Source organism: Bradysia coprophila, chromosome IV (assembly GCF_014529535.1).
Source record: "Bradysia coprophila strain Holo2 chromosome IV, BU_Bcop_v1, whole genome shotgun sequence".
Lineage (NCBI taxonomy): Eukaryota > Metazoa > Arthropoda > Insecta > Diptera > Sciaridae > Bradysia > Bradysia coprophila.
In genome coordinates this window covers 921,470-1,035,816 of record NC_050738.1, presented here as the reverse complement: position 1 = coordinate 1,035,816, position 114,347 = coordinate 921,470, and the positions used below count along the sequence as shown (strand labels likewise).

The following is a 114,347-nucleotide window of genomic DNA, read 5'->3' as shown; positions in this document are numbered from 1 at the left end:
ATTAATATAAATATACTAGTCGACTGAAGGTATGCTTGCCATCATCTATAAAAAGTTAATCGATCAAATTTAAAGTGCCGGCTCCATTTGACAGACTAAAAGAAAACTTAAGTGAACTGAAACTGTAAAAAAGACGAGCCATCAGAACAGTCGGAGCGTTTGCTGCGACTGAGCCCCGTACAAACCCGTATATCTATTGCGTACGTGACCCTAGTGCGTCTGTCACCCTACTTTGACCGTAAGCCTATGCGCCGGTTAAAGTAGTTAAAGTAAAATTATTATGTAATGTGTACATCTTAGAAATTGCGCATAGCGCAATTACGAAGCCCCGTACGACGTTCCTTTCAAATAAAACAAAAATTTCAAATAGCCCTAAAATTTTAATTTATTGAGTATAAATACACATAGGGCCTAGTATCGGCCTCAGTCCGAGGACCCAAATTTAATTTTTTTTTCAACAACATTCTATTCGGCCTTTGATTACCTTCCAAATGACACAAAAATTACGAAAAACGAATGAAATTTACTCGAGTTCAATGTAAAATACACATAGGGCCCTAGTAGTGGCCTTAGTCCAAGGACCCAAATTTAATTTTTTTTCAACAACATTCTATTCGGCCTTTGATTACCTTCCAAATGAAACAAAAATTACGAAAAACGGATGAAATTTGCTCGAGTTATATGTAAAATACACATAGGGCCCTAGTAGCGGCCTTAGTGCAAGGACCCAAATTTAATTTTTTTTCAACAACATTCTATTCGACCTTTGATTACCTTCCAAATGAAACAAAAATTACGAAAAACGGATCAAATTTGCTCGAGTTATATGTAAAATACGCATTGGGCCCTAGTAGCGGCCTTAGTCCGAGGACCCAAATTTTTTTTTTTTTCAACAACATTCTATTCGGCCTTTGATTACCTTCCAAATGAAACAAAAATTACGAAAAACGGATGAAATTAGCTCGAGTTATATGTAAAATACACATAGGGCCCTAGTAGTGGCCTTAGTCCAAGGACCCAAATTTAATTTTTTTTCAACAACATTCTATTCGGCCTTTCCTTACCTTCCAAATGAAACAAAAATTACGAAAAACGGATGAAATTTACTCGAGTTATATGTGAAATACACATAGGGCCCTAGTAGCGGCCTTAGGCCAAGGACCCAAATTTAATTTTTTTTCAACAACATTCTATTCGGCTTTTGATTACCTTCCAAATGACACAAAAATTACGAAAAACGAATGAAATTTACTTGAGTTCTATGTAAAATACACACAGGGCACTCGTAGCTTTTCACTTCTAAGGCCCTAACTCACGGTCCACTCACCCGATTTTAAAAAACTTTTTTTTCCTGGATTGGTATTGACAATACCTATCATTTGCCGTGTCATTTACATTTATCGTTTATCCATCGTTTATTTTGCCATAAATATCACCAAAAGACCTTAAATCACTTAGGTGGCCCTAACTCACGAAGGGCCGACCCGAATATGCCCATCTTCGAACTTAGCTTCACTATTTTGACTATCTTTCAGGGATTTTTTTTTTTTTTGAAATCGGATTTGATTTACTCAAGATATCGACGTGACAGACAGACGGACAGACGGCCCAAATTTTTATTGCGGATTCGTCATCTATGAACATAGGCAAACACTTTGCCCTTACCGTCTGCTTCGAATTCCATCAATTACACACGGCATCGTAATCCTATAAGCCCCTTCGTACTTCGTACGGGGCTAAAAAATTTCTGCTGGTAAGTAAATTCAAAGTCAACATACTGACTGATGTAGGTATAAAAAAGTTATGATTAGGGTATATAAATGCGAATTTTCAATTTTGAATTCGTGCCTAAAACAATTCTTTTTGCAATTTGGTTATAAGAGCTGTATTACAGCTGCTGTAATCTCTAGTACGATTGTAGGCAAAATGTTAATGTTGGAGCAATGTAGTTATTTTACTCACAAACTCGCCAAAGAAACGAAAATCGCCGCATATGTTATGAAGTAATCAACCACTCCGCTGTGCGTAATATCATTTTCTCCCCTCAATAGGCCATATATGAGAAAATTGTGTTTTGTTGATGATTAGTCGAATAACATTTCTAGTTAGAAAAGTGCAGCCTTTTCTCTCCCGTGGGGAAAAAATAGAACTTTTCTGATTGGAAATCTCACTTCGTTTATTTTTTCAAAATTGATATTTCGAATTGATGTTTTCGTTTTTGTGGAGAAAACCGGTTACTCCCATCATGCACACAGAAATAGTTATTTGGATCACAAGGGACGAAAGTAAAGAAATTCAACCGTGTGCGAGAGTTGCTGCCCGCGCCGAAGGCAAGGGCCGCAATCGCACAGGTTGAATTTCTTTACGTCGTCCCGTGTGATCCACATAACTTTTTATCACGAGAACTACGAAAATTGTAATTGAGGCACATAAACTCGAAGAAATGCGTTATCGTATGATGAATTAAACCAAAATATGTTGACATTTGCGGGGGTATAAGAAAATATTAACATTATCAACCATCAAAACAATCAGACGTAAAAACAACAACAATATCCTTTGAATTATTCGTCATCAACTTTGTATGCTAACATTAATCAGAGCACTGGCGCACGGTTTTTTCAATATTGATCAAAGTAAACACCTTGACAAGATTTGACTTTCGCATTATGTACATCGACTTTCGCATTATATACATAGACTTTCGCATTATGTATTATCCGATTTCGATACATAACTTGCATTTTTTTACTTTCGCTTCCCGTTTGGGAACCGAAAATTACAATTTTCGTAGTTCGTGTGATGAAAAACGTTTTGTTCACCTCTGAGAGAAATAAGAAATTCCAACTCGCTTCGCTCTGGGCGTGAACATTGCCCAGTCCATTCTAATATCAACATTGGGAGACTGTTCGACAAGGGGGTAATCACTAGTAAATCAGTAAATCAAGTAAATCACGGTAAATCACAAAAAATTTTGAAAAATTTTTGAAAAATTTTTAATTGTCACTGGATTACATTTCGAAGTATCGTGGCCGTAAACATATAGGATAAATTTCATGAACTAATACAAATTGAAGTAAATAGATTCAAATTTAGTAGAAACTTCATTTTTGATTTACTGTGATTTACTGTGATTTACCGTGATTTACTGAGCTAGTAAATCAGTGATTACCCCTCGCTGTTCGACACTATTGCTGAAATAAAATCAATTGGAACACTAGTGCTGATGACATGTAAACATTGATAAATATTCGTGTAGCCAATCTCTTAGAGAAGTCATAATTACTCTAAGGCCAATCTAGAAAAAATCCTTTTCAATACACGTTCGCACACGATTTTTAACCAAACTCGCCTTCTAGGTAGCTACAGCGAAAAGAGCAATTTTACTTTTTTTCTGTCGATATCAAACAATCAAGTTCTTTATCTCCGACCCAGTCATTAAAAGTTACTCACCTTTATTTCTATGTCGCGTACTATTGCAATTATCCTTTCGACCATTAACCTTTGCAAAATTTCTAAACATATAAAAGAGCACGTCACCATAATAAAATCGTTGCCTCTCCTAATGGAAACGATCTTGGTGTACCGCTTTTTCTTGCGTATATTTTCTTCTCTTAATAAAGAAAAAAAAAACGTTACACAATGAGTGTAATTACGCCCTAGGCCCTAAGTGCTATTGTCATATTATGTCGTTAGCTGATAGACAAATAAACGTAATTCGGTCTGCAGAAAATTGCGCCAACGAATGATTGTTATTTCGTTTTTCTATTAAAGCTTTTGTCAAACGACACTTATATGCTGTTTTATATATCAATTCAGATTCAACCCGAAGCACTCAAAACTTTTAAATTATACACTCAACAACACCAGATGGTAATCTAAAAGAAGAAAAAAAAACGGAACGAAAAAGCATTTTTTTAATGCATATCCAACTTGTTGTGTGAGGAACACTGTGAAACAATGATGGATAAAATAATCGGAACATTTTTTTGCACCCTGCGTTGGTAATTTGCGAGCGAGTAGGTGTACTAAAGTTTTTGGATTATCAATTGTTGGTTCGATACGTAGACCTCGAGGAGAATAATATAAGGAAAAAATGTTAGCTGCTGGTTAACCCAGCTGTTACTTATTAAAATTCCCACACTCCCACAGCTGGATCATATTACCACACTCCCACAGCTGGATCATGTTCCCACACTCCCACAGCTGGACCATCATCCACATTTAGGGACTCTTATCTCCAAATGGGTTTCCAAAGCCTCAGACCCGAAACAGGTCAGGTATCACGGGTATCACTTGATTTGAAACTGAAATTCAAGGCAACCTGAAAATATGTAAGTTTGAACTGACCTGACCTGAATTTTTCTGAAATCAAAAGAAATTCAAGGGCAGTTTTCAGGTCCCATCAAATATACCTGAAATTTGACCCGATTTATCTGAATTATTGGTCTTCAGATTTCAGGTCAGGTACAAATGTTCAATTCAGGTTTAGTTCTAATTAGATTCAGGTGATCTGAGCTTCAGGTCAACCTGACCAGTTCCGAGCCTTCCAAATTGCGCTGAAAAATCGACGACACGAAACCACGACTTTGTGAAGAAAAGTATTAGTTTATGAATAATCTTCGACTACCCACTAATTTTGTTTCTCGTGTCTCGAGTTCATGAAAATACTAATCCCCGTACAAAAGAAGCCGAATCGAAAATGGTGTTGGTGGTGAGCTTTGAAGTGATTTCAGTAGTTCGAACAATCATAGACTAAAAATTCTCGAGGAAATGGTAAATGATACTTATTTATCGCAAGACTCCATTCGATTTAGCGACAATTAACTCGGTACAGACTGCAAGCATATGACCAGCTTTATTATCGGGTCTATTACTTCCATCGATCAAAGTATTTTCAAAATTGGTTGATTTCAAATCTTGTACTTCAATTGTTTTAACATGCATTTTACTATATAAATGACCATATTACTCAGAGTTTGTCATTATTTTTCTCGACGTTTATCGATAACAGATGACAGGCGTATATGACAGGTTACGTCGGTTGTTTGCAACAAGAGCAATGTGTGTGTTACTGAGATCTTCAAACGGTTGTGTTTTCCGTTGTCTAACGTATGCTACACGTCGGTATAGAATGGAACAATTGTTGAAATCAGCAAAGCGAAATTACTTGTGTGTTTTCGCTCCTCATATTTCACAGACGACAAAAATATCGTTACGGCAGTTATCGAATCTATTACTTCTTTTGATTTGAGCATTTTCAACAGATTGAAATCGATGCTTTCACATCATTTGTTTAACATGTATTTTCCTATATAAGCCGGCGGTATTTGCAAGAGCTCATCATTAATTTAGTCGTAGCTGCCGATAGCAGATGTTTCCAAGGTAAAAAATCCCCGAACACCTAACTGGTTTCTCGTAAAAACTTCTTAGTTTCCACCAAAACATAGTTTCATAAAAATCGACCCTGACTTGACTGACTCATCTTCTTTGCTTTTCATATATTCTTATACCTTCCAACAATCGACACGTAACGAGAGCTATACGATACCATTCATACCGGTACCGTCGATTTTATTATAAGAAAATATTTATCCGAGAAGTAAACTTCACCTTTACAGTCACGGTACGGTTCATGTGCTCGATGGGGCGAATAATCGTCAGCTTGATTAAATTCTCTATTCAAATCTATTGAAAACACTTTCGAATATTCAATATAATCGTCACCGTCAATTTAATTTCTTCGTACACGCTCTCTCTATCCGTAAATGTCTTTTTTTTTTCATCATAAGAGCAAATAATCAGAGATAATTGCTTAGTGCTTTCGAAAACATTACCATTTTGGATACATACCCCCATTTTGTATGCATTAAATTTTTACATTTTAAAAGCAAAATATAAATGGAATTTATAGACATTTCACAAAATTTCTTCTTCCATACTTTCTCCCGTACACCCATCCATCGTCAAGTAAATATCGGGTGTATTAAATCTAATTTCATACAATCTTGTCATCTTTCCCATGCGAATATACAAGAAATTCTTCTTTTTTTTATTCTTCGTCGTCTCCACTTATTGCGGTGGTGTATGATTTCGAATTTATTTACGTGACGATAATGGCGTGTATGTACGATGATGGTGTGGGAGAGTATTGCAGATATACACACCGGCTCTTATTTTATATAAATAAATGGAACTCAAGTAGGGGTTGATGTGCACATAATTTAGTTTCATCTCTGGAATGAACACATCAAAGAGCATAATTTATACAGCAAATTACGGAATATAGACTTGGCGGTATAAAAGTCCATTTTTAACATCAAATTGGTTAGATGGTTGGTATTAATGCAAATGATTGCATGTAACATTCCCATGATCAGGTTGGATGAGTTTCTTTTATCGGAATTATCGTTGGTGCCAAAAGACATAATCCTAACTTTTTACGGATGTCTTAGATCACGTCGTATTGCTGGAACGGTGGAGCTTAAAAAACCTTGACTATAAAAACTTGGCGGATGTTTGTTCGTCGACAAATTAACAACATTTTCGTGGAAACACGTATCCAAGTACTCCCGCATTACATACAGAATATGACAGTTATGCAAACATTGAAATTAATGATTTCATGTGATACATTCTATATTTTCCCCCTTTTAATATATAAAGCAAACCATCTCACAGGCATAATTTGTTTCGATTAAACGAAAACCATGGAAAGCTCTAATTAAAAGTTTAATTCCAAAAAGTTGGGATTTTTTTCTTTTCTTTTTCGTTTCTTCCCATAAGGAAGCGATTTTCGTAAATGGATGATGATGAAAAGTGATTCGAATAAGAAGATGAAGGCAACAGAAAATAAGAAAAAAAAAACTTTTCAAGACTTCAGATTGCCGGAAAATAGTTTCTGTATTGGAAAACTTTCAAGCAAAATAGTTTATGTCGTTTATTAAATATTTAACAGAAAGAAAACTTTTTCTTTTTTGGTGTACAAAATTCAAATAAAATCCCCCACCGAAACTAGATCGTCAAAAACTTAATGCAGAACTTATAAGACGCAGGCGATATGCCATGCTAAGAATCCAATTTTCGTTTATTGCATTATTTAAGTGGATGAAGTTAAGTTTTTCATCAATTAATGCGTGGAATGAGAATTATAATGACGAGAAATTGAAATTTACATACTTTTGCGTCTCGTTTGAAAAGGTGGAAGGAATTCATAGAATTTTTACATGCTACATGAGTCGAAACGTGTAACTTTTCATGTATTAAGCACTACTTCCGACGCTCTCAGCATGCAAAATCTGATACATAACCCGGGATGAAAATTAAAAGTCTCATTGTCACGTTTTTACTCGACTTCGCCTCGGATCTACAAAATTCACACGAAAACTTTATTTTTCATATTGGTATCCCTAGAGAGAAGGAGATAGCGAAATGTTGTTTGTTTGTAAAACATATTCATATTTATGTTGGATACGGAACGGAAGGTAGATAGTTTTTCAACTGACTATAGAACTTTCAACTGAAGAGAAGAAACCTTTATTATTGAAACTTAATCAAATATAAATTACAAAACTAAAAGCTTTTCTCGACTTACATCAAGTAATTTAACAATGGGAGAGTGCAAAACAATATTAAAAAGAACTGTGGAAAGTAAAGTGGACCGGATGCTCTAAGAAACTTGATTTCAATAATAATTTTTAGCCTTCCACGAAGCTCGAATATGAACAGATCTGTAGATGTGGTAGGAGTACAGTAAAATGATTATGATACCATTCAGAGAAAGAGTTAAAGAATAGATTCACTTTGGAGTGAATACAGTCGGCGACTTTGAAATAAGTGACACATTTCGTTACAGCGGTTTTTCAGCCGATTCACTCATACGAATAATAGTAGATTACATTGGATGCTGCGGAGGTAGTTCATTACATGAGGGATCAATTTTGTGATACGAGCCGAACTCACAAGTGTGGTTATAAGCAACAAGCTTTGGAAACGGTTATTTTGACAAGTGTATAGTTTGCATATCCGAGCCGAAGGCGACTTTTATTTTTGTGTTTTTTATTTCAGTTTTTTCGAAAGTTTTTAATGAATTTGCTTAGATTGGTGTGCACTTAATTCAAGTGACAAAGTTTGTGATATCAAAACTAACATAACATCGCGAGTACTGTTTCGATTTCAGTGTTAAAGAATATTTCATGTAACACCGCTTTCCGCGGGTGGGAAATGTACGTGTAACAACAATATTCCGGGTGGATAGGCAATAATACATTACTATACATTACTATAACAGTGAAGTAATTTGATATCTCGTATCCAGATGAGTAAAAGTATCCGAGGGCTTCAGCCCGAGGTACTTTTACTCATCGTGATACGAGATATCAAATTATTTCACGTGTAAAGTATGGCGTTTTACTTTACGAGCGAGGAAAAGGGTCTTCACTAGTGAGGGAAAGGCCACATTACCTCACTAGTAAAGTAAAAGGTTTTTGTGCCACCGAGAATTGAAATACGACTCTTTTCAGCACTCATTTTAGTGTTTTAAAGTGACTTATTTCAGCACCCGTTTGATGTGATATTCCAACACTCAAAGCAGTGTTGATATGAAATTTGTATGAGTTGTTACAGCATTCGTTTGAGAAAATGCAAAGCAATGTGATCGATCAAATTTGAAGAGTGATTGTTTACAATGAAAATTATGATTTTTTGTGCTCTTGTCTATTTCAATTCTCGGTTGGCACAAAGCATGATTTGTTACACGTATTGTAATGAGATTTTTTCAGCACACGACCCAATTTTCCTTACTCGCTCCGCTCGTACGGAAAACTTGGGTCTAGCGCTGAAAAAATCAACATTACAATACTTGTAACACAACATACTATTTCGTCTTTAAACGATTTTTAAAATACCTCGCGCATACGTGTAAATACTTCACCCGCATCAACAAACTGAAAAACAACTGAAACAAAATTCGTCACCTATTTCAAAGTCTTCAAGTCGACTGTATATTATTGAGAAGAAGCGTTCTTAATGATTCGGGGAAGACAGATATTTGACTCCAACGGGAAAATTATAAAGTTATACGAGTTACTAACGGATCTATGAAATGAATGACCTTTTTTACTGAGAAACTGTTTTAATTTTCATCTTTTTCCGTCATTAGGGACCAGCTGAACGAACGAAACTGAATAAAAAAAATTTGTCAGTAGATCTGTTACAGTTTCAATTCAAGATTTCCTTTTACGTTTGTTTTTTTTTTTCAATCAGAGGAATGCTGCATAGAATATAAATAGCTACTTTGAGAAATAAAAAAAACATAACAAAATAACTGGAAACTGCAAAAGATCTGAGATTTGCATTGAAAAAGTAGGAATACAAACGATTCACGTCTTCGGGGAAATTGATGCATCAACTGAATATATTTTTCAATCAAATGAATCTCTCATAAAAGAGCAATTTTTTGAATGTAAACTACGTTACTCTATTAGTCCGCTTGTAACTAAATAGCCAATGAAATTAAAAAGAAAAAGAACAATGTTTCCGACAGTTGAATGCTCTGGCTAATGACTCTTTATATTGTATTACAATAATTGTAAAATTAATGAAGTAACCAAATGAAGTAAAAGATTTTGTACCAAAAATTTAATGTTAGACCAAAAGAAGTAGTAGATTCGAAAATATTCTCAATGATTTGTTATTACACTCGTATGGAAATTGTGGGACTAGTGCTGAAGAATTCAACATTACAAATCTAAGAGCACTGCGTACAATATAATTACGTTGAATAAGGGAAGGGTAATCCAATTTTACCTGATTAAAAAGTATATTTTCTGAATGCTCCAACAATTTCGATTGAATGCCATAAAAACTGTCCACGATGGTGCGTGCACATTTAGGTCATATAATTGTAGGTGGACATATGGACAGTGCATAAATAAAGCTACCTACCGCTGGAGCTAATCAGTAAAATTAAACGAAATATTTAGTAAAGGCGTTGGCTCCAATTTTATGATGACAGAAAAAGCGTATCGAGATTCCAATAAAGATAAACCCATAAAATTAAGTCTACCGATGCACGCGATCGACTGCTTTGGTAATATGACTTTTAGTTTTTAGAGCGGATGGAATGCATATACACTTTTTTGGTGTCATAATGTAACCACGGTGGGTATATGATCGAATAAACGAAATTAAATTTATTAACTTAATTTGTAAAATGTGGAGAGCCTGCCTCGTACATGCTTTTAAAAGGAGTGGTTTTACTGTCCTGTGGTTTATAAACGACAAATGAATTGATTAACTTAAGCAACGGCATTTTCATTGCACACACTTCACGTAAAGAGTGAGAAGTAGGAAACTTATCCACAGAACGTTTCAATATTTCACTATTCCTCTATGCCATGTTACCGACAAACAAACAGTCTCGGTAAACGAGTTCAGCATAATTTTCTTAATACGACCGCACCTCCTTCAATCACTTGAATTGCTACTTCAAATAATTCTCTCGCTTTAAATTTGTATCATTTACGAATTGGATGGAAAATAAAAGGAAACGTTCCCTTTCAACATTGTTGAATCCGTCAAGTAGTAAAATGTCAATATTGAATCATGTAAGCATGTTGTTGATAGATGGAACAGAATACATTGCTTTTGGGGAAACACATTACGTTCAGAAAGCGATACCGAAAATGGATTATTGAAACGAAGTTAGAGTTAGCAGCTTTTCAGAATGGTATTTTCTGTTACGAGTGATGCTTCGTCTGGTTAGGACATGCTTATGACGTGTCCTAAAAAATTCCGCTTTCATCACGAGTTTTCTGCGCCTGAGGAACATAATGAGACAAAACCACAAGAACATAAACAAAGAAATCACACTACAACCATTTTGTCACTTTCAAACTTGGAAAATTTACTACGATAGGTCCAGTTGGATTCGCCATCTAGAACTTTACATTCTCACAGACAAAAAAGATATCTTGCCAAAAGTTGGTCCTTGATGACTATACCATCTGTTATTGAGACTGTCGATGAAGAAAGCAATAATCCTCAGCTGTAGGTGCATTATATGTAATCAAGTAGGTTAAACTAATGAAGTACAAGATTTTGCTGCATAATCTTCTAAAAATGAACAGGTCAAAAGAAGTAAAAGATCAGAAAACTATCGTCTGTAATATGCTTGCCATTTGTGTACGGTCAAATCGTTTTTCTCTGAGGTCGGACGTCTGATCGTGAAATTCTAAATTATAAATGAAAACTTTTAATTCAAACTCATAACAATACGAACATTTAAAACGGGAACCGTTCACATATTTGTTACATCCATAACAATTCATTTTAGAAATGAAATTAATCTCATATTTCGCCTCAAAGTTAATGTAATCTAATCGTTTCGTCATTCATCAATCAATCATGAGAACAAAGGTTTTTCAAAACTTATCTTTCTCTCCAAAATTGTATACTTAGTTTACAGCCAGGTCTGGTCTGCAAAATGAATGGAATTATTGCAGGAATTTTTCTGGCCATCGTCGTCTCATCTGTTGATTGCTACAATTACTCCGAAGTGATTGAAAAGTCGTTGCTTTTCTATGAAGCCCAACGATCGGGAAGACTACCTGCCAGTAACCGCATTCCATGGAGAGGAGACTCCATGTTAGATGACTGGGATGGTGACGTTGATTTAACTGGTGGATATTTTGATGGTATTTATGCATTAACGACTTAGTGGGCCGTCGACATTCATTCATGCATTTTTTAACAGCTGGAGATCACATCAAGTTTAATTTTCCATTGGCATGGGCAATGACCACACTTGCAATGGGTGGAATCGATTTTAAACAGGGATATCAGTCCGCTGGACAATTCGACTATCTCTTAGATGCAGTGAAGTGGGGTGCTGATTATTTTCTGAAAGTACTATTCGCTCAGCACTGACCCATATCGTTGGTTTTTAAATAAATTTCGATTTTCCTTACAAAGTGCCATACAGGTGAAACCGAACTGTATGTTCAAGTTGGAGACCCCAGTGTAGACCATAATTTGTGGGACGCGCCAGAACGATGGAAAGATCCTCGTCCAGCTCATAAAATTACAGCCGAAAAACCTGGCTCTGATATAGCTGGAGAAACATCATCGCTATTTTCTGCAGCGTCTATACTGTTCCGCGGTGTGAATGACACATACAGTGAAGTGCTGTTGGAACATGCCAAGTCCCTATATGAGTTTGCAAAGACTTACCGGGGCAAATACAGTGACAGTGTCACGGAAGCGACACCGTACTATGTGTAAGAAAATCAGTGCGATGGTCAGAGTGTATAGAAACTGATGTAACGTAATTTGTAAAGATCGAATGACTTTGCTGATGAACTTGTTTGGGCTGCTTCGTGGCTGTATAGAGCAACTGGCGACAGCAGTTATCGAGTCGACGCGGACAATTTCTGCGATGAATATGGTTTGCAGGAGACTAATGGATTCAGTTGGGATGCCAAAATATCTGGAGCCGATGTGAGTACAGTCTGAAACAACTTCATATGACGAATATGTATTTTCGTTCAATTAATCAGGTAAATTTATATCAAATGACACGGGAAGAGCGCTATGCCGAAAGACTAATTTCTTTCTGTGACGAATTCGTTGACGACACTCCTCGCACACCAAAAGGTCTAGTTTTTATTTTCCATTGGGGCTCACTTCGAGCGGTTTCAAATGTCATCTTTATTTGCCTACAAGTACGTTGAAAATTTCCCGGAATGATTAAAGCATCCGTGTCTAATAACTGATCTACACAGGCAGCAAGATTGGGCATTAATGAACAGAAATATCGAGACTTTGCCGTCGACCAAATTGATTTAATGCTGGGCGGATGGGGTCGGTCATTTGTTTGTGGTTTTGGTGATGATGCACCGATTCGACCTCACCATCGATCATCGTAAAACAAATCCGATTCACACCGAAAGATCAGTAAAAAAAATTACTTTCCAGCTCATGTCCAAATCCACCAGATGCGTGTGGATGGGCCTTCTTCAATTCGGATGCACCGAATACCCACATTTTGTATGGAGCACTCGTTGGCGGACCAAATTTACAAGATGAATATGAGGACGTACGAAATGATGCCGAGCGAAACGAAGTAGCTGTCGACTACAATGCGGCTTTTCAAGGTGCTATCGCTGCACTGGAACAATTTTCCGGAGTGGGTTATTTACACTTAGATTACCAAGTTGTGCTATTGTTAGGAGTAGCTCATGGAATAATTAAACTTTTCGCCAGTGGCTATTGATGGGAGAGGAGAGACAAAGAACTCAGGTATCAAAGAGGCTATTTGCTTGTGAATAAGAATAGTTTTAAAGTTCATTTTAATTGACTGTTCGAATTTACTGTGATAAAAATCAGGTAAGCCGCAAACATATCGCAATTGAATGATTAAATCTACTACTTCTTTTGCTTAAAGTATGACCTGATATACTTCATTCGTTTTCATATTTATTTTGTAATACCAGTTGACTTTTCTCGTCGTATCGTGTCGATAACAGATGAATGAATCACGCGTGTTATTGATAATGATATACGTTGTCGACGAAAGGTAAAAAACTATTCCTTTCGTACGTATCAACCAATAAAAAAAAATCGTACAAATCGATGAGAGCACCTCCATTCTATCTATTGACATCACAATCAATACTCTTCTACGACAGATGTCTACTTTTTTTGTTTACAATCGTCCTATTTCCAAATATATGTCCGACCATTCGGATATGTCCATTGTCACAATACAAAACGTATGATCTATAGATGCCATATCCTTAATACTCCGGTTTTACCATTGTGTTGTACTCACATATATCTTCATCGTTTCCTAACAAATTGTTTGTGTCCCTTTGGATATTTATTTATTTTACTTCTTCGTCTCCTTCATTTTTATTTTTGGGATGCGGATTCGCATAATACGTTATAAATGAACATGTTGAGACTTGACTTGGACATTACCTTTTGCCTATAAATTTGAAAATATTTTGCACCACCAACATCAACGACATTTTAAAGAAATGTTTGTCCGCAAAATAAATATTATCATTTTCCATTCACTATTATTGGTTGTAAAATCATATTGAATTCGATTTGTATTTTTTCGGGCCGATGACACACCGTACTTACGTTGTAAATTGAATTATAACGAAAGAAATATAGAGGTTCAATCACACACCACTCAAATAAAAGTAAGGAAAGGTGATCAATATGTTGACAAAGGTAAAGCATATTATACAGCAGAAGCCTTTATTTGTTCGAGGAAGCATATCACAACGAGTTATTGAAATATTACATGGGATGAGTTTGTGATTACGAAAGATAAAAATTGAGCCCACGTGCAATATAGAGTTGAACAATCACATCACCGATGAGTTAGATCATCGCTGATTTTCGCGTTGAACTATGAAGAAAATCATTTATAGAAGTTATCGTTAAATTTCTCTTCAAGCATAGGGATGAAATTCGCATGTCAAATTTTTCATCGATGAAATGAGCGCTGTTTTGGCGCCAAACAAACATTGAAAAATTCATCGCTCATTACGTCGATGAAAAATTCAACAAACGGAAACTGCTGATTTCTCAATTAAAAATGATAATTTAGTGTTGTTTATCGATAATTTAGTGTTGAAACCAACGTTTATACTTTAAAACAACAAAGAAAATTGAGTAACAATGACAAAATAGTCCTATTGAAAAAAGGTCCTAGAAATACTTAAAAAAATCTGCATAAAATCAATTGAGGATTTTCTACCAGAGAATCCATTGAGGACTTTCTACCAGAGAATCCATTGAGGATTTTCTACCAGAGAATCCATTGAGGATTTTCTACCAGAGAATCCATTGAGGATTTTCTACCAGAGAATCCATTGAGGATTTTCTACCAGAGAATCCATTGAGGATTTTCTACCAGAGAATCCATTGAGGACTTTCTACCAGAGAATCCATTGAGGATTTTCTACCAGAGAATCCATTGAGGATTTTCTACCAGAGAATCCATTGAGGATTTTCTACCAGAGAATCCATTGAGGATTTTCTACCAGAGAATCCATTGAGGATTTTCTACCAGAGAATCCATTGAGGGTTTTCTTCACCAGAGAATCCGTTGAGGGTTTTCTACCAGAGAATCAATTGAGGATTTTCTACCAGAGAATCAATTGGGGATTTTCTACCAGAGAATCCATTGAGGACTTTCTACCAGAGAATCCATTGAGGATTTTCTACCATAGAATCCATTGAGGATTCTCTACCATTGAATCCATTGTGGATTTTCTACCAGAAAATCCATTTAGGATTTTCTACCAGAGAATCCATTGAGGATTTTCTACCAGAGAATCCATTGAGGATTTTCGACACCAGAGAATCCATTGAGGGTTTTCTACCAGAGGATCCATTGAGGATTTTCGACACCAGAGAGTCCATTGAGGATTTTCGACACCAGAGAAACCATTGAGGATTTTCGACACCAGAGAATCCATTGAGGGTTTTCTACCAGATCCATCGATGATTTTCGACACCAGAGAATCCATTGAGTTTACTTGTGTTTTGTGTTGCTGGTCATGAATGATTCACCTTCTTGTTGATGTATTGCCATTGAGGATTTTTGACACCAGAGAATCCATTGAGGATTTTCTACCATAGAATCCATTGAGGATTTTCTACCATTGAATCCATTGAGGATTTTCTACCATAGAACCCATTGAGGATTTTCTACCATAGAATCCATTGAGGATTTTCTACCAGAGAATCCGTTGAGGGGTTTTCTACCAGAGAATCCATTGAGGGTTCTCTACCAGAGGATCCATTAAGGATTTTCTACCAGAGAATCCATTGAGGATTTTCTACCAGAGAATCCGTTGAGGGGTTTTCTACCAGAGAATCCATTGAGGGTTCTCTACCAGAGGATCCATTGAGGATTTTCTACCAGAGAATCCATTGAGGATTTTCTTCACCAGATAATCCGTTGAGGGTTTTCTACCATAGAATCCATTGAGGATTTTCTACCATTGAATCCATTGAGGATTTTCTACCAGAGAATCCATTGAGGATTTTCTACCAGAGAATCCGTTGAGGGGTTTTCTACAAGAGAATCCATTGAGGGTTCTCTACCAGAGGATCCATTGAGGATTTTCTACCAGAGAATCCATTGAGGATTTTCTACCAGAGAATCCATTGAGGATTTTCTACCAGAGAATCCGTTGAGTGGTTTTCTACCAGGGAATCCATTGAGGGTTCTCTACCAGAGGATCCATTGAGGATTTTCTACCAGAGAATCCATTGAGGATTTTCTTCACCAGAGAATCCGTTGAGGGTTTTCTACCATAGAATCCATTGAGGATTTTCTACCATTGAATCCATTGAGGATTTTCTACCAGAGAATCCATTGAGGATTTTCTACCAGAGAATCCATTGAGGATTTTCTTCACCAGAGAATCCGTTGAGGGTTTTCTTCACCAGAGAATCCGTTGAGGGTTTTCTTCACCAGAGAATCCGTTGAAGGTTTTCTACCCCAGAGAATCCGTTGAGGGTTTTCTACCAGAGAATCCATTGAGGATTTTCTACCAGAGAATCCATTGAGGATTTTCTTCACGAGAGAATCCGTTGAGGGTTTTCGACACCAGATAATCCATTGAGGATTTTCTACCAGAGAATCCATTGAGGATTTTCTACCAGAGAATCCATTGAGTATTTTCGACACCAGAGAATCCACTGAAGATTTTCGACACCAGAGAATCCATTGAATATCGAATTGAGCTATACAAAAGGTCTCATTGGAGTCCTTCAAGAGCTCCAGAACATATGTGTAAGATAGTGTACAAACGACATTATAGCGTAGATTTGAAACCGCGACACATTATGAAGGTAGGTCTACCATATTTTCGCCAGTTGTCTCTTTCATCATTGTTGAGCAACTCTCATAAATGTAAAAATTTGAAATTGAAAATTTGTTGATCAATTGCTTATATGTATACCTTAGGTAACGCTACCATTTAGCATAAGGAGCTCATTTCCAAAACGTACCAATTCCAAAACTGCATACATGTGCTAACTTTCAAATAACACAGAACCTCATAGAACAAGAATCTGTTTTTACAAATCTTCATAGTCGTGTCCTAAGCTCAACAATGTCAATAAGTTTTTCTTACACTTTATTTTGCTATCTCAACACTTTCTTAACTTTAAATCGCATTCCGAAACGAAAGTTGAATTAAAAACGGTTTTTCGTTTCGAATATAGATTTCCAACTTTCAATTGTAATTGTTGTGAATTTGAGCCACCATAAAACTATCGTAAAGTTGAAACAAAAACCGAATTCCTTCTATACCAGTAGTCTTGTGTATGTAATGTTGCCTCCGGAATTACATACCAAATGGTATTCGCAAGTCTATTATATTCAGTATCAGCAGATATATTTATTGTGCAAAGAAGAGGACGACAGAATGTGGTTTAATAAATTTTCTATATATGTGAAGCGGTCATAAATTTGTTCCGGAAGGGAAAATGTGATAAATATTAACTACAAGGCATTATGAAGTTGAAGATTGTTATGTAATCTAAATGGAAGATCATTAAATACAGTGGAATTTTGTTATTAATTTCAGAACTTTGCAGTGCGCTAACAACATGAACTGAACAACTGGAAAAACTTTACTGAAAGAAAATGTTCCGGATTTTCGGTATTAAATTTCCCTTGTATTGATGCGGTCATGGTTTGAGCGAGGGACCAGCTATTGACGGAAATAAGCTTAAATAACAAAATATTAAGCTGAATTTAATGACGGAATTATCACTTAAAACTTACATCGATGTCGTTTTATTTCATACTATTGACGGCCCTTCATTGTAGGTATGTACACCTACGGGTGTGTCTACTGTCCAGTCTAATGCAGATGAGTGTTATATGTAACAACATGTCTCAGACATAACCAACTGCTGATAATTTCGATTAAACTAACGTCCAGCAACAGGTAGGGTCAGTGCAAGCAAGAATTGTTGTCTTAACATGTCTTTAGCAGACCGTGTAAATTCAGGTTCAAGAGGTTCAGATGTTATAGCCTCAAAAACACATTATTCTGCTCGGCAGGTGTGTAGGATTACACGACAGCTGAGTCTGGGAATAGCGTTCCTAAACTTACGAAGTAATCGATTTTCTATCAAACACTTGCCAAAACTTTAAACAAAAGACCTTCCAGATTTGATAGTAATGTATGCTTGCTGTCCCTGAAAGGTTTATGCAACATCCTGCCTGCTTACAAAGCTCGATTCCCAGATATTTTTTGCTAACAATTTTTTTGTGTTCCCGATTTTCCGCATGTGACAGAGTTCTTTGTTTACTTGCCACAAATGTTTGCTTACCATCAAAAGACAAACAAAAACCGTTGTAAAGATCAACAAACATTTTCTTGATGACCAGTAAGCGATAAGAAGAGTTGGCCCCAAGCAAACTTATATTACAATATACACCACACACTCACAGCCACACACACACAAAATAATTGTTTGTCTTTAAAGTTTTGCGAAAAGTTGAATGGATTCCTCTACCATACACATGTGTGTGGCAATAAATCTCCTCCGGATGGTAACAGAAGGACACACTCTTCTCGGTTGCAATGAAAACAATTTTGTTTGTTTACGATGAACTAGAACCGTCACAGATCTCGGTACGTTTTTTTTTTCTCTCTATCGAAAACAGTCGGATGATTAATTATTATGAAGAAGTGGAACAGATAGCCACAAGACGATTCACGTTTCTCTAACTTTATTAAATCAAAACCAATTTTCGGCGAATTAATACATGATATTGCATAGTATTACGGTGTACACCTGGTAATACAGCAAGGAAAATTACCTTTAGGGTATCTGAAATTAGGAATTTATAACGCAATTTGATTCCCTTCACGCTCCGTTGAAGAGGTAATCTGTTGATTATTCACAAATATTATAAAATTCCAAGAAATGTTTTGCTATTAACGTTTCTATCATCTTTAAATTATATAAATTTCTTGGAATGGACGTTATTGTACTGGAAATATTCCACGGATTCTATGGATTCTATGGATTAATCCTCTTTGATATTTTTGAAGGAAGATTTGATCGTATGGTTTGCAATAACTATGATGTATGAAAACAAGCAAGCTATTCTCGCCTGGAGATTTACATTGATTTTAATCATCGTATGTGCTATCTGCAACCGCTTGTCAATAGTCCAGAATACACCATTTACATTTACAACGTCCAGAGAGAACTATTTGCAACTGGGTGCAAATAGTCCATTTGCATCCAATTGTTTGTACAAGGAAGACCATGTCCGGAGCGATAGCGGAGGACTTGACGCAGTCTAACCCCCAAAAAAAGAACGAAGAATTTTTTTTGAGACGCGGCAACTATGTATAGCCGAACATTTCAGTTTCTGTCCTTTGGACTTTGAAAAAAATTTGACTGGAAACAACCAAAATTTTACCAAAACGAGCCGTCAGAACAGTCGGAGCGTTTGCTGCGACTGAGCCCCGTGCGAACCCGTACATCTATTTCGCACGTGACCCTAGTGCGTCTGTCACCCTAGTTGAAGTCAAATTATTATGAAATGTGTACATCTTACAAATTGCGCATAGCGCAATTACGAAGCCCCGTACGACGTTCCTTTCAAATGTAACACAAATTTCAAGTTGACCTAAAATTTTAATTTATTGAGAGGCCTAAGGCCTAGTTACGGCCTTAGTCCAACGACCCAAATTTAATTTTTTTCAACATCATTATATTCGACCTTCGATTACCTTCCAAATGAAACAAAAATTAGGAAAATCGGACGAAATTTACTCGAGATATATGCAAAATACACTTAGGGCCGTGTAGCGGGCTTAGTCCAAGGACCCAAATTTAATTTTTTTTTCCAACAACATTCTATTTGGTGTTCGATTACCTTTTAAATGAAACAAAAATTAAGAAAAACGGATGAAATTTACTCGAGTTATATGCAAAATACACTTAGGGCCGAGTAGCGGCCTTAGTCCAAGGACCTAAATTTTTTTTTTTTCAACAATATTCTATTCCTCGTTCTATTACTTTTCAAATGAAACAAAATTTAGGAAAATCGGATCAAATTTACTCGAGTTATATGCAAAACACACTTAGGGCCGAGGACCCAAATTTAAAACGTTCTTCGCCACATTATATTCGGGCTTCGATTACCTTTCAAATGAAACAAAAATTACGAAAAAAGGATGAAATTTACTCGAGTTATATGCAAAATACACTTAGGGCCGAGTAGCCTTTCACTTCTAGGGCCCTAACTCACGGGCCATTCACCCGATTTTAATAAACTTTTTTTTCCTAAATCGGTATCAACATTATCTTTTGCCGTTTCATTTACATTTCCAACTTTTTTTTTGCCGTAAATATCCCCAAAAGACCTTAAAGCACTTAGGCGGCCCTAACTCACGAAGGGCCGACCTAAATATGCCCATCTTCGAACTTAGCCTCACTATTTTGACTATCTTTCAATGAAAAAAAAAAATTTGAAATCGGATTTGATTTACTCAAGATATCGACGTAACGGACAGACGGACAGACGGACAGACAAAATTTTTATTGCGGATTCGTCATCTATGAACATAGGCAAACACTTTGCCCTTACCGTCTGCTTCGAATTCCATCAATTACACACGGCATCGTAATCCTATAAGGTATAAGCCCCTTTGTACTTCGTACGGGGCTAAAAATCTGCTTCGCAAAGTGACAGATGTTACGGAGCAAGAAAATTTATTTTTTAGTAAAAATTATTTGGCAGATGATGAGAAAAACTAAGCCAGCTTGTTTGAACTAGTTGGGTGTACAATTTAATTTTTGCGTAACGAAGCTGAAAGCGTCAACTCTAACGATATCATTCATTTTAGAAATTTCACTTCAAAGACTGCGTCACACTTTTCTCGAAGAGATTTTTGTTGGGATATAAGTTTTTTCTAACTTAAGCACCCAATTGTTAGGCTAGTTTGTACCGGAAGATCCAAGTTGCTTCTGTTGAAACACGTAATCGTAATACCAGTTTGTATAAGGAAAAATGAACCGTTACAAGGCTATATTGGTGTAAATAGTGTTTTATGGACTATTCACACCCGGGTGCAAATACATAGTATTCTATAGATGTATCGATGTATCTATTTAGGGACCAGACAGCTTCCGTGTGACATTAGTGTCACAAGTGAGAATAACATATCTTTAGATTAGAGAGCTTACCTGCCATAAGCTTAACAGCTCTTCCTTTCCAAAAAGGATTTGATCGAGATTACCGCTCAATCAGCGGGTAGAACTACCTTTTTATGCCGGTGTTCATGCACCAACATTACCAAAGGTGAGGCCAGAGCCCATCTCAACCCTTACTGCACTTTCCCCGGGAGCAGTACCCCAGCGCATAAAGCGCAATTGAACCGACATCCACCACGTTTCAGCCAAGGATAGGCTCCTCAACCATCGCTGGGCCCGATACCGAGAGTTTCTCTGGTTCTCGGGGGGCTTCCAGCTCCCGTGGTACCGTTACAAACCCTCGGGTAGGGTACGTGGTTGGTATGACCACTTCGGATGGAATCATGAACTCCCAGCTCCGAGTTCACAAGTGAGAGTCTGGTACTTCATTTGTTATTGCACAACACTTATACTTGTACCAATCAGTATTTTAAATTAAATTTTCTTTTATCGAAATCATAGCGAGAACGTCATATAACTTGGAATGATGAGATGGTATGTCGACATAGTAGTTCTGATTAGAATTAGCATCGTCTGACAACAAAAAATGAGCCACCTTCCACGGAGTTTCGAATAACTTTCACGTCACTCTTCATCTTTCGCATTGAAGACGGTTGTCTTTGACATTCAAATTATATAAAGCCACTCCCGGAATGGGTTTTATTTATTTATATCGTCAAACGATAGGGGATGGAATGTTTGCCTTTGAAATGTGTGTGCAAAAGATGAAGAAGGAACGAAGAAGAAAAAATGTTTTGGAAGGAAAAACATTTTTTTTTATTTACTTTTCCTAATTTCATTACATCACTTTGAACAAGTAATGACTTTGGCAAATTCACGCTTTGCCTTTAACACTGCCGCATTAATGAATCGTCGCGGTAAATTTTCTATAGTACGTGCATTCCCGAAAAGACACAAAAATGTTCTCTTTTTTGTGTGTTCGTTTCGGTTGGGGTGTACGGTGAGGAAGAAGCGGTAAACTATTTAACATACATTTGAATATTTTTTCCTTTCGGTTGACTTTTCTATAATAGGTTGAAAAATGGCATTTCTACTCTTTTGGGTGCTGCCTGCCTTTTTTACATTAATTTTTTTCCTTTTTTTTTCGTGTGCTTTATTAATGTATATATAACGGTGACTTGAACTCTTAAACTGAACAATTTCAAATGCAAATTTTTTCTCCCATTTTTCGTATTAGGTAAGTAATGAGCTTACCGAATGACAGACAGGTGTATAACGCTAATTAGAAAAAAAATATTAATTATGTCACTAATTGAAGGTAATGCAGCATTTAATTAAATACTTTCTCGATCGCTGAGATGTAATTACATTAAGCGGTTTTTCTTTTGACGACAAAGAAGAATTCAAATGCACAGAAAGCGAAAAAAACCACATTGAAGTCAGACGCAGTTACTTCAAATTAATTCGAAACAGGAAATTAAAAATGTAGTTAATGTCGTAGTATAGTTAACAGAGCAGAAAACTTGAAAGCTTGACAACGTTTGAGTACAAATAAAAGTTATTCGAAGTTGAGTAGACAAACTTATTTAATATTAGACCTCTCTCGGTAAGACCGAGTCGGTATACTTATATATGTACCGATTATAATGGTACAGCTTAAACTGTATAATATATAGAACGCATTACAGTTGGATTATCCTTTTGACTGTGCGGTCATTTCGAATATCCAACCACAAGCTTTGTGTTTCTTTAGAGCGTAAAAATGAATCGAAAAATTAGAATTTTAATTTCCCCATTAAGTCCAGGTTCTTATGTCGAAAAAAATCGTTTAAATCGTTTCGCGAGCTGGGAAACTTATGGAAAATTTGACAAAGAGGTATGATAGAGGGGTCAAAGTTGTGGCAGAAATATTTTTTGTGGGTGTTGAGAACCGGTAAAATGACCGGTTTAGTGTAAAACTAAAACTCTCCGTTAAAGATGCTATAAGTCCAGTAGAAACCGAAACAAAACTTCATGGAAGCGAACGTAATCCGTGAGTTCTAGAATTGGGAATAGGGTGGAGCATTCAGAAGTAGGGGAATCATAAGAACTTATCGCTTTTTACCTCTAAAATGCTACAAATCCAGTAAAAACCAAAAAAAACTTCGTGGAAGCCAATAAATCCAATATTAAACAAAAAAAAACTTGGTGAAAGCAAAGTAATCCGTGAGGTGACAGTTGGGATCAAAAGTCGGTCTTTTCCATCTGTCAAAGTGACGTTTTAAACGTCAAACGAAAATTTTTATGCAAAATAGTTAGGAGCTGGAAATTGGGGTCAAAGTTAGCGGTTTTTTGTGTCGCTTTTTTTGGTAAGGAAATCCCAAAAATCTAAGAGCTAGGACATTTTTCCAGTCCCAGAAAAAAGTTCTTCCATGAAATGTGAGCAATGAGATATTCGAGTTTTCCACTAAACCGGTAATTTTACAAGTATTACCGGTTCTCGACGCCCACAAAAACAAATAGTTCGACAACTTTGACCTCTCTGGCGTCATATCCCATTGTCAAATTTTCGATAAGTTCCCCAGCGCGTGGATTGACACAAGAACCCGGACTAATTACGGAACCAGACTGAAAGTTATGCCACACATATACATCGCACCCATATATAAAACGTCAAGAACGGGTGCGAAAGTAATGTAATAAAATCGATTTTCCATTAAAACTTTCTGACCTTTATATTCCGTGCATCAGGTGCTACGATATCGAATTGCATTATTCCATAACAATTTTCCAATTAATCTTTTCAAAGTGGTAGAAAAGGTAGGTACTTGGATGTATAAGTGTAACCAGTTACCTTGATGCAAGAGAATCGTTTTATAAATTTTCTGTACAGTTTTTCCATCGACATCTCATAAGCATTCGAACTCCGTTTGAACGCATTTGGGAAAGTGTCTTACCATGTCGGCTGTTACAATGTTAAAATATGTTTCCATAAATTGATATGATTTCAACCTGGCATCTGGCACTATGAAGTTTCGAAAGTAAATTAAAGTTGTAGCACAGTTCATTGCAAAGGTAAACTTTAGAGCACTTGAAATGTTACAATATTTGCGTATATCAAGGACACAGCAAATATTTACTGATTCTAAGAAATTGGGAGATTGTAAACGATTCTCCACCTCTCACTGTAACTTCTAGTTAACATCTCAAGGGTATGGATGGTATTCAGACAAAAATATTGGAAAGGCATCCGATTTCGCATTGTTTGTCAATGTGTTTAACAGAAGGTTACACGACGTTTTTCTGTCTCACCCGAAAAGAGCTTACCAGAACATTGCTCCATTCGAATATTATCCCGAATACTTCAAAGAAGTGAGTGAATGTACACTTTAGCTCTCAACGAAAATCCAACACTGATTTATGTATTTAAATTCCCAGTCTATAATTGCCCATTTTAACTCAATATTTATTTGAATAATACAACCCCAGCTAGACAAAACCACATAAAACGTTAAATATGATCCACTCCTCTTTATCCTCTTCACTTCAAACAAAACGTAATTTATGTAAGAACATGTTGCCACAAAGGATTAAATTTCAATGCACACACTTCTAAGCATTGGGAAAAAATTAAATTGAGACCAGATGTCTATAGGCTTTTCATTTCGGTTCGGGTTTTTTTTTTGCATTCACATTTGCGTTGATCATAAAAATGTATGAATGAATGAAACATCTCTATAAACTCGCACCCTTTTAAAATCAGCTTAACCCCGATATCCTCTTTTTTCGGAATATTTTCTTCATGCGTTCGGCTGTGTGTTTGTTGTGCTACACCGTGTATCATATTATATAAAGGATATTGGCAGAGGTAAGGACATTTTTTTCCCTCTTCTTCATAAAAATGTGCATTTATAATACACATAACATTTCGGGAGACATACCAGAGCATTGACTGATGTCGGTGTGTTTTCCAGACTTGGATATATGTGGCACTGAAACTGTATCAACATTGAAATCCTTTTTCACATTAATTTTGTATACGTACAGTAAGCGAAAAGGATACACAAGAACGAATGTATGTGTGTACACAAGAGAATTTCGTAGCGCAACGTTATATTGGCAATAACAAGATTTTGTCATATTTTGGGTAATCCAAAAACTTCATGACAACATTTTAATAAAACGCATTACTGTAGTCCGGTGACGATAGGCGAAGGTGTCGCAAATTTTGTTACTCTATTTTCTGCTTGTGGATGAAGGTCAGCTTGTCCTTAAAAGATATTAGTTGTGTGAGAATTGAATTCTTATACTACAGGGCTTATTAAGTCGAATTAACCTCACAAAAATTCATCGAAATTCGGCAAAATTTTCTAACATTCGCTAAAAGATGGAGAATTTGGGCCTGTATATGACAAGCACAATCCATTAATCGCTTAACCTATTACAGACGGCATGCATTTGACCAGTATTACTACCAGTCTATTACTTCCATCTATCAAAGTATTTTAATCGGTTGATTTCAAATCTTGTACTTCAATTTTTTTTAACATTCAATTTACTATATAAAAGATCATATTACCCAGAGTTTGTCATTATTGTTGTCCTCGTTATCGATAACAGATGAATATCCGTATGTGACACCTCGTATTTTAAGCATTCCATGAAGGATAATACAAGGGTATTGAATCCTTGAATCGGGTTCGGTTTGACATGTTTCATATACATTTTCATTTCCATATACCGTGCAGAAAATTTTCTTCTGAGTTCAAGGTTTTCATTTCAGGTTGCCCCGAACCGGATTTCAACTCGAACCTGACTAAGATTACAGTTTCGACCCATTCTTGACCTGAACCTGACATTTTCCATTTTGGTGTCAACCCGACCCGACTCTGAATTTTTTCTTTTAGGTTTGACCCGAATCTCAAATTTTCAGGTTAGATCATGTCGGGTTCGGGTAAATCGAAATTTAGAAACAAATTTTCACGAAAAATTTCGGGTTGCCTGGACTGGATCTGATATTGGGTCAAAACTGGAAGTGAAAGTTCAGTCGAGTCAGATTCCGGTTGAAGTAACTCAGGTACGGGTCGACTTCAAGTCGATACCGAAATCAAAAATTTCAGTTTCAAGTAAAGTTCGGGAAGAAATCTGAAACCTCAGTTCAGTTTCCAGGCGAAATCAGGCTCTGCGTTCCGGTCAAACCGAATCTGACCCGTTCCGATCATTTCTTAACTTTATTTTATACGGCAATCTCATCACACCCATCTGTCCCTTCCTTTACATCGCATACCCAGACTACGAAAACATAGGATAAGACGACGACATTTTGTTGTTCCTACAATATTCTAATAATATTTATAAAATTGTACGCTGATGCATGTAGTAGGTAAATGTTGCTAAACTTTCCAAAACATTGTCTAAGAACTTTACGTAACATTAGCATTGTCAGATTTGTGCTAAACTTTCAATGATATCCCAACTATGATACATAATATAGCTGTTAAATTGCATTCCAGTTCAGTTCGTTGTTACAGACTAAAGTTTCTCTAAATAAAAGAAGCTGCACATTCATATGAACGATGAGTTACAGATTCATTCTTTAAAGTTTATTGGTGCAATAAACAAATTTATTATTCCATTTACAAAAAGGTCGAAATGGAATTTTAGTTTTCAGCAAAACAACAACAGCAAAAACTCTACGTTGTGAGCCGTATTTGATATTAGAAAATCACTGGATTACTTGGAGAGTCAACAACTTCAAGGCGTGAAAGTGTAGATTGAAGACAACCAAGAAACAAATCCAATTGGAATCGGACCGATTTACTTCTTATAATGCGAAATGTGAACTTGAACGAATAAAATTGTCGAGATTGTATTAAAGCCACAGCTCATCGTCATAATTTAAACAAAGAAGTCGCGGACCTAGTAGCTTAACTATAGAGCGAGATGGATTCTACAGTTGTAATGTGGCTGCTTATTCATCTGTTATCTGCAACGACACGACAGTTGAAAGTAATACGGGTTCTGAGTAACCCGATTTTTTATTGCAAATTGCATGTTAAAACTAATGAAGTAAAAGATTGGGTTTGGGTATCAATGTTTCGAAGACACTTAGATCAATTGAAGTAACAGATTTGATAATAAGGCTGATGATGTGTTTTCCATGAAATGTTAAAAGTTTGCAATCAATTTAGAGAATTTAGAGATGACGGGATTAACCACTAGCCAAATATTGTGACTCAAATGACTAGTCGTTTGTAACACATGTGTTGACTCCAGTGCTCTCGACTTGACAAATTCAATTTTTTTTTGTCGAACATGGGGGATTTGAATTTTGTTGCTAGAATGATTTAACCTTTTATAAACGGCGATTATATCATCTTTCGTTTCAGAAATAATTTTTCTATTATATGAGAGCTTCATTTATTATTTTCGTCATTGTCGATAGCAGATTAGCGGATTAGCCGTTTCTAAATTACCTAGGCGATCAACTGAGTTATAATCATCTCGTATGTCCAAAAAACAAATAAATTATTTTCCATTTTAGATTCAAATTTCAACGGTTATAGTATTGGCCAACTAACCTCAATGTAATTCTGATTTAATGGCTTCAGAAATTCAAATACAATGAGTGGTTACCCACTGGTAATACCCAGCTAGATGCTAGAGTTTTACCTAAAGCGAGAAGTCACCGACTTCCAGGGATTATTTTGGGATTATTTTGAAGTCGGTGACCCCTCGACTTAAAGCAGTCTCATAAATCCTAATCATTTCTTTCTTCGTCGATTCATCGACATCTTGAACACAAACGTTCCACGGTGTCGCTACACAAACCGGTCTCGAACCATTGTAATATTTATTACTAACGTACGGAGAGTAATTAATGCCACGCCGAATCGACCAGTACAACATTTCTTTGAAACATGCACATTGCCATGGATTACCTTCCAACGTAATTTTCGCCAAGTTAGCGAAAGCATTCGCTGTATACGGAAAAAATGTCAACTTATTATGATCCATGTACAGTTCCTGTAACAGTGAGGTGGTGTTGAAGAGTCCTGCAGGTAATGCTTCAATGTTGTTCCGATTGATGTGCAATTTCTTTAGCTTTACCAGCGGCAACAAAAGGTCCTCACGCAGTTCTCTGATGGAGTTATCGGTCAGAACCAGGAAGTCTACATTCGAAACGATGTCAAATGCATGGGGTTGAATAGACGCCAGGTTATTTCTTTTGAGGAGCAGTTTCCGTAGTTTTTTTGGTAACGATGAGCTTGGTCCAAACATATCACCCCTGAAATTGCTCAATGAATTGTCCGATAAATCCAAACTGTCCAATTTGTTGAGCGTAGCGAATGTGTTCGGTTGAACGATGGAAATGTTATTGTTCACCAGGGACAGTCTTCGCAATGAGTTCAATCCGAGGAATGTGTATTCATCGATGGAGGTAATGGCGTTCCTGGACAAATCAAGAGCCACTAAATAGTTCAAACTCTTAAATGCATTTCCCGGTAGACTAGAGATATCATTGTTGCTGAAATCGACTTCCAAAAGCCGAATATTAGAGAAAGCTCGGAATAGATGATCGGGTATGGTTTGCATGCTATTCCCGGATAGATTGATTTGTTGAAGCTTCTGAAAACCACTCAAGCAATTCCGTTCTACGTCATTTATATAATTCTGTGATACGGTCAACGTTTGAAGGGCTATCAGTCCTTTAAATGCATTCGACGACAACTGGGAATGGAACAATTAATGGAAAAATTATTTGATTGCCTCCATAGCATGTGTATCTCTCATACCTTCGTTAACAAATTGTCATCCAAATTTAACGTTTCCATGCTGGACAGCTCTCCCCAATCGTTTAAGTAACTTAACCGATTATTCCGTAAGTCCAAATGTTTCAGCATTTTCAAATCAGAAAAGGCGGCGGCTTCAACATTTTCGATCTCGTTGTGTGAAAAGTTCGCGGTCACTAAACTGTGTAGTGTCCTGAATGTTTCCCGTCTCAACTGGGTTAACTGGTTCCAGCTGATGTCCAGAATTTCGATTTGATTGCCGATCGAAAACCAATAGTCTTTTAGAGTTGCCGTCCGAGTGTTGGATATGTTCAGGTGATTCAAACGCAAATAGTCTCTAAATCCATAATCCGATGTATGAAATCTACCCACTTTGGACAGATCTAAATGTTGTATGTACTGCAGAAATGCATTGTGATGTTCTGGAACCATTGAATGGCAAACCACTCATTCAGATTTATTTATTTACTTTCAACATTACGCATACACACCTGCATTGGTAAACACTGAATCCACTTTGTTAACAATTTTCAAATGATTCCAATTCGATCTCATTTCGGCAGCTAACTCCTGCATCGACCGGACATTGGTGCACTCCACATAATTTTTCTGAGCGGCGAGTTGAACGTAATTACACTCAGATGAAACGAAATGGATTTGTAGGAACACATTTATTAGGATGAGCACCACCGAGTTGGTTAAAAACATTTGAATAATTTGAGCGGAAAATCCGATTTATCTTCTCTTTGTCGCTGGTCTTATGCATTTGAATACAGTCGCATAGAGAGGTACTGATGTGATGAATTTTTAAGAATTCGATGAATATTCAAACCGGTCGGATAAGAACACACACTGGATCACTGATCTTACACTGGTATGTAGTTTCGCTGAATAATAAATTCGACCGCGAAATATAGCCAATTTCAACCTAGTCCAATATGCATACAAATGTACCAAGAGTGATGGAATAGATGAGAGTTTGATGGTGCACGTACGAAGGAAAAATGTTCACCGATTCACTACCGCCAATACTCTCATTGTACTACCTCTCACTACTAAATGTAAATTTTAAAAAAATCCTTGAGATCGATTATATTGGTTCGTATGTGCCTGAATCCTAATTTTTCTAACATGAATACGATTTTGTAGTGATCGAACTAGTAAATGATCAAGTTGGACCCCTACCCTATGCCATCATTTGCTCAATCGACAAACAAACGACAGTGGCATCGCTTTCCTCAGTATACGACAACTGCTAGTGAGTTTCTATTTTTCAATTTGACTCGATAAACCCTCAATTCGCCTACGAGTATTTCTGTGATTGACACTGACGATTACCTTCTGTTGAGAAACTGGTTATGGCTGTAATATTCTCATCTTTATATATTTCTGTGCAATTTGCATAACTAATAAAGTGCAACTTGGTGTATATCGTAACTTGTTTCTCATTGTACCTATTAAGTTCGTGGCGAACTGCTTGATATTGCGGTTAGTTACATTTCTTTAGAAAAAGTAATTTACATTTCCGCCAAAAATGTATACAATGTGTCGATTGTGTAATATAATAAGTACTATCGATCCCAACTCTCATGAGGCATGGGCAAATGGAACAAAGTTTAACACAGCGATAACATTGCTAATGATATTCAAACAAGCCATGAATATGTGCTCGAAATGTTATGTATGACATTATCGTAAATTGTGTAATGGCAGGCAAAAACATTTGCAATCGATCAATTAGCATGAACGAAATCCCACATGGCCATTTGGCTGCTACTTTACAAACAATCGCCGAATTTAATCGACAGATAAATTTTTATCCCACATCTCATGTCGAAAGGGACCGTGTATATATAATAAGGCAATTCCCGACCCAAGTAGAAGTTTTTATACTCGAGTAGTATAAAACTTTGACAGAACTGGTATATCAATGAATGTTTCAGTAATTTGATAAGAATTACCATTAAAGTGTGGTAGGTTGTAGATTTAACTGATGAGATCCGTCAAGCTGGGGTTCTTAAGCTAGAGGCATTGAGCTGGAAAAAATCATTCGTGTTTGTAAATAGTTACTTACAATTTAAAATGACCTCTTGTAACTGCAGTTGTCAGTGTCTGACGTTTCTAGTACATTACCTACATTCATGCTTCCAAATTTTTATTTTGGCCAGTGAAAAGTTTATAGCCCGAGCCTAAGGTAAGGGCTATTATCCCATGTGCTAGCACTAGCAGATAATAGTATATTGCTCTCATATGAGGTGGGGATAAAGATTTACCGATGGAGATATAAGAGAAAAGAGAAAACCGATTTAGCTGAATGACAAGGAGAACTTCACAAATTGATAATTTCGGATATATCACTCGTATGCAATAATGAATATTACTTGACGTTTGCACCATAACACTCTCGCGTGTTACGATGTTATACTCGGGCAAGCCCTCGTGTACGTACATGTCTCGTTATATACTTCATGTGGCTGTAACACACTATTAGTTGCCATTCAATAGCGCTACATATTGGTGAAGAATTTTTTCCAGCTCACTGTCTCCACCTTCAGCTCTACCGATTTCACCAGTAAAATCAAGATCCAGCCACATTTTGGTGGTAATTCTTATCAAATTACTGAATCATTAATCGATATGACATCACAGTGTTCCAAAACGTTACTGCCACATTCATAAATCTATTTTTGACATCAATACGTCACTTTGCGACCCCTTTATGTACCGAATTACCCTACAGTAACAGTAGACTTTCGAAAAACCAAGAAAAAAATTTCTTGGTTTTTTGGGTTTTGGAGCCCATTTTCCCCGTGAGGGGATTGTAAATTTTCCTTGTTAAATATAAAAATCTTAAGGACGTTGCAACTTACATTGAGACACCTCAAGCACACTTCTTATGGTATTTTCTATGTTCCCCTGCCTCTCGCCTTCACTTACTACTGCAGAAATGTTAGAGCAAACGATTTTATTTCATGAGGCTTTTTTGAATTTTTTCGGTTATTGATGAAAATGTGGAATAAGAGATCTGTTTTACAGCGATTGGTGAGCGGATAGGTTCGGAAACATAGAAAATACCATAAGGAGTATGCTTGAGGTGTCTCAATGCAAGTTGCAACGTCCTCAGGATTTTTATATTTAACAAGGAAAATTTACAAACCCCTCACGGGAAAAATGGGCTCTAAAACCCAAAAAACCAACAAAAATTTTTCTTGGTTTTTCGAAACTCTACTGTTACTGTAGGGTAATTCGGTACATAAAGGGGTCGCAAAGTGACGTACTGATGTCAAAAATAGATTTATGAATGTGGCAGTAACGTTTTGGAACACTGTCATGACAGTTCTGTCAAAATTTTTAACTTTATACTCGAGTATAAAAGCTTATGCTCGGGTCGGGAATTGCCCTAATATGAGCCGTATGTGAAGACATTTATTCAAAACAAAAACGACTAGTGGAGGTCCATCTTCATACAAAAGGTCATTTTAATGTGCATTTGATGATAAAGGTGTGAAAATTGCACCATCGGTAAAGATTGAAATTCTGAGCATTTTTGGATAGGGACCCCAAAATTTCCGGCCCAGGTGCTCCCCTGACCCCCCTTCAAAGTTTTCGATGTAGAGGTAACTTTGATGAATTTCTGTGAAGCGATTTTTGAAGCCACATATGCCATATGGGGCTCAAATGAAAGCTGAAGGCCCAAAAATTTTTTTAGTGGAAAAAAATTTCCCAAATTTTCCGTTCTTTCCACAGTTTTTCCGATTTTCCGAAAAATTGAAATTTTGATTTTAAGGTTAAAGTTAAAAGATTTTTAAAATTTGTTCTAAAAGTTTTTTTTTTCTTGATATTATTGTTTACTATTAAAATTCCAGACTTTTTCCCATACAAACCATATTTCGATTTTCGCACATAGAGCAACCATGTTCAATTTTCATCAAAAATTTAGACCCTTTTGCATGGCAATTTTTTTCCGCCAATTTTTTTTTTTTCGATTTTTAATCTGATATTAGGTGGTTATGCTTAGAATGATCTAAAAACAAAATAAAACCACTTTTTCGATTTAAAAAAAATGTTTAGACCTCGAAATCTGCTAAGATACGCAAATTTCCCACAGTTGGCGAACTTTGGCCAGCACTACAACACCTATAATGGACTCAGACATCAAAAGTGTACTTATATCGCAAAGCTGTGGCCCTCAGCTTTCAAATGATACCAAACACTCCACCTTTTGATAAAAAATGTAAGACCTATGATGTGAGATATGTGGTCCGACCCTATTTCAAGCAAATTTCGAAATATTTGGGAGGTAAGTGAAAAAGGCAAGACAAAGCCAATTATGACTATTTCAATGGAAGATGTAAATATCGTCAAATGATTTCCATCAAAAATGTTCCCTTCCCACTTATTTCCGTTCCTCCCAGGAGGAGCTACAACTAATTTTCAACCATTAGGTCTGGAATGGGAAAAAATTGATTCCTTTCTACATCATTATTGCGTCTGGAGCACCTCTTCCGACTAATTTACACAATTTCAATGTGGAATGACAATTTCTTGAAAGTAACTAGGTTCAGGACTTCTCACCCAGACGGTTCACCACTCAGAATGCTTACATTTCACGACTTTTCAAAGGAATTTTTAGTAAAATGTAAGCATTCTGAGTGGTGAACCGTCTGGGTGAGAAGTCCTGAACCTAGTTACTTTCAAGGAATTGTCATTCCACATTGAAATTGTGTAAATTAGTCGGAAGAGGTGCTCCAGACGCAATAATGATGTAGAAAGGAATCAATTTTTTCCCATTCCAGACCTAATGGTTGAAAATTAGTTGTAGCTCCTCCTGGGAGGAACGGAAATAAGTGGGAAGGGAACATTTTTGATGGAAATCATTTGACGATATTTACATCTTCCATTGAAATAGTCATAATTGGCTTTGTCTTGCCTTTTTCACTTACCTCCCAAATATTTCGAAATTTGCTTGAAATAGGGTCGGACCACATATCTCACATCATAGGTCTTACATTTTTTATCAAAAGGTGGAGTGTTTGGTATCATTTGAAAGCTGAGGGCCACAGCTTTGCGATATAAGTACACTTTTGATGTCTGAGTCCATTATAGGTGTTGTAGTGCTGGCCAAAGTTCGCCAACTGTGGGAAATTTGCGTATCTTAGCAGATTTCGAGGTCTAAACATTTTTTTTAAATCGAAAAAGTGGTTTTATTTTGTTTTTAGATCATTCTAAGCATAACCACCTAATATCAGATTAAAAATCGAAAAAAAAAAAATTGGCGGAAAAAAATTGCCATGCAAAAGGGTCTAAATTTTTGATGAAAATTGAACATGGTTGCTCTATGTGCGAAAATCGAAATATGGTTTGTATGGGAAAAAGTCTGGAATTTTAATAGTAAACAATAATATCAAGAAAAAAAAAACTTTTAGAACAAATTTTAAAAATCTTTTAACTTTAACCTTAAAATCAAAATTTCAATTTTTCGGAAAATCGGAAAAACTGTGGAAAGAACGGAAAATTTGGGAAATTTTTTTCCACTAAAAAAAACTTTGGGCCTTCAGCTTTCATTTGAGCCCCATATGGCATATGTGGCTTCAAAAATCGCTTCACAGAAATTCATCAAAGTTACCTCTACATCGAAAACTTTGAAGGGGGGTCAGGGGAGCACCTGGGCCGGAAATTTTGGGGTCCCTATCCAAAAATGCTCAGAATTTCAATCTTTACCGATGGTGCAATTTTCACACCTTTATCATTAAATGCACATTAAAATCGGTTTGGACCTCCACTAGACGAACAGTGTTCACACTCTGTTCAGTGGACCGTTTGATGGATTCGATATTTGTCCAGCAATTTTTTCCAGAGGAAATCTACAAAACAAACAACGATTGTGTAACAATCGATTTAAAGAAGAGAATCATTCCGTTTTTCACTTTAAATCACCGACTACCACTCTTTCGTTCAACCATATGTAGTTCTTGTTGTTGTTTCTTCTCTCTTTTTTAAATACTAAACGACACAACATGCTTTATACGACAAAGGAGACATCGCCTATCAAATTCTGGTTAAGTGCAGAGAGCCAAACATTTAATGTGTATATTGCTACAGCTTACGGATCGTATGTGTACGAGCACATAAACGGGATAATACAACGGCTTTAACTATTTTGTGACACACATCAAGAGGCATCGTGATGATGGCACATATTCTATGATTGGAACGAGTGTTACACGTTTTACCCTTTTGCAATTGAATGCGAGCAAATGTTTCGGTTCCCATAAAGAACGTATTTATAGTTGATTATGGTTTTGGACGTAGGATGTGGAATTTTTCATTCATGAAGTGGGGATTTTGTTGATTTTGTACTTTGTAGCCTTTTACGGACGTTACACATTGCCTTGAATATGTTACTAGCTTTGTTTCGCCTAAAATTTGGTACAAAATTTTTTACTTCATCAGTTTTAGAACGGGCGCTTTTCTATAGCAAAGTTTTATTACTTATATAGTACATTCTGTCATAAAATTGCTAGCTCTCAATTTTCTTATGAACCAACTTCACAGCTTATGACATTTCACAGTTATTTTACCCGAGTGAAATTATATCACTTAAAAATAGAGTGGCAAGTATGAAGTACTCAAAAAAAAATTGTAGCCCTCTACAGGCCAACCGAGGTTTCATATACAAGATAACACTAGCTCGGTCGTAAATTTTAGTCGTTGTACGACATTTCTATGGGACAAGTGGGTTGGCCTGTAGAGGCGCCACATTCTTTGCATAGTACTTCATTTTCTGCGGCTTATTTTCATGTGAGCCAACTTCACATTTGTCATTACAGAACAAATGTCACCATATGAAGTTGGTTCACATGAAAATAAGCGCATTGACAGCAGTAATTTTATGACATAATGTACTAAAGTATGGGAAAACACTATTACATTTCTTCTTAGTTTCTAAACATCATTTTCCTATAAGGATTTGAAAAGTCTGAACCCAACCATTAACTAAAGTCAATTGAGTGCTGATTGCTTTTCAGACTTGCAAAGATCATTCCTTACAGACATTATAACAGTTGAATTACCTCACGTTCATAAATATCTAACCACAATATGGCAGGAAAACCCGACTGAACATAAAAATTGCACGTGGCCATTATACATGCCCATATACAGCACAGGTAAAGAAGTGGTACATGGAGGGTGCTATGTGAACGCACACATAAGTTATGATTTTCCCATGTGCAACTAACAATAACAATATTACGAAATCCAATGGAAAATAAATTTAATTTAGGCTTGAAATCTCGTACACTCAGTACGCAAGCATTACACGGAAATGGTAAAGCAAAACAACATTGAACCGATATGATTGTCTTACGCAACTAGTGAGGTAAGTACGTTCGTAGGTTTCCTTTGGAGAAAGTGTGTCGCGATTTGCAACTTCCCCACTTTACAACGATTGTGAGGTTACTATGGTTTCCACTCAACAAAAAGTACTCCGTGAGAGAGCGTTCTGTCAAGTTAACAAAGCAATTTTAAAAAAATATTCAATTTTGTCTTTCACCTAGAGTCCTTTTTTGGGAAGTGGAAATCAAGCGATCAAGAGCTTTAAGGCAAGTACAGAGAGCAAAAGAGAATAAGCCATCCAACCAAACAACATAATTTGAATTACAGTAGAGAGTTTAAACCAATCAAATGAAAGTAAGAAATTTTCCGTTATTTGTACTTGCCTTATAGGTTTGGATCATTAACTGGAGGTCTAACTAGTGGTCTGACTGGAGGTCTAACTGGAGGTCTAACTGGAGGTCTAACTGGAGGTCTAACTGGAGGTCTAACTTAAAGTCTAACTAGAAGTCTAACTAGAAGTCTAACAGGAGGTCTACCTGGAGGTCTAACTGGAGGTCTGGTTGCAATGGTTCAGTTGTGTTTGATCAGACACTACGTATGTGCATAACAATCGTCAAAATGTTTCACCTCTTTCCGAAGCTCAAACTGAATTTAGTCACATAACAAGTCACCCGTGAAACACTGTGCAATCGTACAAGTCTTGAACAAATTCCAAATCGAAATGGAAGAAGCAGGAGACTTAGTTATAATTGCTTTCTTCGTATAAACGAAAATATTATTTCATTCGTATACAATGTGTACATAATATATGGTACCATCCAGCGTGTGTGAAGCGTGCACACATTTCCTTTGATACTCCAGATAGTGAGATCCACACACACAAACACACACATTACAAAATAGAAACGAAATGAATGAAACTCCTGGCAAAATACGAAAGGATGCCAAATAAAGTTTCCTTTAATAATATAAACTTATTACGTTCGCATAATACGACGAACAAAAATCGCCACAAATCATTTATGAACGTCACAGAGAATCCTATATTAGATTTTCGCAATGCGAATCCATTTATATTCATGTGGAAGGAGCGACTGGACCGACCGAACACCCACAGTGAAGTTAATGTTAAGACGGTGAAAATGGGTATAGAGAGTGAACTAATCTCAAATCTGGATAAAAGGTAAAACTATAAGACACACCAGCACCAGAGTGTGCAAAAGTCAGTTATTACATTACGTTAGTCTCAAAGCTAAACAAGAAAAAAAAAACTTTTTGTTTTGATTGAAGTGGAAAAAGTCAAGTAATTGGAGTGTATAACGATGATGGCAATGCTCCAAAAAGTATACTCTTGATGTGCTTTCCCGTACACTCAATTCATTAATGTTGTCTTTGAACTTCCAGCTATGCATTGATTTTGCTCATGAAACATTAATGTGTGTGGCTTCTGAATAAATAATTAAATATTTCGTAGATGGTTCATTAAATACTCTTGCTGGCTGTTGTATTACGAAAAGGTAATTTGTTGAATTTTATCTAAGTTTTAGAGTAGGTATCCATACACGCCATGTCGTCTACAAACAATGTTTTTGCTGCACTTTCATTCATTGCAAATAGCTCGTGCAGAGTTCCTGATTAAATTTTCCATTCTTTTTCAGTCAATGAGCGAAGTTTGTTATACCCTTGTGGAAGTGGCTAGTCATCTGTTATCGACAACGACAACAAAAGGAAAGCGATTAGGTTTGGTACTCTTTTTATAGCAAAATGTAAATTGAAACCAAGGTGAATAGATTTTGTTACGAACACTAGGCACAGTGGTGCTTGAACAAGTTTTCACTGTACTGAACAAAATTCCCCATTTAAAAACACTTAAAACGTCGACTGAATTGAATCGAATACGATACATGTTATGAGTTATAAACAATACTCTCTCTAGCAAAGAAACTCTCAGCTCCCTGTGTCACATTCAACCTTATTTCTTTGAATTCTACAAACACTATTCTACATTTTGACTTACTACGCTGTAATTTACATGAAAATTCCAGAGGCCACTTGATATTTTCACCAGCTTAATAAAAGTAGTTTGTTTGCTAGAGAGAGTATTGGTGTAAAACATTCTTTTGATGGTATAAACACAGGATGCAGATTCTTGTTAAGAGCTAAGGACCCTTTGCAAAGTTGTAGCCTAAATTTAGGCGGAGAAATATTCGTTTTTTGATGATTTCTCGGAACCAAAATCTTTTTTGAAAAAGTAAAACCATTAAAGCACGCAAAAATGTATAAGTTTTAAAGGAAAAAACGGTTTTTGAGTCATAAAGTCCACTTGGAGAAACCTGTGCAGATTACATTCTACATAATCTGCAAAGGTTTCTCCAAGTCATTACACCCACAAACCGATTTTTCCTTTAAAAGTAACACATTTTTGCATGCTTTAAGAGGCATCGGTACTTAGCTAAAACGTAGATTACATTTGCGTGCCATGTATTTAAGAGTTTCCATCTCTTTAGTTTTTTCACCCACCAAAATATTCAAATTCACTCTGCCACCTGGCGTTGCGTAGCGGAAAATGTGAAAAATTCCATAGAAATCTCAAAATGAACTGACAAAAATGGCTGCCGCCATTTTGAATATTCGCTTCAATAAAAATGGTTTTTATTAGTTTGTGCAAATTACAAAACGAAATTTAAAAAAGTGAAACCATTACTTTGTCAGTTTCGACGGCAGAAATGTTTTGTGTGAACATTTATTATAGTGAAAATTATTGTGTGACGAGATAAACATGCAGTTTGTGGAAAAATTCAGTCAAAAAGACGCACTTTTACAGTCAAAGAAATTTAGTTTTCGGGTTTTCCAAAGGTATTAATCTTATTTAACCCACACTTTATCCCACAACAATGGAATCCACAAATTTAAATTTAGTTAACACAACGGTCACAATGACGGCGCTACAGTCACGATTTCAAAATGTGATATAGGGTGGATAATTAAATTTTGGTTTTAGCTACATTTTCTCTTGCTTTTTAATTATTACATCAGGCTTCTAAATTAAGAGTACCTTTATGCAATATAAACCGTTTGAGTTTGAAAAAAGATGTTTTGTATCAGTGAACGATATAGGAAAGCGTTCAGTACGTCTCAACAAACAAAAGAACGTAAAACATATTTGTATATTTAGCCACCCTACGTCCGTCATCGCTTCTATTGTCTTCAAAAACATATTGTGTGCTTGTCATGATATGTATCAGAAGTTTGTTTATTTATGTGTCTCATCTAAAATGCTGGCCAGCAAAATTTTGATCATTAATTTCAACGGCAAAATTGATCTAAATGTTAAAATAATTGTGAATAATAGTGAAGTTAATGTGGTTTTGTTTTCTCTTCATAAAGTAATTTGCATCAGTTCGACGTAAAGTGCGGAGCACCATTAGAAAAAAAAAACTCGTCGCTGAAGAATGATCAAAAAGTTGCTGGACGCATAGCTACAACTAATGCTTTGCAGGATATAGAATACAAATTAGAGAAACACCAAGAGCCGTACATTTGAAATCTTCACAATCATCATTTCAACTAAAGGCTTTTTTTAAACGAAACGGAAGTTCGCTCGCAGACTCGGATCGGAACATCTCATTCGTTTTCGCTAAAGCTCGTAGCCGTCATGAATCAAGATTCCCATGAAGAATCGCCAAAAATAAAAAATCGGCAAGTGATGAAGAAACGCCGGCAAAAACAAAGAATGATAAATTTGTCTTTGTTGCGTTTCTTCACACTTTGGCGATTCTTCGTGGTGATTAAACAAATCCTTGGAAATTTATCCCTTTACGAAATTTATCTAAAAGGCGTTATTTGTTCGAAGTTAGTGAATCTATCCTTTTATAAAAGTTACGAAATGCTGCCTGGTTCGATCCTAAGGAAACTCTTATTTTACGTCAGGTAACGGCATCTTGTTCGATCCTAGGGAATCCATACTTTAACGAAAGATCCCGAGGACACTATCATTTTACGAAAGATAATGTAGAGACATTTCAAAAACGTATTTTTACACTTTGGCGTTTCCTCACACTCTGGCGATTTTTCTCTTCTTCTCTTCACACTCTATCGATTTTTCTTGGCAATTCATCATTATGGTTGATTTGTTAAATCAACAAGAAATATTGCCATAATGTGAAGAAAAACCAAGAAATATCGCCAAAGAGTAAAGAAACTCCAAGGATCATAGAGAATTGGAAATTTGTCTTTATGGCCAAAGCACCTAGCAGGGTAATAGAGGTTTTTACACGTCAAATAGAGTAGTATTTTGATACCAATAATACCATTAGCAGCCCTAATGGTAATTTTGCAATGACATTAAGAAAAAAAAGGTATGGAAATATTCGCATACTTCGATTAAAGTAGTACTCTATTTTTTTCTATTACCCTGCTAGGTGCTTTGTTATGGCGTTTCTTCACACTTCTGAGACTTTTCTTGATGATTTAACAAATCAACTAAATATGATGAATTGTCAAGAAAAATCGCGAAAGTGTGAAGAAACTCCAAAATATGACAAATCGCCAAATAATACAATATTGTCGATTTGACTATAACTTTTAATTTAGAAAAAGATTGTACGGACAGTATGTACTGCATATCATATAATTCCTCTCTCTTGTGTTTATCTGTGTTCTACGAAGCCAAAATATAATTTCGGACTACAAGTAAACCGTCTCGACTGCCCAGTAGTTATTTTCCTAAGTTCCTAATGAGTGCAAAAACATTAGTTAGGAAAGCATAATTTTTATGTGAATGTTTCTGAATGTTTTTCATCTTAATATTTTCATGAAGTTACAAATAATTACAAACAATATTGCGAAGACTACAGTTAAAATAGTTGTGTAATTTATATTATAGCTGTGAGCCACATTTCAAATCTATCACGAGAAATAAAAATGTTTTCCGAAACGTTCATGAATTTTGCGGTCACCCATCTAAGTACTTACCGCGCCGATTGATGCTTAACCTGAGAATCCGACCGTCATCTATGCTGCTGATGTACTAATTTTGCTTGTGCTTTAACACGTTCTTATTTCGAAGCGTTGCTACGGCAATATAAATCCTGCAGCTATATTATGCGGCACGCAGCCTAATTCAAGTGTGTAGTTTTTATATTTCACTTTTGTGAGTTGTCACTACAAGGATTGTTCTAGGTTCTGAAAGAAAGTGAATTGAAACCGCGTGAAGAATCACGAATTCAATTATTTTCTGTGAAATGACGAGTTTGGTTTTTACGATTTTGCTAATTAACTAATTCGTTTCTAATGCAGTGAAATTTCTGATATTCTCATTCGTCTGTGTTTCTACGGATTCTGACTATATTAAAAAGGTATTCTGATCATCAAGCTTCATTACAATCAGCCAAGATATTTTAGAACAGTTTTTGTTTGTATATTAACATTTAGTCCGACTTGAATGCATGGTCCCATACATTTTCTCATATGCAGCACACAGATATATTTTTGATGCGTCAAATATGCGTTACACAGCTATGATATAGAGTACACAGCTACAATATGCAAATCCTAGCTATAAAATGTGTCCACGGTGCATATTGTAGCTCTGTAATCCATAATATAGTTGTGTAACTCATATTGCATGTAAATAAACAACATTAACAGAATATGCGTTTAGTAGCTATATTATAAAAACTACAGCTATATTATAAGTTACACAGCCTTTATCGAAATTCACGGATTTTCCGTGTACCCTAGAACGAGGTCGGAAATACATCAAATAAATCAAATAGAAAACAGACTTGGAAATTGTTATTTTGTCTAAAAGGTGATATTAAAATTCTTTGGAAATCGTAACATCAAGCATAACTGCATGAGCAGGCATCTCAGGATTATAAATCAGGAACTTTGAAGTTCGTCATATTCATATTCTTATCTTATTCCTGACCAGATTCTGTTTTCATAATTGAGCTCAATCATGAGCTTCACTTATACAAAGAGTTGAATTTATTTCCTATGCCAAATTGTAATTTGGCGAAAAAGAATGTTCCGAATCTGCGTTTCGTTTAAAAAAAGCCTTTAGTTGAAATGATGATTGTGAAGATTTCAAATGTACGGCTCTTGGTGTTTCTCTAATTTGTATTCTATATCCTGCAAAGCATTAGTTGTAGCTATGCGTCCAGCAACTTTTTGATCATTCTTCAGCGACGAGTTTTTTTTTCTAATGGTGCTCCGCACTTTACGTCGAACTGATGCAAATTACTTTATGAAGAGAAAACAAAACCACATTAACTTCACTATTATTCACAATTATTTTAACATTTAGATCAATTTTGCCGTTGAAATTAATGATCAAAATTTTGCTGGCCAGCATTTTAGATGAGACACATAAATAAACAAACTTCTGATACATATCATGACAAGCACACAATATGTTTTTGAAGACAATAGAAGCGATGACGGACGTAGGGTGGCTAAATATACAAATATGTTTTACGTTCTTTTGTTTGTTGAGACGTACTGAACGCTTTCCTATATCGTTCACTGATACAAAACATCTTTTTTCAAACTCAAACGGTTTATATTGCATAAAGGTACTCTTAATTTAGAAGCCTGATGTAATAATTAAAAAGCAAGAGAAAATGTAGCTAAAACCAAAATTTAATTAGCCACCCTATATCACATTTTGAAATCGTGACTGCAGCGCCGTCATTGTGACCGTTGTGTTAACTAAATTTAAATTTGTGGATTCCATTGTTGTGGGATAAAGTGTGGGTTAAATAAGATTAATACCTTTGGAAAACCCGAAAACTAAATTTCTTTGACTGTAAATATCAAAAAAACAACAAATTTAATTGTTTTTTCAAAAATGTGGAACCATTATTTTGTCAGAAAAGGTGTGAATTAATAGTGTAAATAGGCCATAAGCCGTGTAGTACGTACGTCCACCGAAGCGCTAGGGCTGCAGTTTTCAGGCTGTCTTTTCGGGTTTTGTGCTAGGAAAAAGGGGTGATTCCTCTTAATTTTTGATGATATCTTTCCACCAGAATCTTTTTACAAAAATGTACGACCGCAATACCAACCACGAATGTGTTATCTTTAAATAAAAATTAGTTTTGGTTGTAGTCCTCTGAGAAACGCGAGCAGTTTAACGAAATTTTCATAAACTGCTAAGATTTCTCAGGGTTGGTCAAACTGCCACAACCAAAACTAATTTTCAGTTAAAGCTACCACATTCGGGGTCGTTATTGCGGTCATACATTTTTGAAAAAGGATTCTGGTGGAAAGATATCATTAAAAGTAAACTAAAATCCAGTATTTAAAAAACGCCTGAATGTATGCTTTTCAGCAAAGCACCTCTTAAGAGGCATTGGTACTTAGCTAAAATTGTAGCCTACATTTGTGTGCCTCATATTTCATTTTTGATGATATCTTTTCATCAGAATCCTTTTTCAAAAATGTACGACCGCAATAGATCGTGGAAGTTGTTATCGCCACTACCGCAAAAGTCAGGGATGGCACTGCCTTCAAGTCGGTCTTTTGAGATACGAAATTTAAAAATCAAGCTCATTTTGTTAGGAAATAAAATATCCTGTCTCAAATCCACAATCTATTCCGACCAATTCAACTGAAAATAGATTTGGGTGTAGTAGTCGTTTGACCAGCTCTGAGAAAAGTAAGCAGTTTAACGAAATTTTCATAAACTGCTCACGTTTCTCAGAGCCGGTCAAACTGCTACAACCAAATGAATTTTCTGTTGAAAGCTACCACATTCATCGTCGGAATTGCGGTCGTACATTTTTCAAAAAGGTTTTAAAAGTAAACTAAAATCCAGTATTTAAAAATCGCTCTAATGTATGCTTTTCAGCAAAGCACCGATGCCTCTTAATGGTTTTACTTTTTTCAAAAAAAGATTTTGGTTCAGAGAAATCATCAAAAAACGATCATTTTCCCACCTAAATGTAGGCTACAAATTTGCAAATGGTTCATTTTTCTTAAGAGGTTCCGAGCGTACGCTGAAATTGTAGCATACATTTGTGCGTTTCGAAATTTTTAATCGCTGATATATTTTTACGAGAGCCTTTTTTAAAAAATGTACGACCACATTTTCGAGTAAAAATATGTCAGCTTTGAATAAAAAATAAAATTGTCTGTGAAAGTTCCATGTGCTTTGAGAAAACTGTACCGATGCCCCAAATTTGCATCAAAGGTACACTTTTCTCAAAGCACATGGAACTTTCACAGACAATTTTATTTTTTATTCAAAGCTGACATATTTTTACTCGAAAATGTGGTCGTACATTTTTTAAAAGGGCCTCTCGTAAAAAGATATCAGCGATCAAAAATTTCGAAACGCAGAAATGTAGGCTACAATTTCAGCGTACGCTCGGAAGCTCTTAATAATTCGTAACTTCACAGTGGTGTTATCAGCTTAAGAATTATGAATCGTATGGACATGGACCACTCTTAGCATTAAGGTGCCAAATGCCAAGTTACGAATTCTTAAATTCAAGAGGATTGGCAATCAGGACTGGTGCTTTATTTTCGTGTCAATAGTGATTATTGGCAACCTTACCTTGTACAGATAGTGATAATTGAGCAACGTGAGACAATAGTGACTATTAGTGCGCGTGAATGGTGTACATCTCCCAGAGAGTCTATTGGCACTTGTGTGTCAATAGTGTCCAAAGTTCGAAGTGTTCGCATTCTGAGCGAAATTCAATCAAAAATCACCTCACTTACACCGCTGATTACCGGCATTGTTCAACTGTGACATTTGTTCATCAACAATCAAAAACTGGCATTGCAACCACTCGCATGGCAATGGCTACAAAGCGAAAGTATTCACAGACGCGAGAAATTAACATCGAAATTGTAATCCAAAAATATTTCGAAAATGTAAACATAACTATCACTGAGGACGACGACGACGAAGGCAACGTATCAAGTTCAGATGTAGTGAACGTTGACGAGACATGTTCGCAGAAATTTCACGATGCAAATAAAGAAGACAATGAGTGCTCGTTACAGAAGTTACCAATACATGATGCACCGAACGACTTCTCATATCAACCAAATGATGAGCTGATGAAATCAGCAGTGAATTCAACCGTATTGGTGGATGCGTTAGAAACGATTCCGGCGTTGAAGAAAAAATGCGCTCGGCTTGGAATCAACGGAAATTTTGGCTATCAAAGGAAGGTTCGTGGTGAAAAGAATCGTTGTGGTCTATATGAAGTTGAACGAATACTTGATCATGATGCGGTGAACCATTTGTATCTCATAAAATGGAAAGGATACGGCACCGAATTCAACACATGGGAACCCATTGACCATCTGGGTAACATCACAGACTTGGTATATGATTTCCGATTGATGGAAAGGAGCCTGTCCGACGACAACAAAGTCGCTTACAAGAAATTGATTTTATTGGGCAGCTTGGTGGAGGAATTAACTTCTCCGGCTAATAAGGATCCGTATGTGCTGTTAAAGTTGACAGGGAACTCTGCTTCGGAGTATAAGCTTGCAGATTTAACCTTCTTAAAAGGAGAACTAAAATGGAAAAGCAAATGCTTGCGAGAAGCACTCATGGGAGAAGAGCAGTTTCAATCAGATTATGTTTCGATTTTGGAAAAAACCATAAAAGATTTGCGTGTAGTGGTTGCTTTCGACTCGGTGGACGAATTGGAGAAGGCTGTCAGCAATAGGAAGAAGTTTTTCAAGTGCCTGAAAATTTGTGAGGCCAACATAAATCGGCTGATCTCAAGAGAAGAAGGTTGCGCCACCATAGAAATAGAAAACAATTGCGATGATGACTTGCCAGCAGAAGACTTTATCTACATTACGAAATGTAAAGCGGGATCGCCCGATGTGACAATTAGCCAGGATCCACGTTGGTTCTGCCTTTGTGCGAAATACTGCCATTCTAATGCGCAAAAGTGTTGCCCAATTGTGAACAAATCTCATGGCAGCTATTACAGAGATGGCAGTCTGAAAAATATGAAACAGACAACCATATTCGAATGCAATTCAAAGTGCAACTGTCCATCAACCTGTCCGAATCGAGTGATACAGAAGGGTCGAAAGGTCAGTGTTCCATCCTGTTCCCGTTCAGTCCCATTTCATTATCAAAGTTCCATCCAGTTTAAGCTCGGCATTTTTAAAACACACGACGGACGCGGATGGGGAATCAAGGCTCTTGAACGAATTCCGAAGTGTCGATTCATTGTCGAATACGTTGGCGAAATAATAACCGTTGAGGAAGCGGAACGAAGATTCGCGCTCAAAGACAATTCACATTTGACGTACCTATTTGATCTGAGCTACGAAACCGGAACTATTTGCAATTACGTCGTGGATGGTGAGAAATTCGGCAACATGTCTCGATTTATCAATCATTCGGTAAGTGAGAGAGGGAGAGAGATAATATTGCTCTTGGAGAGGAGAATATCATAATTCCACATTCCAGTGCACACCAAATATGGAAGCGTTTATGTTTTGGATTGACAATACCGACAGAAAGATGCCAAGAGTTGCCTTCTTCTCGAGGAAAAATATTGCTTGTGGTGAAGAGCTAACATTTGATTACAGGATGAGCGGTAAGTGAACTACTAGAATCAAAAAAAGAGAATGTTTTTCTGCTCTTGACTAGATGACTAGTTCAGTGGTTTGCAGTGCTTATTATTGGAAATTTCAGTTCTGAAAATTCAGAAAATTCGGAATTTTTCCTAACTTTTGAAATCTATTCTGAATTTTTAGAATTAAAATTCCAACAATAAGCGCTGGTGGTTCGGTCACTGGGAAGCTGAAGCATGTACTTATGAGGACAGTAAGGACAATAGGTCTAGAGAACAGTTGTAGATCGGTACAATACTTATAAGACCACGAATTGAAACCTAGACTAAGGTAGCCCTAGTGTATAATATCTCCTCATATATTGTAGAAAATCCAATTTGGAGTAATGAAGGTATCGAAGACCAATAAAGAATGCGATAGAAAAATCAAGTTTTTATTGAGAGGCCCGGTTGGACTCACCAGTTAAAAAAATCGAAAGTTTGACTTGTCAGGCACGTCAGATCTTTCCATAAAAATGTTATTTTTAAATTCTTCATTTGACACCAATGACTTCATTTTTCCATCAATTTGGGTTTTCTACGATGTGTGACGGCCGAGATACACACAAGGGCTACCCTCGTTAGAGACCTTCTCAGGCTCAAAACGAATAGTCATAAAACAAATGCTTGTCGTGTCAGGTAACGCAATAATATGGCATAGGTTTCAAACAGTGGCCTTATGAGGAACTCAACGTATCGTGGTCACCGATTTACAGTGCAAATTTGAAATGTTTCTGTGAGAAGAAGCATCAAGGTGGTCTCACAGTCATCCGTTTTTACTTTGCCTCTGTGTACATGGCAGGTGACATTTCAAACAATAGGTTTATCATATGCTAAATTGTTTGACATGTCAACTGTCACGTACACGGAGGCAAAATGGATGACTGTGAATTCGGACCTGAACTCTATAGTACTGCAACCTTTTAGTCGCTTAATTTACGCCCTTTTTTCAAATTCTCTAAGTAACCTGTCGAACCAAATCTATTCGTTTCTACTTTCTACAACCATAGAACATTTTCGACTTTCCGGTAATTTTTCCTGGATTACCTTACCACTGATCCGAACTAGAATTGAATAGCATTTACTTTTGGACAACTCAGCCGCCAGCATCATACATGATTTACTAATGATATTTATTCCATGTATAGGTCCAGGGACATTCCACGCAGGTGAAAGTGACACCTCCTCGATGAAAGTGCCGTGTAAGTGCAATTCTGCAAACTGTCGAAAAATTCTATATTCATTGGTTGTTTAGCTAGAATGACTCAAACAATAATGTGGATCATTAGAGTTTGTTATCTTCAGTTAATGTTAATGTTGAATAAATTTAATTCCGGTTTTTACCAAAAGTTAGTCTTTCTATACCATTTTTGACGGATGTTATTTTTAACTACGTTTCTAGTGAATTTAGGTTATCTAGGAAATTCTTGTTCTTAGTTCAAACATAAAGATTGAGTTAATAGTCTAATCAGCTAATCTGACCAAAAAAACCTCAAAAGAATATGTGAGAATTTCTTAATTTTTTTAAGTTTACTTCAATTCAACTTCCAAAACATTTGATATCAGTTTTGGTGACGCATTCTGCGCCTGAACGCATATAATTTTAACAACAAAGATTTTAACAAAAGTTACAAATTGTCATTTTTAGATGTAGGTAGGACCTAGGACATACTTTTCTATTACAAACCTTTCTTATGACTGGTTTCCTCAGCACTTTGTGACGCAACTTTTTGTCTTGCAAAATTTTCGATAAACTTTTTTGTTAAATTTTTTAGTTAAAATTGTATGCGTTCAGGCGCAGAATGCGTCACAGAAACTTATATCAAATGTTTTGGAATATCAATTGAAGTAACTGGCGTCATCTGTTACTCTTTTGAGGGTTTTGTAGATTATGAGCTGTTTTGGAAGTAGTTTGGGTAACGTTTAGTGTTAAGTGTAAGATTCAGGGCCTATTATTTGGGAATCGATTTTGGGAATATTTGGGAATATTTGTGAATTTTGGGAATATTTGGGAATATTTGGGAATATTTGGGAATATTTGGGAATATTTGAGAATATTTGGGAATATTTGGGAATATTTGTGAATATTTGGGAATTTTGGGAATATTTGAGAATTTTTGTGAATATTTGGGGATTAATTCCCAAATAATTACTCCTTTTGAATATATTATCCCAAAATGTTTGGTTTCTATTTTGTACTGTTATCAATAAAGCTTTATAAATCGTGTTTAAATACCATTGACATTTAATCTCATCCATCAGAAGTTTATTTTCGATTTTCTAATGACTTAGAAATAACCAGTGGCATTACAGCAGGTATTTTCTATCGTTAAAACTTTTACACATCGTCTACTTCCCAAATATTCCCAAAATTCACAAATATTCACAAATATTCCCAAAATTCCCAAATATTCCCAAATATTCTCAAAAATTCCCAAATATTCCCAAAATTCACCAATATTCACAAATATCCCCAAATATTCACAAATATTAACAATATTGATTCCCAAGCCATGAGGCTGATGAAATCACAGTAGGCACTGCGTTTCTGTTATACAGATAGATGACTTGTTTTTGTTGTATGAGTTAAAACATAATCCTAAGCGGTAGCTCGTATCACTAAAGCCTCCAGATTTGACACTTGTCAATTCAGTCCTCAGTGTTCATGCTAGTAGCAGGGCTGTGCCGTAACACATACATTTTTTGGGGTACCTCCAACGCCGCTAGCTTAAAACACTTTATTATGTAATCACAAATATAAGCATGATATCCACTGAATCGTTCAAATTTTATTTAAGTCTACGTCTACCTGGTTTTAAATTTTTGTGAATATTTGTGAATATTTGTGAATATTTGTGAATATTTGTGAATATTTAGGAATATTTGGGAATATTTGGGAATATTTGGGAATATTGGGAATTAATTCCCAAATAATAGGCCCTGGTAAGATTCGTTTCGAGACGTACAGAATTTACAGAACTTCTGCTCTTATTGTAGAATTAGTTGGTCGGATACAGTTAGAGGCAGTGAAATTTCAGCATGAATTTGCTTCAGCTGTTTTTCAGCTGATTCACACAAACAATAAAAACTGTGTATACGTTTTTACGACTACGCGCGTGTCTGTAGCATACTCAACCGTATAAACAGTTTTGAATGTATATGTGGATCAGCTGAAGCAAATTCATGCTGAAACTTCACTGCCTCTGACTGTACTTTTTTACATTCTCGCCGTTCGAATAGTTTGCGCAGAGCAGAAAGTAACCCAAAAAAACCTGAAATATCCTAGAATTATCCCCCTGACAGACTTTGACAATACTATCGTCAATATCTGACAGCTTCGATTCTTACCGCTCCCGGGGCGATAATTCTAGGATTAGCCCAAAAAGTTTGATGACATTTTAAAAACAGAAAAGGAGGAAAGCCGAATAGAATCATCTGCCACTTGTGACAGACTTTATTTCAAAACTTTTTTTACTTCAATTTTGAGGTTAAAAAATTTATCGTTTGTTTTGGGAATATGCACAAGGACTTGCGTCAAATTTCCCTTTGTAGGGTTTTTGACTGAAATTGACAAAATAAAAATTTTAGAGCTGTGATGCAGCGTGTTTCATTTCTACTTATTTACAAAGACGTAAGCCCGTCATCTTCTGTTATATGTACGACACAAAATATTATTTCAATTTCTAATTTCTTTCGTATTTATTCAATTAATAATAATCTGACGAGTACCTTTCAATTATCGAAACATACAATCAAAGTTATATGAAGCCATCGTCAATTATATGGTTCAGTTATTAGAAGTTCGTTAAATAAATCCGGCAGCGAAAATTGCTAATAAATAAAAAATTCAAAGCCCATAAAAGTGTGTAATAAAAAAAATATCTTGGAACTTTTCTAAATTCATTTCAGAGCCATCGTTTAGGGAAATTGAAAATTCCACAACCGATAAAATTGAAACGCCAGCTGCTATGAGATTTTTGTTAAAGAGCACTTATTTTCACCATTTTCCTATTGATATGGTGTATGATTTTGAAAAGATATATAAGACGGGTTCCTATAATATGCTTGAATTTGTGTATACAAACATTTTTCTACGTAATAATAATAATGATTTTTCGTTCGGTTGGGATATAACGTATAAAAGTATATGATCCCAGACCGAGTTAAAAGCTCCTGTTATTTTGTAGGTCGCCTGGTGCTATTATGTTGAGAAAAATATTTTATATCAAAAAGATTTGTGTCCTTAATGATACGGTTCTCAGTTTATTGTACATAAAGAGAAGGGTGGAGTATGTGTGGGGGTGTGTGTGTGTAATGCACATACCAGCTATTCAATTCTGGATCGCAAAAATATTGAAAACGGATTAAACTTTTAACGGGGTGGATGGTTATTTATATTAAATACTTTGTATACATTGCACATTGAAATGAAAAGTCGATTCAATTGCGATAAATGTTATAGTATGTACACACCAGCTCAACACAGCTTCTTTTTTACCGTCTCATATTTATACACGAGATTTATGAAGTTATTTTCCAGTGATTTTATTGATGTAGGTTCAATGTATGGATGTGAATATTATATAGACATTCCATTTTATTACGGCCATAAAATTTAACATATTTGCAACGTTGCGTCATTTATGCGAATGTGGAGTAGGGCACTGTCATAGCTCTGTTTTTTTGGACTGATCGTTAAACATTCATTGCATTTTTTCTATGATACAATTTGTATTTAATATAAAAGTTGCGGAACGGAATGTTCATATAGGTCACGGTTGGTTTGAAACGAGATTAAATAGGGACCGCCGACCACCAATAATTTTTTTTCATATTTATAATGAGTGATGGATAAGAACATCACACAGGAAAAAATTAGCCCGAACCCCTGAGCCGTTTCTGAGAACCAGTGGATGCGCTACCACAAGCAGTCAGGCACAGCCTGAGCACAAATTTTAATGGGGATCGGTAGAGGGAAAAATTCTAAGATATACTGTGTAAAAAATATTGCTTTCGGTCATTTGCTCTCGGAGCAATAACTGTTGAAAATCAAAATTTTACCATTTTCGAAGAGTGATATATCCTTGACAAAGTGACCGAACCAGCCAGTCCAGATTGATTCTAGACGCGGTTAATAAGCTTTTTCGAATGGCAACAAAGAAATTTTGAAAATGTTCTTTTATGTTACATTTTCAGAGAAGTTACTTTTTCCGCTACCCTCGGTGAAATTTGGACAATTCTGTACCTTTCTGGCAGCTTTATTTTAAAGTAATTTGCCCCTAATATTACAGCCTGAGGAATAAGCTTTTCAACGACACCAAACATGCCATACTTGATCCACAACAAGTACTGTTGATGATTCAGTTTTCAATCGAAGTCACTCTACTCGCAAATCTGGAGCTCTCGAAAACGAAATTATTAAATTTCAAGATTTTTTTGAAAAGTAATAAACTTTAATGACTTTCTGAGTCGGTACCATACATATAATAGAGTAAAAAAACATTCAATTGTAATATTACCTTTCCATAAGAAAAGTGCATGTTTTCAGTTTTTGGTCACCTCTCACTTGGTCACACAAGCTTAGACGAATTTTTTTGAAAGTGGTTTTGGTATCTAGGGACCAATGCCTATCTAGGCACATATCAAAAAATCCACTAGAAAATGCGTGCGATTTCGGCAGGCTGTTTTTCAAAAGAATCCCTCCCACTCATAATAATGAGTAAAAAAAATACTCGCTTCGCTCGCGATTGCTGCATTCATTTTAAGTGTAAACGGATCGACTTTTTTTTTCATTCAATGAATCATTCCAGTTGATAATAACACTCAATCAAAAAATGACTTACTTTCTTTTAAAAGATTTAGGAATTTAGGGCCATCTCAATAGAGCAAACTGACAAATTAAAACGAAAAATCATATATTTAAATGTGTGTACAGACAGTTAGAAGGGACTCTGAATGTCGAAAGTAAAGGGACTCATAACGTCAAAAGCAAAGCAAAGTTGACGTTTTCGTGTTAGTAATGTTTGTGTGATATAATTTTTCAAAGAATTTCGGGTCATAATTACTCTAGGTAGTCTACATCTATGAAGAATTCTGACAAGCAGTCGTATCCAATGAAAGTCTAGAACAGGTATGGTCGATCGGCGAATTCGTCTTAAACGCACTCACATATTATGTCAAAATAATATGAAAATGAGTGCGTTTAAGTACGAAAATCAAATTTTTATGTCCTCCTGGCGGACAATAGACCATACCTGTTTTACACTTTCATTGGTCGTATCTTCGTTTACTGTGATTTACACATGGAGATACCGTAAATGTTTATAGAATTCGTAAATGCTCAAAACAAACGAGGCATTGAAAACGTGTTTTGGTCCTAGTTTTCATTGACAGATGCAGCAGTCGCGATTTTGAATAGAAAAAGTTTTAACTTCATTTGACAGTTTCGAAAATTGCGTCAAAACACGTTTTCAATGCCTCGTTTGTTTTGAGCAATACAGAAGTGCCACTACCGTCACGATTACACAACAATGATCTGCAATTATATTTCAATTCAATGTATTCCCATTTGTTTCGTTTTTAGTGATAAGGCACTGTTAAATGAAACAAATTGATTGGAAATTTACTCTGCGCCTTGCTTCGAATTTTAAATCGATGGTGACCGCGCAATGACCACAGAATTCGTTCAACGCCACCTACTATCATTTATCGGCTTTATTACACTATATGCCAAAAGGGCCAAAAGCCAGTCGAGTGTGCGAGGTGTGCGATCAAAAGTATAAACATCCAGAGATCAATTCAGTGAAATAAAGTTTTTCATTGTGGCCGACACAATACACAACCGCTTCATTTCAATCATCTACTGTTGTTGGGTAAGTTGAAGCAATTAAAAAGCGAATGAAGGTGGCTCCTCCAATTACAAGAACAAGCAAAATGATTCTTTTAAAACATCAACATGGTTGGACATGTGCATAACAGAAATATTTTGACTCGATCAACCGAACCATACTAACAATTTGGTTGGAATGGTTGAAATAAACATTACTTTTATCGCGATTTTGCTGTGTACAGCATTCGCTTGAAATGTTTTATATCAGTAACTTTTAGCTACTTCTAAGATCGTGTTATATTTGTAAACAAAAAATTTTGTTTGTGTTGACATCGTCTGGTTGTGAGTCCATTCAATATTTCGATTATTTTTTTACCACACAGATAAAATGCACTGCGAAATACGTGACTTCTGGATGTGAAATGAAGTTCTGATTGTTCTTTTATGTTGTGTGTACGTCCATACCATTCTGAAGCGCTATGGTAAAAGTCTAACCATAGCAATATGCTCCTAGCATTGACACTAGTATGTCAGACGTAAAGAAGGCTCCAAATTTTTATGGATGTGTGCGTGTAGGTTTGATCCAAGGCCATATGAATTGTCAAATTTCATCCACAGAACCATAACCTCAATAATATTTCTGTGTAAATCGCGTAGGCGACGTTGCTCGATTTGTATGAAATATCACGTAAGCGTAAGTGGTGTGGATGAAATTGTCGTTGTTCGGGTTGTCGAAGTTCGTGTTTACAGTTACTTGTAACAAACCGGTACACACTTGAAAGAGTTGTGTGTTTTAACTTCTGGCATACCCCGTTACATGAGTCATGACTTAACGAAAGAAATTCAAAGCCTATCCTGATACCATCTGCTTCCCAAATTCATCCCGTTTTACCATTTGAATTTTGGGCGGACTTACGACTTCAATACTTTCTATGTCAATGTTACTAGGAGCAGTGCGATGGTCTAACTTGTAATTCTGTCTGAACCTTTCCTCATTCAAAATTTCACTTTTCGCCTGTCCCGTTTAACCTGTCACATACGGCTATTCATCTGTTATGACAACAAAAAGAATGACAAGCCCTGGGTAATATGGTGCATTATATAGCAAAGGCAAAATGTATGTTAAAAAATTGAAGTACAAGATTTGAAATCAACAAATTAAAAATACTTTGATCGTTGGAAGCAATAGACCCGATAATAATACTCGTCATATGCTTGCCGTTTGTAAAAGGTTAATAGTTTAGTTTACTGAGGGATTCTTTTGAATTTCGACTGACCGAAATCGGCGCTATTTTTTCCGGGACTTTTTTTATATATGCCTAGTTAGGCCTTGGTGCCTAGGCCCCAAAACCAGTCTCAGATATTTTTGATCTTCCATACCAGTAAGTTCACTAAGGTGGCGAGGACACGGGCGTGTATGGGTTCGTTGGAAAGCTGAGGTCAAGTACTCCTGGGGCAAATATTAACTTCATAAAATTTGATGATAATCGGCCGAAAATATGACTTCCGGAAAATTTCTCAGAATCGATGGAACCTCCGTGAACTTTGATGAGAGCTGTGACCTCACTAATGCAATTATTTGATTAAATTATTACTTATTATGAATGTGGAAGGCCTCAGCTTTACAGCGATACGCATGTACGGAAATGAAATCCGAACTACGAAACCTCATTTTTCGACTTTTGGCCACTTACAACCAGCCAGGTATGGAAGATCAAAAATGTCTGAGACTGGTTTTGGGGCCTAGGCACCAAGGCCTAACTAGACATATAAAAAAAAATTCCCGGAAAAAATAGCGCCGATTTCGGTCAGTCGAAATTCAAAAGAATCCCTCAGTATGAATAGGCGAGATATAGCTCCTGCACATAAGCCGTCAGTATGTCTGTTTTGCTTTCCCATCCATGATTACCTTCAACCTATTGGTTTTGTAGAGGTAATCAAGTATGTGAGGATGTATTCTCCTAGGCATTTGGCCATTTCACTTATGTTTGTTTAAGAAAAAGTGGCCTTTGAGGACGCCAGTGATTCGTTTGATGTTTTTCTTCCATTTCATACTCACATAATCCGAATCTCTGTTCTTAGATTACAACTCCACTAAATCAACATCATGGTCGTTGTCCTGCAAAGAGAATTATCGCTGGACGATACATCATGGAATTATCAACACGTTCCAATTCCCATCTGTAAACCCCCGAAAGGATATAAATCATCGGACCAGCAGAAGATTCCGATCAAATTTGTAACGATCACCGAAGAGAATGGAATTACGCTGGACGTGATCAGTCAAACTACGAATCGAGTGCTGTCGAAGAACAATCCCGAATCTTTTGTGGGCATTTCGTTCGAAAAGTTTCAGTTTAAAGAGCCGTATCGCAATAAAACAGCCGGCTACATAGAAAAGTTGCTGAACACTGGCCTCAAAATCAACGGCGTTGCGTACTATTTCTACGGACACAGCAACAGTCAGTTGAAAAAGAAAGTTTGTTATTTGGTAGCGGCACGAAGTGGTGATGAAACGTTCAAGAAAATCAACGAACTTGGTGATTTCGCTAAAATTGCATCGGTAGCGAAACGAGCGAAACGAATTGGACTACTGTTTTCCGCAGCCAATAGTTCCATTCAACTGGACGAGAAAAAATGCCTGGATATTGACGACGTGGAGGACAAAGGTCATGTATTCACGGATGGTTGTGGCTTGCTGAGTAAAACATATGCCAAGCGATTGTCGCAACTATCGAACATTGTCTTCCATAACGACGCGTACGTACCGAGTGTGTATCAGATTCGTTACAAAGGATATAAAGGAACTCTGATGGTAGCGCCAGGTTTGGTAACCGAACACGACATTCACTTTCGTGCATCAATGAAGAAATTTACATCCTGTCCGGACAACACGTTTTCGGTACTGGACTATTCCAAACCGTACACTTTCGGTTCTTTAAATGGCGAACTGGTAACGCTATTATCAACGCTAGGCATCAGCGATGATGTCTTCCTACGAAAGCAACAGGACTACTTCATGTTTCTGCAAAATGCTCTGCTCGATCCGCATTCAGCATTCATTTTTCTGTCATACAAAGGAGAACACGAGATGGCGGAGAAAGTTTTGAATGGAATCGCACCGCTGCAAGAATCGATTCGCCGGCTGCAAAAAGAAGAATGGAAAGGAAGCTACGATAAAAAAGACAAAGAACGAGTTCGAATAATGATCCGGAAGTCTCGGCTGCTGTATGGTGTCGCTGACTACACAGATACACTGAACGAAGGTGAGGTACTCGTTCGAATTACTACAGAAGGGAAAGGAGTGTTGTCCCTAGATGGGGCTGAAGTAATTGTCGGACGCAATCCATGTCTGCACCCAGGTGATATACGAAAGTTCAAAGCGGTTCGGTGTGAAAGACTCGAACATTTAGAAGACTGCATTGTATTTCCAACAAAAGGTACCAGAGATGCAGCCTCACTCATGAGCGGCGGAGATCTTGACGGTGATCGGTTTTTCGTGTCTTGGGATCCAGATATCATACCGGAGAAACTGTATGATCCGTATGCCTATCCACCAGCCAAAGAAATTCATCGCAGGGAAGTGAAACAGGAAGACATGATACGATACTTTGCCAACTACAATAACGCTTCGCTGGGCAAAGTCAAAAATTTATACTTGGGTTGGGCCAGATGTTCGTCTGATGTTGCCGGAAGTAAAGAATGTCAAGAGTTGAATGCATTGTTTTCCAGCTGTGTTGACGGTGAACGAATTACCATTCCCGAACGGTTGCAGAATCCTCCTGAATTGCCGGATGGTCGAACGTTTATTTTAGACACGTTGTGCGATAACGTGAAATTGTACGCGAACAGTGAATTTAACATGGATGCAGACGGCATAGACGAAACCCCCAAAGAATTATTGGAAAATTTACTGGTTTCCAGTGAGGTTTGTTTGAGCGAATTCGAACTATTCCAACTGGCGAATCGATGGTGTCGCAAGAATTTATCGTCGCTCGAAGATTATTTGCACTGCTTCGATTTCGGAGCATTTACACATCAACAAAAGCATTTGGCCATGCAACAGTTCGAGAGCAGCGTCCACAAAGATAAGATTTCGCGACTGGTTTTTAACGGGCTGACCAGTTCCGATCTACTTAGCCGTTATGACTTACGCTACGCGAATCTGGACGACAAAAGAATTCATTGGCAGAAATTGTACAGTTCGTTCGACGATGATGGGATTCGTTTGGAAATGAACATATCCAAGGCGTTGGAATTGTTCGAGAGAAAATTCATCGTTTTCAGAGTGGACGAATTCTTGCGAGTTGGTATTTACCTGCCGCGGAGATTGGTCAAAAACGAGGAGCTATTCATTGGCGAAGCACGAGATTCTGCTAAATTGTTCGCATTCGCTGAAACCGGAACCATTTACAGAACGTGGACGAACCAACATTACAAACTATACTTCGATGGGGACATGATCCAACTGTTCGACAAACATCGTCGCAACACATTTGTATGGCTGGGTTTACAGAACGGTGGCGGTAAATTCCCATCGAAGAATGTTGATACGGAATTTAAGGTCAGCATTGCGTTGCAAAAGTTCAGCGGCCACTTGCAAAAATCTCGATCCAAGGTGACCAAGCAGGAGTCGAAAGGAATGGAACTGTATGTTCTGAGTAATCGTGACAGAGTCGGCCATCAAATTCTGGACATAACGATGAGCCAGAAAAATACAAGGGAAATTGTGAGACTATTGAACGACATACCCAAAGAGTATTCGTTGGACATCCAACTCAAGGAAGATGTTTCATGGATCAACAGAGAGTTTTGTTCGGAAATTGTTCTACGCGACGATTTTTCACAATTGGTACAATTGACAAGCATGTGCCGGTTGGAGCAGATTTTCCACATTTACCATTCAATTTCGCATGAGAAGTTCACGCGGGCAGTCAACTTTGTTCTGAAGAATTTCGATTCTTTCCGATTCAAACAGGACATTTGGCAGTCAATATTCAATTGGATGAACAAAATTCCCATAATTTCATGTTTGGTCATCGAAGCGTTAAACGACTATGAACAACACATCAATTATCCCATGGGGAAGGCCATGTGCATCAACTTGGTTCATGCAGTCATCCAAACGGCCAATTATGGAAAGGAGCTGGTTTCGGTGTTGCTTCGAAATCTTCTTCAAGTCTTGGTTCATCAGAATATCAAGTTTGATATGAACGATCTGACGAGAATGGTCAAAACGATTGTGTTTTGTGTGCGGCACGTAAATGTCGCCGACGATCTACTGAATCAATTGTTCGACGAAGAAATTAAAATCTTCGAGCTGTCGGATGTGGATGGCGACCATGATGTCTGCTTCAAATATTTCAAAGACGTCACGTTGGCCTTGGCAAAAGATTTGATTGGAGAAATCAGTGATAAATGTCCGTGCGATAGTTACGGCATTCCTCAAGGAGCTGAAGATGATGACACTAATGGGAGTACCGGCAAAAATCGAAGAAAAACAATTCTTTCCGACTATTTCCCTTCGAAGCTGCGTCAACAGACCACCAAATTCTACGGTACCAAGCCGGAACCGGTGATGAAATGTGTACAAATACTGCCATCGGACGAGGAAGGTTTCCAGAAAGTAAACTTGCGCACAGACGTGTCAACGAAAATTCGGAACGGCGACCATCTTCGGTTCTGTGCTTCACGACGTTCCATTGACTCTCCGAATGAACGCGTCAGCGTGTTCGATGCAATAGCCGATTCAGTGCAAAACGGTGTTCTGAATTTTAAACTGAAGCAACCGGCTCCACGAGAGATGTATGTCGCCACTTGGAACATGTACTGTTGCGCCAATACAATTACGTTCAATGCAATGTTATCAGCAACGAAAATTCTGGTCACTTTAAAAGCGGAAAGTACGGCCATTTACCGAAGCATCCTTGGTTTACCACAGGCAAATGAAGTCTCGTTCCCATTCGACTTCAAACGGGTAACGTTTCAACCCCAGGAAACCTCGTTCAATGACAATCAGAGAAGTGCAATCCAGGAAGCACTGAACAATCACTTGACTCTCATCTGGGGTCCTCCAGGTAACATTGACATTTTTGTCGAAATTTTTTGTTGGAAGGACTAAAATGACGAAAATTGAATTCCCCTAGGTACTGGCAAGACAACAGTCATCGTTGAAATCATCCTCCAATTTCTGTTGCACCGAAATGATCTTCGCATATTGGTATCGGCCTCAACTCATAACGCTGTCGATAATGTCCTCAGCCGATTTGTATTACAGCGAAAAGCTCGTTTCAACGATGCAGACAGTAGTGACGTCATTCGTATTGCATCTGATACCGGCAAGGTTTCGAAACAGATGGCAAAATGGACCCTGGACGCATTCGTCGGTGCGAACATCTACAAAAACAGCAAGGCCATGAGGGAAGCAGAGAACCGTTTGGCAAATGCATCGATTGTATTTTCGACCTGTTCTGCAGCTGGCGTTGGTTTGCTTCGAGGCGGTCAACTTGGTGATGATGAGGACACCAAGAATAAAAAGAAACGCGAGCAACACTTCGACGTGGTGATTGTGGATGAAGCCTCACAAATAACGGAACCGAATGCATTGGTTCCGATTGTAAAGAATTCCAAGTTTGTTATTCTCGTCGGTGATCACAAACAATTGCGGCCTTCAGTGAGTGAAATTGCCAAAGAGTGTGGGCTGGAGACCTCACTGTTCGAGAAATTGTACACAAGCCAAGCGGAAAGTCCACACTGTAAGAAGATTATGCTGAACATGCAATTTCGAATGCATGAAGCACTGGCCAGATTTCCATCGGAAACATTCTACGACGGCAAGCTGCTCACAGGTGTTAAAAGTATCGACCGAATCATTCCAGAGTCCGAATTTCCGTGGCCTGAATCCCAAGACGGAATCAAATTTCCTGCCGTTTTTGTCGACTGTTTGGATCTCGAAAATCATCAAGTCGGATCACCGTCGAAGAAGAACGTCGGCCAATGCCAGATGACATACGAGATAATCAAAGCGCTTCGTGCAGGTGACGGTGGCAAACATTTAACCATAACCGTTCTGTCGCCATATACGATGCAGGTCAGCGAACTTCGTCACAGGCTTGTGGGTGGAAATGTAAAAGTTGACGTTGAAACCGTTGACTCGTTCCAAGGACGCGAGAGTGACGTCATCATTTACAGTACGGTTGTGGCGAATACAAGCAATCGGCTGGGATTTTTGGACGATGCCAGGCGAATGAATGTGGCAATAACAAGAGCGAGATTCGGGTTAATTTTAATTGGACATAAACGTACACTGATATCGAACAAATTGTGGAAATCGTGCATCGAAGAATTTTGTGAAGAAGTCAAATTTCCGATGAAGGCGTAAGTGAGTCGAACATCTCAGTTTGTTTTTGTTTTGTTTCTTTTCATTGAGTCTATTATTACCTGTTAACTTTAATGTTTTAAGCGCTTCTGTCGCAATTACATTTTGAAATAAATGAGTTAGTCGTAATTACAGTGGGCGCGTTTCCATTACGATCAATACCTAGAAATGCCAGAAGACAAGAAGTTTTAAAACATTGCAAGAAATAACTTAAATTAGACTGGAATCGAAAGAAGATATCTTTGAAAATTGGAGAACGGAAAAGGCAGGGACTATTTTTGAGAAAACGGAACTTTCCTACATTTTCGCAAATTTTCCAACTCTTTCAAGAACTTTCCTAAATTTTACCAAAATTGATGGAATTCGAAGCAGACGGTAAGGGCAAAGTGTTTGCCTATGTTCATAGATGACGAATCTGCAATAAAAATTTTGTCACGTCGATATCTTGAGTAAATCAAATCCGATTTCAAAAATTTTTTCCCTGAAAGATAGTCGAAATAGTGAGGCTAAGTTCGAAGATGGGCATATTCGGGTCGGCCCTTCGTGAGTTAGGGCCACCTAAGTGATTTAAGGTCTTTTGGTGATATTTATGGCAAAATAAACGATGGAAATGTAAATGACACGGCAAATGATAGGTATTGTCAATACCAATCCAGGAAAAAAAAGTTTTTTAAAATCGGGTGAGTGGACCGTGAGTTAGGGTCTTAGAAGTGAAATGCTACTAGGGCCCTATGTGTATTTTACATAGAACTCGAGTAAATTTCATCCGTTTTTCGTAATTTTTGTTTCATTTGGAAGGTAATGAAAGGCCGAATAGAATGTTGTTGAAAAAAATTAAATTTGGGTCCTTGGCCTAAGGCCGCTACTAGGGCCCTATGTGTATTTCACATATAACTCGAGTAAATTTCATTCGTTTTTCGTAATTTTTGTTTCATTTGGAAGGTAATCGAATGCCGAATAGAATGTAGTTGAAAAAAAAATTAAATTTGGGTCCTCGGACTGAGGCCGCTACTAGGGCCCTATGTGTATTTTACATATAACTCGAGCAAATTTCATCCGTTTTTCGTAATTTTTGTTTCATTTGGGAGGTAATCAAAGGCCGAATAGAATGTAGTTGAAAAAAAAATTAAATTTGGGTCCTCGGACTGAGGCCGATACTAGGCCCTTCAAAAAAATAAAATTTTAGGGCGATTTGAAATTTTTGTTTCATTTGAAAGGAACGTCGTACGGGGCTTCGTAATTGCACTATGCGCAATTTGTAAGATGTACACATTACATAATAATTTTACTTTAACTACATTAACCGGCGCAATAGGTTTACGGTCAAAGTAGGGTGACAGACGCACTAGGGTCACGTACGCAATAGATATACGGGTTTGTACGGGGCTCAGTCGCAGCAAACGCTCCGACTGTTCTGATGGCTCGTTTTTAGGAAAATTCAAGAAAATATAGGAAAAGTTGACTAAAAAAAAGTGTCAAAAAGTCATGAAATGAACCAGTAATCTCTGTAAAACATTATCCAGAATTTTCCTAAAATTTCCCGAATTTTCCAACAGTTTCCCAAATTTGCATGTTCTTTCCAGAATTTTCCAAAAAAAAATCAGAAAATTAAGGAAACTGGGAAAATTAAAGAAAATGTAGGAAAAGTTTACCCAAAAAAGTCATCAAAGCAACTAGTAAACTAGCAAACGTATTATGGAGAAACAGGTGCTACTGAAGCTACTATGGGTCCAACAATGAGCCAAACTATTCAATTTTTATACTTTAGGAATACCACATTCATTGCATGAAACGCTCACAGACCTAGACAAACTCTAAAAAAACGCTCGTCAAAGATTTTCGGCCATTAAGCCAATTGCTGCGACAGCTGTATTTTTTATAAGCGGTGATGTGGCAGCTATTGTAGATTACCTGGAGCCAAAATTACCAGCCACAGGTGAGATTTTCAACTCTTTTTCCTCAGTGTTGTATGCAAATTTACATTTTCCTTGAAAATTCATTCAGCTTGAAAATTAAAGGAATTGCAGAGAATACGAGTAAATATCATTAGGAATCGATTGCAAGTTGTTGTTGTGGTTTCGATTAAAAATAAAAGGGCATCTGAATAATCCATAGATCTCTTCGGTTGACCACTGGCAGTGCGATCGCATGTCATAATTTGCGTGTAAACTAAACTTCGCAAAGAGGGGAAGTTTTTGAAATATTTTTAGGAAAACAGTTAACATAGAAAATGACTTACTACACTCGCGGAATTTTAAGAACCGACACATTTTCTGCTTCGTGGTTTACTGGTTTTTTGTGAATTTTGGATGTATTTTTAAATGGAGAAATCAGATACTCAAGTAAAACTCAGAAACATAAAATGTGTCGGTTTTCAAAATTCCGAGTGTGTAACACTCAATTCACAAAGATCGACATCCAAAAGCAACAGAGCCCAAAACAAACCATGATCCCCCACTACTTAAACTTTACCGAATCCCGTCGTATCCGCATTCCGATTTTCCTTCTTCTTTCCTTCAACTGTTGCATTCAGATTCTTTCCCTTATGATTCGCCATCCCTTCTTTCATGCCTTGACATACCCTTCTTATTCCCTTGACTGAAAGTCATGGGTCTTACGGATGATAAACACCCTATAATGTTTGTCACACAATGTTCACTACTATGATTGAAAATACATGGAATGTATGACCAAAAACCTTAAATACAGAAAATGTTTGTCACACTTTGATGATTCGTTGATAACACGATAACTTGAGTAATTTTCAACGGATTTTCAAAAACTTTTTTTTAATCGACGGGGAATTAAATTAATGAGGTTAAGTTCGAAGATGGGCTATTACGGTCGGGTGTTCTTAGAGATATTCCCAAAAGAATTTTTGTCTCGTCCCTTGATTCCACGATAACTCGAGTGGTTTTCGACAGATTTCCAAAAACTTTTTTTTATTTGACGGGGAATTAAATTCCTCAGGTTAAGTTCGAAGATGGGTTATAACGGACGGGTGATCTTAGAGATATTCTCAGGAGAATTTTTGTCTGGTCGCTTGATTCCACGATAACTCGAGTAGTTTTCGACGAATTTCCAAAAACTTTTTTTTAATCGACTTAGCTGAGGCTAAGTTTGAAGATGGGTCGTAACGGGCTGGTGATCTTAGAGATATTTCCAAAAGAATTTTTGTCTCGTTCCTTAATAACTCGATAACTTGACGTAATCCTCAACGGATTTCCAAAAAATTTTTTTTTATCGACAGGGAATAAAATTACGAAGGCTACGTTCGAAGATGGGTCGTAACGGGCTGGTGATCTTAGAGATATTCCCAAAAGAATTTTTGTCTCGTTCCGAGATAACACGATAGCTTGACGTAATCCTCAACGGATTTCAAAAACTTTTTTTATTCGACGGGGAATTCCATTCCCGATGATAAGTTCAAAGTTGACGGTCTGGGGATCTCAGAGATATTCCTAAAAGAATTTTTGTATCGTCCCGTGATATTATCGTGTTATTAGTTGAGTAATTCTTAATGGTCCACAAAAGACAATTATCCCACTAAGAAAGACATTTTTGGGTTAAGCTCGTTAATGGAATATACTGGAGTAATATTCTAGGATTCATTCCAAAATTTTGTGTGTGTAATATCTTTATATCGATGATAAGAAAAAAATTAAAGTTTAGACGAGTTTTTAATCACACGAGTTTCATTTTTATTCAATATGTAAGCAAGAAATTCGCCTCTTTCCAGGGTCTGTATCTCGTGCTGCCTTTTTGATGGTATCTTTTCATCAGAATCCTTTTTTCAAAACACACGACCGCAATTCACGCCGTAAGTGTGCCTAAAATTTGAATTTTAAGTGAACGATTCGATGAAAAAGTAAACCGAAAAATACATTTCAACGCTTCATTGTATGAAAATGACGCTACGTTAGAAAGACCTCCGCACTTTCCATTTTGAATTTCGACCGCACTACCGGCGTGAATAACGACCACGAATGTATTAGCTTTCAACAGAAAGTAGATTTGGTTGTAGTCACTTGACCAGTTCTGAAAAAAGTGACCAGTGTACCGAAATTTTCATAAACTGCTCAGTTTTCTCAGGGTTGGTCAAACTGCTGCAACCAAATCTATTTTATGTTGAAAGCTAACACATTCGTGGTCGTTATTGCGGTCGTACATACTTGAAAAATGATAATTTTGGTGGAAATATATCACCAAAAGACAGTATTTAAAAATCACCCAAATGTATACTTTTCAGCAAATCATCGATGCCTCTTAAGTACTGAAAATACGTATGAGCCAGTATATGATCAAGTGCTGGAATTTCTTATATACGTGTTTTGTATCGAAAGTAGGGTACGCATACCCTGGTATACTTTTATATACTTTTAGAGTGATTTTTTTTTGCTCGGATTACAAAAATCTTGAGAAAAGTAGTCAGTCAGTCAAGGGATCTGACCCATCCAAAAGATAGGGCCTAGTATATACAATGTTCACCGACCTGAAGCAGGCAGATACTGTTTTACAATAACTACGGCAGATAATGTGAGACGGTTATTGGATTTTTCCGGAACATTTTTATTTGAATGCCGCTTGTGCATTGATTCTGCTTTTCATTTTTCGATTTATGCAGCTGAATTTCGCTAGAGACTCTACCAGTCACAGACAACATATAGTTCTTTGCCAGATGACAGGTTGAAGGTAATCTATAATTTATGAAACGTTACCTGTTGAGTTGATAACAACAGCTGTAACCTTTGCGATAAAATTATCTTCCGCAGTTAACACGTTTTAACATCTACTTTAGATGAAACTACGTCATTCGAAGCTATAAGGTCGGCTATAGCTAAAGACGGTTTGTCGAATTTTTGTTCAAAGTAAGATTAGATAACATTACGTGGATTGGTAAGATTTCTCAACATGTGTGATATCAGCACTGACTGAAATTAGACATTTATCAAACTCTCAATTGAAATGCCCAGAGCAATTGAATGAAAAAATTGGAAATTGAATAGGAAAGTTGAAGGGGACATTTTACGTTTTATGCTTGAAACACACAATTATTTTGATATTTTCTGAAGGTAAATTTTTATTCAACCGGTAATTTCATTAACGAATCATGACATCCACTGAAACACAAACTCCTATGTCACCGAAGTCATTGAAAAGGACGGTATTAACGACTGTATTGACACCCTGTAGATAAAATCGATTAGAAAATGTTTAGAAAACCATCGACAATCAAAAGTTATAAAATTCCATACCCGTGGTATACGGTCATTGACATCATATTCAAGTCGGAAAGTGAAATTATTTCCAGCCAGAGCTGGACACGAACCAAGTGAAAAATGATTGCAAGCATTGCCTTCGAGTAAAGTAATAGGTAGACCAAGGACTGACGCTGTCATTGCGAACGGTAAATTGACACTATTGGCCACTGTTTGACCATGAAAAGTTTCGTTAAATTTTCACTATACAATGGTACACCAGTCACTTTTAACTCACATGCAGTAGCATCAACTTCGATTAGGATTCTTGTTCCTACCTCAAAAGTGCATGGTGTTGAACTACAACCACTGATTCTCACTCTATGCACGGTCGCCAGACTGGATCCTAATTCAAAAAAAAAAAACGTTGAAGTTTGCATATTTAAATTAGACGAAAGAAAGTCGCTCTTACCGCAATTTCTCCATCCAACCAATTGGGCATTGGCTACTGCTGCGATAAGTAGTACTGCAACGATTGTCTTGTACATTTTTGCGCTGTATTTGCACTGAAACGTAGAAATGAGCGTGGAAACAGTGACTTAAATACTTTTTGATTGGAGTTTATCTCCGACAGAAATATATCAAATTAGATAATCAGCTCTTTGGTCCGTTGTGGTGAAGGCGTGAGATTTTGTCTGTTCAGGGGACACCGAGACAGGGGACATTTTCAGAGAAAGTTTTTATTTGTGAACTAAGGAAAGACTGACTGAATAGATCCGCATAAAAAACTTAGTGCAAAAGAGATGCAAGATTTTAAGAGAGTAAACTTGTGAGGCTCTCTCACAAAATTTTGCATCGATTTTGCGCTAAGTTTTTATGCGTTGTAGGGCAGAGATTAAGTGATCATACTGGCGAATAATACCTATGCCAGCAAACGAAATTAGTGCCACTCGTTTGTGATAGTTCAACAAATGAGTCTGCAGGCACCAATCAGACTGATCTGACGTTCTATGTCTCTTTATTGCTAGCCCTATCCCGAAATTTGCTGTTATATGTATGCTTACCTCCCATGGAAGTGATGCATTACATGTATGGTTTTTTGGGATTTTTTGTATTTGCACCCAACGCGGAAAGTTGTCATTACATTACATCTACCATCGACCTCCTCTAATTTTTGTTTGACTTTTTTGAGGCTGGAATGTCCTGGAGCTGAGCGACAGCATGAAACGAATGTAAGTTGAAGTAATTCCTTACACTCACTCGAAATCCATTTTGGGAGCTATGAAAAGCAACTCAGTTGGGAAAGTATTATTTTGACTCGCTCTTGGCTCGGATATGCAAACTCTACACTTGTCAAAGTAACACTTTCCAAACCATGTTTCTTAAAATACACTCGTGATTTTGGCTCGTATCACAAATTGATCCCTCATGTATTGAATCACTTCCGCCGCATCCAATGTAATATACTATTTTCCAGAAATGCCTCTACGAAAATTGGGACCCGTTTTCAGTAAATAGCCTCAATACAAACAACACACTCTACGGATAATAGCGGCAGAGTCGAAATTTTGCTTGATTCTTGCAAGTGGTTCCAGGTGGTTCCGGGTGGTACCCGTGGTCCAATCGAAAAGTGATGTATGTAAGGTGCCCCTTATTTTTGATAATGAACAAGTCGTCCATACATCATTTTGTCCAAAAACTTCAAATTTAGCCGATATCATTTTGGGTCATTTTGACTCTGCCGCTATTATCCGTAGAGTGTGTGTTGTTCGTATTGAGGCTATTTAGTTTTCAGCTGAAAACGTTTTGTTTGAAAATGAAAACACAAAATATTTTGGTAAAAATGTATTTTATGAGCGTAAATTCCTATTCAGCAGTAATTTCATTGCGAGCAGCAGTGACAATAGCATCGACTTGAATACAAACTGCGATATCACCAAAGTCATTCCACATAGTGGATGTAACGACTGTGGGCACACCCTGTAAATTATTTTTTTTTTAATTGTTAGCAAGTCGATCAACTTGAAATTTCGCTATTTTACGAACCGCTGGAATTGCGTCTGTGACTCTGTATTCAATTCGGAAAGTGAAATTATTTCCGGCCAAAGCTGGACACGTTCCAAGTGTAAAATGATTGCACGCATTGCCTTCGAGCAAAGGAATAGGGATACCAAGGAATGAGGCTGTCATTGCGAACGGTAGATTGACACTGTTGGCCACTGTTTAAATGTGAAATTCTTTGTAAAACTTTCACTACAATTCCTAGTCGTTTCCAACTCACAAGCAGTAGCATCAACCTCGATTGGGACAATTTGTCCTGCCGGAAAACTACATGGTGTTGAACTGCATCCACCGACTCGGATTCTGTGTACGGTTGCCAATGGTGAGCCTAAATAGCGTATTCATTGAAGCTTGTGTAATGTAGACGAAGACGGTCTCACTTACCGCAATTTCTCCATCCAATCAATTGAGCATTGGATACAGCTGCGAGTAGGAGCACGGCAAAGATTGTCTTGTACATTTTGGCGTTATATCTGCAATAGAACGTAAATGAACGTCGAAGCAGTGTGTTAAATACCTTTTCAAAGTTGTATCAAATTAGATAATCAACTCTTTCGGGTCTGTACTGGGTTAATGGGCTATTTATCTATACAGGGCCTATTTTTCGATAAACTTTTCATCTGTTATCACCAACATAAAACATTTAGTTCGGTCAGTGAATGGTCTACAGGCTATTTTCGAATAATAGAACCATCCTTACCATTTAACGAAGATCTAATGCGTCTCGATCATACACAAATAAGAGGAAATTACAATCGTTTTCCATGCTACATAGCCCCTGTAAGTGGTATTTCAAGAAGATAGTGTCGATATACAGGTGTCGGTTTTAAATTTATTCAAAGTGAGATTAGATAAAGCTACATCGATCAACGTAAACAGGCTGGTTTTATCAGCACCGACTAAAATTGGAATAAATCTTTGCCGGATTTCGATTGATTAATTTCTTTCGATAGACTTTTATTGGTCTGTTTTTTTCGGTAGCTATCGTAGCTTGGTACAATTTTAAGGCTCGATTAAACCGAAAAGATTTAACGATGCACTTAAAGTAATTTTACGCGCAGTATAAATCGGCAACGTTCATCAGTTTTAAGTTTTTTTATACTTCGCATTGACAAAATTCTAATCAAAAATTGAGATAAGACTCCGAATGGGTATGTTGAAGGGCATGCACACCTATCATCGTATTGGATGCAAAATGCTCTAGCAATTATCACTCTTTGATCATTAAGAAATAATTTATGTTTGGCAGTGCACAAATCTCGCCGTCGTGTCGCGTCGTCGGTATATACCATTAGTTTGGCGGTTTCAGTTTTTGTAAGATAACAACCACATCACTGCTTCTAGCATGAACATAGAATCCTAAGCGATAGCTCCTATCATCAAAGCCTCCAAATTTGACACTTGTAAATTCAGTTTTCAATGCTAGGAGCAGTGCTGTGGAACAACCGAAATTGATCACTTCCACCTATCATTTATTCAAAATCAAGATCATTTTCGATTGGTAAAACTTAACTGAATCGAACCCAATAACATAACAATCAGGTCTTTCACTTCTGTTGCTGAAAGGTTCACCTACGTAAAATCTATTACTTCAACAGTTTTACTATGCAAAATTAACTAACCATAGCTCATCGCCTATTTTTGTTGTCGATGTCGCTAACAGATGAATTGATAAAATCACTGACTTGCACTTGATTTCCTTCGGATAATATCGATTGAATACAGATAAGTTGGAACATGCACAGTCTGCATAACAATGTTTCGCTACAAAACAATGTTTTAGCATCTCATTACATTGTTATTTAATATCAAAGTGGTTGAATGTTACCGGCTGAATGTCCTTTGTGATTTAGTTGTATCCACAGAGAAACATTTGGAATTTGCATTCGTTAATGATGCAAAACATAAATCTGAAGCGGTGTAATAGTTTTGCAGACGTGTGTAATTGCGGCCAACCATCATTTGAATCACCTACACATGTTTGCACTTGGTCGAAGTCTTCCATATTCAAATTTAAAATGCGAACATTTTAGAAACGGCAAGCGTACCGTGACATAACCTTTGAATCGGTTATCTCGTTTTGTTGAGTGGCTCATGCAAGATCACTTACTTTTATTGTTGCTTTTGATAACAGATGATTGGACTTTTTGGAGAGGCTTGACGTTATTAGACACCCTTTCCAATTATAATTTTATGAAATTTGGCGGCTTATTCTAGATGACTAAAAGTAGACGAGTTTAGAGAACCTTTACCCGAAATTTATCGATTCAGGTTTCGGAGGTTCGTACCGGGTTCGGGACAACCTGAAAGTTGGTTAACCTGAACCGAATCTGTGCTGAACGTATTATATAGACTGATCCTGAACCTGACCTGAACTAATCCAGATATTCCTATTTCCTGGCTCGGTTCAGGCCAAATCCGACCGCTCGCTTCAGGCCAAATCCGACCTGTTTCCAGCAGTAATTCTGGCAGTGAAGTGATGTTGTTTTAGGAAGTAGTTTACTGCCATTTGACTACATCAGACTGTTGAATTAGGTGTCCATTAATGAGGTAACTTTATCCGCATTTATTTGGGTCAGCCAACAGCAAAAAGAACAAAAAGGTATAATTTTACCCTAACTATTTCCACCCAGGTAAGATAATGTCGTAAAAATATAATTAGAGAACGTAAGTACAATCAAGTTTTATAGTCTCGGTATCACACGAAAAGTATATATCCGACTGCTTTTCTAAATTACAAAAGTTGAATGTGTGCTCTGAGAATTTGGTGAATATTAAAATGGAAACATATCTAACTTGGTATACAGTTGTATGTGAAACTTGATAAAAAAAATTTTAAAACCTTTAAATGATCCCAATTTAACCACACGCCTGCCTTATATCCATCTAGTGGTAGGGCTTCTTTCTGACCATTTAACTTTTTAAATGCACTTTTTGCTGCTGAGTAATAAACCCAATTGCATGCATTTGAAAATAACTGCAATATACACGCCACACACAAAATTATTTTGCCAGAGAGTAAATTGCCCGTATCAACCGCAATTTATGAATGAAAGAAATTTCAATAATAATAACAGATTTTCCACAACGATGAACTTATTGGAGATCCTCGGGTATATCATTTGTTATCGAATACTACAGTAAAAATGAGGTATGACCTCTCGATAATGTGTGCTTTTATAGTAAAAGTGTATTTTTCAATCCGATGAAGTAATAGATTTTCCTTCAATTTTTCGAACCACGTACATCAAAAGAAGTAACAGATTCGACAATATGTTTGTGATAAGACAAATGTTGAATATAGATGATGTGTCTAAAACAAACAAATTCATTCACCTTGAACGAATGCGAACACAAAGTCAATGAAACCGCTAATTATGCATAAATAAAGCTTGCATGCATTGGGTGCCGTGTAGCAACTAAGCGAGAAAAATGAAGTAAAAACTTTTCCTTCTCGATAACTATTTGCTTTAGTCGAACTTTTTTTTTCCCTCCGTATTATAAAACGAAATTTTGCAAGCTGCGAACGAGGCAAATTATCATCTCCTATACGTTTGTTGTTCTTCCAGTGAAATAAATTCTTAAAATTGTTGGTTGCATAAACATTTTCCTCTATTTACCGAAAAAAAAGACGGAAAAAATAATAACCGGCACATATGCAACGTTTCAATGCAGCAACAATGCGATATATGGAAAGTTTTAATAGCAAATTTTCCTCATTATACTGCCGATAGCTACACTGAATATTTTATCAGAAATTATTAGCGAAATAACAAAAATGTTTTTTTTTTCGGCAATAAATTTTTATAATGCTTTTAAGAGGCATATTATCGTCCGTGGCATAGTACCGGCAAAGTTGTTGGAATTAGATTAAATATTTCTTCGTTCTGAAAGTAATTACCAACTTTTTTTTTTCTTCGGGGAAATGAATTTTTTAGTTCCTCATTACCAAACAATGCAGTGGGTATCCGAGTAAATGATTTAAATTTCGCAGAAACTTCGCAGAACTTTACCGGTTCAGTGAATGATGTAAAATTACGTACACTCGTCCATTAAGGTATTCTAAGTATGAGATGAGTAACCCAGTTGGAAACTCCAATCTTTCGAATATTGCCAAAGAAATTTACCAAATATTGTGTTTAAAGCATTCACTATTCGAAAATCGAGTCTTGCGATCTGTAGGAGAGATAGCTTATTCAAATCTGCTTTAAAGGTTTAAAAAATAGTAAAAAAGTATTTGAGTGCAATCGTAGACGAAGCGGTTAAACATCTAGAAATTAAATATTTTTGATTTTATCAAACCCGAGAAATTCTTCCCACGGCAAGCTTAAAACATTTTTTTCGACCTGTCGTGTACATGAGACTTTGCTGGTGATTTTTGTCAGTCTCAGGTGTAAAAACCACAACCGAAAATATTTCTAATGTAAAATTTTTGACAAAGTCGATTTTTCAGTCTTTAACTCACCGACGCGACGGTAAGATTTCGCACTGGCAAAAAAGTGTTGAAAATCTTACCTGTTGCAGGTAACTTTGTCTCCAGGTAATGTATTTTTCATGTGTCGGGGCCGAAAATGAGGGAGTTTCGATATTTTTCTCAGGTTTTCGATCCCTTACATGAAAAATTTTTTGAGTATCTGTTTTGGACGATTGATTTTAGGCACTTTCGCATGTAGCCCTCACTTCGTTCGGGCTACAACAAGCAAAATTGCCTAAAAACAATCGTCCAAAACAGATACACAAATAACTATTATCTGATTCAGCTGTATTTTTCATATGGGAACCTGCAGCTGTGGCAGCTATTGCAGGTTACCTGGAGACAAAGTTACCTGCAACAGGTAAGATTGTCAACTCTTTTTTGTCAGTGCGACATTATCGTAGACTGCTAACGGATTTATTTGATTACAACGTGTTTCCATGTAAGCGCCTGAGAGTGGCATACTTAATAGATCACCCCTAATCAGCGCAACAGGCTTAATAGCTCAATTTTGAAGGGAAAATAATGGAAGAGTATTGAACAGGAAAATTCAAGGTTCTAATCAAAGAGTTTACTTTCGATATCTGACATCTGAGCTGATCAAGAAGTTTTGTTCATCCAAATTATCTTTGGTTTACTTTCAACGTAGAAAGTATCCACTGAACTGTTCAAACGTAGTCATGAGTAGGACTGCAGATGAATCTTGCGTTTTTTTTGTATGACCAATGGGAGACATTTAGTTTCACGGAAAATTTGTTAATGAACCAGCCGTTGCCAATCAGTACATACTAATTTAAACGAAAAACGTTGAATCTTCTCAGTAAATTCATTTTTCATTCACGATCCCGACAATTTTCACTTAGCCAGAAGCTGTGATTGCGCGCTCTTCGCAGACAAAATACAATTGACGAGAGTCACATATAGTGTCATTCCATAAGTATTTGTTCCACTTTAGAATGACCACGCACCGTTCGTTTTCACCACGGAAATTGTTTGGTTCACCCGCGCTCCAGTTCGTGTAACTTATTGGTTTTCCTGTGGCCAACCAATACCAGTTTTTCTGAAGTCCCAGGTCGTTGCCTCCCACATAGAATTCACTGCTATAACCACCAACGGTTCCGGCAAGTTTGGCGATTGCATTTTGCTCCTCAACATTGTTTACAGCAGCAAGCTCCATGTTATTGTACTTGCAAATATGTGCCGCCCTGTACCAGTTAGCCTGGAAAATTCGTACGAAAATTCAAACGGATAATCGAACAACCACAATCTCGACTAAAATGTACCGTAAGAAAACTGACAAAAACGAAGCGTTTTCCATTGATAATATCACTTCTTGGCATCGTGGCCATTTGAGCTGAAAAGACATAGTGTGATTTATACAACAAAATCTACACACAATATTGTCAATATTGTAAAATACTTGAATGGTCCAAAATACCAGATCAGTTCAAAATGGGCAACCGTAACATATTATACCGTTGAATAAATGTAAGTATTTTGAGTAACAAGCACAGTCTTTACGAACACTATCTACCTGGAGTTGCTGCAATATCAAACCCATCATCATCCATTGCTGCAGCAAGAGACAATGTTTGGATCAGGCAAGCAGCTATTAAGATTGCTTTAAGCAACATTTTTTCCACTGTTTTAATATTCACTTGTTCGAATTAGAAAAGCTGAAGTAACTGAATTTGCCACACGATTTTCGACGGCTTTTATAACGAGTCGAAAGTTTCTGTTTGAAAATGAACTATTTTTATCGAATTTCATAAATACTAGTTAATATACTAAGTTAACACAGTGTGTTTTGGATGTACCTGTTGACATAATAACGTTTATTAAAGATTCTGTAGACTGAGACGTAGAATCCGCTTCTGAAAGCAGGTGTTAATATTTCCATCTTCATATCATATCTCGCTTCTTGACTTAAATTGTTGTGCTGCAGCTGATCTGATCTGTTTATATTATGACAACACGACGTTTTTCAGACCCTTCTCTTCCGCGTGTCTCAAAAAAAATGTATGAAAACTAAACAAAAAATTGCATGGACTGTCACACTAATCCAGAATCCCCTTCCCCTCTCAGAGCATGACATGTTTTATGAATTCACCTTGTTACCTTGTTTAGACTCCTTTCAGGTGAAATTGAGTGTGTACTTGCATCTAGGTATACAATTTTTATAAGCCACTGCACTGCCTAGCCTACCTACACGTGCTATTTACTCATTAAATTTCTTCGAATGTCTCGCACTATGTCTTCCTTGAAGGTCGCCAACAACCATCAAAAATAGATTATTCAACGGAAAGCTTATTTGAACAAGTGATATGAACTTATTATCACATGCATACACAACACACAACTCAAACACAATGTTTTCTTAGCATCTACACTAGATGGATTGAGTTTTTTACTTAGTCAACCTATAACTTGCAAATTAAAAGTCAATTGCACATAAGAAATGTTTTATCGCAGGACTTTCATTTAGATAGAAGGAAACAACTTGGAATGAGCGGAGCCGTCTTGGTACTTGCACCATGCAATGATTCATTTATTACATACATTCTGTCCTAATATGAACTTGCGAATTTAAGAATTAGTTGAAATTAAGCTGAGGTCAGGGTATCTGAAACTGTTTCTGTGTTTCAATGAAAGAATAGATTTTTAAATTTCGATTTTTTTATTAGATACACACACACACAACTCGAAACTTAATTTCGAAATTAAAGAATCTAGATTTTTATTTGTTAAAAAGAGTGATTGTAATGTAAAGTGGAAACCCCAACTAGTCCCATATCAGGAAACTCCACAACTAGTCCCATATCAGGAAACCTGACGGTATTCACTTATCCTGACTTTGCACCCTCCCAACAATCCCACGTTGCACACAAAAACAATGTTCAGCAACTTTGTTCTATTCGTCAATACCTTTCATTTGATATGTTAAAAGCAGCTATTTGTGCGTATTTCTGCAGAGTTTATAGGAATCGGGTAGTTTCTGAGATATCGGAGATATTCGCTTTAGTAATGTTGCCAAAAAGGTGGGGCCTAATTTTTATTGTAAAAGATATTTTAGGCTATTCTGTGTGTAACAGAAAGGTCAGGCGTTTAGAAAAACCAAGTCAAAGCGGAAATACGTTCCACCGTAGGTAACAAGAGGCATTTTCAACCTAAGAACAGAGTTTTCTTGAGCAGATCAATCCAAAAAAAATTGAATTTGCACCCTTAATGATTTGATTTCTTACGGAAATTTCCCAAGTTCACGAACTTTTCAAGTTGTTCAGTGGCTGTAATGTTTGTATCATTTGAAGTACTTGACGTGATTTCTATACCATGAATACTAGCGTGGTAATCTTTCTAAAATTGAACAACTCTTCTACTTTGATATTAATGCACGTAAGCTCTAAATCAATCGATAAAACTCATGTGCAGGGACTGAATATGTTTTATGCATTTGTGGCGTAGCTGGTGGAATACGTGGCATACGTATTTTTCATAAAACAATGTCTTCACTTTTTACACCCAGGTTATTTTGTATGTTCTCTTTTGGAAATATACGGAAGACAATTTTAAGAGCGAATGATTGTAGACTCTGGCGTCTGTTCAAGTAAAATATATAAATATTTCACTGTTAATGTCACGTGACAGTTATAACCTAATTTTTGTGGAATTTTTAAGATGTAATAGCAAGTTACAATTGCATATTGCGATAGTAATTCATTACATGAGGTAACAATTTTGTGATAGAAGCAAACCCACAAATGTTTTCTCGCTTCGGTAACTGTCTTTTCGGCAAGTGTAGAGTTTGGGAATCCGATCCGAGTGCGAAGTTTACAGCTACACTTGCCTAAACAAGTTACTCAAAATCCCACTAGTGAGTTTGCAAGTGTCACAGATTTGTTCCCGAAGAAAAGAAGTACGTAGCAGCATCCAATGTAGTCTGGTTTACTACACTGAAAGATGATTTGCACATAGGAAAATGAAAAAAATGAACTAAAAATACTCCACATGTAATGGTGTATTTTCGCAAGCGACAAATTGCTATGTAATGGCCAACTTTTGCATGGGGCAGATATAACAAAATGCCACATTGTTCCATGTTATTTTCTTCAATTCTTTTTAACGAAAATGAAAATAGTAGGCAAAGGTGAATGTTAAGTTTGTGCAGAAAGTTGTGTGATGACGAAACTTGTACAATAACATTGTTATTACACATAAATACTTAATAACCCCACAAAACAACATCCACATACAAAACCTGAAAACGTGAAACCTCGTTATGTGTACGGATTCTCGTGAGATTTAAATTAATTTTGGATAATTTCAAAACTCAAATGAAAAGTGGAAAACTTAAAAAAATGTTTTCTCAAAGTTTGCTGTACGAAAATGCTGGATACATGTCTGACGGTATGTATGCATATTGAAATGTACGCATGAGAATTTATGTTGAAAACGAGTAAAATGAATTAACCTGACATATAGTAGCGCTAACTGACACCCAGGCGTCATGAGAGGTGAGGAAACGTCTGGGACTGAATGGTAGTCATTGTATTGGACAATGGAGCTACTCTTTCTTATTGAAGCAGGATGCGCTCCATCACTGATTCAGTAGGAAAAAGGAATTCTTTCTATAAAAACAATTTTATGCAAAAGTTCAATGAAATGAAATGAACAACACAGCGTGACTGATACTGGTTGCACTCCTTCACTCAGTTGACAATGGCATTTAAAGTATTTTCCATAATTTTTCCATAACCTTTGCTTATGCCATGGTTTAAACATCTGTATGTGATTAAGTAAATGTAAATGAAGTAGTTAAAATATAATAGCAAGCCTATGAAGCTCTCTGCAAAAGTGATTCCCACTTGGTACATTTACCGTAGAATGATTTATGTGGAAATATATTATTTAGCACAGAGATGTGGGGCGGTAGCGAGGGCGGTTTAGAAATCACATTGGTGTGTTATGTACGACGTTCTCGAACGGGATGTGTGTGTTTTTTTTTGTGTGTGCCATGTCTAGGCGTGCTCTCGTCTAAACGTATTAAAATGAAACTTTCCGTACGAAATTTGTGGGCAATGAATTTGTTCATGTCATTTTCGTATTATTAAAAACTGCTAAAGAGAACTTAATTATTTTAATGTAAAAAGTTTTTTCCTCTTTCCTAGAGACATCCCCGCTCTTTTTTTTATTAACGTAAAAATGTCCGATTGCTGGGCAGATTTCATTTGTCTAGTTATGATGATGGATGATTTTATGAACTTAATTAATTAAACGAAGAAAGGAAGTAAGGACTAATAACTCGTATGCCTCCTAACGCGAGCAAATCTTGTCCCACCTACTTTCAGTGGCAACAATTGGCGTCTATAGATCTACAAGTTACAGTACTTTTAGACGTAACCTCACTTAAGTTTCGTTAAATTTTTCGTTCATTCTTTCATTGGTATGAGATTTTTTTAAATGTGGATGGCATTTCTTGACGTGTATGGCATTTCTTGACGTGGATGGCATTTCAAACGGCCTTGAAGATGATCTATTGGTAATTATTGACGGCTATTGGTGTCAGTCTATATTGGTGAGTATTAGGCTTGATTTCAACTTACAAATAACAACTCCATTTTGCCTTCGTTTAGCTAAACTTCGCCTCCTTTCTGTTGCTTAAAGTGTAAACGGAGAGAAAACGGAGTGCTTTTTTCGTAAGTGGAAATCAAGACTAAGTATGTATTGCAGTGCAATTTCCTTCTAATGGTAACGATTGGTGTCGATTGGCGTCTATTTGTGCCTTTTGGTGTTATTGGTGTCTATTGACGTCATTGGAGTCTATTGACGTCATTGGAGTCTATTGACGTCATTGGAGTCTATTGACGTCATTGGAGTCTATTGACGTCATTGGAGTCTATTGACGTCATTGGAGTCTATTGACGTCATTGGAGTCTATTGACGTCATTGGAGTCTATTGACGTCATTGGAGTCTATTGACGTCATTGGAGTCTATTGACGTCATTGGAGTCTATTGACGTCATTGGAGTCTATTGACGTCATTGGAGTCTATTGACGTCATTGGAGTCTATTGACGTCATTGGAGTCTATTGACGTCATTGGAGTCTATTGACGTCATTGGAGTCTATTGACGTCATTGGAGTCTATTGACGTCATTGGAGTCTATTGACGTCATTGGAGTCTATTGACGTCATTGGAGTCTATTGACGTCATTGGAGTCTATTGACGTCATTGGAGTCTATTGACGTCATTGGAGTCTATTGACGTCATTGGAGTCTATTGACGTCATTGGAGTCTATTGACGTCATTGGAGTCTATTGACGTCATTGGAGTCTATTGACGTCATTGGAGTCTATTGACGTCATTGGAGTCTATTGACGTCATTGGAGTCTATTGACGTCATTGGAGTCTATTGACGTCATTGGAGTCTATTGACGTCATTGGAGTCTATTGGCATCTATTGGTACTAATAGCAAATTGCACTTGTCCCAGTATTTGCTCGCATAGTTTCCCCCTCCTAACTCATACACCTCTAGTTAACCTCATCTCAATATTAAAAACTTCTGTTTAACGCAACAATGGCATATTCTACAGCCAGTCGCCGCCGTTGTTGGTAAATGCAGAACATTTTTCAAGTTTAAGAGATTTGATTCTCTGTTGGGTAATTCAGACACTATTTTTTCTCTTCGCTAAATAATATTCCTTTGTATACCAGTCTCGACGGAGTAATATCTAAAATATTGTACGGTTAACACGTACCCGGTATTCTAAAGTTGGAAAACTTTTCCATCCACAGCGAACCGTAGGAAATCGGTAACTGTACTGTCTGTATTCAAACTGTACATTTTGTTGTGAGGATGGTAGTTTGGAATATATGTCCCATTGTTTACCGATCGCTGACCGCACGTGAAACAATAAGCAAAATTAAAGAAGAAAATTAGTTTTTCAGAAAACTGAATAGCAAATTAATTGCGCTCGCGGTGCTACCGTTTTTAATTAACTTAAATTGTAAGAACTACGGTGTAACAACGGAAAAACCCCCGCCGACAAAAACAACTGGAATTCAAAAAGGTGTACAGAGCAAAATAAACAATGCATTCGGTGTACAGTATGTATAACACGTTAAGAATGCGACCTACAATTTCAAGTTTTATTTCCAACGACAATTTTCACATTCACCACCGACAATGTATATTTTTCTGCAAATTCTTTTTCAATTCATAGAAACGAGACATTTCTACAACGACGAACGGTTTTAGTGTTTTAATCAACGCATGACCAATTTCCTATTTTCAATTTCAAATAAAATTAACGAAATGAGTTTCAAAGTCAGCAGAGTGCAAGAAATACCCATGGTCCACACAATGCCATCAGAAACGAGATGTTTTACAATTCCAGACTATTTTTGCTATTAAGTTACCTATCATATGTTGCCCGGGCTTCAGGGTAAACAGGTATCTTTTTACCAACATGAAGGCGGAGTGTTGAAATTTCGAAGATTCCGAGGGATTCTTTTGAAAAACAGCCTACCGATATCGGACGCATTTTCCAGTTGACTTTTTTATATGTGCCTAGAAAGGTATTCGACCCTAGAAGCCAAAACCACTTTCAAAAAAATTCTTCGAAGTTTGTCTGGCTGGTGAAAGGTGATCAAAAACCGAAAACTTTCATTTTTCTTACCAAAAATTTCTCCAGTTACACGAGCCGTACAGGGTCGTGTGTGGTGTCATTAGAAAGGTAATCACACGTACTATTGAGCCGAATAGGGACATATTGTGTTTAAAATTCATCGACACTGAAATATGTGCAGTTGAAGTTTTTAACCGAAGACTTACACTGTTCTTACTGAAATTTCTCGAGGTACACAAAACGTACATGGTCGTGTAGGGTGTCATTTGACAGGTAATTTAATGTGCTTTTGGGCCAAATAGGGTCTTATGTGGTTTGAATGCATCTACGATGAAATATGTACACCTAAACATTTGAACTTCTATTTCATCATAGATGCATCCAAACCACATGAGACCCTATTTGGTTCAAAAGCACATTAAATTACCTGTCAATGACACCCTACACGACCATGTACGTTTTGTGTACCTCGAGAAATTTCAGTAAGAACAGTGTAAGCCGTCGGTTGAAAACGTCAACTGCACATATTTCAGTGTCAATGAATTTTAAACCCAATAAGTCCCTATTCGGCTCAATAGTACGTGTACACACGAGCCGAACTGGAGAAATTTTTGTAAGAAAAGTGAAATTTTTCGGTTTTTGATCACCTTTCACCAGCCACACAAACTTCGAAGAATTTTTGTGAAAGTGGTTTTGGCTTCTAGGGTCGAATACCTTTCTAGGCACATAATAAAAAAGTCGACTGGAAAATGCGTCCGATTTCGTTAGGCTGTTTTTCAAAAGAATCCCTCTCCGGAATAGAAAATTTGGTTGGTTCGATTGATGTCTACCTGTATTGCATGAATGTGCACGCTGGACGAGATTGTACGAGCAACAGTATTGAAATTATGCCTGCGAACGATAAATATACCAACGTAATTTGGCTTTATGTAACAAGCACCAAGCAAAATCGACTATTTGTTAAAAGCCAGGTCCGGGCTGACGATATGCGATAAGCCCTATTGCTCTTTTTCATATTATTCATTGAAATTCCTATATTGCCGCCTTTCTCACGTAATTTTTCCGCCTTCCGACCAAGATGTTGCACACATAGGCAAATGCTTAATGCGCCATTCCGACCATGTTAAAAATGTTAAAAATTCGGACTTCTAAAAAGCTAACATCAGCTCTACTCTTTTCGAAAACAGGATGTAATTTGTCAGTTAGAGGCGACTAATCATCTGTTATCGATAAAACGACTTAATCAGGCCTTCAGTTCATGTTCTTTTTTTATAGGAAAATGTACAGTGAACGACATCTCAAATGTCTCACTGTCATTTTTTTTCAGAGAATGTCATTGTGAATTTGCGATGACACAATAAAATTCTCAGAAAATATTGACAGTGAGACATTTGAGATATCGTTCACTGTATGTTAAAACGAATGAAGTAGTAGATGTCCGTGCCCGAAGAAAACCAGAAGTTTTTCCGTGTTGTGATACTGGTTGTATTGATGGAATTTCAAGCAAGCATCGCACAACGGTGGCTCTTACACCATTCCATAGCAACAAAAATTGTTTTTTTTTATCAAACGCTACATTGAACAGAAGAAGTAATAGATTCAATGAACATGTTGCGTTACGCTAACCGATTCTAAAAGGTTAATCTGTATTTTTAAAGCTAATCAAATCACTCAAGACAACCTCTACATCTCCCATGGACATGGACACCATGAACTAACTGTTCGCTCAACCGACACACTTAACACTCTAACTCCTAAAGGTACAGTATAGACAATGAATTTCGCAAAGCACGTTAAGAATGCGACCTACGAGTTTCATTTCAATAAAATATTTTTACATTCTCCACCACAATGCATTTCTCTGGAAATTCTTTTTCAATTTATAAAAACGACATTCTCGACAACGGACTGTTTCAGTGTTGTAATCAACGCATGACTAATTTCCCTTTTTTCAATTGCAAATAAAATTACCGAAATGAGTTTCAAATTCAGCACAGTGCTAGAAATTGTAGTTATACTGGCTGGTTGGATCCACATAACGGTCTACACATTTCCATCCGAACCGAGATGTTTTACCATTCCAAACAAGACCGTCGGTATTTACATGATGAGCGGTTTTCGCGGCAAGTCCGCCCATTTTCTTCCGCATGCTGGCGAGTGCTTCCAGTTTAAAGATTACGGAATGGAAAATTTGGTTGGCTCGATTGACGTTTACATTTATTGCATGCGGGTGTACACTGGACGTAATTGTAAGGGGAACAGTCTTAAAATTGAACCATTCAACGAGTTGTGTCAACGTGATTTAGATTTGTGCGACATGTACGAAGCAAAGTCGACAATGTTGTGTTAATGTTGAGTCAATTAAATTGAGGTTCTTTAATAGAACATCAGTCCATGTACTCCTTTCAGTAATAAATTGTTAATATTGTCCAGACTGTGTATGAGTCAATCAGTCGACTAAAATCTGTTTCCATACGTAATATGCTTGCGTCATATGGTAAATCGATTCATTAACTGTCGAAAAGCCTTCAAGTGAATTGGTGTCAAACGGGAGAATAATTCCGTAAATTAAGTTTTAATGGCTATCTCGGCCAACAAAAACATATCCCTTCGTGGAATGGCAGCACAGCTTTATTAAATCCATATCCAAAAAACAAACAGAAAATCAAAGCGAAAAACCAATTTCGTGTATTCTTTCCGTTCTCGGGTGTTTTTATTGCCATTTTACCCTCAAATAATAAACCATTAAATGAAAGAACAACACAAAAACCGAAACTGAAACCCGAAGAACTAATGAACCACACCAATAATAATGTCAAAAAATTCAATCATTCGAAATGCACTCATTTCGATTCGTCTTGTATAAATAATGGGATTCAAGTTTCCTTCTATTTTTTTTTCTCCTTCATCTCTCTCGGTGGGTATTATAACAACGCACACACATCGACTATGCGGTGGAACAACAACCGTCGTCATTTACTATTATACTATACATTATCCCTTACATAACACTCGGGATGGTTCAATATGAAATTCCATGTTATGTGTTCGGTTCTTCTCTGCTATATATCGTTGTTGTTTCAAAATGTGCATAAAAAACGGAAAGATTTTTCTATTTTACAATATTTTAATGGAGAGGATTTTAATGTGCCGTGACGTGATAAATTTTGAAGAGGAAAAAGAAGGTAAGAACGAAGGAAGAAAAAAACAACTCGAACCGAATGAAGAATAAATAATACGAAAAAGTCGAAGGAAAAAAATTATCCACAGAAATTGAGACTCGATCGATATCATGTGTTAAATGTGTCTAGCTTCTTGTTAATTTCGGTTTTCAACAGTTGGTTAATGATGGTGTATGTTCAACCTAATTATTATTCTGAAGATTTTTGTTAGATCATTAGTGGATATATTGTTGATTCCTTTGTTTGGCTTGTTATTGTGTTCGTTGGTACGTGAACTCTGTCGGAATTAAATAATTTTTGTTATGCGGGTAGTTACGTTCTTAGATTTCATTCGTTGGAAATATGTTACAGAAAATTCATAACTTTTTACAGCTTTCCGAAAACTTTTTCTCCAAGTCATTCAATCAACCTTCATTGTATCTATGACATGAACATTTGATGAGACCCGCTTAGTTAAAAGTTTTTCGCTGCAAAATTATGTGAAATATTTTCACAATTACCCGATTTTTTTTGCAGTTGCCATTAGGGATCGTATACATCAAGTAGGGAAGCGAATTATTACAAAACTGACGATAACTTCGCAATAATCCTTATTCGAAGTACGTAGGGCGGAGGTACTTTTCACATATTCTAATTCCATTTACATTTCTTTAAAAAAAATCGTCTATCGCAATCAGACCCATTTCGTCTGGGTTGGATACATATAGCGTTCAAAAGGTCTTTACCAGAAGAACTCAAAACAGGCCTCAGATAGTCTCTAGTCACCATTGGTTGCTGGTAGCAGATCTTCAAACGTCAAAGGTTTTAAAGACTCATTTTGCGGCCGTTAAATATGTGCGATCTGGATGTGAGTGATTCGTTGGAAAGGAGAGGTCAAGTACTTTCTGGACATGCATAGTTTGATAAACATGTACTAATATATGTCAGGAAAATGATAAAATGGAAGTTGGGTGAAAGGAGTCAAAATCTACGACATGGCTGTGTCGGTAGTGATGACTGCTAATGACCTTTGAAGATCTACTACCAGCCACCAATATTGTTTGGAGACTAGGTATCTGAGGCCTGTTTTAAATTTCTCAGCATTTTTTTTTGTAAAATTTTGCGAGTTACGATGTATGACCAATGTATCAACCCCCCGTAAGCAAATGGGAAAAAATGTGCGCATCAGATTACTATTACTAGTTCATTAATTAGTCATTTACAAAAGTAGCAATAAAAAGATGAAAAGTAGAGTTTTCGTGTGAATTTTGTTGATCTGAGCCGAGGCCGAGGTCGATGAGCACAAGAAAACGAGACTTTTAATTTGAAACTCGACTTGTGTATTGGATGTTACACGCAAAGGGAGTCGAAAAGAGTGCATGAATTATGAAAAGTACGGTGGTAATTTATGCAACCGAGTGCAAAATTCTTTTACATGTGCTGCGAAAATTCATTTTTCGCAGGGGAAAATTCACTTTCGCCGCACTTCAGAGCTAAAATAACTTACATACTTGTGCGGAAATCGTTGTTTTGACTCGTTGTTTTGACTCCACACTCTTCAAAAGAACGATTTTCCGCAAAAGTATGTAATCTATTAATAAAATTGTTGTATTGCTTGGTCAGTAATTCAACATTGACAAAGTGTTGTATTGCTTTGACTTGACCAGAATTGTTGAATATGCACATAGTCATCGCAAGACATAGGTGCACTGATGATGACGTGATACGCCGAAATCAGCATTGTTTTGTCCTGTTGTTCGTCCGCATTATGATTGTAAACGGTAAAACGTTTCGTCACGAATCGTAAACGGTAACACGTTTCGTTCGCCCTTCGTTGAATAAAAGAAATTTTTTTCAACAATTCTGGTCAAGTCAAAGCAATACAGCACTTTGTCAATATGTAATCTACTATTTAAACACCAAATGTATAATTGTCACACCAAGTCGCAGGACCAGGTACTTAATAAAGAATTCCTCACTGAGCTGCAATCAACGTTACTTTGCAACGCCATAAAAATAGACATATCGTGTGCGAATACCATCTACACTGAAACTATTTACAGCAGGTGAAAATAGTCACTTTAAAAGTTTTTTTCATCGGATTTTCTGCTGAAACAATACCTCTAGCAACCAAACTTCGTTTTGACGCAGTCAAAATACCACCCTATTTTGACAATTGTGACACTGACTTTTCCTTGTAATAGAGTTGCCGTGCCGCGCTCTTTTTTAAAGCAATATTGACGTCACACGAAAAAAACAAAATTTAAACTTTATTTCATTTTTGCACACCAAAATAACGGAGCAACACACAAAAGAACACGTCACAATCACAAATTATTCATTTTCGCAATTCTGGTCCATAATACTTTTCCATGCATCCATTTAATGTCGTTTTGAAGGTATTTATTTCACAGTGCGTTTTTGATTATTTTTTCGCACTTGGGCTTTTTCACATTTTTTTCGCACGCTACATAGCTCAGTACCTTTAAGAAAGACTAAATTTTATAAATAAAAACTTTGCACAGACCAGGATTTGAACATCCAACACCAAAATTCTTCCAAACACCAAGCAACGACCATAGCCATTCAGCTACAGAGTCACACAATTATACAGAACGTATTGTTGAAGCGTACATACTAAGCATTGACTACTTGGTTTTATTTAGCGTGTCTCTTTACATCACATTGCAATGTGTATATAGAACAGGTTGCTTGATCGTTCAAATGAATTCATGTTTGCGTGAATGTTTGATAGAAATTTTGGTAATATTTTGCATTGGAAAGGTGATTATGGCCCGAAATTGCGAAAAACGTTGTATCTGCCACGGTAGGCAGGGCCTATTTTACGGAAACATGTTTCTCAAGTTTTTGAAAGTTTCCAAAATGTTTCTGAAAAGTTTTTTAAAGTTTCTCAAAGTTTCTTAAAGTTTCTTAAAGTTTCTAGAAAAGTTTCCTTAAGAAACTTTAAGAAACTTTAAGAAACATTTTGGAAACTTTCAAAAACTTGAGAAACATGTTTCCGTAAAATAGGCCCTGACGGTAGGTATGCCTGTATTTTTTCGCACACGACGTCTTGTCGACCTCGGCTTCGCCTCGGATCGACAATCGACAATCGACATCTAGTGCGAAAAAATACCTTCATACCTACCTTGGTAGATAAATAACTATTTCGAACACCGAAAATGGTTAATCAAGACGTAATATTTTCAATCAAAGCACCTAGCAGGGTAATAGAAAAAAATAAAGTAGTAGTTTAATCGAAGTATGCGAATACAGTGTCAGTTGAAAGTTTGGAAACATAGGAGAACTAATAAATAAAAGAACAATAGACATGAAGACAAAAGAACAATAAAAATTTCATCGTACATGCTTCTATTGTTCTATTGTTGTCATGTATATAATTCTTTTGTTTATATTGTCATTACATGTTTCCAAACTTTTTAGGCACACTGTATTTCCATACCTTTTTTTCATAATGTCATTGCAAAATTACCATTAAGGCTGCTAATGGTATTATTGGTATCAAAAAACTACTCTATTTGACGTGTAAAAACCTCTATTACCCTGCTAGGTGCTTTGTTTCAACACAAAAAATGAAATCGATGCTCATACTTCATTTAATTTATTTTTAAAAGTGTAAAATTTTCTATGACAGAATACACTGTAAAGTTTTACCACCTTAATTTTCCTAGTTTGGTTGCTAGAGAGGGTATTGGCCGAAATTATATTTTTGTAGAAAAATGAAGAGACAATATTGCCTTTAAAATCGTCGAAGGAATAGTAAACTGGCTACGGTCTCACTGCTACAGATGGCAATTTTTAAAATTTATTTGGTCACTTAAGTATTTGGTTTCATTTTCCTCAAATTGTCGTTATAACGGAGCATGTCATTATAAACAAAAACCACCCATGACGTACATAAAACAACGCAATGGCTAAAATCAGAGTCTTTGTTTCGCACATGTCATTTCATATGTTGAAACTATTCGAACTGATATAATGAAATGATAAAATTAATTATGTATTTTAGTAAATTGAATTATTTTCAATGAAAATGAATATGGTGATACTGTCGCTTTCAACCAAATAGCGACCGTTCAGGGACTATTTCTATACAACACCATTTCGGTATACCTATAAAAAACCTATATGGATCGAAAATAGCTATTTTCTAACTAGTGTTCAAATATCGCGACTTCGACTTTCATTTGTTTAGGAAAAACATTTTTCCTAACTAATGCTAAAACACTTTCTTTTTCAGCGAATTCGATACCTCTCATTCGCTAAAAAAAAGTTTTTTTTTGAATCGTTAGGAAAATAACAAGTCTGATCTCTGTGCTCCAGTGCATCAAAATTTATTTGCGGAGCATCTTCTGTTTCCGAACAGAAACTAAAAATTGTTTGAACGGACATTTCACACGATATATAGCATATATGCTGCCAAACTCGTCATCGTCTCGTATTGACAATTTTAGGACCTTGTCTGGAGAATCAACCACTTTTAGGTACTTAGGACTTTATCAATTAAATCTCTGTAATTATGTAGTCGCTGTCAATTTACCATAAAAGTCCCTGTCGCATAGCCTTTGAATGTTTTTGCGGTATTTGCTATCCGCGCTTGAAAAAAAACCCGACTGAATAATCCGAAATAATCAAAGCCATACAAATTGTCAAATGTACATATTTAACGCGTAAATAATTAGGTATCTACATGAATTGCTAATGCATTCTAATTTGAAATCGAAGTATGTTGCATACCTTTGTCTAAGCAAACAAAAAATAGCTGCATAATAACGCAGTGCGTATAGAGTAAATAGGGTCGGTCGTATTTTAATTTTGACTTTTTTTTTCGAAACGCCCGACCCACGATTGCACGCGGAATGGTATTTACAAAGAATATATTTTACAGTAGGTATTTAATTATGGAGTTAATAGCTAAAATACGGCCCACCCTAGAGTAAATTATCAATTTGAGCCACTACAGTCGTCGCTTCTTTCAACCCGCCGCCAAGGTGTTATTCTTAATATTAGAAACTGACCCAATGCTAAATGAATTATAAGGGAAATTGAGAACCAATTTTGACAATCAAGACAAATTGGAATAATCCCAGCGAGAACTCTGTCTGTTACGAAGCAACTTCGCAGAACGTTTATCCACGGCCTCGTCCACGGCTATAATGTCTGACTAGTTGGACAGGTTTTTAATGCAAAAATTTACAAAAAGTTAGTTGCATATTCGCAAGATTACATTTATCTGTCCAAACTGCATTTTTTTTCGTTAGCTGACTGAATATAAAAGGTTGACTTAATTAATAAATTCGTTAGTCTTTCAAGTGAATTTGAAAATATGAAAGTGATCACAACGGTTTTCCTAGTTATTGCGAGTGTAGTATTGGGCCAGGGTAAGAACACCATTGAACCTTTCATTATGTTTGAAATTGTTTACAAGTCCTGTTGTTATCCACACAATGAAAGTAAATTTGGAGTATGATTGAACAAAGCAATTTTTTTTTTGGAAATATGGCCAGTACTTTCACTGTTTGTACATCAACAAAATTAGAAAATTTCAGTGAAGTTTTAGCATTGCTGTTGTTTCGTTCAAATTTTCTCATTTGACTGTACCAAGTATTTTATATTCATTGGATTACACCACGGTCAACATGATTTAAGTTTTAACAAGTGTTTCGTCTAAATTAAAGAACTATCGAAGGATGTTTGCCCACCTGGTCCTCTTAATCTTCTGTACATCAGACCTCAATGTTGTGGACTCGGTTCGTAAACCTTTTAAATGCAATTTTTTTATATCGCACACGCTGTTGGGTGTTTTCGAACACTTCTTGTACGTGTGTATTGCTAGAGTAAAAAGAATTTTCCTAGCCTAATACAAGGCTGTATACTTTGGGGAGGTACAAACAAATTCACCAAAATTGAATTTGTATGGCGTGGTGAATGTTTTGTATGAAACGTGGTGTTTAACCCGCGTATCTGCATCTACGTGACCTCCCCAAAGTATACAGCCTTGGCCAAATAATTAAATGGCAAGCAATTTTATGATTCCGAGTTATTTTAACATTTGGACCATGCACCATAGTTTATGCTCGATATTTATTGTAAATATTTGTTTTTGAAAAGATCGTTTTTTACTGGTTGCGCCTTGCAGCCTTTTTTTCGCTTTTATACTCGATATACTCTATGTACTCGCGCAAGCTCTCGTATAAACTACGGACCATGATACTCTCATCGACTTGATATATTCAATTAAAGTAGTTGAAGTAGACTTGATATATCAGGCTGTTTCATTTTAATGCATACATTTCACTATATTATATTATAGAAACCACAGTTCCTTGCTTTTTATCATCGCTGTCTGACTATAATAATAATCTTGCATTGATGAATGAAAGTTAACAGTATTTAGTACATTACCATGCTCTGTAGTTTATAGGAGATTGTATGTACGTGTATGCACGCTCCCGCAAACTTCGGTGAGACTGAGACATTTTATCGCAGTAGGTGTTGTCTACAATGTTACAATGTTAATGTCTACAACAATATTGCTGGCTATGACAATTTTTTACTCTTTAATCCATACAAACGGTGTTGCAATACACACGGTAGGCGATAAAAGTCAAAATGTAATTTTTATCGTTTTAATAAGCATAGTGGGCGTCAGTGAAATTTAGGCATGAATTACCACTACCATGCGCTTGCGTGTAACTATTTCACCCGTATAAACGAGTATCACAAATTTCCAGCTGAGCCAATTGAAAAACTTTTGAAGCAAATTCATGTCTAAATTTCACTGACGTGCACTGTTACTTAACGACACAATAGGAAATTCATTTAACTAATTCTTTTCGTCTATTCTTTCATGTAGATTTTCTAGGTAAGGCCAATTGACCACAATGGACTAAATAAAATTTATTAATTTTTGTGTGTGTAAAACAACCTTGGATTTCAGACTTAGGCTTACTAGGTAAGAAACATTCAGTTGAGTAAAGATTCGATTCACACATTTTATGATATTCATTTGATAGGTATTGACTGTCAGGATCCACCAATGCCGGTAAATGGTACTAATTTCAAAGCAGTGTGCAAACAGCGTAAACCTGCATGCTGTTCCGTATCCGTTCTCGAATTATTGGGATTACGACTCATATGTAGAAAGCCGAATGCTGAGTGAACATATTTCAATCAATCTATTCAATCTGTACTTATTGTCTGCACTTGCACTTTTAAAAACGCACCGGAAGTTTGAGTTTATCGCATTGCTTTCTACAAATTTTACGAACATTTTCGAGAATTACTTTGAGGTGAAGTGGGTGAAGTTCACCTGTTGAACCGGAGAAATGATAACAGATGACTCTGCGCCAGTGAGACGACAGCAACGGCATCTGTTATGATTTTTCTGAGGTATACACTTGCAAATTTGGAGTCTGTAACGAGAGACAACGCACAAATTGTTTTGGACTGTAAATGGAATGAAGAAGTGTGTCACCCCTCTGTTTACGTAGAAATTTTTGAGTACGGTGAGTACGATGTTTATCATAATTCGGCACTAAATTTAAAAATGTTGTTAAACAATGCTGTTAAAATAAATGCTTTTAATCGAAATATTGTAAAGGTTCTTGGAACTTTTGAGAACTTTGCACAAATCCAGGAGTTGTGCTTAGGGACTGTTCACATATTACGTCACGCTATTTGGCGAAATTTTCGACACCCCACCCACTCGTCACGCAAATTTGACCCACATTTGAAAGAACAGTCAGGTTTTTCTGTATCATCCTCCTCCTTTCGAGCGTGACGTAATATGGGAACAGCCCCTTCGACATAAATTGTTGGATGCCGAAATAGAAGTAGAATCAACTGTTTCAGTACTTTGGATCGTCATTAGACAAATGACAGCGCCGGCTATTCAACATTAAATGTTCGTAGTTAGACCATCTAAGTCCGAGACTGCGAATACTACGTTTTGTCAAAATGCATGAATCCATTAATCCAGCCTGGCTCCGCTATGGCAAAACAATTGTAGGCCTAGTTCTGAATGATGCATATCAATCACATGAACATTAATATAATTAATAAAAAGATAGATAAAAGTCGAACATCCAATTGGATACGTTGTGTGGAGTAACCATATCTGATTATCCAAAGTGCACCTATAACAACATTTCTGTACTAAAAATCTCCGAGGCCATAAAATTGATGAGAATCCCAATTGTAATCGAAATTAATTTCACCACCCCCAACCACTCTCTCTCTCTCTCACCCTCTCTCGTTTCCCCATACAAAAACCAAACTTTAATCTATCCAATGTAATTTTATGTGGTGTGGAACAAATGTTTCTAGCATTCGATGTTATATGAGTCTGGAAGCCTATTTATTAGAGCAATTTAAGTAAACATTTTCATTGTGTGTCATAAAAAATAATAATAAAAATGCATGTAACAAATGACAAAATTGATGGGGTAGTTGACTGTATTTAACCCTCTTTTATGTTATTTCCGAAAAAGTTTTAGCCGGAATGTATGTGGCGCAGCAATATATAATATTATGTCTGATACCATTCCTACTCAATTCATCGAGGAAACATTTTTTGTTTCGGAGGGAGACGAATTTCTAAAGATCAAGACTTAAACGGCAAGAACATAAAGTCGCTGCTAATGTGTGTAGTGTATGGTGGGATGTGAATAAATGGAGAAAGTATCTGACTAAAGAAGGGGGTTTACTGCTACTTTGATTACATCTCTCATACCAGACACTAAAAACTTGTACACATACTTTAGGGTCGGTTCATTCCGTCAAAGGCATTCAAATATCTGCTTTTTCAAAAAAATCTTCACGTCCGTATACACACAACACTCTAGGTATTATGTGTACGGTACACATGACATGCAATATAAATGCATTGCGAGTTACTATAAAGCTCGGAATTGACTTTTTTTTTTGGGGGAGATAGAATCATTGGGGAGAGAAAAAAAAAAGTTTTATTGTAGCGTAATAGCATCAGTGAAATTTGTTTCATGCATTGCAGATAGATAGATATGAGCGTTGTTGGATGATGGAATACGTAAAATTAAGTTCTGGATTGTGGTGCATATATGTATCGTCCGACTTCGTACATGGAATAAGAGAATTTATATTTTGTAGCATCACCATCGATTTAGTACCCAGTTCACACTCGTTCGCTACGTTACATAAATAGAGGGAGAGTGCCGTCTTTTCCATATGGACACTTTTATTTGGCGCCCGAACGAATTAGTTTAGCACACCTAGAATGAACATTTGTAGCGCAAATCGAGAAATTTGCCCTTGGCGCTATAAGCGATAAGTGGCACTGCAGAGGAGATGTGCTACGAAAAAATTGAACGTTTGACTGATACTTCATTTACAACGACGCCGTGCAACTAGGTGTTGCTTTTTTTAACAATGAAACAATTGTACGGGGATATGGATGGTGTCCTTTAACGGACAACTGATTAATGATTCATGTTTCAATTTGTCCGATAAAACTAAGTGTTTTCGGTGGTGGATGGATGCTCGAAAACATTTCATAAATATTCTACAGTAACCGCTATTAACCGGTAACACAATTCAAGAACGCTTAAAATGGTAGAAGAGTAAAAAATTTATACCGCGCGGCTGATAGCTGATTCGATCGAAACATTTTTCATTTTATTTTGTCTAAATTTTCGATAAAAATTCGCTACTCGTTCCGTTGGGCTGAACTTATACGATGAGGTATTTTAGTGTGGCCATGCCGAATAAAACATAATGACTGGGCAGTCAATGTATCCATCCGTACATTCTACTCGTATACACAGAACACAGTAGTGGAACTTATCTCTCCGGTGATGCACATACAAAAAAAAAGTATTTTTCCCGATTATACATTGCATTCCGATTCCGTTGGGAGTAGCGCCATTCAACGAATTGGTTCTCTCTGCAATATCGTGAAAAGTAAAAGACAAGTGGTGCATTGGGATTTCGAGATTAGATACCATTATTCCAGGGGTTTGAGCGTTGCGAAATAAATATACGATATTATGTTGAAGACGAGAAGGGAGAGAATAGAAACAATAATCCGTAAATATTCATAGAAATGTTGGATGGAGTGGGTGGAAATTTTCTTTTATTCTTTCAGAGTTTGTCGGTTCCCCAGTGAAGTTTGATGACATTTTCAGTCTCGCTTGTATTTGTCCTATTGCATTTAGTGATCTACAATGAAGAGGAAAAGAGCACGGCCGTCAATTTATATTTTCTTTCTTAGTCAGCCTTTTGAAGTTGAAAAAACAAAATTTCTTTAACGAATTAAGCAGCTACTTCAGGCGGGTGTTATCATTCTCTAACTCCATCGGGTCCCTTTTTCAATTCTATCGTAGTTAACCGTTAAAATGTCAAACATTTTAATGTCTTTGGTAGAGAAAACAATTAAAATGTTTGACATTCAAGTGGTTTTCTCTACTGAAAATACTAAAATGTACGACATTTTAACGGTTAACTACGATAAAATTGAAAAAGAGGCCTGGAGAGGAATTATGGCGTTAGTTCTCTTTTCTCTATTCAATCAAAACTCTACTGATAGAGAACGATTTTCTCTATTCAATCAAAACTCTACTGATAGAGAACGATTAACTCTTTCACTGAAAGATGTCGCTGCGACAAAACCATTGTCGACAGAAAAATAATTAATTTTTTAATCGACGGATTAAAATAATTAATTTTTTACTCGACGAATTTCAGTCAAATAAAATGCCATCGTATAGCACATGATCTCAGGACTCCGGAACAGTAATCAGTTTTTCAATCGACCCTATATCGGCTCGGCGATAAGGGTTTGAAAAAACGTTTGCTGCCGTTTTATCACATATTTTTTTAAGACTCTCATCGCCAAGCCGATATGGGACCGATTTAAAAAATAATTTCTGTTCCGGAGTCCTAAGATCATGTGCTATACGATGGCATTTTATTTGACTGAAATCCGTCGAGTAAAAAATTAATTATTTTTCTGTTGCAGCGACATCTTTTAGTGAAAGAGTGAATCGTTCCTTATCAGTAGAGTTTTGATTGAATAGAGAAAAGAGAACTGACGCCGTAATCCCTCTCCCGATAGAGAATGACAGCCGTAATTCCTCTCCTGTTTCAACTTACTCAAAGAAAACATTCCTCCGTCTGTACGAAAGAAGCGCAGAGTCTACTATAATTACAATATACTCCAAGTTTTCTAAGGAAGTACCTGGGAATAGAGTGCTAGAGTATTTTCAGTAGATAAAACCACTTGAATGTCCAACATTTTAATTGCTTTCTCTGTCAAAGACATTAAAATGTTTGACATTTGAACGGTTAACTACGATGGAATTGAAAAAGAGACCAGATAGAGAATGACAGTCGTAATTCTTCTCCAGAACACATTTGTAATTTTATATGATTGTAAGCGCAAATCGAATCCAAACACCCACACCCATAATGGCTCATTTATGTGTAAATGTAAGAAATGTGTTGGACAACATGTAGATCTACATTTTTGTCATCTTACATTTAAGAATTTATGCTTGGAGCTAGAGTGCTATGCCCAGACTCATCTCCAGTTGGACTCTATAGAATCTCTAGATTCAACAAATATATTTTTTGGAAAATAAAGAAAACCTTTTATCCGGTTTAACTACAGATCAACGATCGGCCACGGTGTCAACTTCTGGAACCATTGGCATTTTTATGAGAAAACTCTGCAGTCGACGTCAATGAAATTTCGACATGAGTTTGCTTCAGCTGTTTTTCAGCTGGTCCACTCATACCAGTAAACGTGCTTACACTTCTTTAATAATTGCATGCGCAGTCCACCACAAAGATAAAGCCGTATAAAAGACAAGACCAGTTCGGTTTATATGTGTGGAACAGCTGAAAAATAGCTGAAACAAATTCATGTCTAAAGTCTAAATTTTACTGTCGTTTCGTGAAACTTGTGAAAAAAAAACAAATATTTTGTCTAGTCTGATATTCGGTTCATCGGCGCACACGTCTAGAATTTAATATCAGTTGAGTGGATGATTTTGATTTGAAATTTGCTTTGTTGGAAATGTTGATTTGAAATTTGCTTTGTTGGGATCAAATCATTCAATGCCAACATTAAACTATTCAATGGTAACAGTTGTGTTGTTATACGTTCCAATATTGTAATTGCTACCTTGTGAAAAGTTAATGAGCATAAAATTAGAAACGACGAAACAAAGTATAAGATCGAAGACCGGTGCCAACAAGATAAATGCGAATATTTTGCTTAAACGAAAACCGTCGCATTGTGAAAGTCCTTGGCTGGGTGTGTAATCGAAAAAGGGTGAAAATTTTCGGAGAACATTTAATTTTGGTTAATCTCCAAATATTATTTATGTACAAAATTTTCAGACATAATTATTTACGATTCAACGTAACTTTATAACACGTTTGCTATGTGGATGTGGCGTTTTTCTCTCGAAAATTTCATAAATTAATTTCACCCTCAAAACCCCTGGAAATGTCGAATCCATAAAAAATGTATTCCATCTAAACACCGCCGGTGTGAATAGTTAATTAATCATAATATAACAACATTAAGGTATCATTATTAAAAAGCGTTTATCACAGTCGTGTAGCATGTTTCAGAGCACAGTGCCGCATGAACAACGTTCGTTCGTTGGTTCGGTGTTTTTTTTTGTATTTTTCACTTCAGCTGGAATACGATAATCGTTAATTGAAGATATATGTGGTGTAGTGTATTGGAAGTAATGTTACGGGAAAGTATGATAGGTTTAAAGTTAAAATTCAGTTTTTCTATGTGGATAAAGTCAGGGAGTCAAAGTTTTCGGTTAATTTATTGAACAGAAACATGCAAGGAATATTTCTTGATGAATATCCTTTCGTTGGGAAGGTTAAATTCCGGCAAAGAATTTCGGGAACATGACACAGAAATTCCACATAGCAAAATAAAAATATCTTCGTCAACGTCCAATTAATTTTAACTAGAATCCCTTCCATGCTTGCGGCCTACCAACTATACCTACACCATAACTAAAACAAAGTTTCCAAAGAAAGATTGTTACAAAACGAAAGTTTGCGAACATTCTTGGAGTGATGGAATGAGTCCCTGACAAAACACAGACACGGTGTGCCTTAACCAACTTTAAATGGAAGTGTCGCACCACATCGGATTTTTTTTGCTAATTCAATAGGGGGAGGTAGACTGGTTACAAAAATAGCAATAATAAGAAAAACGGCTGGGAGATTTTTTTTTGCGACCACTTTGAAGTCATTTTTCCATACATTTTCATGTATTTTATGAAAATGACAAAAATGTTTTTTTCGCCAAAATACGCATTCACAATTTTTATCATTAAAAAACATTATTTTTAGCAAAAAATTCTTCTACAGTATGCCTCTAAACACTGAGATTTCGTTTATACACCCAATTTATTTTTCATGTCCAGCAGAATTTGATATATCCATAAGCTGGGGTTGTTTCTCTCCGGTTTTTATTGTCCATCATTGTGTTTGAACATAAATTTCATCTTCATTTATATAGACAAACGTGTATACGCCAGAGAGTGTATTCAAGTGGCACACAACACAACATTGTGAATAATCTTTTCGTATAAATCACTGAATTAACGCAGAGGCAACAGCGATAGAAAGGAAGGAAAAAAAAGAAGAAGACCCGGGTCTCGTTCTCGTACTTTTTATAGGCAATAAGACTAGGTCAATACGTTTCACGAATGATTGCATATTCTTTCACAGACCGAATCTATGTTATTGTTCGGAACAGTGTAATTCAATCGTGAAATTTTTCTGTAGATATTACGTTGGTCAAACCACATGCACCATAGAAAAGCATAAAAGAACAGCAGTGTGTGAGTTCGGTATACGGTTGTTTTTTTTTCTGTAAATAAATATAGATAACAGTTTGTATTATGATGTGGGCTTGTGAATCGTATAACGGTACGATGGGTGGTGTGGGGCTAAACATGTTTTTGTGGTGTATCGTCGTCGGGATCCGAGAAAAAGGAATAGAATGAATGAACGAACGCAAAAAAAAAAGATTCGAAGAAGAAATGTTGAAAAAGGAGAATGGACCAATATCATTGGGAAAAAAGAGTATTATGTTGTAGTATGGAACGTGTTGCGTGACTTTAGAATGATAAAATATGTTGGTTGAAGGCTATGGGACGTGTCGTTTTATATAAATATCTATCTATTCAAGTCCGACAAGATCCCGTCCGTATATCTGTCGATGCCATATATACGTACATAACAGCGTATACCATCCAATTCAATGGAAAGATTTTTATCAAATAATCCCTTTCTGAAGTTAAACCCTTTAGCTAATTCATAACGTGATTACTGAACGAAAAGGTTTTTTTGAAGTACGTAGTTATCCTTTCCCACTGATATTTGCTATAAGTTTCAAACTCTTTTGACCTGAGGCTGAATTTCACAACTAATTTTAAAGTTATTTCGAAACATGATACAGTCCCCATTTTTCTTGGTAGATTATTTGCATGCTGTATGAGTTTTATACGGATACGTCTACCATGGTATATGGAGATTGGACTTTAAATTATATTTTTTAATTGATGCAGAAAACTGTGGCATATAGAAGAGAAAACTATTCGAATGCAATTTTCTGAAAGAATTTGTTGATTTTGTATTCTTTTTGGTTTTTCTTTCAACGTCATATAATAGGACAACTCGCGGTTAATTGGATGGTTAGGGCCATGGAAGTATTAGATTCAAAAGTTTATACTTTAAAAAGATTAAGTTTGGCTCGCTTAGCATGTGTTTGCTACGTAGGTCGAAGCACGGGGTTTTGAAATTTAGATTTTTCACGTTGGGAGGTTAGGCAGATTGCTTGGTGAAAAAGGACTTCACCTTGCAAAAATTAAGGACTTTGTACATATATTTGACATTGCAATGTGAGCAACATAGAGAAACTAAATTTTAAAACCTACCGAAAACCCGTGCTTCCATCTACATTAAAAACACATACAGAACGAGCTAATCTTATTCTATTGCAGTGTCAAAATACGGTGTTATGGAATCTCGCGCCGCGTCATTCACAATAATTCACAAAGTGACATCTTCCTTATACAAAATGTGAATTATTGTGAATGACGCGGCGCGAGATTCCTAGCAACCCAAAATACTGTTCAATGTCTTAAATCTGTGCGAGGTGAAGTTCTTTTTCACTAAGCAACCAGCGTAACCTTACGTTGATAGGTATTTGCACTTCGTCTCGACGAAACATACATACTTATGCAAAAATTATTCTCTCGGTATACGAATTCACACGTATACTGTAATTTCGTGGTTTCAATCCTGTGATGCACACAATTTTACACTCGTCACACCATGAAATACACAAACAACAAAACCAAATATAATACACACCGTTCAAGGTTGAACTTGAATGTATAGAAGAAGAATGAGAATAAAAAACGAAACCGAAAATTCGCGATATAAAGCCGAACGAGTTGATCGTTCGATGTGCATCACACTACTCGTTGATACGGAGAGTAAGCTCCGACTTCGTATCAAATTTCTCTCTTTGACGAATAACATAAACAAACTCCACCATTAAGTAAAACATCGTATGGATCCCTAGACCTGTTTGCAAGGTCTGCTGAGAGAGAACTAAAAAAATTTGGTTTCCGATAACTTTTGCCGCGTGATATTCAGTGTTTTCATGGTTTGGCGAGTGTAAAAGACTTGAATTTGACTGAAACCGTGGCAACTTGTAAAACACAAAGATCAGAACTAACTCAAAAGCGGAGGTACTTGTCAAACGGGCATTACATGAACAAATTCCTTAATCTGCTCACTGCATTTGACAGATTAAATGAAAACATATCGGAAAATTGCTAATCGTGGTTTTGGAGGCCAAAAAATCGATAATGCAACGCCCAACCAAGCAGCAGATGTTTAAAATATTTAGATCAAAAGATCTGCAGTGATAAATATATCAAAAGACACAGATTCCTCCTATACATTGAATTCACCAGCTGATCGATTTGCACACTTGCGACTTGAGTAGGATATAGAGGTGTGCACCGCCGATTTTACGCCGGCGCGCCGCCGATTTTTTGCTAAATTTTCGGCGCGCCGCCGCCGAAAAATAATAGCTCACGCCGCCGCCGCCGCCGATTGTATTTTCGTCGCGCCGAAATTTTATACGTTTAGTGCTTTCAGAAATTTTAATGGGCGACAATAAATATATACTTAAATTGAAAAATCTATACAAAAGTGTGTGCCTGAGTACATGTACAAGGTTTTAGCAAATGTTTATCGCTCTTAATTTATAAGTCAGGTTTCTATATGCTGCTATGTTTCTATATGCGTAGAAAGGAGTTTTTTGTTAAAAAATTTTTGTTGAAACTTTGGGTTTTTCTTCTTACTTGCACTGTACGACGGTGATTTTGTTTCTGATGCTACGATAGGGTTATCTTCGAAGTAGCTTTCTATAACGTATCCTATTTCTATCAGTAGATGGCAAGTGTTTTATGCATATTTTTAAATACTTCTTCTTCTTCTTTTTCAGCCTGTTTCTATCCACTGCTATCCATTGCCATTTGCTGCCAGTTTGTACCTGCAATATTCTTAATTCCGTTTGTCCATCTCTCTGGTGGTCTACCTATAGCTCGTCTTTTATATGGTCGCCATATAAATACTAGTCCAAAGAAAAAGTTTGCTGCTGTCTTGGGAAGGGTATCGATGGATACTACTGAGGATGGTCAGATCACGCTGGCCCGAGACCGCCATCGATACCCGAGGTCGAAACAGCATTTGTCTTTTCTGTATCCTCACTTAACGTGAACTCTTGGGTACGTTACTCTATTTTCTGTGCATATAAGAGGAAGAAGAAGGAGAACAAAATTCAGTGAATCAGTCAAAACTACTGTAATTGTAAAGTGGCAAACTTAAGACCTTATGTGGAATTTGGGTGGAAAATGGCGCAAATCACGTGTTTTAGGAATTTATAAAGTGGAAAATCTTTCCGGTTTCAAGTTTTTTCGTCAAAAAGACGAGACACGGGTATCTTTATTTTCAATTTTTAGCTGCTTTATTTAAAAAATTTGGGAAAAAAAATCATTTTGGCGTAGTCTATGCACTTATTACTTATAAATTTAAGTTTATCTAAATCTCTTATTTGCGAAAACCTTCTACTACGATCTCACTCCTTCATCGAAGATGGACTAAAGGCAACGGGAACGGTTATTGCATAAATCGAAAGATAATAGTAGTGAGTTTGCGTAAATGACATAAATTATAAGTTGGAAATAAGAAGCCTGCAGAACATCTGGTATGAAGATGTGACTTAAAATTTCCAAATTATAATTTGACTTATAGCTTACATGTCATTTACGCAAACTCATTAATCATTCTTGGATTCATTAAATTAGATGTTTTCAAAATAATAGGTGATTGTACATTGTACACAATATAAAAGGTGAGATACGCCTCAGTTGATTCCCCTTGTATAAGTGGTTGATACTTCAGATTACAAGATAGTAAGATTTCAGTGTTCGGAAAAATGATTGCGCACGCTTTTTCAAATGTTTTTGCATTATTTTCGAAAGTTTAGATTTTTTGTAAATTTATCGGCGCGCCGATCGGCGCACCGCCGCCGACTATAAATTTCTTCCGGCGCGCCGCCGCCGATCCCTTACCAGTCGGCGCACCGCCGCCGACTATTTTAAGATCGGCGCACACCTCTAGTAGGATATGTTCAAAGCAAAAGCTAACCAGTGCATTTGACTCCTCAGAAATGTGTTTTGTACAGGCACTATTTTTGGGAAAACAATTTCCTATACTTTTCCACATTTTCAAAATTTTTCCACAATTTTTCCGAAACTGAATTTAGAAAAATTTAGAAAAGTAAGGAAAACTGTGGGAAAATTCACGTGAATTAGGAAAAATGTTGGAAAATATATGAAAACTTGGGAAAATTTAGTAAAATGTTTTCCCAAAAATAGTCATTGGTTTTGTGAACACATTAAACGTAGCAAAGCCTCTGTAGCTCATTCTTTTTACCATTGAAAAGAGCGAGAAACTGCGGATGGCAACCGATTCCTTATTCTGATGATAGGGTTGTATGGTCATTCGCAAATAATTCATAATTAAATCCACAATCAAAGCTCAAATCATCCCTTTAATTACGAAGGCATTCAAAGCTGGCAAAACAAACAGTTCTCGATTCGTTCTCATTAAAAACCCCTAGCTCACCCGAATAAGCGGAAAAAAACCTTTTTGCTTTTGTTGTAATTATTATCGGCAAGCATTATAAGAGTGTAATAAAGGTGTGTTGAAATGCATTTTCTTTTTGAAATTGCAAAAGTTTAGTTTACGTTGGAAAATTTGTAAAACTATAATGAAAACACACAACTTCTGGTGAGGCACTTCGTTTTAGTTTTTCTCAGTATACTTCTTGATAATAGTATTCTCATCACCATCATAGCAATTGTGCCGTATTCTTAACACAGATAGTGTTTTATAAAATAGGCTCACACGTGTGCCCGTCCAGTAGTGAGCGTGACCGTTGGAAAAAATAATAATAAAATATGTGAAATCTAACCAATGACTCCCTCCCATTTGATAAAGGGTGTGTAGTATATGTCGTGGTTTTTTTTAATGATAACTATTCGATGGTAGCGTGATTCAATTACAGCAATCAATATCACGATCAGATATCTATGCCTTTATGGTATTTACTGGCATCGCCATTCACTTAACCATCATTGAGTCTAATTACCCGTACATTATTATTGAAACTACATACCTGGAAGGGGCAGAAAAAAGAGCAATGGAACTTACCCACACACCGCACTTTTATTTGATCTGTCGTGCGTGTTCTAATGCTGCGAGCGAGCCTTCTTTGTTCAATATAATTTTTTGTTGTTGTTGCTGCTACTGCTGCTGCTGCACTTGCTTAACTGTTATAGTTGCCTAACTACCTTTGGCGAAGCAATAAAGACCATTGCATTTTATATACGACCGAATTATGTACACACCAAATGGTTGCAGTTTGCCAAACAGCTTTAATGAAATAGGTAAAGTTTTTCTTTTACTGCACGATAATTTTTTAATAAATTTTCTTTTTACGCCTGCTTCCATACTCGTTTGCATAAAAAAGTAATAAATGGGAACGACGAGAGAGCCTTGTTGCATTTTTGCAATTCTGGTTACGGAGTTTCTTTTCTTTTTCTTTCTCCCTTTTTTCTTTTTTGCTTAGCGCGACTGTGTATCAGAAACGATGTGAAAGTAGGTTGAAGTTGAATTAATCGGATATTGTGTGCATATATAAGTAATACCTCCTGACTCTCAGTCATTTTTCCAAGGCACACATATCGCATTTATAGCACAAATTCATTCCGATAAAAGGCAGATCTCATTAAAATGTACACGTTCTCTGTGTACTCTGGGTTGGTGTGGTGGAACTAAAGTTCTGGGATTTGATATTATGTAGAGCTGACGATATTAACTTTTGAAATTATCCAGAATCAGCGAGGTATTTCGTGTAGGAGAATAAGATTTTTCTTACCCGATACGCATGCAGTTCATGTATTTTACTTTACTAGTGAGGTAATGTGGCCATTCCCTCACTAGTGAAAAGTCTTTCCCTCGCTCGTAAAGTAAAGCCTAGGGGGACCGCAATGAATTTGCAACTCTTTTTCCTCGTGCAACTCTTTTTCCTCGTGCAACTCTTTTTCCTCGTGCAACTCTTTATTTTTGCGTGCAACTCTTTTGCAACTCTTTTTTCCAGATTGCAACTCTTTTCAGTGCGGTCTTCCTCGAGTAAAACGTCATACTGTACATGTGATACGAGATATCAAATTCCTTCACTGGTACAGTAATCTACTATTCTCTGCATAAGAATCAAAACAATGTCAACTAACTAATTCTTCTTAATCAGATATAATTCGCTGCACTTTAATCTGATTGGGTTCATATTCTTCTCGGTTTGTAAAAATAATTACTTTTCCAGCACAAGATTCAAAGACAATGAAAATGGGATTTCGAATGTAACTATCACCTATATAATACAGTGTCTGCTCTCTTTGTTTCTCTCTCTCACTCCATCTCTCTCCCGTCTACCATTTTATCTTACACTTTCAATTATTTGTTAGTCTTTTAATAAATGCACGTTCAACTTGCATAATGTGTTCATTCGAATGGGAATAATATTGAGTCTGAAGCGAAAGCCATTATGATAATGAAATCAGCGATCTGGTAAATTTCTAAACCAATTACCGAATGACAAAGAATTTTATCCTTCTGTGTGGAATGAAAATCAAGATTAATATCCTACACAAATATTAGCGTGGTAATAATAGAATGTAGATGGAAATTGGCTGAATTCTTTTCGTTTGACAACATCAGTGAAAAGAAAACATTTGGTTTTATACCGTTCATCATTGGTATTTTAGAGTTTTAAGCGATAACAGTGGGCTTTACCAAGGTCAAATACCAAGGTTGGAAGCTTTCGCGATGCTTGCTACGGAGTGAAGCAAAGCACTGAACCAAGCACGAGAACAGAGTTTTCAAGATGGACCTCCTTGATGCAATGTTGGTACTGCGTCGTCAGTGGCTTATTATACCGATGGGCTAAGCTCCCTGGCACTGGACAAAACTGACGCGGGAAAATCGAATCCATTTTGGTGGAAGTCTAGTAACCACTGAGCCATTCCGTCCGCAGTGCCACTGCGTTTCCTTCGTAAAGATAGATGACTTGTTTCGTTGTAGGAGTTAAAATATACAATACAAACAATCTTAAGCGGTAGCTCTTATCACTAAAGCCTCTTTTGACACCTGTCAACTAGCTTCCAAATTTGACACATGTCAACTCAGTGTTCATGCTAGGATCAGTTCTGTGATTGAACACATCTGTGTACTTTCTGAATCAAGAAAATTAAATTTTCCATCCAGACATTACTGGCAGACATCACCTTTAATCTAAAACACCAAAATGCAACTGATGACCGTCGCAACATGTTAACAGCTGCAATTTATTCTACCAAATTTCACACTTATCAACCGGATTCATTTTACTGCCCAACTCGCAATTGAAATCCTTCGCGAAATGCTCCAAATTACTATAAGCACCGATTATACGAAAATTATCTGGCGTATGATCGTTGAGCACATTGCTTGTTTCAATATACGCTGGTCGTGTCACCGAACACCAAAGCTGCGCTCCACTGATCCAAAACAGCTGGTTTGATGTGTAGTTCAGACCCGGCAACACCGGATCGGCTCCATTTTTTTCTACATATTTTTGGTATGCGGCGTACGCAACTTTGATTCCGCCATTGTCGGCTATATTTTCGTCGAGAGTCTTTTCGCCGTTCACCTGGTTTGATAAAACCAAATTGAATATCAATCCAGATAGGTATTCCAAGTCGGAATATCAGGATAAGATTGAAGGACTTACCGTTGTATGAGCATCTGTGTAGTTTGAATACTGCAAGGCAAAGACAATTCGAATTTATTCAAAAATCATGGCCTTTTGAAGAACCGATTACCTGCTGTATGAAGCAATTTGATCTCTCGACAAATTTGTCTAACGTATCTTCTTCCCACCAATCTGCCATATTGCCGTTGGAGTCGACTTTTCTACCGTTGCTATCGAAACCTGCGAGAGAAAAAACCCATAATATTGAAATGGAAACGTCGCGATGTGGAGACATCATCTATACCGTGGGTAATTTCATGTCCCAAAGAAAAACCAAGTGTACCAAAGTTCATGGAAAATGGCCTGAAAGGCATGTTGAAATGAGAAATATAATTTTTAGAAGAAACACACATTCCGGAGAGTTGAAAACACCTACCGTTTTATCGAAAAGAATCGATCTTGGAAAATAGCCGCAGGAAGCTCTACATGAAAAACAAAACAGTTTAGCAGTTTACTGTGAAACAATGAAAACTCTGTCCACTTTCCATTGTTGTCAAGCGAACGGAGGGGTAAACTACTCATGATTATAAGGTGTGTAATGTATCCGGTTACAGACGGGAATAATAAGACGTGTGATTGGTAAGAGCACTCGTTTAATACTGATGTGAAATAATGCATTGAACAGAGTTGTTAGATATCCTACAATACTCCCTCCTTAACAAAAAAAAAATTAATCCAAAAGAAAACTTTCCATACTAAAAAAAACTCAAAAAAATTGCAGCAAAAATCAAAAGGAAAATTTTGAAGTTAATTATTGGATTGCAAAACTTTAATTAATTTAATCCGACTGATCTTCAGTGCCCTTCGTATTGATTGACTCCTTCTTGATCGCTGTCTCAACACATGCTTCGAATGTAGCTGTCGGATCCATTTCGAAAACTTTGCTGCGTACTGGGCCTTCCAGTAGACCAACCACGAATTTGTCGCGAAGCACCATCTTGTAACAATCTTCGAATTTACAGTACCGGATACTCTGCTTCAACCTTGTGGCGAATTCTACGACTGTCTCGTCTTGCTTCTGCTTTACATCAAAAAATGTCCGCCGATCATGAAAAATGGATCTGGTCGGTGTGAAACGATTTTTCATAATGCCACAAATTTCCTTGTATGTTTTCGCCTGCGGCTTGTCCGGAAAACACAAATCTGTTAATGTGTCAAATACATCCAATGACAACGTCGATAACAACATTGCTCGCTTCCGGTTATCATCCGTGACTTCGTATGCCAAAAAATGTTGATCCAACTGTGCTGCATACGTTTCCCAATTCTTGTCTGAATCGAACTTTTGCGGTAATGGGGTGAATGTTCCATTGTTCGGCATGTTGAATGCTTACGCTCGCAAACGAATGACCTTGTCGTGTCTTCCAAGTGTCCTTCGATTCCAATAATTTTTCTTTTCTCAAACTTATTTCGACCAAATGCTTGTACTCCGTGTACAACGAATGGTGATGTACGTCGATTTACTGACAACGACTGCAAAAAAAAATTCGTCCGCCGTGGATCTGGAAATGTCTTCCTTTCTTTCAGCCGCCAGTTATCGATGAAAAAAATCGAACGCCGTGTTCGACAACTGATGACACGATGCTTCTTTGTTATGTTGTCGTTGTTCTGTTTCATACAACACAACCAAACAATAACTCAATGGATGTTCGCTCACTTCCACGAATTTTACACCGTATTGTCTCTGCTTTTTTTTTAGACAGAAAAAAAAATCACAAAAAAAAAACACTTTGTACGCCGTGTACCACTGTTTGACCGATTACTTATAGCCGAATTTCACCTTAATGTTCGCCGTGAACTGTTTTTAATAAAATTCGCTATGTCGGTTCGTTATAATAACCAACTGCGCCACTGTAATGTATCCGGTTACAGACGGGAATAATAAGACGTGTGATTGGTAAGAGCACTCGTTTAATACTGATGTGAAATAATGCATTGAACAGAGTTGTTAGATATCCTACAAGGTGTGTCGGAGAAATCGCTTTGGGAAATCTAAATCTTCGTCTTTAGCTCCAATCATATCATCTTGGAAATAGTTTACCCCTCGGAGTTATCATATAAATAGGGACTGTCTGGGACACAACTTAGATTTTACTTATAGAAATACCAGATGTCCCAGTACTTAACAGCTCGCGAAGTGTTCTATAGCTTACCAATGCTATTTTCGAATACTAAATACGTGGCACCCACTTTGGTTGTTCGTATCGAATGTTCGACCCAATCCGTTTTGTTCACCGGAATGCGTAACAGACGGACTTTCTGATCTTTGTTGAACTTTTGAATACGCATCGCACTGTACAGTAGAGAATCCGATTGAAGTTCAAGGTCTTTATAGTGTTCGTCTAGTTTTTTATCGTCAAGGAGCTCATCCGGATATCCGATATGGAAATACATTCCGTTGGCTTTCGAGATAGCTGCAGCTCTAGTTGTTTCGTCCATCCAAGGGACTCGGTTCAATGTTTGTAAGAATTCGTCGTGAATTAGTTTCGCCACTTGAACGGCCATTTTTCGTGACTCCTCGTTGAAAAACTTACGGACGTAAATTGCACTAACGGCAATTGGTAAGCTGAGGACAAACAGTTCGAGAACAACTTGAAAATCTTGCACATTAAAAACAATCAACGCACTCCAATAACAGGCACATATGAACAGATCGCTCGGTCATTAAGCCTCTTATTTTGTATGGAACGTCCGCAACGCAGTGTTCTTGGAGTGCGTTGCAGCAATCCGAAATGTCCGAAATGTTTTGATTTTACACACTTTTTCATTGTGATCTCTGAACAGTCAACCGATCGTGGATTCGGCTTGAGCACGCCTAGTATGCTATTGCCGAATGTTTGAGATCGTTTATAAAGCTCATCGCTAGAAAATTCCGAAGCGAATAAAACTACTCTCCATGCCATGTAGTTGGCGATTGTTCGTTTGGTTACTTTCTGCATAAGAGCATCGAGAGAAGCAATCACTTCTCCACCTTCATTTAGTACCACGGTTTCGTTTTCGTTAACATGATGAAGACCATTCAAACTCCAATTTATGTAATCGGTCCAATTGAAGTTCGGTAAATACGTTTCAAGGTCATCAATGGTCGCTTTCGTATAAACAGTCACAGCTTCGATCTGAATAAAAAAGCATTTTTCATCGAGCTACTCGCTTCTTTTCCTAAGGTCGAATATCTACCTGAGCTAATGCTGCTTCGAATAAGAGAACTTCCATTAGCTCTTCTGAAGCTCTCGTTCGGTTCGCACCGAAAAGAACAGCTACATCAATCATATAATCAAGATAAGCCTTCACATTCGGATTTTTCCCACCATCCAGCAACAGATCTTTCTCCAGACCAAATTCTGCTCGATTTATCTGATAAAGGAATGTGGAAAGTTTGCACGCTCTTTCTGTTAAAATACGCAAAAATTACAAAGTCCATAGCACTGTTCCTAGCATCAACATAGAAAATATTCGGAGAAGCAGTGCTATGCATAGCGACGTACTGTGATTATATTTTTTGTGTTATCGGCAACGTCAAAGTCTACTGTTATGTCTAAAATGAAGTTATTGGGAAAGCCATCGTTCAACATTTTTTTGGTCGCATCAAGCCAATCCCATTCATCCGACTTCCAGTCGTCGCCTTCCACCACTGGCCATCCACCATATTTCTCTAACATGTCCCTTATTGGTGCGATTCCTTGAATTTGTTTCAAATGTGATTTGAATACCAAGTGACACACTAGACATGTTTGAGTTATTTACTCGCAGCATTTCACAAAGATGCTACAAGATGTAATGATAACCCCAGCAAGACAACATCTATTTAGATAAATTATAATGTTTCCGCGGGGCTTCGCAAGTGAAGAAATTGTTTGGACATTGTAAACTTGACGAGAGTGACTCGGCTCGGAGCACCACTCAGGGTCGGACTGACCCGAAAGAGTGTTTTGGGCTTTGTATGAAGAAAATTTGTAAAAAGCCTTTCTTCATTCACACAAAAATAAAAAAATCATTCTGGCGATAAAGTGGTGGGAACTCATCAAAAAACAAATGTCCAAACAAGGACGTGTAGTCAGCAATTCATTAAATTACCTTTTTCATTCAAAGTCGTTTCGTCCAAACACATTTTAGTAAATTCCTTAGCGAGCTTAAATGCCTTCAGTTCTTCTGGCCGGATCTCTTCACGTAGTGTTGATTGCATTTGTCCATCAATTTCGTCTTGACCTTGCGAAAATGCCCATTCTTTGGGTTTCCCTTCAGCAAGCACTGTATCTCGTATATAATTGCCACATGCAAAATCGTGGAAATTCCCACACGGATCGATGTTGGTGTCTAGAGAGTTCAAGATCCGATTCGCTTCCGTTGTGCAAGTATCGGTTGTGCAAACATTATTTGTCTGTTCAATATCATTTTTTGAGATTCCAGTTGATAGAGTATCTGTTGGGTTAGTTGTTGGAATAGCAACACCTTCCACATAAGCCAATGCGTACAGCATAAATATCACTAATCCGTTCATTTTGTTGAGTCAAGAACACACAATTTCATTAAAAACGAAAACTTTGGAACGAGATTTAAAATAAATTTGCAACCGACGACGTTTGTTTGCATGCCGTGTGGTGTGTAGCCAATTCAAGACTTACAGTTTAATTGATGAAACGATGAATTGAAAATTTAGTTTGTTACATCAATTTTGCATACGTAAATAGAAACTTATCAACCGGAAGGTCAAATCATGTCCATGACCCGATGCGTTGCAAATCACTAATCTGTACGTTTTATTGTTAGTCAACTAATATCAAATTAGTTCAAAATTTAACAAACGTTTGCTACATCGAATTTAAAATACCAATTGCAATGGATGACTGTTTCTGTCGTTGCATCTATCGATGTTTTGTAAAAAAAAAATGCCATTAGACCTTTTGCGAATCATAGGAGAAGGTCCTTTCTTAATTCATTTGTTCCTGCTCAACTCTTGTTGTTGTGCTGTGTTGGGTGTAAAATGTTAACTGATAATACATTTTAATCTAAGGAATTTTTATATGAAAGTTTTTCATTGATCGTTGATCTTACTAATGATATCCGCTTGATTGTAGGCATGGGCGATAATCATAATGATTATCGATAATAATCGATTGTCGATAATCGATAATTATCGACTTTTTTTATCGAAAATTATCAAAAAAATTCGATATATGCTTAGAGTAATTATACCTAGAGAGGAAATTCGTACTACGAAAAGCGGTCCCGACATCAATGTATATAAGATACATTTACGTAATGATTTACGTAGAGCTTTTACCAATACACTCACATTTGATATTTCTGTCAAAATATTTATTTACGTTGTTCATCTAAACAGTCTTATGGGTTATATGTTATTTATTTTTAAATTTCACCAGTGAAACTAACAAAAAATAAATAAAATTGTGATGGTCCACTCCTGTTCTATTAAAGGGTGTATGTCCCGAAGTACTGCGAAGCAGAAAACATAGTTTTTTTTAAATTGATGTGCACATAACCTCATTCTTGCATGTTGTCTCCTCAGCTTTTTTTTGACATAGTTTTCAGTCTGATCAAACCGATTGCAAGAAATGGAAAGAAATAATTATTCAATTAAACAATCAGCAATGTTATGTGTACAAACACACCAGAGTATGTGAAAATCAGTTCATGGAAAGTGACATCAATAGAAATGGTCACAGATCCACGTGTTGGATGTGGTTGCGTTTTGTCTCAATGTTTTGTCTTTACTAGAAATAGGTCGGATCTTCAGAATAAATAAATTAATTTAACTATCCGACAATTGTTTATTAAAACAATTTTATTCGAGGGACAGTGAACTATCTATGCAAAAATGACTTTTGTTAAAAAATAATAAAAAAATTCCGACAGAATCTGTTTACTTGTCTTATATACCAAATTTCCAAGCGAATTTGAGATATTGGGGGATCGTAATTTAAATTAAACGCTATTGTTCTTAATCACAGAAAATGACAGTCCAGCTATCACTTATTTTTGTATCAAAATTTGCACAAGAAAAAACTAAAAAAAATGATTGGTAACTTAATTCAAATTTTATGCGCCGAAATTTGCCCTCTTAATTAAGAGGGCAAACACATACTACCAAACATTTCGTATTTGATGTTGGGACCACATATTTTACGTAATTTTGTTCGAAATCTCCTCTCTAGTTATAATTACTATAAGGATATATGATTATTTCGGTCCGAAAATCCGATATTTATCGATATATTCCGATATATCGGTATATTATCATGAATTTTCAGATAAATATCAAAATATCGATATTTTGATAATTATCGAATTTCGATATTTTGATAATTATAGATAATTATTAAATTATCGATAACGATATGATTAATCAATTATCGATAATTTCTTTCGATTGATATTATCGATAATCTTGAATGTCTCCCATCCCTACTTGATTGAAAGTTATTTACTTGAATGAAAGTCACTCGTTAAATGTTATGTAATGACTCACGCGAAGAAAATGCTTTCTCCTTGAGAGATATGCGAATTTCGTAATACGAAATTTAAAACAGACACAATGAATAAAGATATCTTTACGGCAAGTGTAATTCCTTGACCGAAAATCAGAGTCTTATGTCAGAAAATACGTCTATAGATTTAGAGAAGAAACCATACAATCGAAGGCGTAGATTGAGAGTTAATATTGCAGAAAGTATACAAACAAAATATTTGCATAGATTAAGGAATTTGGTCATGTAGTGTCCGCTTGACAAGTGGGTCGCCACCAGTTCTGAGTGGGTCTTGATTTTTGTTTTTTACTTGTTCTCAAACATAAACTGATCTCATCATAAGGATGTAATTTTGGTGGGTTTCGTTTGTTTCTTTTGTCTTATTTGTTCCACACGTATTCCACCACATAGTATAGAAATAGCGTTTGTCTTTACGTTTCTTCAATTCCACACGTACGTGTCAGTGAAACGACGATGTGGAACAATTTAAACTGTGGAATGCTAACCAATTACATTGAGTTGAGTTTTTTAGTGTTAATTTCAAGGTTTTTATAGGAAGGTTACGTAGAGTGCTTGGTGAAAAAGGACTTCGCCAGGTGAAGTAAACATTAACTAGGCGAGCCAATCCAAATCTATTTGTAACCAAACTATGAAACGTTATATTTCCATATTGTGTCTACGAATGTTAACTTATTGGCTTAAAAAACATAGGCCAAAACGCGCTGCAATGAGTAAAATAGAATGTAAAAATAAACCAATCAAAGGTAGACAGAATCTGATCTGGTAATATCTTAACATTTCTCGAGCATGCAGGCATATGTTCCATTTTGGAACTTCAAATTTAACCAAGTAGATTCATAAAGTGACAGAAAGTCTCATCAGTCAGGGGACTCGTCTGTGGCTCGGTACATAACGTCTAAGTCGTTAAAATAATCAGTTTGGATAGAGGTACATAAAATCTACGAATATTTTACTATTGGTCGGCAAATCGTACAACGGATTCACTCCAAATTTCCAGGTCAGATTCGAACACCAAAGAATTTTGGTACATTCAGTTTTCTACCTCCATCTGAGAATAACTTTAACAGTTAAGTGTATGTCAACACAATCTACTCGGATCTACCCGGATTTTGAATAAAATATCAGAAGTGAGGAATCTGTTACTTCTTTCTGTCTGAACATTTTCAATCTGAAATCTTTTACTTCAAAAGTTTTAACATGAATTTTTAGTATGTATACTCACATTACTGCAGCATTCAATTTGTCGTTGTTGGCGTAGTTGTGTACAGGCTCTAAAACTGTTACCGAGATAAATTTTAAAATGATTTCAATGAACTCAATATAGAGATCCTTAGTTGTTTTATTGGGCAGCGATTGCTAAGTATTAAGATGCGACAAAAAGCGAACCAATTAGACAGCTAGTGAAATTCTGTACATTATTACCAATTCCAGACTCTCTGCAGTCTGGCTGGGATGTACAACATTTCATAGATGGCAATAACAGATGTGAAATTTACGATATATTGTGCGTCACATTCGTTTCAAATGTAAAAACTTCGTACTCTGAAATTGGCAAATTCCAAGAAACTAAACGTGAAGATCGCATTAATGTCATTTCAACTTCAGTATAACGTTTCCGCGCCAGAGAAACATCATATCAGCCTCTACCTCATGCGAGCATTGTTTTCCATTTCCACCGCTCGTTCAACGGGTTTAAAAATGCATGAAACCTTCAACGTTATACCTTTTATTGGAAAAATGGAAAAAATTTTGCTTTTCAACTCAACGTAAAGTAAAACAACAGGTTGTCAATTAAACGTTATACTCGTGCACTGCACATTTTCTCGTTCATGAAATCATGAAATCGAAATGCAGGAAAGAGAACCTCATCATCGTAAATAATATCCACGAGAAGAAAATGGAGTTGGAAAAAAAATTCAATTTCAATGAGTCATGAATGCTGGCAAATGTAGTTACATATAAAGTAAAAGCATAAATTCATGGAACTCTCAAGTCGTTAGTCAAAAAGGATTTTTCATTCTTCGTATGTTGATTTTATCCCTTGCCTTGAATGTACTGCAAACCGGAGAGAAATAAAGAAAGAATGGAAAAAAAACACACACACACACAACCACCAATGGAACTGAGCATTGGAAGTTTTATTTATATATTCAAGGATGAGATTTATTGAATAAATAAAAGTCCAGTAAATACAAAGAACTGTTTATTATTCCATGACCATACGTTTTGGTTTATTTAATGGGCGACTATGAGAAAAATAACAATAGATAAGCCACCAAATGGTTCGAATTTTTATATTTATTTATTTTTATTTGCTATCCGACCGTTCGCAGCCTAGCTATTTGTATTTACATTCATGCGACGATATAAAAACATATATCCGAGTAATAAAAATAAAAAAAAAATATTTTTGGAGAGTATGAGCGAGCATGAAGTAATAAAGTGTACATTGTGGTCTTATGGCGGGCTGTTGCAATTGACATTTTCATACACCATTGTGTGGTTATAGAACGATAAAATTGCATACATTTTCAACCTTGATACTTGATTGAGTTATTGTTTGTCAAATATTTTATGCTTAAACCAACATTCAGATGAGTAACATTTTCCGATGCACATATGGGATGTATGTGTGTGTACCATGCAGCATGTTTTGATATATAATGCACTGGGTATTATGCATACACATAACGGTGCGTTGATACATTTTAA

General features: G+C 36.6%; 9 protein-coding genes and 2 long non-coding RNA genes across 11 annotated transcripts; 5 read left to right on the top strand and 6 right to left on the bottom strand.

Moving 5' to 3' along the window:
* Positions 1-11,371: 11,371 nt before the first annotated feature.
* LOC119066572 (endoglucanase A-like) lies at positions 11,372-13,334 on the top strand. The gene is made up of 7 exons (XM_037169122.1): positions 11,372-11,696; positions 11,756-11,907; positions 11,974-12,278; positions 12,339-12,498; positions 12,558-12,722; positions 12,783-12,922; positions 12,976-13,334. The coding sequence occupies exons 1-7, from the start codon at positions 11,486-11,488 to the stop codon at positions 13,271-13,273; spliced, it is 1,431 nt and encodes a 476-aa protein (XP_037025017.1). The 5' UTR covers positions 11,372-11,485; the 3' UTR covers positions 13,274-13,334.
* Positions 13,335-25,942: 12,608 nt separating this feature from the next.
* LOC119066609 lies at positions 25,943-42,153 on the bottom strand. Its single transcript, XR_005085770.1, has 3 exons — positions 42,067-42,153; positions 31,120-31,124; positions 25,943-25,954 (listed from the first exon to the last, which is right to left on the bottom strand). It is a non-coding gene; the product is annotated as an uncharacterized LOC119066609 (long non-coding RNA).
* LOC119066568 (insulin-like growth factor-binding protein complex acid labile subunit) lies at positions 27,780-29,946 on the bottom strand. The gene is made up of 3 exons (XM_037169116.1): positions 29,483-29,946; positions 28,995-29,413; positions 27,780-28,929 (listed from the first exon to the last, which is right to left on the bottom strand). Exons 1-3 carry the CDS (start codon positions 29,697-29,699, stop codon positions 27,901-27,903), a joined length of 1,665 nt encoding a protein of 554 aa, XP_037025011.1. The 5' UTR covers positions 29,700-29,946; the 3' UTR covers positions 27,780-27,900.
* Positions 32,445-33,602, top strand: LOC119066610. The gene is made up of 2 exons (XR_005085771.1): positions 32,445-32,608; positions 33,100-33,602. It is a non-coding gene; the product is annotated as an uncharacterized LOC119066610 (long non-coding RNA).
* A 2,867-nt stretch (positions 42,154-45,020) lies between the features above and the next one.
* Positions 45,021-48,276, top strand: LOC119066565 (histone-lysine N-methyltransferase SUV39H2-like). The gene is made up of 4 exons (XM_037169112.1): positions 45,021-46,400; positions 46,458-46,715; positions 46,783-46,912; positions 48,076-48,276. The coding sequence occupies exons 1-4, from the start codon at positions 45,132-45,134 to the stop codon at positions 48,180-48,182; spliced, it is 1,764 nt and encodes a 587-aa protein (XP_037025007.1). The 5' UTR covers positions 45,021-45,131; the 3' UTR covers positions 48,183-48,276.
* Positions 48,277-53,661: 5,385 nt separating this feature from the next.
* On the top strand, positions 53,662-61,268 carry LOC119066554. The gene is made up of 3 exons (XM_037169099.1): positions 53,662-53,799; positions 55,839-59,833; positions 59,903-61,268. Exons 2-3 carry the CDS (start codon positions 55,864-55,866, stop codon positions 61,135-61,137), a joined length of 5,205 nt encoding a protein of 1,734 aa, XP_037024994.1. The 5' UTR covers positions 53,662-53,799; positions 55,839-55,863; the 3' UTR covers positions 61,138-61,268.
* A 4,917-nt stretch (positions 61,269-66,185) lies between these two features.
* Positions 66,186-66,960, bottom strand: LOC119066607 (NPC intracellular cholesterol transporter 2-like). Its single transcript, XM_037169169.1, has 4 exons — positions 66,805-66,960; positions 66,631-66,738; positions 66,390-66,562; positions 66,186-66,321 (listed from the first exon to the last, which is right to left on the bottom strand). Exons 1-4 carry the CDS (start codon positions 66,878-66,880, stop codon positions 66,235-66,237), a joined length of 444 nt encoding a protein of 147 aa, XP_037025064.1. The 5' UTR covers positions 66,881-66,960; the 3' UTR covers positions 66,186-66,234.
* Positions 66,961-68,162: 1,202 nt separating this feature from the next.
* On the bottom strand, positions 68,163-68,918 carry LOC119066605 (NPC intracellular cholesterol transporter 2-like). The gene is made up of 4 exons (XM_037169168.1): positions 68,778-68,918; positions 68,614-68,721; positions 68,379-68,551; positions 68,163-68,312 (listed from the first exon to the last, which is right to left on the bottom strand). The coding sequence occupies exons 1-4, from the start codon at positions 68,851-68,853 to the stop codon at positions 68,199-68,201; spliced, it is 471 nt and encodes a 156-aa protein (XP_037025063.1). The 5' UTR covers positions 68,854-68,918; the 3' UTR covers positions 68,163-68,198.
* A 4,756-nt stretch (positions 68,919-73,674) lies between these two features.
* On the bottom strand, positions 73,675-74,540 carry LOC119066603 (perlucin-like). Its single transcript, XM_037169166.1, has 3 exons — positions 74,402-74,540; positions 74,151-74,221; positions 73,675-74,086 (listed from the first exon to the last, which is right to left on the bottom strand). The coding sequence occupies exons 1-3, from the start codon at positions 74,499-74,501 to the stop codon at positions 73,727-73,729; spliced, it is 531 nt and encodes a 176-aa protein (XP_037025061.1). The 5' UTR covers positions 74,502-74,540; the 3' UTR covers positions 73,675-73,726.
* Positions 74,541-88,992: 14,452 nt separating this feature from the next.
* LOC119066608 (cerato-ulmin-like) lies at positions 88,993-91,262 on the top strand. The gene is made up of 5 exons (XM_037169170.1): positions 88,993-89,056; positions 89,354-89,425; positions 90,532-90,540; positions 90,616-90,630; positions 90,692-91,262. Exons 1-5 carry the CDS (start codon positions 89,002-89,004, stop codon positions 90,835-90,837), a joined length of 297 nt encoding a protein of 98 aa, XP_037025065.1. The 5' UTR covers positions 88,993-89,001; the 3' UTR covers positions 90,838-91,262.
* Positions 91,263-104,609: 13,347 nt separating this feature from the next.
* Positions 104,610-109,753, bottom strand: LOC119066562 (neprilysin-2-like). The gene is made up of 10 exons (XM_037169110.1): positions 109,204-109,753; positions 108,615-108,808; positions 108,307-108,483; positions 107,890-108,245; positions 107,283-107,695; positions 105,506-105,551; positions 105,374-105,432; positions 105,200-105,309; positions 105,109-105,138; positions 104,610-105,027 (listed from the first exon to the last, which is right to left on the bottom strand). The coding sequence occupies exons 1-10, from the start codon at positions 109,625-109,627 to the stop codon at positions 104,689-104,691; spliced, it is 2,148 nt and encodes a 715-aa protein (XP_037025005.1). The 5' UTR covers positions 109,628-109,753; the 3' UTR covers positions 104,610-104,688.
* Positions 109,754-114,347: the final 4,594 nt, after the last annotated feature.

What these genes read in the sequence shown, in the direction of transcription:
- LOC119066608 (XM_037169170.1), top strand. Translation starts at nt 89,002, where the DNA reads ATGAAAGTGATCACAACGGTTTTCCTAGTTATTGCGAGTGTAGTATTG. An exon ending in GAGTGTAGTATTGGGCCAGG is followed by an intron (nt 89,057 to 89,353) that starts GTAAGAACACCA and finishes TCTAAATTAAAG; the next exon opens with AACTATCGAAGGATGTTTGC.
- LOC119066572 (XM_037169122.1), top strand. Translation starts at nt 11,486, where the DNA reads ATGAATGGAATTATTGCAGGAATTTTTCTGGCCATCGTCGTCTCATCT. An exon ending in AACTGGTGGATATTTTGATG is followed by an intron (nt 11,697 to 11,755) that starts GTATTTATGCAT and finishes ATTTTTTAACAG; the next exon opens with CTGGAGATCACATCAAGTTT. An exon ending in GTGCTGATTATTTTCTGAAA is followed by an intron (nt 11,908 to 11,973) that starts GTACTATTCGCT and finishes TTCCTTACAAAG; the next exon opens with TGCCATACAGGTGAAACCGA.
- LOC119066603 (XM_037169166.1), bottom strand. Translation starts at nt 74,501, where the DNA reads ATGTTGCTTAAAGCAATCTTAATAGCTGCTTGCCTGATCCAAACATTG. An exon ending in TGATATTGCAGCAACTCCAG is followed by an intron (nt 74,222 to 74,401) that starts GTAGATAGTGTT and finishes ATGTCTTTTCAG; the next exon opens with CTCAAATGGCCACGATGCCA. An exon ending in TTTTTGTCAGTTTTCTTACG is followed by an intron (nt 74,087 to 74,150) that starts GTACATTTTAGT and finishes CGAATTTTCCAG; the next exon opens with GCTAACTGGTACAGGGCGGC.
- LOC119066607 (XM_037169169.1), bottom strand. Translation starts at nt 66,880, where the DNA reads ATGTACAAGACAATCGTTGCAGTACTACTTATCGCAGCAGTAGCCAAT. An exon ending in GGTTGGATGGAGAAATTGCG is followed by an intron (nt 66,739 to 66,804) that starts GTAAGAGCGACT and finishes TTTTTGAATTAG; the next exon opens with GATCCAGTCTGGCGACCGTG. An exon ending in CGAAGTTGATGCTACTGCAT is followed by an intron (nt 66,563 to 66,630) that starts GTGAGTTAAAAG and finishes ATGGTCAAACAG; the next exon opens with TGGCCAATAGTGTCAATTTA.
- LOC119066568 (XM_037169116.1), bottom strand. Translation starts at nt 29,699, where the DNA reads ATGTTTTTAACCAACTCGGTGGTGCTCATCCTAATAAATGTGTTCCTA. An exon ending in TTCAGTGTTTACCAATGCAG is followed by an intron (nt 29,414 to 29,482) that starts GTGTGTATGCGT and finishes CAATGGTTCCAG; the next exon opens with AACATCACAATGCATTTCTG. An exon ending in ATGACAATTTGTTAACGAAG is followed by an intron (nt 28,930 to 28,994) that starts GTATGAGAGATA and finishes TTCCATTCCCAG; the next exon opens with TTGTCGTCGAATGCATTTAA.
- LOC119066554 (XM_037169099.1), top strand. Translation starts at nt 55,864, where the DNA reads ATGGTCGTTGTCCTGCAAAGAGAATTATCGCTGGACGATACATCATGG. An exon ending in TCTCATCTGGGGTCCTCCAG is followed by an intron (nt 59,834 to 59,902) that starts GTAACATTGACA and finishes GAATTCCCCTAG; the next exon opens with GTACTGGCAAGACAACAGTC.
- LOC119066562 (XM_037169110.1), bottom strand. Translation starts at nt 109,627, where the DNA reads ATGAACGGATTAGTGATATTTATGCTGTACGCATTGGCTTATGTGGAA. An exon ending in CAAATTGCTTCATACAGCAG is followed by an intron (nt 105,139 to 105,199) that starts GTAATCGGTTCT and finishes TTTGCCTTGCAG; the next exon opens with TATTCAAACTACACAGATGC. An exon ending in ACACAGATGCTCATACAACG is followed by an intron (nt 105,028 to 105,108) that starts GTAAGTCCTTCA and finishes TTATCAAACCAG; the next exon opens with GTGAACGGCGAAAAGACTCT.
- LOC119066605 (XM_037169168.1), bottom strand. Translation starts at nt 68,853, where the DNA reads ATGTACAAGACAATCTTTGCCGTGCTCCTACTCGCAGCTGTATCCAAT. An exon ending in GATTGGATGGAGAAATTGCG is followed by an intron (nt 68,722 to 68,777) that starts GTAAGTGAGACC and finishes TACGCTATTTAG; the next exon opens with GCTCACCATTGGCAACCGTA. An exon ending in TCACAGACGCAATTCCAGCG is followed by an intron (nt 68,313 to 68,378) that starts GTTCGTAAAATA and finishes AATAATTTACAG; the next exon opens with GGTGTGCCCACAGTCGTTAC.
- LOC119066565 (XM_037169112.1), top strand. Translation starts at nt 45,132, where the DNA reads ATGGCAATGGCTACAAAGCGAAAGTATTCACAGACGCGAGAAATTAAC. An exon ending in CTCGATTTATCAATCATTCG is followed by an intron (nt 46,716 to 46,782) that starts GTAAGTGAGAGA and finishes TCCACATTCCAG; the next exon opens with TGCACACCAAATATGGAAGC. An exon ending in ATTTGATTACAGGATGAGCG is followed by an intron (nt 46,913 to 48,075) that starts GTAAGTGAACTA and finishes TTCCATGTATAG; the next exon opens with GTCCAGGGACATTCCACGCA.